This window comes from Vicugna pacos, chromosome 1, assembly GCF_048564905.1.
Source record: "Vicugna pacos chromosome 1, VicPac4, whole genome shotgun sequence".
Taxonomy (NCBI): Eukaryota; Metazoa; Chordata; class Mammalia; order Artiodactyla; family Camelidae; genus Vicugna; species Vicugna pacos.
The window spans coordinates 51,878,067-51,999,962 of record NC_132987.1 but is presented as its reverse complement, the minus strand read 5'-3'; the positions used below and the strand labels follow the sequence as shown (position 1 = coordinate 51,999,962).

At 33.6% G+C, this 121,896-nt stretch overlaps 1 protein-coding gene across 4 annotated transcripts; it reads right to left on the bottom strand.

Annotated features, from left to right (window-relative positions):
* Nucleotides 1-13,369: 13,369 nt before the first annotated feature.
* Nucleotides 13,370-110,854, bottom strand: ATP11B (ATPase phospholipid transporting 11B (putative)). Of its 4 annotated transcripts, none has more exons than XM_031682006.2 (31): nt 110,534-110,854; nt 93,859-93,975; nt 86,158-86,247; nt 84,410-84,490; nt 82,275-82,382; nt 81,953-82,081; nt 81,245-81,348; nt 75,131-75,178; nt 72,954-73,018; nt 70,285-70,366; nt 68,731-68,881; nt 67,411-67,608; nt 61,804-62,046; nt 61,041-61,216; nt 60,253-60,321; nt 58,833-58,906; nt 58,656-58,759; nt 55,680-55,861; nt 54,261-54,464; nt 51,230-51,383; nt 49,862-49,964; nt 46,230-46,375; nt 44,955-45,014; nt 43,099-43,226; nt 42,452-42,590; nt 36,246-36,311; nt 35,603-35,706; nt 34,159-34,324; nt 31,725-31,810; nt 21,120-21,253; nt 13,370-17,049 (listed from the first exon to the last, which is right to left on the bottom strand). In XM_031682006.2, the coding sequence occupies exons 1-30, from the start codon at nt 110,558-110,560 to the stop codon at nt 21,151-21,153; spliced, it is 3,507 nt and encodes a 1,168-aa protein (XP_031537866.1). In that variant the 5' UTR covers nt 110,561-110,854; the 3' UTR covers nt 13,370-17,049; nt 21,120-21,150. The 4 variants fall into 4 exon arrangements, with proteins under 4 accessions (XP_031537866.1, XP_031537859.1, XP_031537871.1 ...); XM_031682011.2 differs by lacking the exon at nt 13,370-17,049 and adding an exon at nt 23,980-24,048 and having other exon boundaries at nt 21,117-21,253; XM_031681999.2 differs by lacking the exon at nt 31,725-31,810 and having other exon boundaries at nt 110,534-110,853.
* Nucleotides 110,855-121,896: the final 11,042 nt, after the last annotated feature.

Genomic DNA, 121,896 nt, shown 5'->3' with positions numbered 1-121,896 from the left:
TTATGTAGATTTGAGTTCTTGACATATATTTCATTCCTTTTCTCTAAAGAACTTCTTTTAACATTTCTTGCATGGTGAACCTACTGGCAACAAATTCCATCACATTAAAAAAAAATTTGGAGTGGATCTATAATCCACATAAGATTTTTAAGTTTTACTGATGTATAACTTAGATGGTAATTCCATCAATTTTTGTTTGAGAAAGTATTTATTTCTCCTTCACTTTAAAAAGTATTTTTTGGAGGGTAGAGGACATATTTCTTTCTTTCTTTTTAATGGAGGTAATGGGTATTGAACCTAGGGTCTCATGCATGATAAACATGGACTCTACCACTGAGCTATACCTTCCCCACTCCTTTGCTTTTGAAAGAATAGTTTTGCAGAGTACAGAAATCTAGGTTGGTGATATTTTTCTCTCAACATTTTAAATAGATCACTCTATTGCTTGCTTGCTTGCCTGGTTCCTGAAGAAAAGTAAGAGGTAATCCTTATCTTTGTCTGTTGGTAAAATGTTTACCTCCTGCTTTGTCCAGATTTTTTTTTTCATTACCTTATTTTCCATAGTTTGAAAATGCCTAACTATAGCATTTCTGGCATATAACTTGCTTCATGTTCTGAGTTTCCTGGATCTGTGGTTTGGTGTCTGACTTTAATTTTGAGGAAAATCTGTAGTTATTGTTCAAATATTTCATCTCTTTCTCTGTTTCTTCTTTAGGGATGTATACCTTTTGCATTTGTCCCATAGTACTTGGATATAGCGTTACTTTTCCCCCTTCATTCTTTGTTCTCTTTACTTTTCAGTTTTTGAGGATTCTGTTGATATATACCCTAGTCAGAGATTGTTTTGTCAGCTATGTCCAGCCTACTAATAAGCCCATGAAAGGCATTCTTCACCTCTTTTCCTGTTTTTAAATCTCTAACATTTTTGTTAGGATTTCTCTTTGTTTATATTGCCCATTTTTGCAGGTATCTATATCATCTCTTAGAGCCTGTAGCATATTAATTATAGTTGTAGCATATTAATTATAGTTGTTTTAACTTCTCAGCCTCAGAACTCCAACATCTCTGTTATGCCAGATTCTGATGTTTGCTCTCTCTTCAAATGCTTTTTGCCTTTCAGTATGGCTTTCAATTTTTTAAAATTATTTTTTATTGAAGTGTAGTTGATTTACAATGTTAGTTTCAGATGTATAGCAAAGCAATTCAGTTTTACATACACACACACATACAGATTTCTCCATTACAGCTCATTACAAAAAATTGAATACAGTTCCCTGTACTATACAGCAGGGTCTTGTTTATTTTATATATAGTAATATGTATCTGCTAATTTTTTTTACTGATAGCTGGATATGATGTACTGGGTAAAAGTAACTGATGTAAATAGGCCTTACTAATGTGGTGCTAAGTTGTCAAGGGAGAGGAAGTATTCTATAATTCTATGATTAGGTCTCAGTCTTTTAGTGAGCCTATGTTTCAACTATATAACTGTTTCTAAATCCCCTCCCTTAGGTGGGACAGGATGGCTGGTCTGGAGTTGGACATTTATTTCCCTCCCCCATCCTCGAGAGGTCCTAATAATCTCCCAGCAGGTGAGGTTCTGGTTAACGAGTTTCCCTTGAGGGCAGATCTTATTAAGAACAGAGTGCTCAGGCATATTTCAAAATGGTTACTACTCTTCCCTCAACCCAGAAGCATAATGAGGTTTCACTATTTACTGTGGGACTCTGATCAAGCTCTAAATCACAATTGTTTAGGGGGGGCCTCATTATGACTAGCTTTTTAGATTTTAATCCTCAGCCTTTTCTACAATGAACCTACAATGATTCACCAACCACAGCTCACTTACCACTGGCTCCCGTTTTGGGTAGTGCTCTGGTAAGCTATGACTTCCTGTATTTACTCATCTCTTCAATGTTAGAGGCTACAGCTTGCCCTCTGGCCTCACTTCTCTTATGGATCCAAGAAGAGTTGTCAATTTTTCAATCTGTTCAACTTCTTACTTGCTGTTAGGGCAGCACTAGAAACAAAGCCTCAACATGCACTTGGAAGATTCATAAAGTTATATGAATTGTTGGGTTTTAATATATCTTTAAGTTTGAAATTATACAGAGTATATTCTCTGAGTATAACAGAATTACAAATCAGTTAAAAATAGTATATCCCCCAAGTACTTGGAAATTAAACAACTTATAAATTAGTAATTAATCACTAAAATACTTAGAAAGCTTAATTACTTAGGTTGAATAAAGCTTAATCACTTTTAAAGCTAGTATGTAGGTTAAAAGATAAAAGTAGTAAAAATATAAAAGTTACGTGATACACAAGCTAAAAGGATGTAAAATGTGGCATTAAAAACATGAAATGTGGATGGGCGAAGGTGAAAATGTAGAACTTTAAGAATGTGTTCAAACTTAAGTTATCAATCTCAAAGACAAGTTGTCATATATAAACCTCATGGTAATCACAAGGCAAAAATTTATAATCTACACACAAGAGATAAAGAATCTAAGCACACCAAATAAGGAACCCATCAAATCACAAAGGAAGAGAACAGGAGAAGAAAGGAACAGAGGAACAGCCAGAAAACAATACAGAAATGGCCATGAATATATACCTATAAATTTATAACTACTTTAAATCTAAACAGACTAAATTCCCCAAAGATATAGAGTAAATGAAATAGATTAAAAAAAAAAAAACTCAACCAATCAACCCACCCACCCATTTATATGCTGCCTACCAATAACTTCAGATGTAAGGACACACACTGGCTGAAAGTGAAGGAACTGAAAAGACATTTCATGTAAATGAAAACCAAATGAAAGCTGGGGTAGCTACATTTATATTAGATAAAAATAGACTTTAAAACAAAGACTGTAACAAATGACAAGGGCATTATATAATGATAAAGGCATCAACTGAACAAAAGGATATAATACTTATAAACATTTATGAATCCAACAAAAGAGCATTTAAATATATAAAGCAAATATTAACAGACCCATAGGAAGAAACAGATAGCAATACAGTAATAGTAGGGGACTTTAATAATTACTTTCATCAATAGATAGTCATCCAGACAAAAAACCAATATGAAAACATTGGCCTTAAAGGACATGTTAGACCAGATAGACTTAACAGATAAATGCAGAACATTTGATACAAAAGCAACAGAATACACATTCTTCTCATGTACACATGGAACATTCTGCAGGACAGATTTTAGACCACAAAACAAGTCTGAATAAATTTAAGAATACAAGTCATATCAAGCATCTTTTCTAACCATATAGTATTAAACTACAAATCAATTACAAGAAAAAAAAACCCCGGCAATTCACAAATAAGTGGAGATTAAACAACATACTACTGAACAGCCAAAGGGTCAAAGAAGAAATCAAGCAAAATACCTTGAGACAAATTAAATTGGACATACAACATAGTAAAGCTTATGGGATACAGCAAAACCACTTCTAAGAGGGAAGTTCACTGTGATAAGTGCCTATTTCAAGAGACAAGAAAAATCTCAAATAACCTTACATCTAAAGGAACTAGAAAAAGAATAAAGAAAGCCCAAATTAGTAGAAGGAAGGAAATATAGCAAAGATCAGAGTGGAAATAAATAGACTAAAAAGACAACAGAAGGGATAAATAAAACTAAGAGCAGGATCTTTGAAAAATAAACAATACTGACAAAACTTTAGCTAGACTACCAAGAAAACGGACTCAAAATCAAAAATGAAAGAGATGTTACAAATGATACAAAATACAAAGAATCATGAGACTATTATGAACAGTTATATGCCAGCAAATTGGATAACCTAGAAGAATGGACAGATTCCTAGAAACATACCACCTACCAAGACTGAATCAGGAAGAAACAGAAAATCTGAATACATCAACTACAAGTAAGGAGACTGAATCACCAATCAAAAACCTTTCAACAAACAAAAAGCCCAGGACCAGACAGCTTTCCTGGTGAATTCTACCAAAATTTAAAGAACACCAATCCTTTTCAACCTCTTTCAAAAAAACAGAAAAGGGAATGCTTCTAAACTCTATATGAGGTCAGCACTACCCTGTTACCAAAACCAGTCAAGGACACCACAAGAAAAAAAAAATCACAGACAATATCCTTGATGAACACAGATGCAAAAATCCTCAACAAAATATTTGCAAACTGAATTCAAGAATACATTAAAAGGATCATACACCATGATCAACTAGGATTTATTCTAGGGATCCAAGGATGGTTTAACATCTGTAAATTAATAAATGTAATTAACACATTAACAAAATGAAAGATAAAAATCATACGATAATCTCAACAGATGCAGAAAAAGCTTTTGACAAAAATCTAACATCCATTTTTGATGAAAATTCTCAACAAACTAGGTAGAAGGATTCATCTCAACATAATAAAGGCCGTCTATGACAAGCCCACAGCTAACATGCTCAATGCTGAAAAACTAAAAATTTTTCCTCCAAGAGCAAGACAAGACAAAAATGTTCACTCTCACCACTTTCATTCAACATAGTAGTGGAAGTCCTACGCAGAACAATTAGGCAAGGAAAAGAAATAACAGGCATCCAAACTGGAAAGAAGTATAATTGTAGACGGTATGGTATTATATATAGAAAACCCTGAAGACCCCACCAAAAAGTATTAAAACTAATGAGCAAGTTCAGTAAAGTTGCAGGATACAAAATCGATATACAGAAATCTGTGGTGTTTCTATATACTAACAACAAACTATCAGAAAGGGAAACAAAGAAAACAATCCCATTTACAATGGAACCAGAAAGAATAAAATACCTAGGAATAAATTTAACCGAGGCAGTGAAAGACCTGTATACTAAAAACTGTAAGACACTGAAGAAAGAAACTGAAGAAACCATCATCAGAAAGTCTACAAATAATAAATGCTGGAGAGGGTATGAAGAAAAGGGAACTCTCCTCTATACTGTTGGTGGGCATATAAATTTGGGCAGCCACTATGGAGAACAGTACGAAGGTTCTTTAAAAAACTAACAATAGAGTTACCATATGATTCAAAAATCACACTCTTGGCTATCATATATCCAGAGGAAATTGTAATTTGAAATGATACATGCACCCCAATGTTTACAGCAGCACTATGTACAATAGCCAAGATATGGAAACAACCTAAATGTGCATTGACAGATGAGTGGATCAAGATGTGGTGTGTACATACACACACTGAAATATTACTAAGCCATAAAAGGGAATGAAATGCCATTTGCAGCAACATGGATGGACCTAGACATGAAGTGAAGTAAGTCAGATGGAAAAAGACAAATACCATATGATTATCACTTGTATGTGGAATCTAAAAAAAGTGATACAAAAAAACTTATTTACAAAATAGAAACAGACTCACATAGAAAGCAAACATGATTACCAAAGGGGAAGGGATAAATTAGGAGTTTAGCATTAACAGATAAACAAGGACCTACTGTATTGCACAGGGAACTATATTCAGTATCTTATAATAAACTATAATGGAAAAGATTCTGAAAAAGAACATCTTTATCTATATCTGAATCTCTCTGCTCTATGCCAGAAACTAACATATAAACCAACTATGCTTCAATAAAAAAATTACCATGTGAAATTTTAAAAAATTATTTTGTCATTCTAGAAGAAGGACCTTAAGATCAGTAAATAGTACTCTCATGGAGGCAGAGTTGAACTCATTGCAGTTCGAAGCTCTCTGGAATTAAAGTTATCCAACAATAATCCAACCCCCCCTTCCCCCCCAAAAAAGATACTGAAGATACACAAATAAATGGAAGGACAATCTATGCTCTTGGATTAGAAGAATTAATATTATTACAACATCCATACTACCCAAAGCAAATTATAGATTCAATGCAATTCTCTTCAAAATTCCAATAGCATGTTTCACAGAAAAACAAACAATCCTTAAATTTGTATGGAACCACAAAAGATTCTGAATAGCCAAAGCCATCCTTAGAAGAAAGAACAAAGCTGTAGGCATCAGGCTTCCTCACTTCCAACAATATTGCAAAGCTCTAATAGAATACTATGATATTGGTGTAAAAATACACACAGATCAATGGAACAGAACAAAGGACCTAGAAATAAACCCACACATATATGGTCAATTAATTTTCAATAAAGAGCCAAAAACCTACAATAGGGAAAGGACAGTCTCTTAACAGTTGGTGTTGGGAGAAACAGACCACTATCTTAGAATCATACATAAAAATTAACTCAAAATGGATTAAAGATTTACATTTAAGTCCTGAAACCACCGAAGTCCTAGGAAAAAAATTATGTGGTAAACTTAACATCAGTCTTGGTATTGATTTTTTGGAACTGACACCAAAAGCAAAAAAGTGGGACTACACCAAACTAAAAAGCTTCTGTGACCAAAGGAAGTCATCAACAAAATGAAAAGGCAATCTACAGAATGGGAGAAAATATTTGCAAATCATATATCTAACAAAAAGTCGAAGCAAGAAAATAAACTATACAATTAAAAAATGAGTAGAGGTTCTGAACATTTTCCCAAAGAAGACATACAGACAGACAACAGGTACATGAAAAGGTGCTCAACATCACTAATCATCAGGGAAATGCAAGTCAAAACCACAATGTTACCTCACACCTGTTAGTGAGAATGGCTATTATCAAAAAGGCAGTAAGTATTGGTTGACGATGTGGAGAAAAAGGAACACTTGTACATTGTTGGCAGGAAAGTAAATTGGTGTAGCTGTGGAAAGCAATACAGAAGTTCAACCTATGATCCAGCAATTCTACTTCTGAGTATTTATCCAAAGAAAATAAAAAAGATATGTGCAAAGCCATGTTCACTGAAGCACCTATGTTCACTTACAGTATCTAAGATATGGAAACAACCTAAGTTTCCAATGATGGATAAATGGTAAAGAAAATGTACATACATACATACATAAAGGAATATTCAGCCATAAAAAATACGGAAAACTCTGCTATTTGGGACAACATGGATGGACCTTGAGGGTATTATGCTGAGTGACATAAGTGACATAGAAAGATAAGTAACCACATGAGCCAATTTATATGTGGAATCTAAAACAAAAACAAAAAAACTAAGCGCATGAATTAGAGAACAGCTTGGCAGTTGCTAGAGGCAGGAGCTTAGGGGTGGGTGAAATAAATGAAGGGGGTTAAAAGGTACAAACTTCTAGTTACAGAATAAATCAGTTGTAGGGATGTAATGTACAGTATGGTGACTATAGTTAATACTGTTTTGCAACTTTGAAAGCTCCTCAGAGAACAGATATTAAAAGTTCTCATAACAAGAAAAAATTTTCTAACTATGTTTGGTGATGGATGTTAACTAGTCTTATTAACCATTTCACAATACATACAAATATATCAAATTATGTTATAAATATGAAACTAATGGTATCTGACAATTATATCTTAAGAAAAGTGTGTGGAAAAATAATCTAGAAAGGAGAAGTTATTTACGTATGCAGATGAGTCTTATGAACTAAACTGAAATATGGACAAGCTACTAGTAACATATAAAATGTATAGGCATAACTTGAGTAAACTAATAAACTATAAAATATATATTAGAAATATTAAAAAAAAAAGACAGCTCCTCTCAATAAAAACCTCAGGTCCAAATGTTTTTATTCTACCAAACTTTCAAAATAGTTTAATTCTATTTTATGCAAGTTGTTCCAGAAACCAGAAAACTGGGGGGTTGGGGGGGGTAGGCTGCAGGAGCAGGGGGACTGGGAGGCTTTCCCAGCTCATTCATTGAAATTACTATAATACTGACTCAAAAACAAGGGGAAAAAACAAGAATAAAAAGAGAAATTATAAGCCCATTTATGTACATAGATGCAAAATCCTAAATAAAGCAATAGTTAAGTGAATCCAACACAGCACTAAAAATAATATATCATGAACAAGCAAGATTTGTGCCAATAATGCGAGGATTGTTCAATATCAGAAAAATCCATCAATATATTTCTCCATGTTAATAAAATAATGAAAAACATTTTATGATAATTTTAATTGAACCAGAAAAATCACTTTGCAAAGTTCAACACCTGTCTATAATTAACTGTTAGTAAACCAGGAATAGAAGGGAATATTCTCAGTAAGGGAAAAGCTATGATATATAATGTATACTCAAACCCTACAGCATATATTACACTAAATGGGTAAATGTTAGATGAATTCCTTTTAAGAAACGAAATTAGGATATCCTTATTACCAAAAATGTTTAACACAGTATTGGAAACCCTAAGGAAAAAGAAGTGAAGGGAATGGAAGGGGGAAAAAATTATATCCTCCAAATATTTAGAAATCAAAACACCTCTAAATAATTCAGGGATCAAAGAAGAAATCATAAAGGAAAAAAGAAAACATTCTAATCTGAGTAACAGTGTAAAGATACAATCTGTGGAATGCATCTGAAGCAATGCCTAGAGGGAAACTGTACAGTTTTACTGTCTTTATTAAAAAAGAAGTGTTTAGAATCAATTATCGAAACTTCAAAAAAGCCATAAAAGAGCAAATTAAAACCAAAATAGAAAGCAGGAATAATAAAGACGAGACAGGGTAATAAAAACAAATGGATAAAATTAACACTGTCAGAAGTTGGTTCTTGGAAAAAAATTAATAAACTTGATTAAACCTATAGCAAGACTGGTCAGATTAAAAAGTCAAGAAAAAAGCTACCAATATAAAAAAGGAAAGCAGAAACATTACTACAGATCCCACAGTCAGTATAAGGATAATTCAAAGAATATTCTGAACAATTTTATGTCAAAAATAGTGGTAATTACCTGAAATGGACAAATTCCTTAGAAGATACAACTTACCAAATATGACAAAAGAAGAAATAGAAAATGTGAATAATCCTGTATCTGTTTCAGAGAGTGAATTTGTGATATACAATATTCACCCTTCAACACACAAAAAACCCCAAAAAGCAAACAAAAAAACCCCTCCAACTCTAGGCCCAGGTAACTTCAATGGTGAATTCTTCAAAAATATTAAAAGAAATAGTATCAGCTATCTCATAAACTCTTCCAAAGAAGAGGGAAAGGACCACTTCCCAAATTGTTTTATGAGGCCAGCATAACCCTAATACCAAATCTGACAAAGATGTTATACGAAAATGAAATTACTGATCTATATACTTCATAAAAACAGATACAAAAGCCCCTAACACAATATTAGTATATCAAACAGCAATATATAAAAGGTAACACATCATAACCAAGTGAAATTTATTTCAAGGATACAAAGTTGGTTTAACATTTGAAAACCAACCATAGTATGTCACCATGTTAGCAAACTAAAACATAAAAAACTATATGGTCATCTTGAGTAATGGAGAAAAAGCATTTTCAAAATTCAACACATATGTTTCTCACCATGTCTGTTTAACATTGTACAGGAAGTTCTAGACAGTGCAATAAAATTGTAACTAGAGATTAAAGGCAGGATATTGAAAAAATTGAAACAATTCTCAGATGATCTAACTGTGTGCATCATAATCAAAAAGGTTCCACAGAAAAGTGAAAAAAAAATTTACTAGAACAGTAAAATGAATTTAGCAAGGTTAAGTTACAAAGTCAAAAGCACAAAAATTGCAGTTATATATGATGCTAATAATTGGAAAATAAAAAACAATTCTAGTTACCACAGCACCAAAAACCTTAAAAATTTTAGGAGTTAAACAAAGGTCTGCCAGATGTCTACACTGTACAAAACATTCCTGAGAAAATAAAGACCTAAAATAAATGGACAGATATACCATGTCCACAGACTAGAAGAGTCTAATAATAGTTAAATGTCAGTGATTTCCAGATTGCTCAATTCAGAGCAATCCAAATCCAAATCAGATCAGGATTTTTTAAAAAAATAAATTAATCAATTTATTCCAAAATTTATATGGAAACACAAAGATCTAGGATAGCTAAAACAATCGACATCAGAATTGTAGGACTTAGATACCTGATCTCAAAGCTAGACATAAAGCTATAGTAATCAAGACAGTGTGCTACAGGTATAATGATAAGTGAACAGAGTCCAGAAATAGACCACATTTATATAGCTGGTTAATTTTAAAGGGACACCAAATGAATTAAATGGAGATAGAGGACATTTTCAACAAATGAAGCTAAGCCAAACATATACTCTTGTGGGAGCTAGGAGGAAGGAAGATCCTCAATCCTTGCCTCATACCATACACAGAAATGAATTTGAGATGGATCATGAACTTAAACTTAAGAGCTAAGACTCGAGAGCTTTCACAATGTTCTCCTAGGGCAGTCTACCCAGGCAATAGAAATAAAAACAAAAATAAACAAATGGGACTTAATTAAACTTATAAGGTTTTGCACAGCAAAGGAAACCGCAAGCAAAACAAAACGACAACCTACAGAATGGGAGAAAATATTTGCTAATGATGTGACTGAAAAAGGTTTAATTTCCAGAATATATAAATAGCTCATACAGCTTAATAACACAAAACCAAACAATCCAATCTAAAAATGGGCAGAAGACCTAACTAAAAAGCAATTCTCCAGTGAAGACATACAAATGGGCAACAGGCACATGAAAAAATGCTCAGTATCACTAATTATTAGAGAAATGCAAATCAAAGCTATACTGAGTTATATCACCTCACATCAGTCAGAATGGCCATCATTCAAAAGTTCACAAACGATAAATGCTGGAGAGGGTGTGGAGAAAAAGGAACCCTCCTACATTGTTGATGGGAATGTAGTTTGCTGCAGTTGTTATGGAAAACAGTATGGAGATTCATCAAAAAACTAAAACAGACTTACCATATGATCCAGCAATCCCACTCCTGGGCATATATCCAGAGGGAACCTTAATTCAAAAAGATACATGCACCCCAATGTTCACAGCAGCACTGGTTACAACAGCCAAGACATGGAAACAACCTAAATGTCCATAGACAGATGACTAGATAAAGAAATTGTGATATATTAATACAATAGAATATTACTCAGCCATAAAAAGAATAAAATAATGTCATTTGCAGCAACATGGATGGATCTGGAGATTGTCATTCTAAATAAAGTAAGCCAGAAAGAGAAGGAAAAAAATACCATTATCACTTATATGTGAAATCTAAAAAAAAAGAGACAAATCAATATATACAAAACAGAAAGAGACTCAGACATAGAAAACAAACATGGTTACTAGGGGAGAAGGGGGTGGGAAAGGATAAACTGGGAGTTCGAGATTTGCAGATACTAACTCATATATATAAAATAGATAAACAACAAGTTCATACTGTACAGCACAGGGAACGATATTCAATATCTTGTAACTTATGGTGAAAAAAGTTAAAATGAATATATGTATGTTCATGTATGACGGAAGCATTATGCTGTACATTAGAAATTGACAACATTGTAAACTGACTATACTTCAACAAAGTATAAGACTAGAGTGCTTTCAGAAGAACACATGGGAAATATCTTCACGAACTTGGGGCTGACAAAATATTCAAATGACACAAAAAGCATACAACTGGAAAGGAAACAAAAAAACCCCAGACTTCATCAAAACGAAACACTTCTGCTCCCCAAAGTCACCATTAAAAAAATATACAGGCAGGCCAGACTGGGGGAAAATCCTAGCAGTATATATATCCAACAAAGAACTTATATCCTTATGAAAAGGATTCCAACCATTCTGTAATGAGACAAGTAGCCTAATGAAAAAAATGGCCAGACACCCGAACAGACATTTCAGGAAAAAAAAAAAGATAAATTGCCAGTAAGCATATGAAAAGGAGTTAAACATCATTAGTCATGCAAATTAAAATCATGAGATAAAATAGAACAACTGGAACTCTCATTATTCCAAACACATAAATACACATAAAATGGCATATACAGTCACTTTGGAAAACTTTTTGGCAGTTTCTCATAAAATTAAACATAAACCTATTTGATGACTCAGCAATTTCACTAGTTATTTAGTAAGAGAAATGAAAACATGCCAATAAAGAATGTTCATAATAACTATATTTATAATCACCCCAAATTGTAAATTGTGCAAATGTGTCCATAAATCAAAGAAAGGATAACTGTGGGATGTTCCTGAAAAGGAACACTACTGAGCAGCAGAGAAAATCCCAAACTATTGATATATGCAACAACACGGAGGAATCACATAGATGCTGTGAACCAAGTCAGATGCAAAAGTAAACATGTAAAATTTCATTTATATGAATTTCAGGAACAGGTAAAACTAATCTATGACAATAGAAAACAGCAAAAATGGTTGCCAAGGTCAGGAGGAGAGAGAAATATATTTCCTGGAAAGAGGCACGAAGGAACTTTCTGGGATGATGAAAAGGTTTTCTATCTGGCTTGGAGTTAGGATTACACATATGTATACATTTGTTAAAAGTGGTAGAATGTAATCCTAAAATTGATGTACTTCACTATCTACAGATTTTACTTGAATACAAACAACCTTACCTTAAAAACTAGTATTACAACTCTGACTTACCAGAAGGCTCTGTGCCACTTCCAAAAGGGGCTGTTCACACAGACATATGACCTTATCTCCACTTACAATAGCTTTGTTCTCTGAGTCAGTTAGCTCTTCAAAATAAAACTTGACCTGTTTTTGAATTCACTAAATTTCCTGATGAAATGCTCACAAAATTTTACTTTGTCCTAAATATCTTATTAAGAACCTAATTCATTATGCTGTACAATAAAAGTTAAAGACTGAAGTTACCCTAAAGATAGTCCAAGCCCTCAACTCCTTTTAAAATAAAAATAGAAGCTTAGATAAACTGACATGTCCAGGATTATGTTATTTCATTTCAGAAATAAAAACACATATATTATACATTGTCATCCTTTGCAAATACTAACACTTTGGCAAAGACAACAGCTTACCTTTTACACAGATGAAATGATTACATATTTTAATGGCACCTGAAGCATTAGGAACAATGACTGAATATATTTAATACATAAATACGTATTTTAAAGAAAGCAGATATTTTCTATTGAACTGAGGCATTTCCAAATTCACATGGCTGGTTTTTCACCAATGATGCAATTTCTAGCTGAAGTGTGTTGGCCTTTATGGTTGGTGCATTTCAATCACACCCCTTTTCAGGAGCTGTACTGATAATTTACAAAAGTTGAGTAAAGAAAGAATTTCTAGACTTTTGAAAATATGCAGTGAAAGGCATAATGGCATTTCTGTACTACAACAGAGGGTAAATGTAGTAAAATTAAAAAAATTTTTGATTTGTGATGAGCAGGGGGAGGCTTAAAATGCATTTAAATAATGGAAAAAGACTCACTTATAAAAGAAATTTTTATTGGATAAATATAATTTCATAAACTTTAAAAAAATTACTGAGAGCTGTACAATAGGTACACATTTACTGACAATGCAGATAATTTTTAAAGATTATATTAGACAGCCACAGTATCTGAGGTCCAAAATTTTAAACTAAGTGTTGCTACATTATTTCCAGCTACTAATTTCTCATAAAAATCTAACAATCACCATTATTACAAACATATCATTAGTTATGATGTATTTTTTGCAGGAATATCATTCAGGTTATCTCACATAAATAGCATTTTAATAATGCTCTATTTTTGTGAAAACAGGTTACTCATTTCAGGATAGAAAAATATCTCTAAAGGGGGGACCAAAATTAACAGAACATGTTTTACATAACTCTTTGGTGTTTAAGTTTTATTAATACCTGCTTATAGCATATCCCAAATTGATCTTTACAGGAAAAACACAAACATGGATGAATTTTTTTTTCCCTCAGCCCTCAATAACTTTCCAGAGAAGTGTATTTTTAAAAACTGTCGCTATTAATTGTAAATTTTTTAGTGGCCTTGACTCCTGCATATCAGATAGGAGTCTCAAGCTTGTAAGTCCAATTTCACAATCTTATGCAGTAAAAATAACCCTGGTCTGAGTATAGGTATTCCCTAACTGGGTGATTTGCCTCTGTTTAATTTCCTTCTTACTCAGGATAGTGCCAGAGTTTGAATCAGGTCTTTGAAGCCTTTGGCTATCAGGGAGAAGATGACCCAAAGAGGAGAGGCTAGTTAAGAGAAATTCAAACTAAATTCTCCCCTTTTTTCTCGTCAACTCCACAGCAAGCCTGGGGAGCTACAGTTCTTCTGGCCTACACCCTACTCCTCCTAGGGTGAGTTTACTAATGCTTGCTAAAGCTGAGGCAGGGTGCGGAGTCACCTAAAGCAGCTGATGGACGATTTTGAAAACTGACTTGGTGCTTGCTACTTACTATCTCCAAGGCTACAGCCTTCCGGCTAGGCAAAAGCAAGCAAGTGAGGCAAATAGATTTGAGATCACTAATTAACTAGCAATAACACATGTAGCATCGTACCCTGGTTTTGGCAGATAACAGTAAGTTCATTATCAACATCATACTTTCCAAAGAATTTTAAAGAAATACACAAAGGGGAAAATTTCTGATTACTCATTAGGTAGTAATAGCTTTACAATAAGAATATTAACACTAGAAAATGATTGGAAATTTGAGGATAACACTGTCACTTTCTTAAATAAATAGAAAACCTCTTTCTTGAAATTACAAGATAATCTTCTAAATGGAGCAGGTTTTGAACAGAGTAGGATGAGCATATCAGGGGATGCTATTATCTTTCTTTCAGAGACAAAGTTCTTAAATAAATTCAAATAGTAAAGGCAGAAAATTGCATCAATCATACCTTAAGCACCATATAAGCTAGCTGACCCCTCTGCCTTGCTGCAGTTGGTCAGAGACTGCTTGAAGGGTTTGCAGTCCTCTCCTAGTGTTAGCAGTTTAGCTGATGGCAAATAAACACAAGGCAGATGTAATGCAAGGTACTCAATGTCACTTTGTTACATGAACATTTTATAAGACATTCTAAGAAAAAGCAAATTCTGTATTATTTTCCACTAACTACTCTACTGAGTATTTTCTGGAATACTTCCTCTTCTGGAACATGAATTGGTGAGGGTACACATGGTATATTTTATTATTCTGTTAATGTATTTCCAGAATAACAGTAACTTCCTAAACCCAATTTTGGAATGTCCAAGTTAAAGAAGAGCTATTAATGAAAATTAGTATTTAGGCTGACATTCATAACCTAACATCCTTGCATTATTGAAACATATAAATGTTATATTAGCAAGAAAATAGTTTACCAGTAGACAAAGGTAAGGTCTTAATTCTACCATTCTTTCCCTATCAGCCCAGTTCCAGAAGTCTTATATTCATGAAATGGGAAAGGGGTAGAGGGTTGTGCAATAAATTTACAAAAAGGAATCATATTCTGAAGGAAAAGTTTTGGCAAAACCTTACTGAGCCATTTTCATACAATTTTGAATGTATATGTACACAATTATTACATGCTTAGAGCTGGGTAATAGTTCTTAAACCAATAATCATTTTCAAATTTTAAAATATTACTTTTTATCAAAACAAATAAAAACACTGGATCTACATGATAAATTCAGGATGGAAATCAATTACTGAAGTGCAGTGAGTTAATGGCAGTAATGCATACCTCATTGTTTTTAACATTTATATGTATTGCAGTCATTACCCATAAAATTTAGCATTTTAGACTTTGTTTCATTTACATTCTATACCCACATCTGAAAACGTACCTTATAATGAGACACTGGGCAGATTTCACTTTACTGTGGTAGTCTGCTATAACTTAGACAACATATACTAACCTAAAAATAACAGGATTCTCATCTGAAATCCTTTATTCTAAAAGCTAGCTTACTGAAAGGCAAGAGCAATTCTAAGCTAGCTATAGAAAGAGGCTCGTCTCAAATTTTACTGAGTTAGTTGCCCTAAACTTTTGATTTGTATAATTTAAAGTATTTGCAATATTTAAATACTGTCCAAACTTGCTTTTTATTGATATAGTTGAACTTAACAACAGTATCATAAAATACTATAAACAGAGTCTTCAGATAGAAGAAAAAAAGCAAATTTAAATATATTAACCAGATTAAAGCATGCAAAAGATCCAATAGATAAACACATGAAATAATAATAATAATAATTCACCCAATATAGGTTCTTTATACTGTCACAAAAATAGTAAACATCAATTTGAAATCTGGTGAATGGACTTGATTCCTGATTTATATGTAAGATATGATATATCCTTTGCATGTATATAGTTAGACTTTGTTTCATTTACATTCTATACCCACATCTGAAAACATACCTTATAATGAGACACCGGGCAAACTGTTACAGTACATTTAGAGAAATTTTGGTACCGGTATATACTTACTACCCATAATGCAGGAAATAATGGTTGGAAATGCATTCTCCTAATTTGCTCTGGGAACTTAGAAAGCATTAATGAATTAGCAACATGGGTCACTGAGGGACCAAAATTCCTTACTATTCACATTAACTTTTCCCATGAAAAGCTTCAAATATAACTCTAATAAAAAAATAGAGTTTTCAAGGCAAACTTCAGCATAATTTACAGAAGCAAATTTAAATAGAAGACTCAATAACCAAGCTAATACTAAAAATACAATTAACCAGGAATTACCTCTTTTTTACCTTGATATTAAAATATAGTGGCCTTAGCAAGAGGCTGAAATGCCATTAGGAGTCCCATAAGCACATGAGACAACCCAGATAAAGAGATGAAAAATGTCTCTTTATTCACAAATTTTAACATGTTCAGATTTAAATTAAAGGGAGCTGAGAGGGGTGCATGTTAATGATTTTTGTTTGCTTGCCATTATAACTTTGAGTGGGTATGAACTACTCCAGAGATGTCAGACTAATTCTGCAGAGCTAGTGTGGCCATTACCAGGATGCTCACACTGAGTTTTAGGAAAGGAGTTGAAATGGCTCCCACAAAGTACTACTGCCCCTTTAGCAAGTAGATGAGTCCATTGTGGAGAGAGTCAAGATGCTCCTGTCGTTGGTATAGAAAGGATCCGGTGCACTCCATGATCTAAAGTAACAATAAAAGAAAAGTTTGGCTCACCAGGACCTATGTTTTAATTCAGAAAAAAATTTACTCTAAAACTTAGGACCAAAATGCAATTTGAGTATTAAAAAATAATCAATGACTGATTCACTTTTAAATGTTAAACTTGCATTTTTAAATGCTAGCAGTGAATGACCAAACATTCTATTTATATTATACAAAAACTTGGGAAAAGTAATGCTCTAGTTATCATATGAAATTATTAGCCACAATTCAGACATTCATTAGCATTAAAACAACTTCTATAGATAGTAAAGCATGAGACAATTTTAAAATCTTAACAATTCAATAAGAAACAAGTATGTTATTAAGAGTTATGCACATTCAGTTTTACTGAAAAGCAACTAGGCTGTATTTTGACATTACAGAAGCAAACAAAATCACTTACCAAAAGCTTTGGAATGGAACAGTAGTATGTTCATATTACACTATTATTTCTTTTCAGTTATAAATTCTAAGGTTTTAGCATAATCAGCTTGAACGAAGTAAATGTTTTAATTCAACAGGTATCAAAGACACCTGTAAGTCACTAGGGTTTCCACTTAACTAAGAACAAATGATCCTCTACTGGTCTGGAAAAGTTAACTACTGTCTTGTCTGAATGTTAAGGCCCATAAGCAGTTCATTATACAATATTTTATTTGCAGCTGTATCAGTTTCAGCCAAAGTAACTGAAGACTAAAAACAGCCTGTCATGCTTAAAATAGCTTAACCTATTCAAAGGACAGTATTAGGGTTACCAAGTCAAAGGTGGCTTTTTTTTTTTTAGAAGACTAAAAGCACTTAACAATACATACATTTTATGTAACTTTCCCCATCTTTCTTTAAATAAAGATGTTAGAGGACGAGAGTAGCATTTAAAACAGCCTACATTCACTTTTATCAAAAACCTGTTTCCTAGAGACTGTAAAGTTTGTATGTAATTCAAGTTTAAATCGGTTTAAGTGAGCACAGTCACAATGAAGTTTGGAACCTAGAAACTTTACAAAGTTAGCTAAGAGGAAGACAAACAAGCAGAAACCACACCAAAGGTTTACAGGTTCTCTAATAATTTTACCAGTTTCCAAAAATCTTACGATATCTACCTTAGTTTAAGAAGGGCTTGTTCAATACCATCTCTAGCACCTAGAACTGTGCCTGGTACATAGTAGGCACTCAGTATTCGTAAACTAAATGAATGAAATGAGACTATGAACATTTCTTAGGGTTAAGTATTTATGCAAGGAAAAGTATGTTCAGAAACACACAACAAAACATAACTATAAATACACCAATTATCTGGAGTCAATTTTCCACTCCTCAACTATCAATATTTATGTTATTTTTTCCTCTTTTCCAACCATTGCTTATGTAGAAGAATCTCATTAGGTAAAGTTTCTTTCATTTTTGATTTTTTCAAAGTGCACATGTGCATTCATATTGTTAAATATAATAATTGACAGAAATATTAAACACCTGAACTACATGTGAACTAATAATTCTTATCTATTTAAAAGATAGTTTTGATTAGAATAAAGTAACTGCTGGTAAAATACATTAAAAAAAAAAGATTTATTGCTGAAGTACAGCCCTTTAGCATACAACATGGCATATCCCCTACATAGCACCATGATGCTACCTTTGAAACTGAGCTTGCAATATGGTATATCCCCTTGACAACATCAATTGATAAAATATAAGTAGAATTTCTTTGCCTAGATGGTAAAACTTCATCAGTAATTTGTCATAGAAAGCATTAGCTATATTTCTCACATGATACCCATTATCTCTTATGTTTAATGTTAATGGAATAAATATTCAAGGGATTCTACATCATGTAATAGCGGTATCAGCCTTGTCTTACCTTTTAAATTAGACATGAAAGAGAAATGTAGAATAGGGGCTGCTCCAAAATCAAAACAGAAATGCCTAACATATTTCACTAATACAATTATATGTAAAAAACAAAAACAAAATTCAACATATCAAAAATGATCTTTTCAAAGTTTAAATATAATGTTAATGAACTGATGGCAATTTTCATATAGCCCTTTGAAAAGCACTGAATGTTTGCATACTGTATGATTTTATCCACTAAAAAAAGAAAAAAGAAAGAACAAAAGAACAAATCTCAAGACTTTTTAGATGATTCATTTGAAGAAAACAGGGAGGTCACGACAGTAGTAACCAATAATATAACCTGAACAATTTTAAGTGAAAAGAAGTGCAGATGAGAACAGACACCTTCAGTAGAACATGCAGAAATAAATCCTATAATTCCTGGGGCAGGTTCAAAAGGAATAATGTGGCATAAAAATGACTATGCAAATAATATTTGCATAATAATAATAAATAGGAATATATTTAAAGCAGAAAAATATTTTGGGCTTACTGAAAATTATTTCTAGTCTTTTGTTTTAATAGTGAAGATGTATATCATAACTAAAGAGAACTTCTTGTTGAAAAAGATATTTTAAAAATTCTCTAAAAGTTCTATAGTAGTCTCTTAATCTAACTCTCACCTTAGTTCTGTGCAGTGAAACTTTCTTAATAAGTAAAAGAATGTTGTAAATTAGATCCTTGTGAACTTCCTTTGGGAAGTTCATTGGCCTGGGTACATGACAGAACTGCTTTTCTGTAACACATTTTATAATACAATTGTCTAAGTCATAACATATAAGCCCCAATAAATTTAGCTGCTCGTGGTAATTCTTATATATGCAATAAAATTACTATAAAATGATGACAACATTATGGAAATATTTTTGATTACATTATAATCAACAAATGGAGGCTGAAACCATAGAAGTTATATTGACATAAGGATGCTCTTTATAAATGCAAGTGTATGGTAAAGAAATGGCCATAAATAAAGGCAAAGTGGGAACTAAGTAGTTCACCAGTAAAAGTTACCTGTACTCTATTATACATGAATGATATCATTCTTACCATTTTAAAAACATAAAGCCAACCAAGTATTAAAAATTTTTTTATCAACAGATAAGAGAATAGTGCCTCCTCTACCCTTTATTCCTCTGGAGTCTTTCTTTCCAACATTTTCCAAGCGATGGAACATGTAGAAAATGATACTATTTACATGGCACACTGTGGACAATCGAAATCACCATCTATCCTTGCTCATCTGTAACCCTTCATGCACACCAGAGCCCTGCTGCTCTGATTTGTGGACTTTAATATCATCACCTAAAGTACACCGAAGTATGAAAAAAGTTATTTCTATTCCTTAATATTTACTAAATAATAATGTCTCTTGGATAACCACATAAAGAGCTGAATCAATTTCACTTTTAAATACAATTTAAGTAGTATTTACCAAAAGATGGTATTTTTTGTTATAATCCACAAAAGCAAATCTAGTTCAAGAAACACATTTGGGAGGGGATAGAAATGTTAAGGTTCTTCTAAACCATAATTTAAAGAGCCTGTTCTAACTTACAAACTTTTAATTAGACCACAAATGCCAAGTAAAAACTTAAAAATCATAACTCATTTTAAAACATCATTACATAGATAAAAAGATATAGGAGAGCAGAAATGCAGCCTTATATGTTTATAAATACCTCAAAGTCTCGAATGACTGAGTAGTAAATACGCACGAAGAATAAGAAAAGCAAAAATTTTCTGATTTTACTATTATGTGTAGATTATTTTATAAATACAAAAAAGCAAAAAAATGCAGGAAATAAAACAACAGTATAGGTATAATCAAAAAAAGAAAGTTATAAATACCAACCAAGAGTACCATATACACACTCCTATATTCACATTTGAGAAAGACTGTAAAGCAAAATTTTTTGTTCATTAGATGAAATGTCTCTTCAAAGGTGCTTTTTCTTCCTCTGTAAGTGAAAGAACCCTCTACCCTAAAGCCACACAGTGAAATACCATCAAAGAGTGCTAATAAATAGCACACTTTCTGCTTCAGCTGGTAAAACCAGCTGCTGATTTATTAGGTATTTAGAGATGCAGGTTCATCCTGTTCCAGTTTACAGGATACTCAACTGCAGCAAAGGCTACTTAGAGAAATTTCACACCTGCTAACATGGGTTGGACTACATCTTCCGATTACTCGTTCCAGCATTCTTCCAATAGACGCGCATGCTGTTTCTCCTTCTGAGAAACAGCACATGGAGTCCAAGCACTTGATACTTGAATTTGTTTCAGTAAGCTGGAGGAGTTGAAGCAGAAAAATATTAGTTATTTATAGGTTTGGAATTCCAGAAAGCATTAAAAAAATTACAACAAGCACTTTAAAAATCAAAAGTAATGTATATAAATACATGTTTTCTACAATATGGAAATGTATGGAAGGCTTTAATTAAGAATAATCATACAAAAATATTTAAAAGACACTGTGTCCAAAATTAGAGGCTGACTGAAATAATTATATGAAAACAAATAGCTGAGTATTATGTAAATTTGCAAAGATTTTAATTTTAATATCTTAATAATATATTATGGTCAAAATGATTTACATCAATCACTTAGAACTTAAAAAATTCTATTTTTTCTTTAAGTTTTTGTTTAGGTTAAATGCTCCTGCAATTTCAATTAAAAACACCTAGCAATTGAGAAAAGTAGATTGTAAGTTATTTTGAAAACTAGAAATAACCAGGCAGGACCACCTAACTCTAATCTTCAACAATAACAACAACAATAGTAGCAAACACCTTATGTAGTGTTTACCATATGCCAGGTTTTAACTACTATACACACACACACACACACACACACATATACATACATACACACACTCCATACATTATCATTGAAAAAAGCATCATTTGCCTTAAATTGCTAAGAAACTATTAAGTGCTAACCATTCCCATAAGCTCATCTTGCTTTTAAAAAATTAACTGATTGTACATTATTAAAATCTATTAAAGTAGTGACTAAGTGACCAGATTAATTTCTGTAAGTATGCAAGATGTACACTGATTCAGGCATAAATAACCTGGCAAGATAACATAAAGCTATAGTACTACTAATTTTAATCCTGTTAAAATAGGGGGAAAAAATGTATGACCACATAGCCCAATGAATCCCAACCCTGGTTTTGACACAGTCAAGGATACTCCTAAATTTCTCTAGGATTATAATTTTAAACAAACTTACTTTCATTCACTTTCCTTTACATATATAACATATTGCATAACAAATCTTTGAAAGTATGGAGGAAGGAGAACAACAAATACAGATTTTAGAGTGCTGCAATTCAAAGGTTGGGAATCACCAAGTGTCAAGTGTAGGCATGGCAACAGCGGACATTTGTGGAGACACTCACAATGGACAGAAGAGACGGATGTGATGAAACATAAATAACCTGGCATTCTGAACCTAAGCAACTGGTGAGGTCCTGCAAAATTCCTGCATGGAGTAATTCTGCCAAAATCAAGAAGTGCAAGACAATGTGGTTCCTATTTGGCAACGAAATGATTGCACCTTATATCCTAGGATCTGCTAAGCACTGAGAATTAGCCAAATTTTACTTGTGCTCTCATTATAATACTCTGGGTTTATGACTGTTTGCATTACTGTGTTTTTAAACTGTGTTTATGAGATATTTACAAATGTTGCATAAAAAAAGCTCTATGGCTAACTTTGAGAAATACTAGATCAACGAAGGTCTACAAAGACTTCTTGAGTAAAGGACTGTCAATAATCAGGATGTATGGAAGTCTTCAGGGGGAGAGCTAGACAGTGCAATTCTCAAATTTGTTTTTTTGGTACACTCCCCTTCCTTCCATTCCCCCAGGGAACATTACTCACCACCACAAGGAATGTCAATATTCAGAGGGATAGTTTAGGAAATGCTGGTTTACGTAACAGGATTTCACCAATTTCCCAGTTTTCTCCTTGGGTCACTAGGCTCCAGTTTCCTTTATCTCAAAAATCATCCTCTGTAGGAAGCGGGACTTTAGAGCTCCCACATGCTCAAAGGAGAAAGTACACCACCACAAGGTGGCCTTTAAAGCCCCTTTATAACCTGACCTCAGGCTGCCTTTCTTATTCTAAATGCTCCTAAGTAGTCTCCACACAGCCAACCAGGCAGTGTTCCCTGCCTGTGGGCACTGTCACCAATAAGGGGCAGAATGCTGACCCACAACATCAAGTTCAGTTTAAATACCATCATCTCTACAAAGATTCTCTTACCTCTCCAACTATCAGTAATCTCTCTCTGAATTCTATTCTACTGCTTGTTTGTATCATTTAAATGACAGAAGCACTTATATTCAACTTATGTTTATTGAGCAAGGCTGGTTTCTACTGGGACAGCAATCCTGCCTTTAATCTAGTGAGTTAAGGATAAAGGATGGGAGATAAGTTAGGAATAAATAATAATGGCAGTTACATTAATGGAAGGCTTACTACACATGTGCCAGTTACAATGTAAGATGCTCCACATAGGTTATCTAATTTCTAACCACCTTTTGGGATACACACCATACTCATGTATATTTTACAGATAAGGAAACAGAGAAGTTAAAAACATGTTCAAGCTCATCCAGTTAGGGCTTTAAGTCTTGGTTTTTTTGATTCCAGAGCCCAAACCTCTTTACCATGCCATTATACTGCCTTTTTATAATTATGGGAAGAGGCAGACTTCGAATATCAAAAAAGAGAAGGGAAAGCTCAAACCCAGCTGTTGTCGATATTGGTGGGAGGGCATGAGATATCTGATGAGAAAAATGGCATCTAAAATACATACTGAACACTAGATGGGATTTCAATAGCTGGAGATAGAGGAGAGGAGAGAGCATTTTAAGCTAAGCAAAGAGAATGAGTAACTGTGGATGGGCAGAAAAGCATGTTGTGTATTCAGCACACGTTTAGCCTAAGTGTGAGAGAGAGTAGTTACTCCTACTCCCTTGCAAAAAGACCAATGCGACTCACAGTATGATCCCTGGATCAGTGTTGTTCCGAAGACACTGTTACTGGCCCATGAGGAGACAAGTATCTGGTCTGTGAGTTTAAGAGATTAGAAAATTTTATGGCAATTTGACAGAATACTTTTGTAACTTTGAATCTAATAATAATTTTAAAATTAGGGTTTATTTTATGTATCTTTTAAATTTCATTTCCTAATAATTTTTACTTGTAATTTACAAAAGCATTGGTCCATGGTGAACTGGAACTAAAAAACAACAAAACCAGAAAACAAACTGGTCCTTCACCACATTCATCTGGGGAGCACTGAACTAGACCAGAAAGAGCAAGGAATTTGTCTGGTACTTCTTAGTTTAATGTGTGCTTTGCACTGGTACTAAACCAACTGACAGGGATTCACTAAAGATGGCATCCATAAAATCAGCAGCATTTGAGTGTCCACAGATGTGCAGAACATTGCTTAGGTCTGGACCTGAAATTAGGTAATTACCTTGCTTTGCATTCATCACCTTTCACTTTAAAATCTAAGGACAGGTATTAAACTATGGGCAACTTAACACTGAGAGTAAACATCTTGAAATATCAAGAATATTATAAAGAACTGACTTCTTCAGATCACTTTTTGAACTAAGAAAAATACATTTCCTTTATTTCCCTAAGGAGGAAAAAACCCCATCTGCTTTGAAAATGCTGAATTCTGTTTAACTGTTTCTGTAAAGCTATCTGTAAAGAGTTCTCTAGCAAATCTCCAAGCTCCACCACTTTCCCATATACCCATCTTTGATCTCATATTTAGAACTGAGAGCCCAGCCACAGTACATGTAGTCATAGCTTCTAGTACAAGTGGGGGTGGAGCATTCAGATCTCATTTCATTTAATCTAAGGAAAGGGAGTCATTATCTTTTCTTTTTTAAAGACAACTTATAAATACTTAGAAAAACAATACTAGAAAGAAAAAATAAAGTGAGACCCTACCTGGAAGCACCAAAAAGTAACTTCTAATTTATTAGAAATGTTGACTTATTGGTAAGACTCACTTTCTACCACACTTACTTCTCAGGAACAACCACGTAACTTAGAACTAAAAGGGCTGCCAAGCAAAACAACTATGGAGATTCAACATGACTGTGTACAGCTAATAAAAAATTTTCATCTTTACAGAACTTGCATTTTGAAATAAATTCTGGTTCACTGCTCTTACTATTTTCATATTGATGATGGTAAACATTTAGAAGTTTCTCCTGTTGCTTCTACAAAAATCTTCCATAAGTCTTTTTTTTTAAGAACTAAGACTTTATTTATTTTGCTTTTTTGGGGGGGTGGGTGTAGTTAGGTTTATTTATTTTTAGTGGAGGTAATGGGAATAGAACCCAGGGCCTCATGCAAGCTAAGTGTGTGCTCCACCACTAAGCTATATACTCCACCCTCTTCCCCATAAATCTTAGTGTTAAAAAACTGTCATACATCTCTACTTTTTAAAGTCATTCTTATGGCATTTTACCTATCAAATAAAGCTTTTTTTAAGTTTAGATAAGAATTATCAAACTATTTTAAACCATATTTTTCTTTTGCCCTTAAAACTGTTTTATATACTTGATAATCAAAGTGAGCACCTTGCTCAGCCTTAAAGAGATATTTGGAAATAAGTCTTAAATTATAATTATGAGGGGAAAAAAAAGGTTTGTGTTTAAGGAAGTATCTTTCTTTTTAATGTGAGATCAATAGTCATCAAATATTACTGATTTCCAAATTTGGTTAATAACAAAAACCCTAAAACAAGCAGTATCTTCATGTCATTATTCAGAACTGGAAGAGGTAGCTGTTTAGTGATGGCATTTAAATAACTGCTTCTCTTACCCAAGGCCTGTTTCTCCAAAACATGCCTCAAACTCACATTTACTGCCCTAGACTCCCTTCCCTCTTTCCTTCTCCCCAAGTAAAATAAGCAATTTTGAAAGACAGTCATAATAAATAAAATACCTCTATACTGTCTTTTAGGGATTTCCAGAGAGAAGATTTCTGTACATGCTGCCTAAATTTAAGTATGAAAATAAGCATATAATATGAATTATATTTAAGCTTATTTTAATAAACTGGGCTTATTCTTTGTTTCAAAAAGACTGAAGCTCCTTTATTTTTATGTGGTTACATAAATAAAAACATATGACTAGGAACTTACAGTTTAGGTAAATGAGAGTATGAGTATCTGTGAAAAACAAAATCCCCAATTTTAATTGAGAGGGTAAATCAGACTAGCAATAATTAATTAATCACAGCTGATATTAAGAAATCAGTTTTCTAAGTATCGATCATTCACAGCATGTCACAGGATAATTGTTAGGAATAAAGTCAATACTAGTATTTTCTTCCTTTTGACCTCCAGATGAAAACATTTCAGTAAGTCAGCATGGATTTGAAAATAACATAGTTTTGCAAAGTGTCATACTTACCAGATATGCATTCTGCCACTGATGGCAGCCTTATTATTATCAATTTATTAAATGTTTGATTCTATCTGTTTATAGAATTTCATTCATTCAGAAAAGTGTAGCTTTTGGTGGCAAATAACTGAATACAGGCCATTAAGGTTTTCTGTTCCTTTTGTAGTTCAATGCTTTGTTAAATGAGGCAATAGCTGTAAGTATCTTTGTCACACAAGGAGAGGTAGGTGACCTATAGTTGGTAGAAATGGCTTCAAATGTTTTTTGTTGGTGGTGGTGGTAGATTGCAGGTCTGGGGCTTAAGCACCTTGATCCATAATGAGAAAGGTCAGTAGTCCTAGCATCCTGTTGGTATCACTACAGTTGCTAAGTACAGCTGGAAAGAGGGCATCCAGAGCAGGGCCAGGAATCCAGAGGGAAAAAAATGACTGAACAATGGAGGCCAAAGAAGCAGGCGCCAGTAGAGGGAGATGACTAGAAGAGCCTAGCCCACGGCCACAGCTAGGGCTCAGCGTAACAGTCGCCTGATTTTGGCAAGGCTGACCAAATTTTGACTAGAGAAACTACTGCTGCCACTTCAGTACAGAAAATATACAAGATACTACTTAACACATTTTAAAAAAGTGATTTTTATCTCAAACTATATGCCAAAGGCAGAAATATATGAGAAGAGAAATATTTAAGACATATTTCACTGAACCACTTAAAATTCAGTGATAAGCAGAAAAAAAACTGCAGATCAGGGTAACATCCCCCAGCAATTCTACTAAAATCATATTTTCGGTTTGCGAGTTCTTCTGCTTTCTTGTTTATAGAAAGACCATATGTCACAGGATGGTAAGAAAATTCACTTACCAATTCTTTGTAAAAGTAAGCATAACAAGGCCCCTACTATTTAATAGGAACATTCTAAGAACCCAGTTCTCAACTGTACTATACATTTTAATCAACTTATTAAAGTAGCACCAGATCCCTGTTTTATGAAATATTCACTTGAACCTTTGGGGAATTTTTATTGCAAAGGACATAATTTCACAATATTAGTAGAGTCAGGTCCCAAGTGGATTATCTGCTTTGTGGATTAACCAGGACATAATATAAATCCTGGCCAGCTACCCCTCTTTACCCAGTGAGCTTTTCAGCTCAATTTTCCTTGCAGCCCAATAAGGGCATGTTTCAAAAACTAAAAATCTGTCTATATTTATCAAAGCAAAATGTAAGATAAATATATTGTAAAGATAATCATATGAAGTAACTCAAAACAAAGTAAGAATTCAGATTCCTTTGAATTTCTTTTCAATTAGTAGTAATGCTGATTAACTTTCAACATTTTCCATTTTGGGCAATATTTTAAATTAGATTCCTATAGTATTAATTCACATTTTTCAAACTATTGCATCTGTTCCATTGTCTGATTTATAGCAGAGTTAAGGGATTTATAATCCTCAAGTAGTTTTGTTTTAAAGTTTCACCATTTATGAGGGTTTACCCCAGATGAAACAGTAACACCTTCTTGACCAGTAATTATAATACACAAAATGGCAAATAGTCCAAGTAAAAATATAACTATTAGTGGTAAGAATTTTTATCGTCCATAATCACTACCAATTAAAATATTTTGTATATCCCAACTAGGTCTAGAAATGGTTGTTAGGGTTTAATTCTCAAGAGGGGAGTGAATCAAGTCCTTATCAATTCATACTTTCTCATTACAAAGATGTAACTATGAAAGTTTATGAAAAATAAGAACTGAGAGTTCAGTGAACTATCAGTCAACAGGGAATTATTCAGAAACAGGTCCAAGCATCCCTTCATTTGACCATTCAATTCAAGAGGTAGACTTAGATAAGTAATTCACTGTCTAACTATATTAACATATATAAAATGATATAAAACTATCAATCAGGAAAACTGATTTCAGAAATAACAAATAGCACAACGTATTTTGAAAAGTGAAAAAGAATAATTTCTTGAATGTAAGGCCACAGGTTGTGAGAATACCTTACTAGGTTAGAACCTGAGGTGATGTAAGATTTAACACTCTAACTCCAAAGGAAGACTAATGAAATATTCAGGTATGGACATATAAAAAAGTGTAAAGATCACAAAAAGGGAAAACAGGTAAACAAAAACAACATGTGAGAAACAGTGAAGGAATTAGTAAAGTAAAAATGGCAATGTCAGGCCAGTTCTCCCATAGCATGCCCCAAGTTTGAGAACTTAGCGGATATGTCCCCAGGAAGGTCCAGCGCAGTACTACCTAGTGCACGCAAGAACTGTCCTGCTGGCTGCAAGCCTCAGCTAGCAGGTGCCTACTGTCCTCCCCTCTGTGCTTGCTTTCAGCAAATTCATATGCTGAGCTGACTGAACCCTTATCTTCTTCCATCTGGAAGGACAGAAAAGCAGTAAGTCTCATATTACAGAACAATACTCTCACTGTATATAAGTTTACAATCAAAACAGCAAGTTGGGGTCCACAATCTATGAGGCACAACTGAATGTTCACACAACACCACATTCATTTACTGTCACAAGAGAGAGCTAATAGTAGCTTCTCAAGGAGCACACAAAATAAAGCCATGATTTTCCAGTGTACAACATTATGTTAAAACCAGGTTTGTGTTAATAAAACTCAGTGTCTTCTATTAAACAAATTCCTTGTCACCAAGAATTAGGGCTTTTAGCATAAAGGTGTATCTCATTTTGCTTTTCTCGTGCTCCCTTCTCAGAAGGCTTCTCTATTGAAACTGGTCTTCAGCAGAGTAGAAGGGTCAATCACATAGCCTCACAAATGTTAGACATATAGGTAAGGAGGGGGCTTTACTTGCCTAATTAAACAAATTATTCTAATTCTTAATTTGAAATATATATTTTTAATGACTATTAACTAATTTATACAAATTTCTATTCTTTGCTTTTTCTATATCTGTAAGTATTAGAGACCTTCTGAGGAGTATGTGCCCACAGCCGAAGTAATTTTAACCTTTCTTAAATTATTAAAAAAAAAAAAAGTCCTCAATAAACAGAAAGCAATTTCCCCCCCTCATTTCTATGCATTTTCTCAGCTGCAGGACTGATCGATAATTATTTCTATAAATAAATGCTATGATAAATTTCTTACATACATGAAAAATAAAGCAGAAAATTTCTTGGTTTCAAGAGTACAATAAATTTACATAAAGATAACTTATTATTATAGTTTTGCCTATAACAAAGGAGTATAAAATACTCAAAGTGAGTTTTCTTTTATTTAAAACTGTTATCAGTACTGTGTTAAGGGTTCTTAAGAAGTGCTAACCTGATTAACAATTTGTAAGTTCTTGAAGATATATGACATATGCACAGTTTTCCTCTCTGTCACAGCACTAAACAAGCTACTGTGGATCACACCAAGGAATACTGTTCAATGTAGTTCAAAAACAAGATGTACTCCGAATTCATAGGATGCATCAGCAGACGGATGTTTGTGGGCACTCGTTCTTCACGCAGCTATGAACAAATGCCCACCCAGTGGTCACTCACTGCTCACTTAAGCACTGTTATTTCTGCCTAGCCTTTGGTTGAGCATAGTATTTCTTCTTTCTGTTTCTCTCTGATGCTGACAGTAAGTAAACAGACCCCAGTGTGTAAAATGATCATCTGACAGGTGAAGAACCTGGAGGTTCAAAGACGTGAACTAATTTGGTTAAGACATACAGGCAGCAGTGCCAAGGACAGCACTACATTCATGCCCATGCCCACTGTCTCCACGACAGGGCTCTTCTCCCTTTGTTACACCACCTGACTGGGGAGTGACTTGCAGCGAAGATTACGTTACTAATGTATCCTGCGCTCATTGTGCTCTTTTACAGGTGAATACTATGAAATATTTACTTACTCACTACTTTATTACATTATTACAGAATGTGAGATCTCCTTAATTTATGAACTCCTTGCCTGATTCTTTTTTAGTCTATTACTGCTCAAAAAATGTGCTTGATTTAAGCCAATATATGTGAAATTACAATACAAAAAATTGAGTTTATTCATAATGCAAGTTATCTTCACTTCACAAAAGTGCTAGCCAGAGTGTTCTTTTAAATAATGAGCTCTCCTATTGCCTTAAATAATTAGATGTTTGAAAATGTGATACCCATTGTTTTCAGAAAGGCACATACAGATAAAATGTGATATACATATTTGGCTCAACGAAAGGTGAAGGCAAATGTTCCAGGTTTGTTTTGATTTTAGATCTTGCTTTAAACATAAAATATAATTGACTACCTCTCAAACACCTATTTGTATATTCATCTACAATTATTATACCTTTGTAATTCAAAGTAAAGCACTTCAAAAATTCCAATGTTAATAGGAATAATAAAATTAAAAGGTTTGGTAAAACTTTAGAAAAGCTCAAAATTATGAACTCATAGGGTTACATAAGAGGTTATTTAAGCAGTGCTTGTCAAAGCCATTCATTTGATCAAGTGAACACAGGCAGATTAGAAACTCTGAGAATAAAAAAGAATTTAAAAAATGTATATGATTAAGAATCCACAAGATACTGATAGGGTGAGAAGTTGAAGGGTGCCAAAACTAAAAAAAAAAAAAAAAAGTTGTAATACTTTTTCTCTTCAAACAAGACTGGAGTTAAAGTTAATATATAGTTTTGGTATTTTAATATGAAAAGTTCTAGGATTTAAACTTTCATTCTCTTCCATCAAAAGACATCTCTAGACTACTGGTTATTTTTTGTGGAAAGAGAATGGATCTGTCTGTGGAGATAAAGCTATATACAAGAAATACAAAATATTTGTTCAATTTATAGATGCACTAAACTGTGCAAGGGTATGAAATGTTCCGGAAGCCATTATAGTGTACAAAGACAAATATGCACATGTATTTACAACACAGATTAAGGCAAGATAAAAAAAATGGGCAACTCTCACTTCCAAGTAACTGAAACTTAAAACTTTAAATTTTATGGTGAATTTTGTAGCTTAAATTACTCAACATGCAGGAGCATTCTTAAATATGAACAATATGACAAGCAGAAGCATAAGAATTGTGCTAGGAAAGGTAGTTAAGATGTAAAATATATAACAAGGTACAGATCTCTGTCCTGTTATGCTGAATTTTCATCTGAATTTTCTTCTCAAAGAAGAAATGGAGTTTTTAAACATATATATTGATAGAGATCAAATTAGAGACAGAGCTATGCTAACAAAAATGCACCACTCTTAATCCATGCCTCTGCCCATCTTTTGAATATTTTTTAATTGACTTTCAGCATGCAGAAGAGTTAACGAGGTTCTACTCCTCCTACTCTACCTAAGTTTGCTCAGCTGATTCCTTGCCCTCGACAATGGCTGCAGTGCGATGAACTCATCACTTAAAGCGACTGTGTTGGAGTACATCTATAAGTGGACAGAAAAGGGATGGGACATACAAGTCAGTGAGCTGTATTCATCTTAAGAGACAGACACAGGACAAGCTTTGTAAAGACATTTATTCCTACAAGAGTAGGAAATATACATGGCACACACACATGACTGACGTTAGTAGGGCTGTTGGCTTTGCCATCAAAAGAATTTACTCTTAATACCACATTGTTATTCTGGAGAAAAACAAAGCTCAAAACAAATGCTGACCTGACAACTCTTCTTTTGATAGGATTTTTCTTGCTACTTTTGGTAAAAAATGAAGTAAACAGCTGACAACTTTCTAACAATTTTGTCATTTGAAATCAGAGGTGGCAGTCCAAGGCTGAAATAGTAAAGATTAGTGACTAAAGTAAAGGAATAATGTCACACATGGGATTTGAGTGACCATACTCTGTTTCAACAAAAACAAAACCAAAATCAAAAACCCCTAGCAGGCTAGAAGATCCCTGAGTGGAAGTGAGATTTCCTCTTTAGATTAGACCACAGTAGAACATCCAGTAAAGTAATTTAAAAGGAATTTAGTGGGGCAGAAAGGGAGCTTATGCTGGCTTTCATACACAGAAAAATGATTGATTTTTAATCAATTCCATTTTTTATCAACTTAACCAATGGTAAAAGAACCATAATATATATAAAGTACTTTTAACTTTTTCTTATCTAAGGGACCACCTTACGGTATCCAATATTTCCTGTGTAATCCTTTAAAAGAGGCTATAAAAGCAGTAATAAGAACTAATATCACTTTTTCATTACCATTAAGAAATCTCTATGAAAATACTTAAGTTTGCAAATGCTCTGCCTAAAGAAGACTTTCTAAGGAAATGCAAACAAATCTGATTATTTACTTTTATAAAGAATTAAGCTTTTAATGTGATGTCATTAATATATTTTGGTGAAATATAACTTTACATAGCCAAAAGGGCAAGACAAATATGTTCTCCATAATGGTCTAGAAAAAGTATAATATACAATGTATTAAAAATGGCATTCTCTTACCATAAATATTTATCTCTGAAGAAAAAAGATAGGCAAATCTTTCTGATATATATTTAAGTAATATATTGCAGAGTGGAAAAACTTGTCTATCGGCAGAATAATCAAGATTATGCAAATTTTTTCAACCCCATGTGGAGATCGGTATCACAGAACAACATGCTCATCGTCCTTAAAATTATGTTCTTACTGAGAACTTACTACACACGACCCAGGATGAGGTTTTATATTCATTATTTCTAACAATCAGGTAAGGCAGTAATTATTATTCTGATTTTACAGAGGTGGAAATTGAGGTTTAGGGAAGTGACTTAATCAAGGTCATACATTTTATAAATGGTTAGAACAGTATTTGAATTAAGTCTGTCAGGCTTCAGAGGCCTATGCTGTTCCTATGGTGTTAAAATGTATACTGACTAGGACTGAGTTATCAAAGCAAATAAATGTTAAAGAAATGTTGATATGATCAACTGAAATTAAAACCAACACACCATTTAGAAAGCCTAATTCAAATTACTAAATACCTGGGGAGCATTTATTCTATTTGTAGCAGAAACATGCAACTAAACTTCCAAAATTTAAACAAAATTTGCTTGATGTGTAGCAAACATGCAAAAATAAAATAAAAAAAACACAATCCAGGCAGAACCAAATGATTAATAAACTCTGTTTGTAAAGGCTGAAATAAAAGTTGATTAGAATATATTTTTGAGGATATATATTCAATGCTATGGCACTGTTAATAGGACAAATTAAGATAGATTTCTAGTTTATGTTCAAGTCAAATATACAAAAAAGACACATTCAACGAAACAGCTACCATTTCTTGAGCATCTACTCTGTCTGAACATTATTTCATTCAATACTCATTACAAAGGTAATGAAGTAGACATTTTTGTCAAAATTTTACTCATGAGGAAATGGAGACTTAAAGTCACAGAGCTATCCAGTAGTAGAAATGAATTTTAACTGACAACTACCAGGCCCTAAAGATCATATTCCTAAACACTACAATAACATACTGATAATACCTATTATACTTTAATATTTATTAGTAAGTGTTTAGTGAGAGAATATTTTAAAAATCCATTCTGTAAAAATTAATTAGGTTAAAAAACTTATTTCATACTTTTGTTGAAAATAACGTAACCTGAAGAAGTATTACTCAAATTCTAATATTTCTTTTTGTATGTTTGTATTTTTTTCAGGGTAGGAGAAATACTTAATATAGGAATAATTTCCTATCTTCTGATATAAGCAAATTATAATGACAGCTATTCATCATTAAAGACTCCTAATTAAAAAGCTATTGTATATAAAAAGGTTACCTGTGCCTTTTCAATATTTGTAGGATGGACCTGTTGGTCAAACACTTTCTTCACAATATCAAGAAATAGACATGTAACAACCATGAGAATTATGGCAAACCAAGCTGAACCACTTGATAGGAGCTGAATAAATACAAAGTACATGTTCTGGGACCCCAAAAATGGCCTGCAAAGAAAGAAAATGGGCTTAATAAAAGTAGAAACTGAAGACAGATTCTTAAATCAAGATATCAAGTAAATCCAGTATATCTGAAGGTTACAATTTTAAAAATACACCATGAAAATGTACAAAATTTGGAATCACTGAAATTTAATTAATCAACTAACAAAACAAGACAAGCTTTAATTGTTAAAAAGTAAAATCCAATTTAATTAGTTTCAATGAAAACTGTAATTTTCACAATTAGGAAAATGGCAAGTAGTTGACTAGATCATTCTTAGTGGTACAATATCAAAAGAATTATGTAGTAATACAGACTTAAGAGAGGAAAATAAAAGCAATAAAAAGTATGTAACAAAATATTTTCTACTAGGCAACTATAAGCTTGATTACCCAAATTTTAGGCTGAAACGGTCTTAGAAGTTCTTCTCTACAAATATATTTTAAAATAAATGCACTCACAAAAAATATTAGTTCTATATACAAGTAGGTATTGTCAGGATACTCTTTTTGGGGTTTTATACATATCACTTCAAAGGAATATAGGGAAATATATAAAGAAATGATGAGGATTAAAAACAAACATTACAAATGATATGCATAAAAGTATCCTTATATGATCCTAAATGAAAGTTATTAATGTTTAGCCAACACAAGTTTTTGCCTACCTTTAAGTTTTTGCCTTATACAGGGATCACAGGCACAGCATGTAAATGTAATATAAATTCTTCAACTGAGAGACTTTAGCTGCCCATCACGTACCAATGACTCTTAGAAGAGGGATTAATTTTTAATCTATCAGAGTAGCTGAATATCTGATTTTTACCAATGAAGATGCAGCATACTATTTACTTAAACTGAGAGAGGAGTTAATGCATTCATGAAAATTTAATGGTTCTGTGCAACTTATTTTATTACATACATTAATAATAATTTAAAGGTAATATTGGTAGTGTAAAGAACACTACTGAGTAAATCCCAGCTTTGCTTACTTTTCAACCTTTGTGATCTTGGGATTCAGTTTCCAAACAGAAAAAATGGGGTAATAAGATTATGATGATGAATCAATGTCATATCTTAGGTAAAACACCTAGAATGTAGTAAGTATTAAGTAATTGTTAGTTTCTTTTTCCCTACATATCAGTAAGATCAACTGAAAGAACTATATTTCTTATCACAATAGGGTCTCAAAATTATTCTAAGCAGAATTTGTTCATAATCTATCACAATAAATATTTGTTAAGAGTTGGATTAATATAATTAAAATATAATTTAGCCACTCACCAGAGAATCCCTCCATAAAACAAAGAAAATACAAAATAGAATAAAATAGATCCCCAGGTAACAAGATGATTGATCCAGGTCCAAAAATGAGTTTCCAAAGCCATCTAAAACAATAAATTGAAAAATCCTGGATATAAATTAATACATCTTTAACTTCTCAGATAAAACTCAAGAATAAAATGTATTAATTATAAGTGACTAAGGTTCCTATGGCGAAGTCCCTCAGAAGGTAAATATTAATGAAAGGATCCTAGAATGGAATTGAACAATTTCAAGTTTAGGTTAATTTTCTTCTGTGAGGAAGCAGCATTAAAATTTCATCAGTACTTTATTCTCAACTCCATGGCCTAACTCCAATTTGTGTTGTCTTACATTATATATAGAGAAGCAGAATTTCAGAGATGAGTATTGTGGGGTTAATCTTTATTTGACCATAAAATTCAGCTAAAGCTTCTTTCCAAAATACTGAATTTTAAAAAGGATTTTTTGACAGAAACTAAAATGAATTATTAAAATAGCGATCAGTGAAATTATTCATGACTGAAAAAGGAAAAGGGAAAACTATCTGTGGCTAAAAAAATCAAGAAAATTAACAATTACACAGATACAAAATGATTCCATGCTTCTAATTTCCATACTGTACCTTTACTGTGACTGTAATAACCATGACTGTGAAGACCAAGGTGCCAAATGTCCAGTTTCCAAACATCTAAAACAAAGAATAAACCATTATTGTATTATGTGTTAACATGATGCTAAATTAGATGTGAGGCAAAAAGTCACTTTATTTTTACTAAAAATGACTTGCATCATTTACACCAGTCACATTTGAAATCTGTGACTGCAAAGTTAAAGGCTTATGAGAAGAAATACCATAAAGCATTATTATGTAAAATGATTCTTTGGATAATATTATCAGACTAGAAACCCAAAGATAGGTTTGGAATTGTGTGGCAAACATGGTTTTTAGTTAGAATGATAAAATTGTTAGTAACTGCTTTATTCCTGTCACACAGTAAAAATGATAAACAAAACCCTGATCATTCATAATTATTTTCTGAAACCATTCTAATCAGAAATCACATAGTAACTTATGGTTAAAAAGAATATGAAAACGAATATATGTATGTTCCTATATGACTGAAGTATTGTGCTGTACACCAGAAATTGACACAACATTGCAAACTGACTATACTTTAATAAAAAGATATATATTATATATATATAAAAAGAAATCACAGCAGATCAATTGCCACTGTATTTCCAGACACAGCAAAGACAAAGCACATAAAAAGAGATACATACAAAATCAATACCTGAAAGGAAAGATAATAGCCAGTGGAACTAATCCTCAAGTATTCCATGTAAAAATGAAGTTAATGCCAGTCAGATGCTAGTCCCATGGGCTTTACAGCCAAAACTTACTAAGGTTTACTAAAAGTGCGGTATCTCCAAATGTCAGGATTTTATTTCCACAAATAAGAGCACAATCAGAAGTGTATGTTCATTTACTTTACAAAGTAGTCACAGTCTTTACCGTCGGTTTTAAAAAAAATTTTTAAAGACTTTTTAAATTACAGATTTCTAACAATTAGCATTTACTTGACAAATTACTTAACCTCTCGATAGCTCACCGTTTTCGTTTGTAAAATGGGGAAAAATCTTTTAGGTACCTATAAGAATCAGGGTATGCAAAAAGGAAAAAGTGCCTGGTATACAATTATCAATCAATAAATAATAGCTACTATCATCAGCAATGAAACATCAATTAATATTCATATATTCGAGAGTATCTGGGGAAGTTTGTCAAGAGGAGAAGAACAGAAAGGTCGTATTAACTTTTCTTGCTTTTATCATCTCTAGAAATGACCTGAAAATACTGAAAAACCACCAGGTCTCACTCAACTCAGCTCTTAAGAGTGCCAGTCTCTTCTTTCAGGGATATGGGGACAGGTATTTGATGCTGTCAGGGAAACTGCCTGGAAGTGCGAACAACTACACATGTCTATCCCTCAGTTAGCTGGTTTTACTGGCTGCAAACTGGAGCTAGTTACATGGTATCTTCCTTAGGCGCAGAGGACAGTTTAGGGCTCCTTCTTGCATTCAATGCCCTGGAGGGAGCTGTAGAAAACACATTCACATTGCACCCCCCGCCTTTTTTCTTTGAATAATTAGCAATGTATTTCAATTGTAATCAGTCAGTGAGGACTCCTTCCATTCTGATTTCCTCTTGAGCTAGCTGGTGATGAATTAAGTGGCAGAGGGAATTTTGAGAATCTGGCTAAACAGAAGTAAAGTTGGACTCATTACATTGGCTTAGGTAAAGTGGGACCTATTTATGTCACTAACGGTCACTTTCACATATACCTAAGTTTGTATTTATAGTTGTATGGCCCTAAAAAAGGGCCAGCCAAAATGTGTAAGGTTTAGACTTGTGGATGAAAAATATTGCCTGCCATATGGGTAAACAAAGGATTTTGGGGCCATCCTTTGTTTGGGATGCAGTGGGGCAGCCACTGCAGCCACCCCCAACTGTTAGCCTCAGGGAAGGCAGGACGGAGAAAAGCAGGATACTGGCTCTAGACAGTTAAGGTGCATATCAAAGCAATGATCTGCCCAGACTCTTGCACCTTCCCATACAAAGAAAAATGCTAAATTCATGAACTTGATATATCTGATTTTCTTTAATTAATAGTAATCTTTTGATGTTCCAACTACCTGGTTTTTGCTGCAAAACTCCTATATATCCTGGCTTCCCTCACCTCTTCAGAGCAGTCCCTCAGAGCTATCTGAGCAGCTATCTTCTGGGCTTAAGTCCTCAGTTTTGTCCATCAAATAAAACATAACTCTCAACTTTTAGGTTGTGGCGGTTTTTTCAGTCGACAGACTACTAAACCTGGATCTGCCCCTGACAGATGCTCAAAACACTTTCTATTACAATCTGCCTATTTTCTGGATTACTTCTTCTAACTTATTTTGTTACCTAATTATTTAATAAAGCCAAGCGTGTATTCCAAACTGAAAAAGGATCAATCATTATCCATTTGTAATACTCAATAATAGTAACTGAGCATTGAGTCTATGCCAAGCACCATTCCAGGCCTTGGGGAATAAAGCAGTGATAAAGTAAAGTTCCTGAGCTGACACACAGTAAGCTTACATGCAGAGGAGACAGAAAATAAATAAATCTAAAAATACATACTCTCAGGTAGAGATTAGTGCTATGAAGAAAAATAAATGTAGAGTCAGGGGTCAGGAAGCGATGGAAGGTGAGGGAGATGGGATTTTACTGGAGTGGGCTAGAAAGGCCTACTCAAGTCAGTGATATCTGAACAGACCTGAATGAATGAGGGAGTCAGTTACATGACCATGTGAATAAAAAACATTCAAGCAGAGAAACAGCAAGTGCAGAAGTCATAAGCCAGAAACAGATTGGACTGAAGAAGCAAGAAAACCAGTGTGGCTGGAGTAGAGTGAATAAAAGGGAGGGTGGTAGAAAATACAGTCCAAGAGGTAGTCCAAGATCTTCTCATTTTTAAAAGATCACCTGGGCTGCTGTGTGGACAATGGATAACAGGAAAGGGAAGAACAGAAACAGAAGCAGGAAGGCAGTTACTATGGTTCCAGAAAGAGATGGTGATGATCTGCATGGTGTGGAGGAGGAAAGAAGTAGAAACGCTCAGGATATGAACGACACTGAAATCAATGTGACTGCACATAGGCTGTGAGAGAAGTGAAATCAAGGATGATTCCTAGACTTCTGCTTGAGTAGTTGGGTAAAAGGTAGTTCCATTTATTAATACATAAAGAACTGGAAGGGAAATGGGTTGGCAGAAGACACAAAAAAAGTATTTTTTAAGCAATATTAAGTTTGGGATTCATATGAGACCTAGAAGTAGAGAAAGCAGTTACTTGAATCATGGAGAGACTGCCAAAGATGTAAAATTGGAAGTTCAGCATAAAAGCAGTATTTAAACCATGAGAAGGATGAATTCACCTTGTGTACAGACAAAGGAAAGATGGCACAGCACTGAGCTCTAGGCTACTTACTGCTCTGTGTAGAACAGTGGTTCTCAAGTTGGGTGGGGAGGGGGGGATTTTGCCTCCCAGGGAACAGCTGGCTGGGTCTGAAGACATTTTTGGTTGTCATAAGAAAAGGGAAAAACAATTAAAAATTAGTCACTAGTTCACAGTTCTCTTAATATATTTTGTTCTCCAGCAACTTGTTAAGGAGTGACAGCGAAGGAATGCTTTTTTTAAATGATGCTCTGAAGGTAAAAATCTGCCCATAGGAAAGCAGTTTATAGACACACACACATAAACAGGGACTCAGACATGTCATATACATTCTTACAGTCTTTTCAAATCTCAGAGAAATTTTCTCTGGATTCTTATATTTTACTATGGGAAAGGAAGACTATTAAAAAGATCTGAGAGGATTATACGAAGAATAAATAGTTCTTTCCTAAGTTAAAGAGAAATTAAGAATGAATGACTACTTTAAAAATTCTGTTGAAAATTTATTAGTAGCTATAATATTCAAGATACTGCTAGACCTTTACACAAAAGACGGGGATAGAATCTTAATTTTTCCTGAACTGTCCTACCCTGTGTGGACCCCAGACTACTGCAACTCTTTCTCCTGCTCTTCCCTCAGGATCACTTGTTTGTACTGACTTCACCTTTACCTCTAAGTCACTCTTCTTCCCAGTACCTCTCCCTAATGTTTTCTACTCTAGGCCCTCAATTGTTTGCAGACTTCTTGGGCATACAAGAATAACAACTGGAAAACAGAAAGCATTCAACCTATTCACGTCTGAACAATGGGAAAGGGACTAGATGTCTAAAAAGATTTTTAGTACAGGGAGACGTTAAGAGGGATCTGGAGCAAAAGGTCTGTGGGCTCAACCCTGAAAAATGGTCATAAGAAAGACTTTGGGAAAAAGAGGCAAGAGCACTCTAGAGATGAAAGAGCAATGGCTTGGAACTAGAAAGGAGCACTGCATGTTCTGAGAGAGACCTGAATGAATAAGGGAGTCAGTAAAAGCAGAGTTTCTGGGAGAAGCAGATCAGACAGGATCTTCAATATAATGATTTGACAGTAATAACAAGTAATATGGCTAGCATTTACTACATAAATATTTTTCCTATATAGTATTTCAAATTTACTATCATGGGCACGTTACTTTTAAAATCAGAAAAAAAAAAAGTAGTAACTACAAACAAAAGATCTCTTTGACTTCCTTTTCATCTAACGACATCTTTCACCTTTCTTAACTCTTTACCCCTCTTTATTCTGTCCAGTTTTCAGCCCAATTATCTCAGATGGAAATGGGCACGCTCACTCATATATCTATATATTTGAAAGTCCTTGTACAGGTGGCAATACTGCACAGAAGGACACTTTGCTAATACTTGCTTTTCAAAGAAATTTAGGATCATGGGTAGGCATATGGGCTTTGAAGTCATACAGATCTGAGTTTAAATACTACTCTAGTAATTTACTTACTGTGTTACCTAAGGCAAATTCCTTAACCTCTCTGAGGTTAATTTTCTAATATGTAAAAAGTAACATACTTTCTTCACACAGATTGTTATAACGAGTTAATAAGCTAATATATGTAATATACCTGGCACAGAGAAAAAATTCAGTAAGTAGTTACTACTTGGGGAAGCACTGTATCCTTCATGCTACACAAACCAGATTCAAATATTTGGCCAACCCAGGCTAAATATGTCCTCAAAAGTGACATGGTAGTAACATGTTATGTTCCTGTTTTACATCCTAAATGGATATACATGGTTAAATCCTCTCTACAATTGAAACCAATTTCCTTCACTGCATTTGAATGTTTTGTTATTATTTTACTTGCTTATTTTCTGTATCTGTCACAAGACTCTAAGCTCTATGACTGTGTTAGTTACTCTCTTATATTCAGAGCCTAGCATAGTTCACGGGAATGGTGGTCCTCAATAAATGTTTGTTGAACAGATAAAACTTCATATTCTCCCAACTTCATATCTTGTATCTCTATGTCTACAAATACATTATGGAATATTTAAGTACTGCCAATGGAAAAGGGAAACTAAAGGTGACAAGCATTTCCAGTCCACCACAATACAACTGCTGTCAATCCCTTTCCTCCTAACCCATCTAGCTAAGCCTAGAAAGAGGCCTAGTTCTGCCAAGAGTCTCTCAACATGAGCAATCCAGTCACGACACAGAAACAATGTAGTGTGGTACTCTTTCCCAATTTCACATTTCAGAAAAGTGGCCATTCTAAACAGTAACTTGACATTTTCAGAACTGCTGGTGTGCCCTGAAGAGTACGGCAGCACTTCCTAAGCATACCCAAAAAATAATTCATGCAATTAAAAGCAAAAACCTAACCACTCAGTCCTGGTTTCTCATCTAAAAAGGCCGGGTCATAATCTCTCTCCAACAGTATTATGGTATAGTGAGCATTAATGGAAACGGGCCACGTAAAGCACTTAGCACAACAGTAAGCACTAAATTAACAGTAGCTATTATTAAAACACAATCCTGAAGTGAACAGCATGCAGGGGCATGAACATATCCTATTGTGTGAATTAATTTTTTAACAGCAAAACTGCTTAGGTAACTTGAGTTTCATGTTAAGATTACATTGCATTGCCTTTTTGTTTTAATTTTCATTTGTATGAAATTTTATTAAGAAAAAAGTTCAAACCCTTTTTATACTTGCATTTTAATACCTGCAATTTTATAACTTAAATTGAATTTTACTTTTTATGACAGAAAGGTACAAGAAAAAACCAAACAAAATCAAATTATTAACAAATATTAAAAAAAAAAACTATATATTTTACCTGGCCATTTCCAAGCAGAGATGTATCTTTCCCAATTAGAAAATAGGATCCAAAAAAGAAAATAAAGGCATGACTGAAACCCAAGAGAGTCCAATAAAGAAATGTTTTAATGCTTAGTTGACGGTTTTTACTAATGTCTCTGTAAATTAAAAAGAGAAAGAGAAACACATTAGGACTTATATTTATTATTTACCTACTAAATAATTATTACAATTTGATAATTAAAAAACAAGATGGATTTTTAAAATTTAAGATTGCTTAGAAATTTTTGCAAAACAATAAATCCTAATTTACAAACCACTGCTTATATCAGGTATCTGTGTAACAGCTTATAGTTCTCATAATACACTTAAATGTTTTCTCATTTGATGAAGAAATATGATACAGACATTATACTTCAGTTTAATCGTGAAAAATTGACTTATCTATATCATATTCTGTTGTAAACATTCTGGAAAAAGTGTTCGTTTTCTCTTTAATGGTCAACAATTATAAACCATTTGACAACTTCCCTTAGTAAAGCTTTAATCACCAAGACACTGCCTAATATATTTGCTTAATTTTAAGGTATTTTTAAAAATTGGCAATTGTAATATTCTACCTACAGTCAGAAATGTTACAAACATTTAATACTGGAAAATACTTACCGATAGAGGGTAGGCTTGTTCTGTAATACATGAGGGTCTATATGCTGTTCTAATAGACTATATATCAGAATAGGTAGGGATGTAAAACAAATATTATATAAAGTCAGGTACACGCTGTCATACAGTGTCTAGAAAGAGAAATTGGTAGGAACTTTGAGACTTTAAACTATACGTTACTATTATACTTAAGCATTTAATCATAATAAAGAAGCATATTAAAAACATAAAAATACAGTTTTTTCAATTTACACAAAATCCATTTTAATAATTCCAGTTTGTTTCTTATAGAGACACAAAGATAATATTACTAGATTTATATCCTTTGTGGAAATTGAAACATTTTGTTATGTCAAATGTTTCTAGAATTCTAGTGAATTGGATCTGTATGTCACTGTGATGTAATTCTACACAATTCTCCTACATGCATCTTAGGCTTGTTATTATCCCTTTGATATGCTATACATGTAGTTTTGCTTTCATGGCTTTGTCTTCCCATCTAACCGCTGTACTTCCTTTAATCCATGATCCAGGAAACTTAAAATCATTGGCTCAAATTCTTGATGATAGCTTCCTTTTCTAAACAGTCATACATGCTACTGCTTGTACTAATGGCTTAGCACTTGGCCTACACTTCATATATTGTTTCTGCTGATTTTGATACTGTCTCTCAAACTATACTATGAACTTGAAAACCTAATCAAAATAGGTTAAGTCTCCTTGTCACATACTCTTACAGCATTCTTTTTTTCACCTAAGCAAACAAACATTTTACTGGCAATCAATGTCCAAGCAAATATTAGAAATTTAGGGTAACAAGTTGTAAACAGAGGAGAAAATGGTGATTATGGGTAGAAACAACTCATAAAAAACCTAAAATAATTAAGCTCTTGTCATTTCAACAAATTAACACAAATGTCTCGATCAATTAGATATGTGGAATGTGGTATGTGAAAATGGTGCTCAGTTACTCAGAAGCAGTAGGTCCAAGGATGATTTAGTTACTAACTTAGCTATGAGATCTTGGGCAAGTTACTTAATCTCCATGGATTTCAATCTCCTTTTTTTATGGGACATATATACAATAAAAGATCCACCATGTGTGCATTCACAGCTACTGCTAACTTATCACAGAGTTTTCCCTCTGAGCCTATAGCTTCAAGACTCTTTTCAATATAGCTCTCCTGGGGCCTCTATCAATTTTATTTAGTTACCTTCTGAGATAAAACCTATAGGTTACCCCTAGACTCAATCACTAAGGTTCCTTCTAAATCTAAAAAAAATTCTGAGTCAAAAAATAAATAATGAAGTAATCCCCCAATAGTTATCTGGCCTGGCTTCATATGGATTTTTACAGAAATATTACATATCATATGAGTTGAATTCATAAACTATTCAAGAGTTCAAAAAATTCATAAACTATTAAGAGTTAACATCCATTTTTTAAAAAAGCATCCAGAATTAAAATATACTTTGGTATTAACATTCACTTTGGAGGGGAGTGCATGCTTAGCTCAAGTGGCAGAGTGCATGCTTAGCATGCATGAGATCTTGAGTTCAATCCCTAGTACCTCCTCTAAGAATAAATAAATAAACCTAATTACCTACCTCCACCAAAAAAAAAAAAAAAAAAAAGAGTAATCTTAAAAAACAAACCAAAAAAGATGCACTTTGAACTGAAAATCAGAGTGAATAAATATTATAAATATTATACTAATTAAATATACTAATTAGAAAAGTTCTGTTTAGTTATCTGTAGGACTAGGAAAAATGGAAAAAAATCCCTTTAAGTATCTATCAAAAACTAAACATACAAACTTTATTCTAAAAGGATAAAAGAAAAGCTTCTATTTACCTACCTGTTGAGAAAACAAACAGTAGAACTGATACAAAAATTGGGGTGTGATAAAGCACACATTCTGAAAAAAAAAAAAGAATGGAAATAATTAAAATATTTAGGTCAAAAGAGAAATAATTTCTAAAACCGGCTATTAAAGAGTCCAACAATCTCAGCTGACATGGTAAGTAGAAGATCTGCCCATAAGAACTTGTCCATATACAATGGAAAATTAGGATTCCCATTTTATTGAAGAAAAATCTAAAAGTTGTCTAAGTAGCACTGCAATTGTCAGCATGAAAATACCCTTGACTGCTAATACTGCCAAGCAATACCATAATTTTGAGTTTACAACCTGCCAACTGTTTTTCAGTATTTTTCGTATCTAGGACAGTAGGTAAGGTTTACTTATACTTTTAGGGCTAAAATTGCTTTAAAATGTAAAAATACAACAAATGGGACTATCAAACATCCTTCCATTTTAACATACTTATGTCACAGCAAAAGCTATGATAACAGCTAGAAAAAATCTGCCATTGGCGTCTATTAGTATAATGCAATCTACCTGTGCCCTTTCATTGGGTTTTAGTTATTATTTAATTACAGGAATATATGCAATATAGGACAAGCACTGTGATGTATTTAATGTCTTGGTAATCAGGGGCTTTTAACGTTGGTTCCACAGAACCCTACGTTCGACCCAAAGGGTCAAGAGACAGAAGAGTATTTCAACATAATTGGTTTCCTTGTAAACCTATGGATTTTATTTTATGCATCTAAAATTCCTATACTGAATAGTTTATACGTTTCTATCAGATAACCAAATGGTAATTCATGGCCCCAAAAAGATTAACATCTGTTTGAAATCATCATATTAGAATTAAAATTAAGACTTACTACTGGCTCAGGACAAAATAACACTAAAGAAATCAAATTAACTGCGTTCTAATTTGCATAGAATAAAACATACCAATTTTAAGTGTGAATTTTGATGTGTTCTGACAAATTTATATACCCATGTAACTACCACCGCAATCAAATTAGAGAACTTTTCTGTCATGCAAAGTTCTCTTATATCCTTTTCCAGTCAATTCTATCACCTGTACCCTTGTCCTCAGGCAACCACTGATTAGCTTTCTGTGAGTACACATTCGATTTATGACAAAATAACAGAAGTATATCCATAGACTGTTATTTTTATTTATAGAAATAATTTTTAAGAGTAATAGCATTCCTTAAGTTCAAACCTCAAATACTGTATCAGTAATAGATTCTAAAATATCTCCATAAAACTCACCTTATAAAAAAAATACTGTACAAGAGTAGCTATTCTAATATAGTAAAAATGACCATGAACAAAAAGCAATTTGGAGAGGAATTTAAATCTAGCTATTGCATAGTCACTGTTCCTGGCAGCTTGTCTTCCTTCTTTACCCATGATTCCTGCAATAAAGGGGACAAAAAGGCAAATTCATTCATAACTGGTAAGTGTAATTTTCATGATATCTCTGCAAATATCTTAATTATCTACAGAAGTCAAACCTGAACTTAGGATCACTATGTCCTAAAATACAGCAGACAGATTACCAAAAAGTTGTTCTACTTAAATCAAATATGTAACTAATACAAAGCCACAATAAATACCAAGGATGTAACATCAATTTTCAAAGTATTAGAATAAGATAAAATACAATTAATATGAAAATAAAATTAAAAGTTCAGGATCTAAGGAGAAAAACTATTTTTAGATTAACAAGCACAAAGTACTAGTTAATATATTTCTAATGAAGAGAACATTTTTAACAGCTTTAACTTCACTATTTCCAATGAATATAAAAAATACACAAGTTGAGTAATTTGCACCAAGCAAAAATGATCATGCTGAACTGTGTTTTGGGTTTTAAAAAATTTTTTTTTATTGAAATACAGTTAATATACATTATTGTGTTACTTTCTGGTGTACAGCAAAGTGATTCAGTTATAGATATAAACGCATATTCTTTTCCACTACGCTTTATTACAGGGTATTGAGTATAGTTCCCTGTATGATACAGTAGGACCTTGTTGTTCATCTGTTTTATATAGAGTAGTTTGTATCTGCTAATCCCAAACTCCGAATTTATCTCTCTCCCATCCCCCTTTCCCTTTGGTAACCATAACTTTGTTCTCCAAGTCTGTGAGTTTGTCTCATAAATAAATTCACTTGTGTCATATTTTAGATTCCACATATGATATCATATGGTATTTGTCTTTTTCTTTCTGGCTTACTTAGTATGATCATCTCTAGGTCCATCCATGTCACAGCAAATGGTATTATTTCATTCTTTTTTATGGCTGAACAGTATTCCACTGTGCATATGTACCACATATTCTTTATCCACTCACTTGCTGATGGACATTTAGGTTGCTTCTACATCTTGGCTACTGTAAATAGTGCTGCTATGAACACTTGGGTGTACGTATCTTTTTTGAATTACAGTTTTCTCTGGATATATGGCCAGGAGTGGAATTGCTGCATCATATGGTAGGTCTATTTTTAATTTTTTAAGGATACTGTTCTCCACAGTGGTTGCACCAAATTACATTCTCATCAACAGTGTAGGGGAGAGTTCCCTTTTCTCCACCTCTCTATTTGTTATTTGTAGACTTTTTAATGATGGCCATTCTGACCAGTGTGGTACTGACCAGTACCTCACTACAGTTTTGATTTGCATTTCTCTAATAATTACATGCTTAACTTTTAAAACTTTTATGCGTAAGTCAAAGTGTGCCTTTTTAAAAAGAAAAATGTACAATATTTCAGATCAGCACATAATTTTATCTGATAAACGTGCATACTTTTTTTCAGGTTACAATAATCCTTTAGGTTTCAAAAGAATTACTACCAAGTTTGGTTCTTCAATGTAGAAGCAGTTTTGATAAAATCATTTTTTCAAAATTAAAAATTTTCATTTTTGTCATAAAAAGATCAAAATGTTCCAAAATGTAAAGACAACCACCTATAGTCACAACTCCTAGAGAAAAACCACTATTTCTGATCTACATCCTTTTAGAATTTTTTCTTCTGCATATTTCATGTGTGTATATCTAATACATATACAAACAAGTGCATAAACATGGGACTATTTGTTCTGTAATCTGCTTTTGTCACTACATTATTGACATTGTTTATAACATGATCATTTATCTTCTTAAAAGAAATTCTTAGATGCATAATTGCTAGACCAATAGGTATACACCTAAAAATGTTATACATAATAACACAGGGTGTACCAATTTACATTCCCACTAACAACATACATGAGCACTTACTAATCTATACTTTTGCAAATTCCAGGCTTTATCAATCTTTGTAATTTTTTCCAATCTCACAGGCAATTTTAACTTACATTCTTTTGATTACTAGTGAGACTGAACACTTTTTTCATGCATTTAGTATTCACTTAAGATTTCTCCTTTTTGTGACAACTGATGGTTCACATCATTCAACGTATCTCTACTTGGGTGTTTTTCTTATTCTTCTGAATTTGATAAGACCTCACATATTAAGGAATATTAAGACTTTGTCATCTATTTTGCAAATATTCTTTCCCGGTTTGTCTTCACAATTTGTTTATGTGGAGTGTTTACTTTTGCCACACATACTGATCTTTTCCTTTTTAGTTCCTTGTTTTATCTGGTTTTGTACTTAAAGGATCCTTCCACATCTCAAATAACAGGATTATTTATTAAAATTTCCTATCACCTTTTATTATTGCTAAAAATTATTTAAATCTTTAATCCATCTGGAATTGGTTTTGCTATAAGCAATTGAAAAGAACTCACTTTTTTCTTTTCCAAATAATTAACTAGTTATATCAGTATTTTTTAAATCAAATAATTTGTTTCCCTATTTATTTGAAACATCTCCTTTGTTATATCTAAATTTCCAGATGTTTGAATCGATTCTATTCACTAGTTTGGCTGTTACCATATCAGAATCAAACAGTTATAAATACTGTAGATTTCTGTGGTTTAACAAATGATATACGGAAGTTATCAAATTGTTATGAAGATCTAAGGGAAAACAACAGTATACATAGTGGAAAGATAATGCAGTTTTCAAAATGAAAAGTTAATTATCCCAAAGAGGAAGAAGCTAATTTGAGAGATACACTAGAAATATTAGACCTGACAACCACCTATCACAGGATAAAAGCAATTCCAGGGTGAGGACTATTTTCTTTTTTAATTCTGAAATTTTATCCTTCACCAAAATCTCATACTTTTCTCTTTTGCTTCTGTATTTGTATAATAAAATTACTCGGGCAGATAGGTCAGAATATGGTTTAAATATGAAATGACGGATAATTCAAATATAATAAAGTCATATTAGTATTCTGCATCCAATGAAAACTTTAGGCAAAAATAGTATAGAAATCAGAATAAAGGTTACTAAATTAGAAAATTATTAAAAAATTTAATTTTTATATTACAGTTTGTTGTAATTTCCTGTCTCTAAAACCATCTTTCAAATAAGTTTCAGAATCTTCAGACTGACAAATAAATAATAACAGTGTCTAAAACAGGAATTTAAAATCATAAGGGCATTTATGTAAATCACAAATTCAGAGTTTAAAAATGATTTTAAAAAAGCATGAAAATACAAAATGGCATGTAAAAATAACGTCATTTCATTAGGAAGGAGAATTACCAAAGATAAAATTTACTAATGTGGTATTTATTTTCTTGAAAATTTGGAATTAAAATACCCTAAATATTCGGCTTAATTATAATAGTTTTCTGATGGGGATACAATGAGATATATTACTCTGTTGCACTTAGTTTTCATTTGCATATTTGATAATTGTGCTTTAGCCTACAAAAGGAAAATTCAAAATAACCAAATAATTATACCAACTTTAAAAGTTCAGAAAAAAAATCAATCACCTATGCCAACATGTGCTTCTTGTATCATGCTTACATCATTAGCACCATCACCAACAGCCAGTGTTATAGGTTTCTCAGGTGAGATTTTTATCAGTCTTATTACCTGAAAGACATACAATTAATTAGTTATGATAAAATTTCAATTTTCTTATGTTTATATAAGAAATATATGTCAGTTATCTGAAATGACTCTGTTGTAAGAAGAGTAGAAATAAAAAAATTAATTTTGTTATATAATAATATGCACTGGGGTTCATTTTTTGAGGGGTGTCTCCATTAAGTATTAGGAATGTCTTTTAGAAATGACACAGCAAAACAGAGTACTATCTTTGGATTTTATGATGAGAAGCAAGAATCTTTTAAATACAGTTCCATTTATAAAAAGCTTAATAATAATTAAGTTTGTAAAAAGATAATTATACTTAATTGAACTTTGTCAGGCAAAATTTTTCTTTCCCAAGAAATTATTCTTTTCATTTGACACAGAGGAAAGATAATTATTTTCCCTTATAATAAAATTTTTTTTAATTGAAAAAGCAATCAAGATTAAATTCAGTAAAATCAAAAGAAAGGTTTCTTTGGAATACTTGAATGTACTTTTATAAAGAACCTAGGTATTTGCTCTGTTTGGTCTCTAGTTTTAGTCTCTATAAATTGGGGTACATGGATTATAATAATTAAAATATTGACATTGTAACAAAATTCCATGAAGCTAAAAACAACTAATGCATAGTTTATTAGATCTATATGAGAAACAATCAGTGTTCCGACATGCATTTCAAAGGACATCCTTGTGTAGAATACAGTTATAAAGTTATCTATATAGGCGTTTAATTGAATCATACTTAGATGAAATTAAAATATTTCCTATATGCAGCTTCATATCACAAGTTAACTGGCTTTACAACTTTTTACTGAAGCTCTACTTATCACTTAATAGCCATTTTTAACAAAGAGAATTTCCACTTCATCAGAATGCAAGAATAAGCAAAGATCAACAGAACCACCTGAAGACGCAGAAGAACTTAAGTCTTACAGGCTCCCTCACTAGTTAAGTAACTAACTTGCAAAACTTTGGTTATCACAATTCAATTTTGTGTCTCAGGAAAATCACTGCTACCCATCACATGGACATTTTTAGCCACAGTGACTCATTTCTAGGTCATTATGAATAGTTGAAACTTCAATATTCACTCTGAAATTTCCAAAGGCCTAACGTACAAGGGTTAAAATTTGTAATATGAATTACTGCCTTTGAGTAAGATTCATATATTGCATACCACCAAATGGAATAAGATAAGGCATTAACTTTAAAGAATACTCTTAGATCTAAATATCTTTATGGGACTTTTTATAGCATAAACATACCTTTGCTTTCTGCAGTGGTGCCATACGACAGCACAGTACAGCTGAACAGTTTCTGCAAACTTCCATGAATAGTTTTTCATGCTCCCTGAGTGCAAGAGACAGACTGGTCCCATCTACCACCAGACCATGCTGAATCACATGATCCTCTGTAATTCTAAAAAGGAAAATAATTATATTTTCTATAAGATACTTTGAAGCCATATTATTTACACTCATTTAGTAAACAAAAGATTCTTACTGAAAGATGGACCATTCATTCACTCACAGACTTCACTGTTACAAAACTAGTATCTCAAGGAAGAACTAAGTTGTACTACCTGAAAGTTAAGATTAAGCAGAACTGAGAGTAGTATGATGAGTAAAAGAGATGATAATCAACTTTGCAATGAACTGGTATTTAGATAGTTATGAAATATGGAAAAACACCTCACAGTTCTAGCACCTACTAGGTAGCAACTGCTCATCTCTGTAGCTTCATGTCTCAATACTTCCCACACCTGTTCCCATCTATCCATTCTCTAGTTATACTTAACTACTATCAAGTCATCAAATGAGTCTTTTTCTCAGCTCTGGGAATTTGCATACACTGTTCGCTTTGCTTCTTGGTGTTACTCTCTGACCAGTTCACATTTCATCTCAGGAGACAACAGTCATGAATTCTTCCATAGAGGTAGAGCTTAGCTGTGTAGGCTAAGCTTCCCTCTTCTATCCACTGACAGCCCTCTGTTCTTGCCTCAGTTGTGAGAAGTCTATGACAATATATTCACTTCTATTTTTCCTACACACTGTAAGTATTCTGAGAGTAAACAATACATTTTATATGACTCCGTTCTGAATGCCTAGATAGGAGACAATTAATAATGCTTGTGGAGGAATGGATATACATACTAAAGCTTTCAAAGGTAAGGAATTCTTTCCTCTACCCAAGATTTTTAGACTAGATAACTTCCTGAAAGTCTGTAAATAAGAATCCAATTGACTTACGTGTATAACTCAGAAAACACATTCCACCAAAAAGATGGTATCTCTAAAATATAATACAAATTTCACATAGCAAGCCTAAAATTCATTTTAAGATATAACCCTCAATTTATAATACAGCTTTTGCACAAAAAGAGAAATGAACAATATCCATGATCTTAACACTCACTAAAAGCACATATACAGAAGATTAAAAAAAATTCTAAAATATGTAAATATACATAAAATAGATATACAAGTTTATACTGTATAGCATAGGGAATTATATTCAATATCTTTTAGTAACTTATGGTGAAAAAGAATATGAAAACGAATATATGTATGTTTCTTTTTTTTATATGTATGTTTCTATATGACCGAAGTACTGTGCTGTACACCAGAAATGGACACATTGTAAACTGACTACACTTCAATTAAAAAATATACATAAATAATAATTATCTTTAGATGGCTGTATTATATCATTAAGCATCATATCTTCTTTGTAACTGTATTTTTAAATGAACATTATTTTTATAATCAGGAATAATATTTTAAAAGGCATATATAAAGTAAATAATTCTCAGCAACTAATGCCTATGTTTTAGGGAGTTCCTGACATTATCATACTTAAAATTTTAAATAGCCACAACAGTGATGACACTGCTCCAAAATTGTAGTATAATAATCTAGATAAATCACCTTTATGAACTCAAGCAAATACTCCTCTGAGCGTTGTAATGTCTCTTTAAGACATTCTTTAAATAAGTTTTTCTTTGATGAAATCCAGTTTAACACCACATCAATGCCTGCATAATAAATGTAAATAAAGCTCTGAATGTACATTGAGAACTCTGGTAATGTCTTTTTGGATTTTTTTCTGCGTTAATGTCATAAGACTGCAAAGACAGGTACCTACAGAACATCTAAGGTGTCTACATACAAGCAACCCTGATGCTTCCACTGAAGTACTCCTAATTCACTGTGAAAAATTAGACTCTGTTAAGTGGGGGGGGCTCCTAGATAAGACTGCTCTCCCTATAAAAAGAAGATTCAGAGAAAAAGAGAATTTAGATAATAAATGCTTATGAAATTTTCTTTGAACAGTAAAGTGCTGATTAATTTCCCAGTTCGGCCATGTGAACTGTATCAGGGGTTGGCACATGTTTTCAGTAAAGTGTCAAAAGTAAATATTTCAAGTTTTGAGAGCTAAGAAGCTAAAATTGAAGGTATTAGGTAGGCACTTACACTACAAAAGAGGAAACAAACTTTTTCAAGTAAAAAATATAGTAAGAATAAGTATAATTTTTTAAAATAATAGAAATCTACTAATGAAAACAGAAAACTTTTTTATGTAGAGGGAAGAACATTTTGATTAACTGGGGTTTAAAGTTAATTTCTCTTCCTTATCATCAAAATCAATTGCAAATGCCCATCTGTTAATGCTGATCTGTAATGAGACTTTATATTTCATTTTTGATTGTCTTTCAAAGAGGTAGCATATTAAAGCATATTATCACTGAATAATAAACAAAATGCTTTGCCATCTAATTCGATAATAAAATAATCAACACTCCACTGTGCCTTAAGAACATGACATTAAAAGTCCATTTTTCTTTTCATGCTTGCACATGATAAGTAAATACTGGTAATAAAAATATCCTAAAATGTCAGTCATATGGCAATATGTGTGGCACTCAAAACAAGTTATAACTGTGTTGCTGTAATTTGTAATGTATCAAGCAGTAGTGAGAAATAATAAAAGTGTTCATAAGGTCTCTGTTGCAATTACTCAACTGTGCTGTTATAGTGCAAAAGCCTTCCCTGATGATATATAAACAAATTTGGCTTTGTTCCAATAAAACTTTGTTTACAGGCATTGAACTTTGAATTTCATATAAATTTCACATCACAAAATATTACTCTTCTTTGAATTCTTTTTCATTCATCAAAAAGTGTAAAAATTATTTTAAGCTCATAGGCTGCAAACAAAGGGCAGTGGGCCATATTTGGGACCATGGGCCATAGCTTGCTGACCCCTGAACTCCATGATCTGGATAATTATTCTTACCTTCTGGCAAGCTGTCTCAATTGTTCAGCACATTCACTGTCTGATTTCTGGTTTATAAGTTCAAGGATGTTCATGGTTCTGTGAAAATGTCCACATGATAAACTCACACTAACAGCTGTCTCATGTTTATCTCCAGTAAGTACCCATACTTTGATACCAGCCATTCTCAATGCTTCAATCGTTTCTCGAACTTTATCTTGTAGTCTGAAAATAAACAAAATTAGTAGTAGAGAATACTTTTTTGACTGCATTTTAAGTATAAAACACATAGTACAAGTAAGTAAGGAGTTCTGGACTCCTTAACTTGGGAATATTATAGTACAATAAAATAACTGAAAATTTTTTTCCCCATTAGGGAAGAAATAGGAATAATCAGATTGGTGATTGACTAACATAAAATGTACAACTTCAGATTTTAAGAGTGTATCTTCAAAGTTGATTTTTATAGAACCAACTAACTATACAGTCTTTACAAACTCTTATTTAGTAGAAAGTCTTAAGTTTCAAATTAGAAGATTTCTCTTTTTTTTTTTTCTGATAAGAAAATCTCTCATCTCAGTAGTTCAAAAATCAGACCATGGACAATAAAGAACTACAAAACCTCAGGTGAGTCAGAAACCTCATGAGGACAACGGAAAAGTTGTCCTAGATTTTGCAAAATGCAAGCACCCTTAGATCCAGGGGACAGAGAAAAATATAACAATAGGCTTATTTTGTAGAATTCAATTTAATTCAAGAAACTATGAAACACACATCGGGAGTGATGCTGAGGAACAAAGGCAAAGAATAAACAGACCTCAAGAAATTCACAGGCTAACAGAGGAAAAAAGTCCTTAAATAAATAATTATACTGTTAAAAGGACAAGAACAGAACTACTTACAACACAGACTTAACAATGAAGAGAATTTATAATCTATTATGGACTAGGAAAGGTCTTCCTGAAATAGGGGTACTATATGGAATAAATTTTATGAATAGGTATTCACAAATGGATAAGGGAGGAATGATCCATGCAGAAGGCACAGCTTTGCCAGAGAACAAAGGCATAAAATACAATAGCTTTAACTATAGTTGTTGTTCAGAGGGGCACTATAGACAGTTTGGCACTGCTGAAAATGTAAAGAGAAAGTGGGCAGTGGTAGGGGGTGAGTGAGGACTAGGCAGGTGTTTCAAGTCTCTGTACAGCACACTGAGGAGCACAACTATACACAGCTGGATTCTTTCAACAATTTCAGATATCTGGCTAGAATAAAAATTGTATATATGGACTGGGAAAAATTAAGGATTTAACTCTATTTTTATTTTAAATATGTTGTCATTATAAAATGTTAATAAATGGAATCTGTCAAATTCAAAACACCTGGCTAGAAAAATTCTTATGAGAGAAAAATGACATTGCCTGCTTATCTGGTACTTACTTGTCTTCTACTGCAGTAGCTCCCAGTAATATCAGGTCTTTCTCTATGAACTGGAAGACATCTGCCAATTTCTCTTCCCGCTGCTGCAAGGCAGTCCTGGCTTCAAACAGGCGTCTATCTATCTCCTCATACTCTTTAGATGTAAACTGTCTATAGGCCATACATAGAGTTCTTAGCCCTTTCTGAAAAGAAAAATTAAAGACAAAAATTGAACAAAACTAACTAATGGGGAACCAGGAAGTCACTGAAATAAACTGAGGACTCTATTACCAAAAATCAATTGAAAAAAAGTACTACTATCTAGTGATAGGAAATAACATAAACCATCATAAAACCCTAGTCATCTAAGTTATGGGACACATATCATAGCTCTTCCAATTTCTGATGAGTTCTTAAAAAGTTGCTCAAAATAATTAAGATTTCTGAATTGTAGAGTATTAGTGCCTAGACAGGATCATAAAGACAATCTATCTGTGATTTTAAAACTGTTCTACCTGGAAAGCCAGAAAGTTCCATAGTGGTACCTTCAGGATTGCCAAGAGATAGGCAGCCCCAGGTTCTACTCTCCTGTTTTAATCACTGCAAGCTCATTTTTATCTACTTTATAAGAATTTTTTTAAGCAAAGGGGACTATAATTTCCTGAGGGTTTATGGTACGACAAATTCACAATTTAAATAAAGAAGCCTGTAAGGTGGACATTATCATCAATACTTTCTAGAGTCACTGAATGAATGATTTTAAATTATAACATCTTTACTAGTGAACTGGAATTACACAAAACTTAGGAATACATATTTGATTATCTGATTCTACTGGGTGCAAATTTTCCTTATGGTGTGAATATCTGAAAGTTGACATCCAAATCTGAAAGCTTATGAAAGTTTTTTTCCCTATAACACATTTTCCTCAGAAAAACCTAAAATAAATGTTCTAATAACAGAACTTGGAAAGGGTAGGTTTTAAAATACTGTATGACACTATTTAGAAGATTTCTAAATACTGGCATTCCTTTATTTACAAGTGATCCAACTTATGAACACCTATTTTTCTTAAATAAATAGTTAAGGGACCATGAGAGTTATTAATGTATGAAATTAATAAATTCATTCTACAACAAACAATTACTGAGTGACAACTACATGTCAGCTTTCTTCCAGATACTAAAATGATATAGACCATAAACAATTAAGAGACAAGTAATGGGAGAAAAGAAACCATAAGTAAAGGAGGCAGGTGAGCAGTGATAAGTATGGAGCATACATTTCAGAAATTCAGAAATGAGAGATTATGAAGCCCTAAGACTGAGAGAGAACTGCTTAATAATTTTCCTCTTCACATAAATTGTGGCATTTTGTTTTTGTGAGATTACCAGATTCTTCTATATTCTTTCATTAAGAAGGACATAATTCTGGATATAAGCCCAGGAGTGGGATTCCTGGGTCATATGGTAAGTCTACTTCAGGATGACACCCGCACCCCAATGTTCATAGCAGCATTATTTATAATAGCCAAGACATGGAAACAGCCTAAATGTCCATCAACAGGTGACTGGATAAAGAAGGTGTGGTATATTTATACAATGGAATACTACTCAGCCATAAAAACCGACAACATAACACCATTTGCAGCAACATGGATGCTCCAGGAGAATGTCATTCTAAGTGAAGTAAGCCAGAAAAAGAAAAATACCATATGAAATCGCTCATATGTAGAATCTAAAAACAAACAAACAAACAAAACAAACAAAGCATAAATACAGAAAAGAAATAGACTCATAGACATAGAATACAGACTTGTGGTTGCCAAGAGGGTCGGGGGTGGGAAGAGATAGACTGGAATTTCAAAATTGTAGAATAAACAAGATTATATTGTATAGCACAAGGAAACATATACAAGATCTTTTGGTAGCTCACAGAGAAAGGAATGTGACAATGAATATATATATGTTCATGTATAATTGAAAAATTGTGCTCTACACTGGAATTTGACACAACATTGTAAAATGATCATAAATCAAAAAAAAAGTTAAAAATAAATAGATAAATAAATAAATCGGATTTCTACTTTAAAAAAAAAGGACATAATTCATATATCATAAAATTCACTCCTTTAAAGAGTATGTATTTAGTGGTTTTCAGTGTACTCAAAAGTTGTGCAGTCATTATTCCTATATAATTCCAGACATTTTCATCACTTGCTAAAGGAATCCCATATCTATTAGCATACACTTCCCTTTGACCCCTTCCTCCAGCTCCTGGCAACCACTAATCTGCTTTCTGGCCCTATGAATTTGCTTCTTCTGGGTATTTCATATAAATGGAAATATGGCCTTTTGTGACTAGCTTCTTTCGCTTAGCAATCTTTCCAAGGTTCACCTATGATGCAACATATATCAATACTTCATTTCTTTTAATGGCCAAATAACATTCCACTATATAGCTATAAGACTGTTCAATCCATTCATCAGTTGATGAACATTTGGGTGTTTCTACTTTTTGGCTATTAGGAATAATGCTGCTAAGAACATTTGGCCACAAGTTTTTGTATGGACATATGTTTCCAACTTTCAGGTGTATACTTAGGAGTGAAACTACTGGGTCATATAGTAACTCTGTATTACTCTATGTACTATGAGAAACTGTCAAACTATTTTCTAAAGTGGCTGTAGCATTTATAGTCCCACCAGCAATGAATGGGTGTTCTAGTTTCTCTACGTCCGTGGGATTTTTGTAAATCTCCTTTTTTAATATAGCAATTGGGAGTGGTCCTTGCAGTCATAAGGGCTCTGACTGTAATGGGTTCAAAGAGAAGACATATTTTAGCAGGTTAAAAATCAATTTTTAACCAAACAATGAGGAGCCAACACATAATGTAATAAAACTGTAGAATTTCTATAATTTTTGATAAAACGTTAATGAAAAAATGAAATCCCAAATCTTTCTGAGAGTTTTTTAAGTAAGAGAATTTGCACTCACCAAAGCAAATTCATCTACATGAATTCTGGTTTTTTCTATTTCTCCACCTACACATTCAGGGAGAATCGATGATTCAGCTCCTTTAACAAATAAAAGCTTCTCACCTAAAAAGAAAAATGAGTTATCAAGCTCTTAAAATTAGATACAAAAAAATTCATAAAAGTTTAGATTGGTTACCTGAAGGTGCCTGAACAATTACACTCATTCTTCTACGATCTGAATCAAATTCCAGAACATGAAGCAGTTTGTACCTAAGGGAGAAAAAATAAGAAAGGCAAAATCTTTACTTTTTGAATAAGTGAGTATTTGGAAAGAATCCCTATAGATAAAATGGTTAATTCAGAACAAGAAATTAATCTCAACTACGTTTCTCAAGATGATGGATTATGAGTCTTTAATAACAATACAAGATAGAAAAAGAAGGAACTGACATTTATTATTAAGTTCTCACCAAATACCTTATGTACTTTACACACCTTATATCAATATCCATGAAAACCAAACGCAGTAGGTCTTCTACCATTTTACAGATGAGGACTGCTAAACTCAGAAAGATATACTAATTTGCCTAAAGTCAAATAAGCTTGTGAGTGGCAGCACAAGGATTGGAATCCAGATCAGTCCAGCTCCATGTTTCCCTCACTAAAAAAGGTGACTGATTCTCAACCCTTCTTTTGCCCAAACATACTTGAGAAATACAAACAAATTAGTAACAGAGGCTCATTATAGCAGTGATTCTGAACCTAGGACTGGGCACGTAGGGGGAACAAATGCCTCTCTAAAGGGCTGTAAAAGACTGTGTAGATGGGTTAGGTATGGCTTGAAATGTCTTCTGGATGAATTTATACAACCATGTACATAAGGCATGTTTTGTACATCTCAAAGAAAAACACTGAGTAGAATGATGGCTTATAAGTAGATAAAATGAGCTATGCAGGCTCCAAGATAAAAGAAGCCAAAGATTGGACACTATTAGTTCGGAAAAGCATAGTTTGGAAAAGCACAGATGTAGCTGAGATATGGTCAGAATTGATAAAACCATGAAAGGTATGAATAATAACAATGGACTAGTTTATCACAGTGGAAATACTGGAAATAAGAGAGAAGTTCTTTAAAGGCTAAAAGATAAAATTATAGGAAAGACCTCATGCACGTTAAGTGTGTGCTCTAGCACTTGAGCTATACCGTCCCCCAAGGAAGTTTTTTAGTGAGTAGAAACTTATGAAACTTATAACTCCAAGAGTGGTAAAAATAAACACATCAATAAATTCAAGAAACATCTAAAATGCAGATGAAAGACTCAGAGCATAATATTGTTATTACTCTGATGAGATACAATATTATACTGACATCATTCTAGAGCAAGGATCAGTAAACTTTTTTTAAAGGGGCTAGACAGTAACTATTTTAAGCTTTGAAGGCCATATATGGTCTCTGTTGCATTTGGTGGGGGAAAACACTTTAAAAATGTAATGCAGTTTGCAGGCTCTACAAAAACAGACTGTAAGCCAGATTTGGCTTGTGGGTATGCTTTACTGATTCTTGATCTATAGTAAATAATGAATATATAGAAAATTACAATAAAGAAAAAAATTACCGTTCCAGTTTTCCAAGTGTCTTAACTTCCATAGTTTCTTCAGAACTGCCAATAAATACAATGCCTAATCTAGGGATCAAAAAAAGAAGAAGTATTACGATTTAAAGGATGTTTCACAATATAACTTAGCTTGAACAAAAATATGTAAAATATAAGTTTAAGATGTATTTTAAAGTATTTCCTTTGAATATAGCATTATTTTTAAGAACCATTACTGGGGTTCGCCCTAACAAACTAATAGCCCTAGGTAATGCCTAATCTCACAATAGCTCAGGCTGGTTTGTCTCAGCCCACCCATTGCCCTTCACGGACTCTAAACTCCTCACCTCACCAACAGCCAATGAGAGATTTGTGTACAAGATCAGGCACCTTGTGATCCTACCTTACAAAAGACCCCAACAACCAACCCTCAGGGCTCACACAGGCACCTCTTGCCTGTGTGGCCCGCCTATTGTCTATGGCAGCATAAACTTTTCTATTCTCAAAAAAAAAAAAAAAGAGAGCGAGAACTTAAAAGATCAGAGTAGGTCTAAAACAATACATACACAAGTATTTCTCGCAAATTATATTATTCTTATTTTGTACTAACCAGATTTTTAAAGAGATCGCTTCAAAATGTGACTTAATGCAAGTTTAACAACAAAATTAATGACACATTTCAAATTCACATATAAAATACCTTAATGTGTTATGAATTTTGTCTGATAATTTAAAATTATTTTCTAGTATTTTCACATTTTTTATTTAAAAGTATTTTTCTGAAGATTTAAAAGTTAGACTCAAACTACCTTGCAGCAGCTTCCACTAGAGCTTTTTCATCTGGTGAAGATGCATAGTATTCCAACTGGGAAGGTGCAAGGTTGGATTGCCAGGGACCATCGCCAATGCCATCAGTCTGAACATTGCTAATCTGCACAGTGTGACAGAGACTGACTGCTTTAAAGAAGAGGTCATGTTCTTTAATCTGTAGAAACAGAATTAATACTCGTAATAAAAATACCAATACCAAATAACATTTAAGAAACCGGAAACAAAATTCTAAAAAAGTCAATAAATACAGTTAATAATTTGGTAAACTAAGATGTAGAATAAGACTGCTACAATTTTAAATTGCATAAATAATAGCTGGCTGCACCTCAGAAGATGACATATTACTTTTAAAGGGTAAAATGTCACATTTGCTTATGACCCTTCAAAGTGAGTATTTTTTTAGGAGGCATAACCAAATTGCCAGTAAAGATGGAAACTCTTTTATGGAAGAATTGAGATCTCAAAAGGTATTAAATAAATTTAAGCTCTATTCCTTAGTAAAATCTTCTTTACTTTAAGGCAGAAAGGGCTTTCCTTAATCCCATGAAAACACCCTGAGAACTAAAGTAGATACATACGAAGTGGTAACTACAAATTCTCAGTGCTGAATCAAAGGATAAATATTTCAAATGTATATTCCTTGCCTACTAACACTTAAACATTTTCTTCTACAAATCACCAACTACCAAAGAGTTACTATTTTAAAGGAAACTCCTATTTATTAATTTAAAAATTACTTACAAGTTCAGTTTCATTTTCAGGACTGGTTCTAAAAGAGGAGCTGGTTGCAAGATGGGATAAGTTGTTAAGATGAGAAAAACTACTAAGATAAGGTAAATTTCCTTCTGAAGAGTCTGGTGTTGGTCCTTCAGATACAAGTCTACCATTGATTTCTTGGTATTTTATACCATTAATTGAACATTCTCGAAACTGCATCTCATTTTCTGTCAATGTACCAGTTTTATCTGTAAACACGTACTCCACCTAGAGATACAAAACAAAAGAAAACAAACCTTTGTATTCAGGGTCTTACGTTAAACAAAAAAACTTTGTCCCCTGTCTCCTGAAGTCCTTTACCTATTAACATTGATACAGTGATGCTGAGTCTTATAAAACAAGCACAATCACATAATTATAGATGCCATGGAAACAAACAGGGTGACAAAATATTCTAAATCTATATACACTTTGAAGTTTGTGGAATCTTTAAGTTCACGTTCATCTACAGAGTTGACTGATATTGTGGCATTAGTACTTCTTTTCTACCTTCTGGATAAGGCATTTTTAAATAGTAGGACTAAGAATGAACTTTGAACAAGGGTGCAAGGGATGCTTAATAAGCTAAAATATGAAATAATAAATTTTAATTATTCTTCGAGGCTAATTTTAGGAAAATAACCCTAAAATAAGATAGGTCCTCAAAAAGAAAGATAAAATAGTCAAATCTTCATATAAGTAGGATTATAGTAAGGATTTGATTATTGCAATAATGATCTGAGAAAGAAGTCATTTACAAAGGGAAGCAGATATCGTAAGGGGAAAAAAAACCCACAGTCAGTATCTTTTATGAAAATACAAACAAAACAAATCCGAAAAGATATAAAAAGGATTACACATCATGACATGTGGGATTTAACCCTGGAATACAAGATTAGTTAAATACAAAAATCAAATCAATGAAACCCACCATTATAACAGAACAATACTTGTCCTTTATTCTATTAATAAAATGATCATCTCCATAGATGCAGAAAAAGCATTTGACAAAATTCAATACCCTTTCATGTAAAAGCACTCAACAAATCAGGGACAGAAGGGTACTCAATCTGATAAAATGTATCTATAAAAAACCTATAGCAAGGATCATACCTTAATGCAGAAAAACCGAATGCTTTCCCCTTAAGTTCAAGAATAAGACAAAAATGTCTGCTCTTGTCACTTTTATTTAACATTCTACTGAATGTTCTAGCCAAGGTAGTTAGGCAAGAAAAAAGAAATAAAAGGTATTCACATTGGGAAAAAGATAAAAACTAATCTATTTCCTTTTTTATAGCAAATTTGAATGAATACATCAAAAAACTAATAGAACTAATAAATGAGTTCAGCAAGATTGCAAAAATAAAAGATCAATATACAAAAAGGGAGGTAAAGTTAATGTTGGGGAAAAAAACCCTCACACGGTCAGCAGCTATCATCAAAAAGAATACAAATAACAAACATTGGCAAAGATGTGGAGAAAAGACAGCCCTCGTACACTGCTCATGGGGATGTGAACTGGTGCAGCCACTGTGGAAAACAGTGGAGTTTTCTCAAAAAACTAAAAATAGAACTACCATATGACCCAGCAATTCCACTCCTGGGTATATATACAAAAAACAAACAAACAAACAAAAAACCCTAAAAAAACTGATTTGCAAGGACACATGGTAATGTTCATAGTAGCATTATTTACAATTACTAAGATATGACAGCAACCTAAGTGTCCATCAACAGATGCATGGATAAAGAAGATATGGTGTATACACACAGTGGAATACCACTAAGCCATTAAGAGAATGAAATTTTGCCATCTGCAGTAACATCAATGAACTTGGAGGGCATTATGTTAAGCAAAATAAATCAGACTGAGGAAAACAAATACTGTATAGTATCACTTATATGTGGGATCTAAAAAACACAACAAACTAGTAAATATAACAAAAAAGAAGTAGACTCAGATACAGAGAACAAACTAGTGGTTGTGAATGAGGGGTCATATAGGAGCATGGGATTAATAAGTGCAAATTATTTGGTATAAAATAAGCTATAAGGATATATTGTACAACACGGAGAATATAGCCAATATTTTATAATAACTATAAATGGAGTATAACCTTTGAAAACTGAATCACTATATTATACATATGTAAGTTATATAATATTGTACATAACCATACTTCAATAATAAGAAAGATTAAATGGTAGTGATGAGTAATATAAATTAACTTTTATTTGAAAATACATAAAATCAAGAAGTTAAATCTTTTAACTTTGGTGAAAGAGGTCACTGGATACCTTTATAAGACAATTTCTTGGATAGTAAGGAAATGAAAGGACATAGAAGAGTGTGAAATAAAGTAGATTTCATTAACATAAAAACAGAAAAGTAACAGAAGCACAAACAAAAACATACCTGTAGGCTTAAAAGTAAAGAAACTGATGAATTAGAAACTGAAGACCGTTATCATTTATAGTTTCTTAAAGAGAATGCAGATATAAGCATATGAGCATACAGTGTGTGGTTCCAGAAAAACGATAATCTATCATACATAAAGGAACGAGGAGGAGAAAATAGGGATAGAAAAAGTCAAAGAAAAAAATAGGGAAAAAATGTGTTCCTGAGAAGCAGTAAAAACAGGCTGTTTTTAGGTCTTAAATATGTAACACATAATTCAAAAAATGTGACATGAATTAATATTTAGTGTTAAGTTATTAAAGCCTCCTAAATGCTATTAAAAATAAATGGATCAACTTCTGGTTAAAAATGGCAGGCTGAACAAATGCAATTAATTATCTCTGTTCCTCTTCAAATTTCACCAAAATAAGAGTAAACGAATTAAAAAAAAGAACAGAAACAATGACAGAAGAGACAACATGAAAAGGGGAATTTTCCAAGTTTGGAAAAGAGATGAATCAATAGTAAGTGACTTAGCAGAACTTAGAACATGAAACCTAAGCAATGGGAGAGACCCTATCCCCAGAAACTCTCAAAAGTAGATGTACTAACTATCACTGAATGTGGGAGTAAAGGATGAGATGGAAAATGGAGGTATCAAGAGCAGTTTGAATCCTGACCCCTTCATAACTTTGCAAATTTGATACTGACCCCCTTCTATCAGAGCAATAGCGGATAGGGTTTATTCTCTAAGGAGGCTGAACCAGAGAGAATCTGGACCCTGTGGAAAGCTGAAAATGGGTGAGCCGTGCACTAAAAACAGGTTTCTACTGAACAGCTCCAACAATCACAAGCAGAAGAAATACCAACCGCAGTTATTCTCTCTGGGGAAACTGAAAAAAGATCAATATCGATATTGGGAACACCCCAAAAAACAGCTGGGCTGCCAGGCTTTTCTAGAGGAAACTTTTAGACTTGTAAAGAAAACCAAACATTAGTATTCATTTGAGGATATCCACTTACATAAAAAGGTAGAGTCTAAAACGAATTATAGGAAATTCTGGTAAAACACTGTCTTAAAAGGACAAGAATTTATTACAATAAGATTGATACATAAGGACAAAATTTGAGCATAATATGAGCACAGTTTGGTTATGTACAATTTCATCTATGAGAAATGGTAGGTGAATGGAGAAAACTGCACCTAGAATACATGAAATGTACAAACAGCTAGCAGCTACCACAGGTCACCATACATAAGCTGCACCCATCCACATATGATACAACTTTCCTTCTGTTTTCTGATAACCTTCCTTTCAATACTTCACAGTAATATATAAGTTGGAATATTTCAGATGGCCATTTCCACAAGTAAACGTCAGAGTTTTTCCAAAATAAACTGCCATATTTATTGCAGTATTTATCTATTTCTTAATAATTCAGCAAGCCCTGTTTTTATCAGGTTCCTATCTTTTTATTTTAAATGTGTTACTGACAAAGTTTTATTGTACATCTATCTCATTTTCCTATAATAAGCCTTGTGGTTTTCACTAAGCAATTTTGTATAGAACATTGATTTTTAGGGATGCGTGTCACATTACAGCAGAATTGACGTATTGAAAAAGGAACTCTGTACAAACAGAAAATGCAGGGAGCAGAAGACTTTAAAAAAACTGTCATTAATATCCTCAGAGAGGTAAAAGAATAAATTATATTCAGGAAACAAGAATAAGATGTAATTAAGAGAAGGCTATTCAGATATACTAGAATTATTAGAAATTTAAAATATTACAATAGATATAAAAGAAATCAAAAGAAAGGGGGAAATACAAAGTTCACAAATTCTCCCAAAAAGCAGATTATAAAAACAAGGAAATGAAAGTTGAAAGTCAAAAAGAATTAGAGAATCAAGATAAATGATCTGACATCCAAACTAATAAATTTCTAAAAAAAAAAAAACAACCCCACAAAACATAAAAAGACATGCTATCAAATTTAAAAAAATTCCTAGAATTGAAGAATATGTGTTTCCAGACTAAAAGTGTTCAGTGTTCACCGCCCAACGAAAGAAAAAAAAGAAAGAAAACAAAAACAAAAAACTCACACCAAGGTATACTATCATAAAATTTCAGAATTATTGCAGAAAGAGAAGATTCTTAAACCCTAAATACTTTCAGAGATAAAACAACAAACTATACATAGAGAACCGGGAGTCAGAATGGCACTAGACTTAACAGAAACATTAGAAGCTAGGGGAAAAAAAACAAAAATGGAGAAATGGTTTTGAATTTTTGAGGAAAAATAATTTCCAGCCTAGAACGTGTTACCCAGCTGAATTATTAATCAAGTGTAAAAAGGGAATCAAGATATTTTCAGACTTTCAAAGCTCAAAATATTTTTCTTACGCACCCCCTTTCAGAAGTTATTAGAAGAAATAAGAAAGTAAGTCACAGGTGGGAAGACACAGAATCTAGAAGACAGGAAATCCAAAACAGGAGGTAGACAAAGGAACTGCCAAGGTGATGATAAAGGAAGTCTAGGGTGACGGCTGAGAAGCTGGCCCAGAAAGAAGTCTGAATTAAAGCAGGAAGATAAAAGGCTTCAAAAGAGAGTGAGGGAGAGATCAATAAAGATTAAAGAAGTCCTAGATTACCTGATGTGTTTGAATACGTAGAGATGTTTCATTTATTTGTCAGAGATTTGTTTTTGGTATACGGAAATTAAAAAATGAAAATACAGAACAATTAACTCTAGCAAAAACATCTAAGAAAGAAAATGTAATCATAGTATTATAGGAGTTAGTGAACGACTCTGAAAGTCATAATAATGTCAGTAAGTGAATATTTATTAAATCTCAAATTGTGATTTAACAATATTGGGACCATGGGGCAGTAAAGTGGGTATGCGTCTGTTTGCATAGGTTGTGAAAGGAGTAGTGTAAGAGTTATAACTTTATATTCCACGGTAAATAATGTCTCAAATTGAAAAACAACAAAGAATACTATATACAAACACAGTGCTAAATAGTGAAAGAAATGGCTTAATATTTAAAACTGTGAAATAAGAAATTAGGTATGGAGCAAAGTAGTGTTTTTTTTGGTATAAGCCTCATAATATTTTTGTTTCATTTATCTTTGTACATGTATAATTTTGATAAAAATAACAAATCAGAAAAACAAAACAATCATCATTACCTGTCCAAGTTCTTCATTTAGGTCAGAAGTATTGACTTGAGCTTTCTGATCTGATTCTTCATGATAGAGATCAAGATCCCAGCCAATAAAAAATGACCCAAGAAATTTCTGCATTTCGACTGTCACATATAATGAAATTGGAATGATGAAATTGTAGAGTACCAAAAAAGCAAGGAAGTCTGAAATAAATTTCAGAATCTAGGAGGGAAAATGATTGTTTGGTAAGAGAAAATACATGAGAATTTCTTAATTATCAGATATTTAAGAAAACTGTAAGACAGTTTCATATCAAAACAGACCATCAACTACATTCTGAAGCAGAATAGTCTCATGAATTGAAATTCATTTACTGAATTGTCTTTTTAACACATTTCCTTTGGTTATTTTATTGTTCATTAGAATCCTGAACACAGTAAAAGAAGAAAAGGTTAAATTCAAATTACTTAATTTGTTACTTTTTATAGAAGCTACCAAAAACGTTTTGCGACTAAAAACTACCTGTGGCAAAACCATAATGAAAACCTTTGGAGTATATTTACTATTCTACTTCTAGTCTTCAAAATCAGATAACTACAAATTGACTGTAATTTAAAAAATTTAAAATAATAGCTAGGCTAGAACTATTAGAAACTGAAATTCTTAATTATTGACCATACAGGAATAGCCTACTTCAATGGCAGAGCAACTCCACATGTGTTCTGGGAAAGGTAAAATATTTAATTGTGATTGATACTGAAAAAACGTTCCTGTCGTTATCTGCTCTGTGGTCTCTTGAGATCCAAATTTGTCTTCCAATATTTGTATTCTGATCTAAAGTGAAATCTGGAGAACAATTATTTACTAAAATTGCAGGTTAACTTCTCCTGGTAGTCCACACTCAACCAGTTTAAACTTTTATGACACAATTTGATTTGTTACTTCATACATGAATACACTGATACTAAGACTCCTAGATTTATTCTGATAAAACTGAAAATAAATCAACTTACTCTTTAACTCGATAACATACAATAAATGGAGTAAAAAATTCAACTTGTAGTACTGATGTGGAATGCTAATATAGACGATTTAAATTTTTGTTATCTCTTTTAACTACTCAAGTCATGCCAAAAAGATAATTGCTTATGGCCTACAATGCAAAAAGCAAACCAGCACAAACACGTTGGCTACTCTTCACTTGCAATGTCCTTTTGCACCCTTCAAAAGTAACGGTTTTACAGGATGACAGTGGTCACACATATGAGAAGTCATCACCAAAGCATTAATAGTGCCAAAGAATAAAATTTCCTATACAACAGAGTCAAGAACACCATAAAATACCTTACTACTATTTCTTTGATGTTCTGTTTTTTGGTTATACCAAGGTTCATCCCACTTTTCTTCAGCTTGCCATGTATATTTCAAGATAGTACTGATGATGGCTTCAGAAATAAGGATTATTAGATAAACTATCAAAAATGTATTCATTGACCTGAAATGAGAAAAAGAGACTATAAAATGTATCAATTATGTGTTACTATGCTCATCTACTTGGAAATTAATACTGGTGTTAAATAAGAAACTAAATATATAAGGTATTGTAGCAGCTATTTAAAGGACACAGTCTTTGTTTTTAAGAAATGATCATTTAATAGAATCTATTTACTAGAAATAAAAGAACAGGTATGTAAGATTACAAGCACATTTACTATAGGTAAGCTACTGTTCAAATGCTTAGACAAGTTGGTTGATATGAGAGAAGTTTTATGACGTCTTAATGCTGTACAAATGTTAGTTATGTTTGCACTTAAAATTAGTTCCTAAAAATGTAGAAAATCTTGGAATAATTACTTACAACAAAAATAACTGGCCAAAACTGTCATTTACTGTAAGCATTTGAAATCAAAACCACAATAAGATACTACCTCACACCTGCCAGAAAAGCTATCTTCAAAAACAGAACAAATGACAAGTGTTGGTAAGGATGTGGAGAAAAGGAAATCCTAGCACACAATCAGTGACAATGTAAATTAGTACAGCCACCATGGAAAATAGTATGGAGGTTCCTCAAAAAAGTTAAACTAGAACTGCTATATGATCTCACAATTTCACTTCTGGGTATTTACTCAAAGAAAACAAAAACACTAGTTAAAAAAGATATATGTACCCAATGTTGACTGCAGAGTTATTTACAATTGCCAAGGTATGGAAGCAACCTTAGTATCCATCAACAGATGACTGGATAAAGAAGATGTGATATATATATATACATACACACACACATATATACACAATGGACTATTACTCACCCTTAAAAAAAATGAAATCTTGCCACCTGTGACAACATGGAGGGATCTAAAGGGTATTATGCTAAGTGAAGTAACTCAGATAGAGAAAGACAAATACTATATGATCTTCCTTACATGTGGAATCAAAAAAACAAAACAACAAAATAAAAAGACTCATAGATACAAAGAAAAAATGGGCAGTTGCTTGCTGGGGTTTGGGGATGGATAAAATTGCGAAGGGGATTAAGAGGTACAAACCTCTCGTTATAAAATAAATAATCCACAAGTATGTAATATACAGCATAAGGAATATGGTCAATAATATTGCAAAAACTTTGTATGGATCACTAGACTTATTGTGATGATCACGTCATAATGTATGCAGATGTCAAATCATTATGTAGTACACCTGAAACTAACACAATATTGTACATCAGCTTTATTTCAATAACTTAAAAAATTAGTAAGTAAAAGAGACACCATTCCTAACCTCAAGAATAACAACTTTTGTTGACTTGAAATATTTTTATACCTATATTTTACACATATATAATACACATATCCATAATCGTATTTTTGTGTGAATAAATGAAAATAGTTTTCTTACTTTTCTACTGCAGATCGTTTCTGTGACTTGCTCTTGTAATTTAATGCCATCTTAGTTTCCATTCCAGTATATACAGCAACACCTGCAAAATGAAACAAAACAGTCTTTTAAAATAGTCCTCTACCATGTTCACAAAAAAAATGTACTCAGTAGCAATGAAAACATCTAAGAAAATATATTGTCTGACAGCTGTCAGAATTTGGCTCTAAGTTTCTCTGGAGTTTAAAAAAGGCTTTCCAAGTTCAATTTTGGGGACCTTCAGTCACTGAGTCTGCTGGACAAGAAAGGCATGTAGGTTCTGTTCCTGAGTTATAACTGAGATATCTGAATGAAAGAGATATTATTTGAGTTGAAATTGATGGAGGAAAAGAATGTGAAAAGATAAAGATGGCAGGGAAGGCCATTATAGATAGTGCAAAGACCAAAATGGAAGAGTTTTCTGTTAGGTTCTAACAATGGATTGGGGTCAGAGCTTGAAAGGCACTGAATGCCAGATCTGGAGTCTAGAAATAATTTTATAAGCACTGGAAAGATAATATGGAAATCTGTTAAAGTAAATGAAGTAAACACAAGAAAAGTGCTATTTAAAAAATTTGTCTATGTGAATGACTCTGAGATGAGAGAGAATGACAGTAATAATGGAACTAAAACTGGGCAGTGAATAAAATTAGGTAAAATCTGTCTTATTAAAAAAGAACAAACTTGGGTTTGAGTTAGAGCTTGGTCTGAATGCTAGCTCTGCCACTTACTAATTCTGTGACCTTGAGCAAGTTATTTAATCTCTCTGAGTTTCAATTTCCCTATTTTTAAACGGGGGAAAAAATACCTCATACAACTGTTGTTGAGAGTTATGTAACAAATTAGCAATAACGCCTAGAAACAGAAAGATGATCAATAAAAGTTAATGCCTACCCCTAAATACTAAAATTTGAGAAGCAATATAGGATCTCTTCCTTAAGATCTGTCCTGGAATTTTCACTATCAGAATTATTCTTTAAAGGCAGGGATTACAACTCAAATGACAAAGGACACCAAAATTATAGAAATGTGAGTAATCAGCCAGAATGATACAAGAGAAAAGTGGTGCTGAGGAAAACAACAAGGAACCCATCTAAAGGCATTCGAATACATATGTTCTTTCAAGAGCATGAAAGGTGTTACTGCTAAAGAGATGTGTTAAAATACATGAGCACTACATGAGAGAGTCTAAAAGCTATAGAGGCTTTCTCTGACTTCTGCCATCAAAAATTACAGTTTTCCTTTTTTAAATTGTGGTAAAATACACATAATATACAGCTTACCATTTAATCATTTTAAAGTGTACAATTCGGTGGCACTTAGTACATTCACAGTGTTGTGCAATCATTCTCACTAACTTGAGAATATTTTCATTACCCTTAATGAAAAGTCTGTACCCATTAAGTAATTTTTCCCCCAATCCCCTCCACTCCCCAGCCCCTGGGGACCACTAACCTCCTTTATGTCTCAATGAGTTTGCCTATTTGGGATATTTCAAATAAGTGGAATCAAAAAATATGTGGCCCTTTTGTGTCTGATGTCTTTCGCTTAGTATGTTTTTCAAGTTTTACCCATGTTGTAGCATGCATTAGTACTTCATTTTCTATGGGCAAATAATATTCCATTATATGGATATCACGTATGTTTATCCATTCATTAGTTGACAGAACTTGAGCACTTTCTCTCCTTTGACTATTGTGAACAGTGCTGCTATGAACATTCTCATACAAGCCTTTGTTTGAACATATGTTTTCAATTCTTTAGGTTATATATCTAGAAGTAGAATTGCTGGGTGATATGATAATTCTATGTTTAACTTATTGAGGAACTGCCACACTGTCTTCCATAGCAGCTGCATACTCCCACCAGCAATATATAAAAGTTCCAATTTCTTCACATTTTTGCTGTACTCCTTATTTCTGTTTTTAAAAGTATATGGATTTCTTTATCAGAGAGCCTAATACTGAGAGATAAGATACAGTACAGTTAACAGGAAATAAGAGAATGAGAAAGAGGACCTCAAAAGCTATAACTGTTCAGTGAATAACATAAGCTGGGCAGTATATGAGGGGCCATTCCTGAAAGGGGAGTAGCTAGATGACAGCTAAAGATTATCACTGACTTTACAATTTGCCTTGAGTTGAGTCAGAGCCCAGTGAATTAATTTAGATCTCTAACGCAAGAGTACTGTTGAGTATTCCAACAGTATATGGTATATAGCTACAGATCAGTAAGAATTTGCTGAATCAATAAATGGATGAATAAATGAGTCAGCAGTTTTATTAATCAAATCTAAGAACAATCATGATAAAATTAGACGAGTAATTTACTGGATCATGGTGTCAGATTTTATAGTTCTCATCTACCATTAGTGGAAGTCCCAGAATTATCTTCCTAGCACTCAATTTCACCAGGTAGCCGCAATGAAAATATAAGAGCAAGGTTCCAGTCTGTTACTTAAAAATAGGAATTAACAACAAAAAACCCCACAAAATTATATTAACACAACCTGTGAAACAAAATGATCACAGAAACATTTGACTAATAATAACATTCCCTAACCAAAAGACCACAAATGCTGTGCCTGTAAAAATACTTCATATAAAGTATCAACATGAATCTATAATTAAGAATTTTTGATATATACCAACCAAAAATTTCTTTTGTGTTTTTTAATCTGGCTCCACGAAGCAAGAGACTCTCTGGCCCCAGAGGCCTAGGGGAAAAAAAATAACCAAAAGCACTGAATATATTAAAAATTGAATTAAATTCTACAATGGCATCTTTAGCAGAAAGTACTTGAGCTATACTTACAACGATGCTTTTATATTTAAAACCAAAATCTCAGCTGCTATAAAGCTGTCTAGGCCAATCATGATGTTAGTTACTGTAATAACAAATACCTGCTTTAGCATTTCAGTCATTTTAAGATCAATGGCTCAGAAATAAAATTACGCCTGTAAATAAACTCACAAAGCCATCTATTTCAGAAGTTTAAACATGGAACACAACAAAACCAAAAATTAAGCAATGATTTTAAAATGTTTTACAGAAGATGAAATTTTAAAATTCTGAGCAAAGTTAAGTTTTCAAAGGGAAAATACAAAATTAAAATGTAATGTAAACATAAATTGTAGTATGCTTTGTGTATATAAATGCATAAGTTCTGCACAATTAAAATTACACTAGATATAAAACAGAAAAAATCGTAAGTGAGTTAGTACTTTTTCCAGGCAAGATCAACACTACAACTTGACTACTTGCATACTTCTTGGAGCACGCGTCTTCTTGCTGTTTGAATTTCTCTCCATAAAGGAGATATAAAACGAGAAGGAATAACTAGAAAGGAAAATTGTATTTTCTTAGTGATAGCAAATGATAAGACTCTATTATGGACATGTAAAAAAAAGCCTTAATTTTGTTGATATTCCTTATCATAAGGCTTTTCTGAATCATTCATACAGTTATCCAAATCAAAAAGAATGTGAACCAATTCTGAAGATGTCTGCAAACCCAAACACTGTAAAAAATCCAATGAACTGAGCGGGGGCCAGGTGTTTGGGACACGGTAAACAAGTATGGTTTTATCAGATGGTCATATTTGGAGCACACTCAATGGATATTCCAAAATCAATTATTCAGGAGCCATATTATAGCTTTTTTTTCATTTGGTATTGGTTTCAACAATGAATAGAAAAACTCTGAGCTCACACTGGGATATGAAATTGGAATATAATGATAAAAAGCTTCAAATTTAAAAGATAATTCATCAGCTCACTCAGGTTGCTTCAATAAAGAATATGGCTCTTTTTTTTTTTCTCCCCAAACCATTCTAGTGCCTAAGGTAACATAATCGATCTTCTCCTTTAAATTCAGACTACGTATCCACACATGCATCCCACTATGACACTACAGAAATCAAAATGAAACCCATTGTTACTGTTTTTCAGTCATTGTTATTCAGCAGGGGCCCTATACTTAAAAGACTTTGTTACACAGAGTTTATTGAATGTGCTCCAGTGTTAATGTTTATTAAAAATGTGAATCTGTGCTGATGCATATTTTTGGTGGCTTGTTTTAAGGATTTCATTTAAAACATTCTCAGTTCTCTATATTAGTGACTTATTTCATGCAGCCAGTATAAATTGAACATGTCTCCAGAAAAGAGGTGGAGTGCTAGTTTGATTAGAAGTTCAAGGGCTGATTCCTACCTAAGTTTATTCTAAATTCAGCTTTGTGGTCATGAGTAACAATGTAATCGCATCCTATCAGCAAGTGCTGAAATGAACCAAAGCTTTTCATACAGGTGCCAGAAATTAACCTCAATACTGAGGGAACACAAACCAAAACAACTAAACAAATAACCAATCAGAAGAGTAAATAAAAAGTTCTGGATTGGCCAATAAATACCCTAGTTTGTGCTGAATGATTCTGACATGGAGACAATAACATTTTTACTTGTTAAATGTTACATAAAACATTTTTTGTACTCTAAGACTTTAAGTGGTGGTGGGTTTAAATGTGTAAGGATTTAAACAGGAACTACTATGTTTCCTTTATGTTACTAAGTTATATTATTAGGAAAAAAATTTATAAGAATACAAATAATCTTACTAAATTATTTTGGTATTATTTCATGGGATTTGTTTCATCCTCATCTCATTTGCTGCTGCAAGAATTTACTATAAGATGAAATGCTAAACGTTTTAAAATTAACCCTTTCTCATAATACACTGCTTACTTATCTAATCTCCCTTTAACTTGATTTTAGCCCTCCAGTAAACAATTCTCACTTAAAAGTAACTAGACAATGCAAATTTATTCTTACCTTACAATTTCTTCCATTTGTTGAGTTATTATCATTCGTCCCATGAATCTATCAAAGATGTCAACATGCCAAAAAAAAAAAAAAAGTACATTACTTATGATATCAATGGGTGGAAAATTTTAGATAGTTTTCATACTATTCTTATACATGAAACAAATTCAGTCTTTTGCATAGATAAGTGAGTGGTCCAATATTCATGTTAGAAATTATAAAAGTAAATACTTATCAGTCATTAAGCTTTAAAAAATGTAAAATTCTTGCCTTCTCTACTCCAGCTATGAATAAGTTAATGAATGAAAAAAATGTTTTCAAGATAGCAATGCAAATGTTATACATCATTACATATATTATCAGCTTGGTCATGATGAGAATTTATACTTGCTACACAAAGATGCATATACATTATTTAGCCAAAAATGAATGCTCATACATTTCATCAGTTTACTAAACAAAGACTCCTGTAACCAGAATCACTGGCTCATTCATTTACTTTTTTATGCACTCATTTACCCAACAAATATTCACTAAGCAACTACTATGTGTGAATTATGTGGTGAAGTTAGTGTAGTAAGCAAAAAACTATTAGTGACCTCCAGAGCTTTTTAAACTTTTGGTTTCCTGAAATTTAGAGTGAGTGGCCTGTTGTCATAATGAATTTTCATACCCTGACTTTTCAGTTCCAGCTTCCACTACCAAAACAGCTCTGTAGCACAGTCAACTCAAGTGTAAAATTACTTTCTACTATAGTGAGAAGTAAATTCTAAGTTGAAGCAAATTCTAAGCAGAGCTTCATGTTAATCATTTAACATGGCAAAGAACTATTCAGCATTCCCTTCCAGATGTCCCCTATTATCCCTCCTGTTTCTAGGGCACCGATGCTTTACCCTTTGTGGACTCTGGCTTCACTGTTTCTTACTAATCTCTTACTTCTACTTCGTTCAGCTTCCTGTATCAGGGAGCAGCACTTAAAAAAAAAATCATCTCCATTTAATGGAATTTTATGTAGCTCTGGTTTGAGCCTCAACTTTGGATTTAGATTCAAAGAATCAACTCAGCTGATGTCTCCTTGGCACTTTTCATAGATGATGTGTGGTCAGTTTTTATTTTCCTAAGCTAAATTCCAAGAGACCTGTTTTCCTTTATTTCATCTATCCTATTATCCTTGATTCTAAGGCATTTCTTGTATCTGTTCATGCCAGTTCCATGCTAGATTAACTCTTGTTGCACTTTCCTTAGTCCTTTCTCCAAACTCACACTTTGATTTGTTTCTAAATGGAAAGAACTTTATTCTCTTTTCTGATTATAAAGACTAAATACACATTTTATAAATGATTCTGAAAATATGAAAAGACATCAAAGGGGGAAATAACCACCACCGGTAATTCCATTACTCAAATAAAACACTGTTAATATTTTAAGGTATGTTTTCTAGGCTTTTTTTCATATGCATATAGGTAAATATTTATATATCTCATGTATAAAAATACGGTTGGTAACACCCCCCCAATGTGCTCTGTCAAAAACAACTACATCATTATTTTTAATGGCCACATATAGTATTGTATTTTGGGGTTATTACACGATTTATTTAAGTAATTCGCTAGTGATGGAAGTTAAAGTTTTTTCCAATTTATGGATAGTCTAAACAATGCAGCTCTGAACAACCCTCTGTACATATCTTTTCACATTTTCATTAAGGTAAATTCCTAGAAGTAGAATTTCATTATTTCGTTAGGAAAACCTCCTAGAAGTGGAAGTGACGAGTCAGAGGTTTAAAAAAAAAAAAAGTGGAAAGAATAAAAGAAAGAACAAAAAGAGCAAAGGAGCATAAAAAGAGAAAATGGAGAATACTGTGAAAAAGGCACCTGTAGAACCTGTTTTTATTTCATCTAGTGGTTTGGCAGAGATAATTTCTTACCATGCTCTAGCCTCTCCTCAATTAGTTATTTAAGTTCTTTAAAAAGACAATGTAACCCAAGTTAACAAACAGGTAATTGTGAAGGAACTGACAATGTTCAAGGGAGAAAAATTAATAAACACAGAAAAATGTTTAGCCTTTCTAATAAAAAAACAAATTAAAACTAGGTTCAAAACTATAAAACTATTATCTACAAAATCAGCAAAAATTTCAAAACTATAATACTTAATAGCAGTAAAATTCTGAAACAATACTTTGCTCATGGCAATAAAAAATAATTCAATGTTTCCATTAAGTAATGTGTCAGTATGTTTATCAAAGGCCAAACTCAATTAGGGTTTTAATTCACTAACTCCATTTTTGCAGCTGTTTGTTCTTAGGGAATAATCAAGTATTGGACTATAAACTCTTTTGAGAGTCAGGAGCTATCGCTGCTTCTTTACTGTTGTATTCCCAGTGTCAAGCACTATGCCTCAGTTATTGGAGGCACTATCTGATGAATAAATGGGCAATAAAAACGTTCTCACATACTTTGATTAAGTAACAGTTTGGAACTCTTATCATTCATCCACTCAATCAACAGTTAATTACTGAGTGTCTGCTATGTGCCTGACACTGTTCTAGGTACTTCAATTCAATAGTTAAGTGAACTATACACACACAAATCTTGCTTGCACATATCACAGAGAAATACTTCAATAAAAGGGAAAATTTAAGTGCAAAAAATTAAGTACATAATATATTTATTCTTTTCTATTGTCAACAAATATGTAGTAGTGACTCCAATATGCCAGATCTGTTCAGGTGTTTGAGATACATCAGTGAACAGAACACACAAAGATGCCTGTCCTTGAGTTTACATTTTAGTTGGAGAGGGAAATAATAAGCAATAAATACAAGTAATTTACATAGTATACCAAAAGGTATTATGTGCTATAGAAAAAGAAAAGCAGAACAGAGTAAGAATTAGGTCCCAGTATTACAGTCAAAGTAAGCCTCACTGAGGAGGTGATTTAAGCAAAGAGTAGAAGGTGGTAAAGAAGCTAGATAAGGAACAGTTAGTGAAAAGGTGGGAGTGGGTATGGCATAGTCAAGGGAAAATAAGAAAGCCAATGTAGCTGGAGGGTGAGGCAAAAGGGAGAAGGGCCAAAAACTAGGTCAGAGAGGAAATACTGGAGATGGGGGAAATCAATAAGGTCATATAGATCATTATAAAGATAAGAGCTTTGACTTGGAGTGAGATAGAAAAATCACTGCAGCGTTTGAGCAGAGAAATGACATAATCTAGCTTACATTTAAAAAGGATCACTCTGGCTACTTTTGTGAGAACAAACTGACTGCAGGGAAAAGAAGGGTAAAAACAGAAAGAACAGTAAGGATGCCTCTGACAGAAATAATTCAAGCAGGAGATGATGCTGGTTTGGACCAAGTTAGTAGCAGTGAAACTGGTGAAAGATGGTCAGATTTTGGATTTATTAAAGAAGGTAAACCAATAAGACATTCTGACAGATTGAAATGAGATGTGGGTGAGGAGGTGAGAAGAAGTGAGTAGTGAGGATATGTGAAGAGTCATCGCTGACTCCAAGGTTTTGACCCTGAACAACTGAGAGGATGGACTGTCGTCAACTGAGTTGGGAAAGGCTGTTAGCATAAACAGCTTCAGAGGGAAGGTCAGGAGTTCAGCTTTCAATATGATTACGTTTGAGATTTCTACTAAATATCCAAGTGGAATTGTGGAACAGGAATTTGGATGTAAGAATTCGAAGATTGGGAAAGAAGTCTGGGATGGAGATATAAATTTGAAATCAACAGCATGTAGATGGTCTTTAAAGTCAAGAGATTGAATGAGATCACAAAGGAGTGAGCATACATAGTGAAAGTATAGGTAGAGAAGGGAAGAGGATTGAGAATAGTCCTGGAGCACACTAACATCAAGAAGTCAGAACTAGTGAAATTAGAGGAAAATCAAGAGGGGAGTGTCCCAGAAGCCAAGGGAACAAACTGTATCAAAGAGGAGGGAATGATGAACTATCCAACTACTGGATTTTGAATTGGAGAACTTAAGTGTAATAAGGTGCCATGCAGTATTTGTTAACAGCAAAACAATGGAAGAATCAGGTATTCAAAGACTGCAGAATGGTTAGATTCTAGTACATTTACTAAGACTATTAGGCAGCCATTAAAAATGATCATGAAGAATACTGTGCAGTAAGATGGAAAATATTTCAATGATAAAAACAACGCATATTCTTTCAAGAAATATTAAAAAATAAGGAGAATAAAAAAGGTAATTAAAAGGCAGCTGAAATCCTAACACCAAGAAACAACTAGTAACATTCTGACAAGTAATTCTTCCAAGTTTCTCTCTATACCTATATATTTTTTCTATCTTCCTAACTACTTGCCCATCAAATACATACACATACACATTTCTTTTCATATAATTATGATCATATGAAACCACAACTCTTATCTTATTTTATTTAATATTATATTTTAGTATGTACCTTTGTCATTAAATTCTCTGAAAGCATCATTTTTATTATCTACATAGTTCATCTTCTATCTGTACCATATATCCATTTAAGTATTCTCCTACTTGGACACTGAAAATGCTTTCAATGCTTCCCTCATATATAATATATAATAAAGTGAAAAAATTTAATTTATTATATATAATATCTTTGAGTATATTTATTATATGTAAAATACCTTGAGTTCCTCAAGGACAGAAACTATGCTTACTCATCTTATTTATCACCTATCATAATGAGCACATAGGTGCTCAACAATAATTTGTTAAATAAATGAATAAAAATAGCTGTAAAATTTTTGAAATAATGGCATAATTACGAATTATCTTTCTATTCTAACAGTCTTCTGTAATAGTTATGTTATGTTAATATTTAAAAGAAAATATACACTTTTATTAAGGAAGAGGAAAAGAAAAAATAATGAGGAAGACCTTATATTTAAGTAATTAAAAAGTTTTAAAAATTTTTCTCCCCATTTTCCAAATAATGTAAAAACCACCCACCAAAGCGTTAGTAATACTTGATCTCATATTAATCTTATGCTTGTTTAATGCTGCATCATTTTCTAGTTTTTAATAATCTTATAATTTACCCTTGCCTGGGACTTGGAAATAACAGCAATATAGAACTCATAAAGTACTAAATTTTTCCATTAACTCTATTTTATAGTTACAATGCTTGTAAAGCACAAGACTCCAAACTTTTACAGTTAACTGGAAAACTCTATACTGCATTTGACTTTGATGAAAATGCAAGACTTAGAACATGAGATAGAGAAAACTCCACTATAAATATGTGGTTCCAGAACAAAGATGAGATTTGAAAAAGTCAATGACTAATGATAAGATTTTGAAACACTTCAACCAACAGAGGGAGATATGTGACAAAAAACTGAGGGTAATTTTTACAATATGGCTGTAATTTATATTCTATCACCAATTATTGAGAAAAAATAAGTTTAGTTTGTAAGTCTTTAATAATAAAAAGTTGTTTCTATTCCATAGTCCACAATAAGCAGTGTATCATTGAAAGACGACTTACATTTTATTTAATGAATTGTAATATTAAAAGGGAATTAGTTCCTAGTGAACAAAAAGACATGCCTTCATGAAGTACACACATAAAGACACACACCCACACATACCCTCATTAGATTATTTTCTTCTAAGGAAATAATCTTATTTCTGTTATAATTACTATTATAAAGTTTTTAAAAATTTTTTTTATTGAGTTATAGTCAGTTTACAAAAATAGTTATCTTTTTCTTTCTTTTTTTTTTTTGTGTGTGTAAGGGGGAAGGTAATTAGATTTATTTATTTTTAGGGGAGGCCCTGGGGATTGAACCCAGGTCCTTGTGCATGCTAAGCATGCACTCTATCACTTGAGCTATACATTCCCCGTATTATAAAGTTTACTGTTATTGTTATAAAGCCAGTTCATGCCAAAAAAGAAGGTAAATGGAATAAAAGTAGTACTTTTGAATCAACTTTAACTTAGAATTCTGGTAAATTCTGCCTTTACCATTTTCCCCCATTAATTGATCTCCTGCCTTGCTCACTCCAGTAATGTCTTCAATAAGCTAAAGATTTCATCGCTCATTTATGATCGTAAAAACAAGATCTGTAAACAGGACTTAAAATGAGTATGGTAATCACACCATACCTGTACAAGTCCGCTTCTGGTTGCTGACATTCTATTACAGCTACAAGAGTGTCCAAATTAGCAACTGTCTGTAATATTGCTGTTTCTGGAACTGCCACATGTGTCTGAAAAAAATTAAATTGTAGTTTCAAGATCCAAATGGGACCTTAAATATCATCTAATTTAAATAACATCTCTTTTACAGATGAATTCATAGCATTCTCTACTTGAGACTACTTAGACAGCAGAGGAGAGAAGAATGTAAAATAACAAGTAACAAAAGAAGCTACTGTGATTACATGTCCACAGAGGCAATTTGCATATAAGGAAATTAAGTCTGTGTTAATAGTCACTACTGTTCAAAATTTATTGTAAACAACTTAATAGTAAAAAAAAAAAAGTGAATCAAGTACAATCCTTGATTGTACTCTGAAAATTGAGAAAAATTTAAATGTGTCTCCCATCTGAATAAGTACCAAAATATTGAAAGATCATATTTTTCCTAAAAATAGTTCTCATTTTAAACTTTAAACCACATGGGGCTATCCTTGAAATAAATACCTAATAGTATTATTTCTTTAAGAAAAAAAATTTTTTTTCTTAATTTAAAACAGTAATTTAAAACATCTTTTATGAAGTCAAACTTTATCACCTTAAGCAAAAGAAAGTATCACTATAATCCAAAGGCATTTTGTTTACCAAAAGCAACACACATATACATATACAAACCTTCAGGTTAGTTTCTCCATCCAAACTAGCAGTTGTAACGTGACAGGAACCATCAAGTCGATCTGAGGACAGAAGCACCAAATCTGCAGGGAAAATTTCATCTTTGGCTATTCGAACAATATCACCCACCTATAAAGAATTTTGGGGAAAAGGGAATATACAGATTTTAAAAGGCCAGATATTATTTTCATTCAGTTCTAAACAAGTGGGCTACCCTAATATTTTAATGTAGGAAAGAAGGCTTCTAATTAAAATATAATTTACATTAGAATTTGTGATACCAAGATAAAACTGATTTTTTTTTTTTAAATGAAATGCATACCCGGATGTTTTTTGATCTAGTTTTTACAAGGCCTCCACTTCGAACAACATAAACAGGAGCTCCATTTACTTCATTATCTGAGTTATGTCGTAACCAATCTTCATATCCCTGTAAACATCAAAAAATAACAAGTGCCCCTTTTAGTATAATTAGAAGATACTTTTATCAAATGAAAAAAAGAAACATAAAAACTTCTCCCAAAGCATTTCATTCATTAGAATTACGTTAAGCTATTTTGATGCATATATCATAGGTATTTGACATTCCTTACTACTAGAAACACTTCTCTTGGTTTTCATTACACACATGTTTCTGGTTTTCACAGTACCTCTCTAGTTACTCCTTCTCAATTTCCTCATGGGAGGCTCCTTCTATGTTATCTTAATGGGCCTTTTTTCATCCTTCACTTCTTACAAGATCTTCCTATTTCTGTATGTTCTAAAACTTTTAAAATTATATCTTTAGCCCATGTCTCTCTTCTTGAACCTAAGTTGAATATCCAACTGCACTCTTAATATCTCCATTTTAATGTTTCACAAATACATTAAACCTTTCAAAACTAAATTGATGATGTTATCCCCCAAGTTTGCTGCATTTCCAATGTTTCCCATCTTGACAAATGATCTCACCATCTACTGAGTTGCTCCTACCAGCATCTGAGGAGTCATTCTTGATTTCTACCTTTTCTAACATCTATTCATTTAATAAGTTCTATTGCTTCTATGTACAAATGATACTTTAATCATAGAACATAAATTCACAGGGCATTATTACAGACAATAAATAGAAAAAAATAAACAGATTTTGAAACCGAGGTTGAGTTTTCACTCTCTTAAACAACAGACCAACAAAATTATAATTTGTACTTCAAAATGAATATGGTAGGCTATACAGATCACCATCAAAAAAGGAAACAAGCATTTCACAAAGAATCCTTTGATTAAATGTTAAAGAGTGGCATTTTTTTTTAAGTAGAAAAAAACTTGTGCTATTTTAGGGAAAATTCAAGAATTCAGTGGTACAGGATAAGTATAGATAACGGAATGATATCTAGGAGATAGCATTAAGTGATAAAAGTAAGGTACAGAACATGTTATATTCTATGCTATCATTTGTGAAAAATAAATGCTTGCTGTAAATGACATCTGCAAAACCAAATAAATATGTAATTGCATGAAGTAATCTGGGTGCTTACTAACTTACACAAATTCTAGTCTGCAACAGAATAGTGAAGAAAGGGAAATCAAACTTAGGACAGTAGCATTGATACTGACACATCAGAAAAATAATGTACTGTTAAATCTATAGATTCCCCTTATCTCATGTAAGTAACAAAGAATATACTACATCCCAGAATCATAAAATGTTTGTCAATTTGTTTCTAAGTCAATTTAAATCTTATCTTGAAATCTTATAAAATGAAAATATATCACACTTACACAAGAAAATTCAAATTAACCCTTTTTCAGGTGCAAAGGATCAACTCTGTATAACTGAGCCTCTGACAAGACTTTCTGAGAAGTGGTAGCTATACAAACGTGACATTTCTAGGAATTTTTAAATTTCTTACTTGCCATGTTTACCCAAGAATCCTATTTTTCTATACCTAGATTTTAATATCAATTCAAAAGTCAGTTGGAGCTATTTCCCCTAGGACACTACTTTACATAAAAATCAACATCACCAGAGAAGGTGTAAAAAGTAGGAAAGCACTACACAATTTTTCTTCAGAAATGTTCACACCAGAAGCACAAGCTTCACTTCCTATAAATATACCCCCTTTGAATTATATTTCCTTGAAATACTGCCAAATTCTATAAAGATCATTATTATAATTAACCTGTTCATATATGAATTGGTTTGTACCTATAAAATGTTTGCTTTTAGATGTTTCCTAGGTATGTCAAAGGAACAGCATATTTTAACAACTGTAATCATCCCATGAGTCACCAGGTACCTAAAGTATAACAGGGTGGCTTAACTCAGTTTAATTTTACTGTATGCAAAATCAAACTAATTTACTTCTTTCTTATGAAAATTATTTTCACAACAATTAATTTTACTTCGGAGTGCAAATACTAAGCAACTTCTGAATAACTTGGGGAAGAAAAAAAACAATAGAAAGTAATTCATACCTGCTTTATGGCAGTAACTGTTATCACAAAGAACAATGGAAGTCCACTGGTAATTGGACTGGTAGGTGTATCAATCATAAGCTGGATTTTAAAAAAGAATGCAGAATATTATATTTTATATTTGTACATATCACACTATTAACATCTAAAATCTCATATTTATTTGGGAATTCAGAGAACATCATACAAAATATGGATCATGGTCCAGAGTGAAAAAGTTCATAGTTTTTCACAAGCTCACTTGGTTGGCTATTATATGGGGTTAGTAAAATATCTAAATCTATTGCAACCCCACAAATACTGGTAGGATGGACTCAGTCACTCAGCTTTCTTAGCACACACAGTACTTAAGATCTTCCTCAATATTTGCCTTGAAGTAGAGCTACAGTTGCTCAAAATCTCATTTAACATTCTTTGCCCATCCTGAGAAATGCTGAAAAGTCAGTTTTTACCCTGGGATCCAGAATAAACTCACCACTTAGGGAGAGAACAAGAAATGGGACTAGAGAAAGGGTTTTCTCTACAAGTGACTTTATTACAACTAGCAGACCCAGAGGGCTACAGCTTGTAAAATGATGCTATAAATACAATCTAAATCATACAACTGATTTAGATTAGATTTAGATTTCAATAAATTGCTGGAGAAGTAAAGAAAATACTTGCAGTAATTATGTTTGGTTACTTGGGATGTGGGTCTAATGATTTATTAATGTTCCTCTACTCTGGATAGGCTAATTAAATTTGTTCTATTCCACAGACAAGGTGAATTCCTGATCCTGGCTAGTAATTTCACAAATTCATGCATTATATCAATGTGGTTAGTATAAATTTCTTATTTTTCTGACCAAACCCAAGCTGATGTTGATTAAAAAAAAAAAAAAACAGAAGTTCTTTTTCTGTTCATGAAAGAAAGCAATACAAAAAAATTTCCTGAAGTTTTAAAGTGATTACTTGACAAGTTTTTTTTTCCTTTTGAAAGCCCAGGTTCTACAGAGAGAATGGTTCAAAGTTTATACAAAAAAAAATTCAATGCCACATTGAAAGAGACTGCTGATCAGAAAAGAATATGATCAGAAAGAATGATCAGAAAAGAACATGATCAGAAAAGAATAACCTCTTCAAAAGAAAATGACAATTACTAATTTTGAATCTTGAACTTTATACTCAAGTTTTGTAAGCTGTTCTCTTGATATCTTGATATTAGAAAAAAAAAGTACAATGTGAAAATTAAGAGACTGTCAAACAGCTTATATAAATACAGATTTAAGTTAAGAAAATAACTTCGTGGATAAAAATCTACATAGTGATTCTTAAAAATTATAATTAAAAAATTGTTTAAATAAAAGTAAAATTTAAATTAAAAAAAGAAAAGCTAAAGAAAAATTTACTTTGTACAAAGATGAGGCCAAAAACAAGTGCTGTATGTTAGAAGACAAATGTTTATTTTCTGAGGCAGAGCATCTAAAAGAATGATGTTATTTTCTTGGGTTTGATTATAATTGTCAGCACCACAGCACATCAGTGATAAAACGAAATACAATTAATCTTAAAATTCATAGGCTATTTTTTAGACATCTACATGTGGTTTAAATCATTGTACTCACTGAATACAATGAGGAAGCGCTGCAGAAAAAAAAAAAAAGGCCCTAAAGTCAAATGATTTAAAACACAATGCAACCTTTCTCTGAAGATATATTCTTAGAAATCATATCTATAAACTTAAAAATTTATGAAGCGATAAAGCTTACCTGAACCAAAAATATAATAAGAAAATAAAAGTTTGCCACTCTTCTGAATTGTTCAAATAAATTTTTTGGAACAAAATTCCACACAGTATACTAAAAAAAAAAAAAAAAAAGGAGAGGGGAGAGATGAATGAATTAATATTTCAAAATAATATATACTACATACATGTAATAAAAAAAGTAATATCAGATTAACTAAGCCCTTAGCTAAATTCATGTAACTCTTGATGCTATAAAACTATCTGGTTTTTAGAGTTTCAGGACTTTTATTCAACTTTTTATCTTTCTTTTACTATTTATTGGCAATTTTAGTATAATTTTAAAAAATGAGATAAACCAGAATCTATTAATTTTGCTATTAAGTCCTTAATTTTTTGTAAGTTGGAAATGGCAGATCTAAAATAATATTTTAATAATTTATTTTGGATTTTGTTTACACAAAACTAAATCTAATGTTAAAGATGAATAAGAGCTGATAGAAATGCTAACACTAGATTCAATTCAATTCATTTCATGTTTTATTTAGCTCAGTGTCAGAAACAGAGGAAATGGTATAATTATTCAATTATTTCTCATTAAGCATAGGCTGCAGAAAAATAACCTAAAATGTGAAAAAAGATTTAAAAATACTTTAAATAGTTGGAGATTTTTGTTTCCTGAGGTAAGCTTGTATCACTATAAATTTCCCTCTTAGAACTGTTTTTGTTGTATTCCATAGGTTTTGGATCTTCATTTTCATTTGTTTCTAGGTATTTTTTTGAATTCCTCTTTGATTTCTACATGATTCACTGGTTGCTTAGTAGCATGTTGTTTAGCCCCCATGTATTTGTGTTTCATGTTGTTTTTTTCTTGTAGTTGCTTTCCAGTCTCATTGAGTTGTGGTCAGAAAAGATGCCTGATATGACTTCAATTTTCTTAAATTTCCTGAGGCTTGTTTTGTGGCCTAGCATTTGTTCTATCCTGGAGAATGTTCCATGTGCACTTGAAAAGAACGTGTATTCTGCTGCTTTTGGATGAAATGATCTATACTCACGAATTAAGTCCATCAGGTCTAATGTGTCATTTAAGGCCAGTGTTTCCTTATTGATTTTCTGTCTGGATGATCTGTTCATTGATGTAAGTCAGGTATTAAAGTCCCTACTACTGTTGTGTTACTGCTGATTTCTCTCTGTATGTCCATTAATATTTGCCTTATATATTTAGGTGCTCCTATGTTGGGTGCATAATATATATTTATAATTGTTACATCTTCTTGGATTGACCCCTTAATCATCATATAGTATGCTTCTTTGTCTTTCGTAACAGTCTTTATTTAAAAGTATATTTTGTCTGATACAAGTACTGCTACTCTGGCTTTCTTCTGATTTCCACTGCATGGCATACCTTTTCCCATCCCCTCACTTTAAGTCTGTGTCTCTAGATCTGAAGTGAGTCTCTTGTAGGCAGCCTATATATAGGCCTTGTTTATGTATCCATTCAGCCACTCCATGTCTTTTAGTTGGGGCATGTAGTCCATTTACATTTAAAGTAATTATCAATATGTATGTTCGTATTGCCATTTTCTTCAAATTGGATTTATTTCAGAAAAATCTTGAAACAACCTAATCTTACACCTAAAGGAACTAGAGAAAGAACACACAAAACCCCTGGTATAAGGAAAGAAATCATAAATACCAGAGCAAAAATAAATGAAGTAGAGACTAAATAAACAATAGAAAAGATCAATGAAACTAAAAGCTGGTTCTTTGAAAAGACAGACAAAGTTGATAAACTTTTAGCCAAACCTTCAAGAAAAAAAGGCCTATATCAATAAAATCAAAATTGAAAAAGAAGTTACAACTGACACTACAGAAATACAAAGGATCATTAAGAGAAAACTACGAACAACTACATGCCAATAAAATGGACAACCTAAAAGAAATGGACAAATTTTTAGAAAGGTACAATCTCCCAAGACTGAACCAGGAAAAAATAGAAAATATGAACATAACAATTATCACTAATGAAATTAAATCAGTAATTTAAAAACTCCCCCAAAACGAAAGTCCAAGGACCAGATAGCTTCACAGGTGAATTCTACCAAACACTGAGTGAAGAGTTAATACCTATCCTTCTAAAACTTCCAAAAAACTGGAGTGTAAGGAACTTGAGAACTACTTCTATGAGGGCAGCATCACCCTGATCTCATACCTGGCTATCACCAAAAAGAACACAAATAACAAATGTTGGTGAGGATGTGGAGAAAAGGGAATCCTCCCATACTGCTGGTGGAATGTAAATTCGTGCAGCCACTGTGGAAAACAATACAGAAGTTTCTCAAAAAAGCTAAAAATAAAGCTACCCTATGACCCAGCAATTTGACTCCTGGATATATATACAAAACAGTAACAAAAACAAAACCCCCCACTAATTTGAAAAGATACATTTTGCCAAGGTATAGGAAAACAACCTAAGTGTCCATCAACAGATGACTGGATAAAAAGATGTGAGATAAATACACAAACACACACACACACACAATGGAGTATTACTCAGCCATAAAAATAATGAAATTTTGCCATTTGCAGCAACATGGATGGACTTGGAGGGCATTATGCTAAGTGAAATAAGTCAAGAGAGAGAAAGACAAACAATATATGATATCACTGTGGGATCTAAAAAAATACAACTAGTGAATTTAACAAAAAGAAGCAGACTCACTGATATAGAGAACAAACTAGTGGTTACCAGTGAGGAGAGGGAAGGAGGGCAGGGAAACATAAGAGTAGGAGGGAAATAAAGGGTTATTAAACAAGGACCTACTGTATAGCACAAGAACTATATTCAATATCTTGTCATAACCTATAATGGAAAAGAGTCTGAAAAAAAACACATATATATGTGTGTATATAATTGACTCACTTTGCTATACACCTGAAACACTGTAAATCAACTATAAATCAACATAAAAAATCAACTATAACGGAAAAGAGATTGAGAAAGAATATACACACACACACATATATGTTTAGTATATAACTGACTCACTTTGCTGTACACCTGAAACAGTATAAATCAACTAAAAAAGGAGTTATTATGGGATTATATGAAATCATCTGTGTGAAACTTTTGAAAATTATAAAGCACTACAGAATTTAAAGAATCTTTCATTCATTAAAAAACCTTTAGATAAGTTATCACTGGTATAACCACCAAGAAAATCTCATAAAGGACACAAAAATCTGTCACAATGTCAATTTTCAAAGTAAGACATTAGAATATCATGCTCACAAACAAAGATGGTAAGGGGTTAAACAGCTTTGCTCTAAATCCTTAATCCAAGGTCACTGAATGTCCTTGGACCTAATCTTTCTGTACCCCACTCTGTGCCTCTACAAAATGAAGACAATAATAATTACACTGTATAGGATTATTAAATATGCTAATATACTTATGAAGAACTTGGGGCAGAATCTGGCTTATGCTAATTGCTATACACATGTTTGTTATATTATTAATCAGTTTATAAGCCTGTAATGCTATATTATGTGGGCAAGGTAATTCAGTACAAATTTTACTTGTGCCTTTCACTACTCACAACACAACTTTATGAAACAGGGAAACTTTATAGCACTGTTACATTCTACTGGGAGAATGTAAATGGGGTAAAGTAAGATCCCTGAGGCTAGGGACATTGCTTTATTTGCTGCTCTACCTCTAGTACTTACACTAGTACTTGGCACACAGGAATCAAAACTGTAGCAGGATAGATAGATAAATTAATAAATACGGTTGGAAATAAATTTTATTTTCAGATAACTCTTCTCATGTCAGGCAATGAATGCAGCCTTAATGGTTATTGACCAATTCAAGATTTTTAAAGAGATAGTTTACTTAATTCTACCTGGTGCAACATAAGATGGTTCTAATTTTATGTCAGAAATTTGTTTCTTAATTAGTTATTTGATACATGAAACATCCTTTCCCATATGAATAATTTTATAAATAGGGTTAAGTTCCCAGAAGAGCCCACAAAAGCCTATCTGTCCTAAGTGTATAAAAAGAGTAGTACAGAATCTAAGATCCTGCCTTTCTTAGGTGAAACGACATTTTCAGTTCTAACCTGGCACTCCTGAAACATAACTCCCTGTGGTGGTCACAGCACCAGTGCTCCAGAATCTGGGGTTGGGAACTATGTTCAGGGCTCTATAGAGAAGAGAAGTAGATACTTCTTAGAACCAAAACAAGTCACTGCTCAATATGCGTGTATTAGATATTAATTCTGGGTCAAATCATTACTAGCTGATCTTAACTACAGTAAAAAGACAGTTGTCCCTACAGAGGTCATAGTATTTCCATGCAACTTCCTCAGTCACCAGATCAAATGGGTAAAACTTCATAAGAATTAAGTTGGCTATGTTCTATGTTTACATCAATCTATTTAAATTATAATAGTGACAATATATTTTGTCTTCCAGAATCTTGAAAAGAGCAACTGTATAAACTGACAAAATGGCAACTGGTTTCAGGATTTCTTTGGCTAGCTCAATAATACAATGGAAAAACTCAGATGGTACATAAAAATTTCTCATGAAAGTTAGTTTACAAATGTTACGAACTGTTGTTTTCAGGTTTTCTGAAATATAAACAAATTAACAGATTGAATGAGTCCAAATTCTGTGCTTATCCTGCCAGAGAGGTGGCATTCAAGTAAATATTAAGACACATGAAAATGCTTCTAAGAAAAATAGTAAATGATTGTTTTAAAATGCTTTTAATTATGTAACAATGGCCAAGAAAAATGAATTCAAAGTTTACCTTCTGTATAGTATATCATCTTTTTCCTCCTAAGGTCTGACATTTTAGTAAGAAAACTAAAATAGGTTATAAAATTAAATCTTTCACAATTTAAGGTAAGGAAATTACCATAGTAAATTAAATTAAACAAAGATATCATGCATCTACAATGTGCAAGATAATCTCTTGCACTACAAGAGGAATGTAGAGATAGGTAAAGAGGAATAAAGATAGGTTTAATTTAAATAAAGAAAATAAAGAATATATCAATAGCTATATTCAAGGATAAAGTAAATGAAGAAACATACAAAGAATGCGAAGAGAAAGCAGTCAATGAGAAAGATTTAACAGAAGAGGTCACATTTGACATGGGCTTTAAGAGAGGAACATTCAATAGGCTGAAAATAGGGGGTAAACAGTGGGAGAACATTTCAGGAAGAAGGACAGGAAGAATAAAGGCAGTGAGGAGTAAAGTTCATCATGACTTTGTGGGATACAAGATAACGCAGTCTGAAAGGAGTTTTATAGAAATAATAGGGGAGAAGAAAGTTAATAAAAAGGGAATAACCATAATAATAATTATTATTATAATTAGAAGCCACCTCATTTATGGTCAGGAAAAAAACAGACACTGTCCATATAAATAAAACAGACGCTGTCTATATAAATAACTACATTCTTGAAATTGTGGGCAAAATCATGAAATCTATACTCTCTGCAAAAAGATACAATCTCTATTTAAAAAACTGCAGTTATCAATACAAAATCATAGCAAAGGCATAGTAGTACAGAAGTTCAACGTGAGTTTACAGAATAGCAGGTAATCTGGTTTGAAAGGAGTTTAAAAAAGCAGTAGTGGAATAATACGGAAGTAATACGCAATGAGAGTCTCCACATGTTTATTTAAATATCTACATTTTTGAAGCTGTAGTCAAAAACATTCAACTTAATACTGATGTATTTGAAAACAGTCATACAAAGATATTTAATCCTAAAAGTTTCCCACGATACTCAGCTTCCAGTACTGGCAGACTGAACTCCCAGCAGGTAAGAATTATGAAAACTAGATTAAAACAAACTATTTAAAATCCCAGAAGTATCCAAAATACAGACAGAAACTGGAAGAGAGTTTAATTTCAAAAAAATTACAAATGGAAGGTGTATAATAGTGAGCTCTGACCTCTTAGCCTGGAGACACTATCCAACTCTCACAGTTCCGGCAGCTGAACACTGGGGAAAAACTACCCCCTAATTAGCAAAATACGACAGAGATTTAGAGTTCAGGGCTGGAAAAGCAGCTGGGAATTTAAGGGGAAAATACTGATAGCAAAATCATAAAAGGAAAATGATCCAAAATCAGAACATAAACTATCAAAACCTAGTCTGACAGCTAAATGATGCACTAAAAAGGAAATGAACTTCTGATACTGATATTTCCAACAACAAAGATGAATCTCAAGACTATGGCATTAGGAGAAGCCAGACACAGAAGACTCACACTATGTGACTGTATTTATATGAAATTCCAGAAAAGACAAAACTATAGTTACAGGAAGCAGAGCAGTTGCTAGTGCTAGAGGTGAGGAAGAGGGGGACTAGCTGCTAGCTTTCTGGAGTGACAAATATATTCAATATCTTGATTGTGGTAGTGGTTACATGATGTTATACATTTGCGAAAACTTATCAAATTATATACTTAAAACTAGTGAATTTTATTGTATATACATATACCCAATGTTTAAAAGAAAAAACTTAAAAATTCTCATGGACATTTCTTGCATCATTTACTAAGAACTGTGTTATCAATCTAGAACTCTCTATTATCCTAGATTTTGGTATTTCCCCTTCCTGCCTTCTACTTGAGAACCATTGTCTAAAATGAGATGTCACTAATAGGTGTGTTGCAAAAATAAATAATGTGAAGGTTGTAAAAAAGGAACAGGACAAAGGAATCACTGGCCTAAGACAATATCTTTCAGAAAAATGAGATCAGGATTAGACAGAAAATTTTAGTTGCCCTGGAAGGGAGGGAAAGAGCAAGACAAAGATGCTTCTTAAGATGGTCTATTATGCAACAGGTATGCTCAAAGGAGAACCTGACCCTCAGTCTCTGACTCACATTCTCTATAATTGACCTTTCCAATACAGTAGCCACTAGTTGCATGTAGCTATTAACACTTAATTTTACGTATATTAAAATTAAATTAAAAATTAAGTTCCTCAATTACATTACCACATTTCAAGACAAATAGCCCCATGTGGCAAATGGCTATCATATTAGCATGGATAATAGCATGGATAACATTTCAATCATGAGGGAAGAGTCTATAAGATAGCATTACGCTATAATATTCAGTTTCAAGTTAAACTTTAAACACCTTAAAAATGTCATGGGAAAAAAAAATGAAACAAGGAAGAATATATAAGAGTGAAGCAGTACTTTTGTACTACAAAATGTTTACACAGAGTCATAAAATTGGAGGAAGTCAGGTTTTAAAGTCACACAGAATTGAGTTTAAATTCTTATCTCATCCCTAGGGTAAATTATTTTCCAGCACTTTAACTGAAGAAACGGATATAAAATGAGTATAACAACAATTTTGTGAAAGCTATCTTAAAGTTGTTGTAAGGGTTAAATAATATGGAAAGTACCAAATACAGTGCCTAGCACATGATATAAATATTAGTTCCTCGGTTTAATTGCAACTAAGGATAATTTTTGGCATGTTGGCTACCTGATATTAGCAACTAGCAACTCCTTTTAGTTTACAGTTCATAATTTTGGTTAAGATAAATCTACCAATCACCATTTCCTGGAGTTTTAAAGGATCTAAATGTATACTAGAATACATAAACAAATCACTTTTTTTTTTTTGAAACAAAACAGTACGCAACCACAGTTTTAATTATGAAAGTGTTAATTCTTACCTTAGATGAAATGATCCGGTTATCTATAAATTTCTGAGGTGTGTAAAGGCCATTTTGAGGAAACCTATTGGCTATATAAATAGTTCTTGTGTCACTCTGATGAGGTGGGTCAAAACCCTAAGGTCAAGCAAAAGAAAAATAACAGTCAACAAGGTTAGTTGCTATGATTTCTTTACTAATAGTTCTATTTAATTGATCGTATTATATGTACCATTACTGACCTCTGGTAATGAAAAACAGTCCATATTCTGTCAGAATATTTTCACAAGAAAAGAATAATCATATAGAAGACCTACAGAAGCATTTGAAGACAAGGCTTCTTTCCTTCCCTTTCATTCCTGGGGTTCTTTGTTTTTTTTCTTAGGATAGATTCCTATTCAGTGATGTGGAAGTCCTGTGTAGCAAAGGCCTTGTCAGGACCTACCACATTAGATGAAAGGTTTACACTTCATTTCTTTTACATCCAAATCAACTCGGTTTCAAAGAGCTTTGTTCCCGAAGGACTTAACAATGCATTGGATAACCCAGATTCATTCCACACAAGCACTTCTCTGTGCTGGTTACATTATCAATCAACTTCCTAAAATATGGACATATGTAATAATTCTAGCCTCAAATTTAGAAGACCATTTATTAAGGTATGTTTAGTAATGATCTCTAGTGGAAAATTTTCCCTGGTGACAAGAATACTGATAATTTATTCCTACAGTATTGTACTCTTTTCCAGGGTGGCAAGTGAAACTTCTAGACTTCTTTGGTAGATCCTGGGGATCCCCTGACAGGCTGAAAGCAATCACCAAATGCAAGACTTCTTCTAACAGACAATGAATCAAATTTTCTTAGATTTTTATGTTTTTCATGGTGGTCAAGGGCTATCTACTAGCACTACTAAGTTATTAAGAGATTGATTAAACTTGGTATTCATAAACTACAGTGATCCATTTTTATATATTAAGGACTCTAAGTTAGCAATCTACTAAGAAAGTACTGCAGCTGCCCTTCCAATGCTTAGCATCCCTGTAAAATTTCTATCAAGCACAGACATAAACAGATAGTGGAAATTTCCATATTACCTAGAGGGTTATTTTATTTAGCACATCAGGATATTAGCAATGCTATGCATGGTTTTCAACTGCTTTTATTTGTGATTTTAAAAAATTTATTTTGTGATCTTAGAAACAGCTGGTATAGGGGTGTGCAAATTAAATGAATTTGTATACTCCATTAAAAAAATGAAGTTTTATTTTATTTGTTTATGCTACTTACAGTGATGGTCACATTTTATGGATAAGAATGTGCCATGATATGTCTAATTTCAAAATTAGTTTCTTCAAGGATTAAATGTGTCATGCATGCTTATCTTCCTCATAAATTTTCTTTTTAACATTTCACAATTGTGCCCTGTAACAACTCATGGGGGGAAAAGAGCAGGTTTCAAAATCAGAGCTGGAACTCATTGCTCTATCTGGAATATCATAATCATTTTAAAGATATATTCCATTTATTCATTCAATAAATATTTATTGGGTTTAAGTACTACAGGAAGCCATGAAGGATTATGTGATTTGTTATATACGAAAGTAAAACATAACACGCTCCAACTCAATAAATAAATAAATGTACAAACAAAGAGTTTGAATGCTACTGTAGTCTATGGCTATATTTCTCAAAGAGGATCTGCAGGAAGTTTGCCTGTAGAGTTCATAAAACTGAGAGGGACATGAAGGTAACTGAAGCAGTAGACTGCATGGAACATATTTATTCTGCATTCACTTTGAAACCATCTTAACATAACACTAAGTTGTACCGATACCTGTAAACTTCTGGGATAAATTAAAGAAAAAAGAAAGTAAATTTGAGTTTGAAAGAATACATAAATCTTTAAGACATCAAGACAACTGAGACTGAGAATCAGTGATACAAAGACCCTCCCCCAAATATATTATGATACATATATACTATATCCTCTCATTTATGACTAGAATATGCTACACAGAAATGCATGTACTTTCCAGGAAGCAAATGCTCATCATTCTCCATTCATCTCTACTGCATGAATCAGCTATCACATACTAAAGTTTTGGGACTCCTGAGATTTCTACAATTATTTCAAGGAGATATTTTGAAATGTTCCAAAAAATGAAATCAGTTTTAAATTAAACTGAATTTTAAATTCAGTATCACCATATTCCAAGAAATCATGACTTAAAATATGATAATTCTGAAAGAATAATGACAGTCCATTTTTCCTTATTCCCAAAGATGTTACAACATCCAGTTTAAGCATTTTGAGTTGTTTTTCCAGTGGTTAATTCAAATGATCTTAACTAATCATAATCAATGGCATGCATATACATACGGCTGTGTGTCACTTTTTTTCACACAGAAAATGGTTAAATTTTCTATTTGTGACTGTAGTATAAGTACAGCTAAGTGTCCCTTATGGAAATTAAACCTAAAACTTCAATTCATTATCTTCTGTGCAACAATTCAAGCCCCGAATTAAATAAAAATAAAACTGTCCAAAAAATGAAAAGAAGTGACTTAGAGCAGGACTTCAGGACTGTGAATATCTGAAATTGTATGCAAATTTGGATATACTTGCATTTTCCTAATGACAGTAGCATAGCTTTCATCAGATTTTCATGATGTAAAGAAAGTTAAAACCCCTTATTTCAAGTCTCACTTTTATAATCAGCTTCCTATCTCAATATTCCATATTTTAAAAATGACAGAGAATCTGTTTCAACAGCACCTCTACTTTCTTTAACAGGAATCAAAACAAGATCTGTTATCAAAATTAATTTTACAACTACACCATCAGTGTGAAGTTCAACTAGTTTCACACGATTTCTAGCAAGCATTCTCAGCAATTCTATGGCACTGTCAAATCTGAACTTCCTAATCACTTAGCCAGGGCTACATGCCAGGGTTCAGAAACCTGTGGCATGTATTACACTTTCTGTTGTCATCCTAGACTACCCATTCACACTCTGAACTCCTTGATGGCTTGCCTGCTCCTTTCTTCTCTGATTTCATATTGTCCTGGGCAAAGGAACTGAGACAGATTAAAGCCATTTTAGCCACCCTGATTTTATTTTAATCCCTGCTAATAATAAGTACAGTACAGCTGACCCGTGAGCAACTTGGGGGTTAGGGGAGCCCACCCTCCACACAGTCGAAAACCCAAGTATAATTTTAGGGCTGGTTGCTGCATCCTTCGATTCAGTCAACTAACAATCATGCAGTACTGCAGTATTTACCACCGAAAAAATTTCAAATATACAGGGACCTTCACAGTTCAAACCTGTGTTTTTCAAGGGTCAACTATATAGGGTTTTGGAAGCACACAAACTTAAAACTATTTGAAAATAAAAACTCTCATACCCTAAAAAAGTTAAGAAATTAAAAACCTTTCTTTCTTCCATCTGAATTTGTTAACACATGTAAAAACCACTGGTATTAAAAAAAAAGTGGACGAGTATTTAAGGTGGAAAAAAATCTCATGGTGGCATTTAGGGGAAGAACTGACAACACATGGGACTGATTTGAAAGACACTCCTTTTGTAGCAGCAAACTGATGAAGCCTAGGGAAACCAAATTAGAAAAAAGCTTTCTAATTTTTAGAAGCTGGTCTTTGGCAAAAAGCCGTATTTGGAAATGAATCATAACATTTTATATTTTCATACTAAATATACCAGCTTCTGTACTATTCTTAAAATCCCAAAGATTTAATGAAAACAACAAGCATTATAAATAACAGCTAAGAAGAAACTAAAATCATAGTCCTGTAGTGTTACACTTCTTTAACATAACTAAGAAAACATTATCTTTAGAGTTCATGGTGATGAAAGTAAATTTGTGCATTTAATCATTCTTATATGTAATCTATTTCCTGCATAACAGAAAAGCTACAAAACAAGTGAAAAAATGCAAAAACAACAGGAAAAAGAAGCTTCAGAGTCAAAACTGCAATAGCACTGTTATTAAAATAAATGAAGAGAGGTTTATTTAGGTCATACGTTTTATATAACAAAAAGTGAGTTTTGTTGGCTACATGTTCCAATGTACACAAGCACATGAAAAATGGCCTAGGAAAAATACGTTTCTGGGGAAGAATGATTTAATGTATTTTATGAAATCTACAAACTTAATTGTGAACTATTGTTTTCTGGACATAAACTTTAAATAAAATATACTTACATGAAGGTATTATAAGGGCAAGATAATTTTACACTGTTAGCAGACCAAAGCAAGGTGAGAGGGAATAACTTAAAATGCCCATGATGTAAACACAATAATTTAATTTTAGCCTTTTATGTCATGTTACATAATTTTCATTTTAGGATTTAAGGTAGTTTTTGCCATCTATCAGAGCAGTCTGGGCTTCCAAGAACTTTGCCTTAATGCAAAGGTGGCTTGGGACTTTCCACAGTCTAGACATCCTTTCATCTCACCACAATTATAAACATTTTTAATGTTTCCCAAAATCCTTAACACTCTTGTTCTTATACAGAAATGAAAGTAAATGCTATTCTTGTTACCAGATAGGTACAATGTAATACCAAGCATTTATGTTTAGAAAAATCAACCAAAATAATACTGTCACTGAAATAATGTTTCTGAATGACCATATACTTTGCTCTAGAGGCTTTTTTACTCACCAGTTTTCTGATTGGTTGCTTAATTGTGTTTCCCTATTCTCACTATATAGTACATAGAGATCTATATATAATTTCTCTACTACAGCTAAGAGATTACTTGCCTTAAAGTCAGAACTCCTTTTGGGGAAAGAGCCTAAGGGAAGGATCAAACAATGATTTGGGAGGGTGGTGTCTAGTGGTATTTATGAGATGAGTGGATGGCTAGGGCAGAGATTATCAGATATTCTTCAATCAACTGTAGAGTCCTGCCAACAAAGAAATGTCTTGTGAACCAGATAACTTTCAAATACCCTGCCTGATACTCACACTGGTAAAAATCTCTTCAGAAAAATGTGAACTTCCTATTTAAAAACAAACACAAAATGTTTTATATAGATTTACGAGTTTTTCAGGAATGGAACTATCATGTAAAATGAAGATAATAATTTGTCAGAACTTTATAAAGTATTTACTGTTTCAGAAAATTACATCACCAATGGAAATGTCACTTGTACCTGAATCACCAATATACTACACTTCCAGTAGCCTGCATTTAGTGGCCATGCATTCACACTGATTACAGCATCTGAATACTCATTATCTCTAGTGCAGCTACAATTGAGCATTTCCATATGGAAGTAGATATTATTTAATATATTTGTTTATTTTTATTCATATGACAACTAGGGTTTTAATGTTAATATTTAAAAGAATCCAGTTATATATGTAGCAGGCTATATGTTTAAATTTTATTTCAGGATAAGAATGGGAAGAGCATTTATGAAATATGTTAGAAATAGAGGGCAGTGGGCCCAACAGGGCTGAAAAGTAACCATGTACTTGGATGGTCAAAATCTAAGTAATATTACAAGTAATCACTATCTTGGGTCTACAACAGACTTTCTCAAGTTGGAAGCTGCTGCTTATACCATAAGCAGAATACCAGTATTCAAAACAGGAAACTACAACAAATATTTCCAAGTAGAGATTTAAACAGGCTTATGTGTTAGGTAAAAAATTCTAAACAGTAACAACATAAAAATATATTGAAGTCAGAAAACAGACATAATGAGTGAAACCTATTTAATAAGTTAGATAAGAACTAAAACAAAAGGTAGAAAAAAGTAAGGTGGAAGGAAGATACACAATTATCTTATTAATTTTATATTCTGGGAACCTGAGACATGCTTCAGAAAAAAGTAAAACATGTTAAAAAAGGTTAAAAAAAGAAAAGAACTCAGCAGATCTTAAACGATTGCTATGAAAATTTGAAAACTGAACTTTAAACACAGAAATGATTATTTAGCAACATTGGGTCAAACCCACATAATTCTGAAAATGTATTATAAAAAAACACAAAGGAATATTTTAGCTTATTATCAGTTCTTTCAATAAGCAATTCATTTACCCTGTGTAATGATTAATAAAATTGTACCACTGACTGAAAATTCTTGCCTTCTGGTATCTTCCTGCATGTAATGAAAAAAATCTATTTCAGCAAACAATCAAAGAGTATTTACTGAGAACTTACTAAGGGCTTTTCTGTGTGGTAAGGACCAGTGATGATAAAAAGGAATATGTGACTTAGTCCCTAAGCACTTGGAGTTGATTTAGGTCTTATTTACCTTAGATATCATTTAATTTCCTATTTCCTCTCATATATTTAAGATCAAACTAGAATTATTTTCTGGTTTGAATGTGGTAAACTCAAAAAGGATACCTAGTAAACAACTGGATATGCTTGTTTAGAGTTTAGGAATGAGGGTTGGGCTTGAGATTAAAACCGGGCAAGCATAATGATGGTGGTTAAAGTCAAAAGTATGTAGGAGACTGCCTACTAAGAGTGTACAGAAGAGAATAAGGGTTAAGAGATGGAATTCTCAGGGCTGTCATTTGAGATACCTGTGGAAGAAAGGGAGTAAGCAGAGGAAAAGATCATTACAGCAGAAGAAAAACAAGAAGAGCAGTGTGGCAGAAGCCCAGGAAGAAGTTGCAAAAAGGAATTATTATATGCTGCAAAGAAAAAAGACAACTGTAATAATTAGGAAATCACTGGTGGCTTTTGCCAACACAGTTTGAGTAAAGTAAAAAGGGCTACATTGGATTGATGAATGGAGGTGGGGAGGAGCGTGGGAAGTGGGAATAGCAGTTAACTAATGAAAAACTGGATCAAGTGAAAATATTTACTGTAAATAAATCATAAGCTTATTTTCAGGTTTGAAATGAAGGATCTGGTAAAGAGGGAGAAAAAGTTATGGGAAGGAAAAATTATTGAAGGATTAAGGAAGAAGAGTAAATGTTCAAGAGCCAAGGTGTAAAACATTAACTTTGGAAACTGACAGGATCTCTCATTTGAAATGGAATTTTTTTTATTTGAACATGAAAAATGAAGAAAGCTGAAATCATAAACTATCACATTTTCTATTTTGATAATTTTAAGAAATACCTTTGTGATGATCTGATACAGTCATCAAATGAGTGACTGAGTTCAGTTATTCAATGTCTGTTTACAGACTTCATACCTTCCTACGGCTTTTTGTATAACTCAAATCTAATGGAACCTCAGATGGCTGTTACAAATTAGACCAGCAGTTCCTCCCTATAAGATTCAATTAACACTAAACTTCACATTCACTTTTTTTTTTATTACTAATAGATACTTCTTTTACAGCAAAAATAAAACATAAGTAGGATCTTGGAGATTCTAATTACATATGGTCATCACACTGATTTCTGATAACCAAAGGCACTGGTTCTCACAGTTCTGGATTTCACAGACCAGCAAAAAAAAATTTTAATTGGAAAACTAACACAAAGTTACCAACTTTAAATTTTTCTAAGCAAGAATATTAACAAAAAAGAAAGTAAGGAAAACAAGCTAAGACTTAGTTCTTCTGTAAAGTCTGAGAAACTGTCACAGCCCAGTGAAGCCTAAGAACACAGGAAAACCAAATGTAATGTTATCCCAGATGAGATTTTGAGCCAGAAAAAGAATATCAGTGAAAACCACAATGAGATATCATACCTGTTAGAATGGTTATTATAAAAAAGACAAGATTGTCCTTCCTCTTTGCTCTCAGACAAGCTAATAAGCAGTGGGGACATATCTAGGATCTACAGACTATTTCTGCAGTTTCTATTTTCTAAATCCCAAGCTATTCTTCAGTTTTATAGAGCAGTTTTTCAATTGTTGAGGATCTTTCTAAGAAATGCAGTTTGATTTCTATCCTTGGCTTTTTGATGTTATGTTCAATCACCACTTTTTGTTCCTGGAAAAAATGAACTGATGCTTCTGAATAAATATGGCAATATTTAATTGAAAAAAAAAACAAGAGATAATAAGTATCGGTGAGGATGTGGAGAAAAGGGAACCCTTGTGCACTGGTGGTGGGAATGTAAATTGGAGCAGCCACTATGGAAAATAGAACTGAGGCTCCTCAAAGAATTAAAAACAGAACTACCATATGATCCAGCAATTCCACTTCTGGGTATTTACCCAAAGAAAATAAAAACATTAATTTGAAAGATATATCCACCCCAATGTTCACTGTAGCATTATTTACAATAGCCAAGGTATGGGGGAAAAAGGTATCAAGGTATGTCGAAAAAAAAACTGTTGATCAACAGATGAGTGGCTAAAGAAAAAAGCTATGTACCTTTAAATACGTATAAAACCTCCAAAGAGATGACAGAATAATATCTTGAAGGAAAAAAAAAGAACTATTACAAGATGAATCAGGCAGATAGGCATCAAGAACAGATAGAAATGAAAGAAGTCCAACGGTAACTTCTGAAACCGAAAAACGGTTAATTAGATTAAAAATTCAGAAGACCGAATGAACTCTAGATTGAACACAAGTGAGAGAATTGGTGACTAGGAGCTAGAACTAAGGAATTCACACGGAAAGCAGCAAAGACAGAAAACAGATGAGAAATACGAACAAGAAGTTCAAGAGCATAGGTTAATACCAAGCAAGAGTTCTAAAGTAAGAAAAAGGCTGAGAAGCAATATTTAAAGGAAAAAAACAGTGGAAAATTTTCTGAACTGTTGAAATGAGAGCTTTCAGGTTGAAAGTACACACAAGTGTAGAGCAGGAAAAACAAAACTCACATGAAAAATATGAGGGACACAGCACAGTAAAATTACAAAATATCAAGGACAAAGAGATAATCTTAAAAACAATGTGAAAGATATTATCAACAAAATCATGACAATTAGATTAAAAGCATATTTTACACCAGCAATAAATGTCAGAAAGCAATGGAATAAGTAGTATTTTCAATATGTTGAGTGAAAGTAACTGTTAATCTAGAATTCTGAATCTACCTAAATTAGTATTCAATAGTAATTATGAAATAAAGACATTTTAAGCCATAAAAGCTAAGAAAGTATACAAAACATGAAGCCTTGCTTAAAAATAACTGAACAATGTATTTCAGCAAGAATAAAGGTAAATATAGAGGGAAAAGGTGGTATGCAAGAACAATGGTGAGTAAAAGAAATCACTAAAACCCTGTAGTAATAAATCAAAATATGGAACAGTTAAAAAGTTAGGAAATGTTTTGAGTTTAAAAAGAAGTAGAACTACAACACACATTATGGGAAAAAACATTTGCAAGTCACATATCTGATAAGGGTCTTCCACCCAGAACATATAAAGAACTCTTACAACTCAGTTTAAAAAAAGACAACTCAAAAATGGGCAAAAAGATCTGAATAAGCATTTCACTCTCTCTCTCTCTCTCACACACACACACACACACACACACCCCACAACAAACAAACAAAAAAACAGCCGATAAGGGACATGAAGAGATATAGAAATCATCAATCATTAGGGAAATACAAATTAAAACCACAGGTTACCCATTCATACCCAAGACCACAGCAAGAATCAGAAAGACAAAAACAAGTACTGGCAAGGATATGAAGACACTGGAACTTATAGATTACTGGTGGGAATGTAAAATGGCACATTCACTTTGGAAAACAGTTTGGCAATTCCTCAAAAAGTTAAAAACAGCGTTACCATATAACCCAGTAATTCTACTCCTTAGGTATTCACCCAAGAGAAATAAAAATATACATCCACAAAAAACTTACACATGAATGGTCAAAGTAACATTATTTCTAATAGCCTAAAGGTAGAAACAAACTAAATGTCCATTAATCAATGAATGGATAAACAAAATGTTGTATATCTATACAATGGAACATTATTTGGTAATATAAAGGAATGAAGTACTGATACAGAGATCAACACAGACATACCCTAAAAACATTGTCAGGTGAAAGAATACAGTCACAAAATACCACATGTTGTATGATGTCATTTATACAAAGTGTCTAGAGTAGGCAAATCTATAGAGACAGTAGATTAGTGACTGATTAGGGCAGGCAGCTAGTGGTTTGGGGTAATGGAGAATGAGAGTTAATTGGTAGGGAATCTCTTTTAGGGGGCATAAAAAATGTTCTAAAATTGGAGTGTGGTTGATGGCTGCATAACTGCATATATTGAAAAAACTGAGTTGTGCACTTTAATGAACAAATTGTATGGTCTATGAGTTATATCTCAACAAAGCTGGTAAAAGAAAAAATAGAGCTAAACTATTATAACAGTAATGTGGAAGGTGAGAGAGGGAATACTGGAGTCAAAATCTTTTAAACCCCTACGTTATTTGTACCTAGAGATAATTAATACATAAGCATAGCTAGAAAACAAATACAATGCATAGCTTCCACATGATCCAAAGGGGAAAATAGAAATAGAATAGAAATGTTAACAATTTCAATGCAAAGTCAATCAAAATCCTAGAAAGATTTTTCACAGAATTAGACAAAGTGATTATAAATAGCATATGAAGAGTAAAGCTCCGAAGCAATTCTGAAAGGGAAAAAAAGGATTGGGGGTTTGGCCTAGCCAGATATCAAGACATATAAAGTACATAAAAGTGAAGCAGCCAGTTGATAACTGGGGGAAGTACTATAAGTAAGACAGTGCGTTATTGGTGCACCAGCTGGACAACAGATGAATGAAACAGCATAGAGAACCTAGAAACAGAGCACGGTATATGACAGAGAAGGCAAACAACACAGGTTAGTGGGGAAAAGATTGCTTATTCAATAAACCACATTGGGACAAATAACTTCTCATATGGGAGAAAATTAATTACCTACTTTATTCCATATACAAAAATAAATCCCAGGTATATTAAAGATCTAAATGTTGTAAAACTAAATGTTAAGACAACTTGAAGAAAATGCTAGAAAAATAGCTTTATGACCCTGGTAGAGGAAAAGAATTTCTAAACAAGTAATAAAAAGCAGAAATCATTCACCTAATTTACCTACAAACAAATTTATAATATCAAAAAAGATACCATCAACAAACTTAAATACAAGGGACAGACTGGAAGAAGATATTTACAACATATACAACAAAGAACTGGCATCTGGACTATAGAAGATACTAATAAGGAAAAGACAAACCACCCAACAGGAAAACAGGTAATCTACTCACATGAGTGCAATACAGGACACCAGAATCTCTCTAGCAATTAGGAAAATGCAAACTAGAACAAAAGGAGATACCTTTCACACTCATCAGATTGGTAAATTTTTTCAAGTCTGACAGTACAAAGTGTTGACCAAGATGTACGGAAAGGGGAACTCTCTCATGTTTTGGAAAATAATTTGGCAATATCTAGTAGTAGTCATAACGTGCACACCCAATGACCCAGCAATTCCACTTCTAAGTATTCCAATTAAAACAAACAAACAAGGGTGGTCACTGCAACATATTTTTTTTTAACAAGAAAAAGCTGACAGTAATTCAAATATCCATTAGTCCAATATTGCCCTGGCTAGGGCAAGGGATGCTTAATTTTGGTAGTTCCAGAGCCTAGCAGTATGCTATCACAGTGTACATGTTCAGAAATGTTTGAATGAATGAATAAATAAATGGGAAAGAAACAGTGTTACCTAAAAATGGATGTAGAGTTGAGAAACAGCTTTTATTACATGGAGAATAAAAACAAAACAGACAAAAATCCGCGCCTTCATGATATGAAAGAGACAAATAAGTACAGAAAATGTTAAATAGTGGTAAGTGCTAAGAGAAATAAAAAGTAGGGAAGGGGGATAGGGAAGTATGGGTGGGGGAGATACAATTTTATACTGAATGGCTCAAAAAGGCCTCATTGATAAGGTACATCTGAAAAAAGATGAAGGGAAGCGGCCAGCAGATAACTGGGAGAACATTCCAGGCAGAGGTAACAGGCAGGGCAAAAATACCAAGATTGAAGTACGCCTGGCACTTCTGATGAATCACAAGGTCTGTGTGGATAAAGCGAAGTGAGTGAAGAATGATGGGGGATGAGAAGTGGTTTGGGGAGGTGGGTGGTTACAGAGCCAGCAGAGACTCTGGCTTTTACTCTGGGCAAGAAGGCAAATCCTCAGAAGGTTTTAAATGCAGGAATTACATCATGTAACTTGTGTTTTAATAAGATCACTCTGGCTGCTATGTTGACAACAGACTGCAGGGATAGAAGGGATATTTAATGACGAGAGTAGCAATCACAAGCTTCTTTGGAGGATTTGGGCAAGGTCCCTACTTCAGTGCTGCTAGGACACGTGGGATTCCACTAATGCCTGACTTCTCCAACAAAATGAAAAACTGAGTATCTAAGAACATATATATGAACATGAGAAAAAAAAAGCAAATATTCAAAGATCTAGGATCTTAAACATTAATTTCTGAGGTTAAAATTTACTCAGCCATGGCAAAATAATATTACCATAGGCCAGTGCTTCCTTTTCCTACTCCTCATTCGTTCCTTGAGAGAAAGGCAAAGAACACAGGTACTTTCAAACTGATGCTAATACAAATCTGATACTCATTTATTCAACCAACATTTGGTGGGTGAATACCTAACAGTGGGCCAACTGCTATCTTGAGTGCAAGGGAGATATAAAGACAAAAAAAATATGGCCCCTGCCCTAAGATAACAGTCTAGTCTAGTACGTGAAAGTAACTAGACTTAGATAACGTGCTATATAGAAGCATGATCTCACTTTTTAAAAAAATATATATATATTATCTTATTTATTTTTGGAAAGGGAGGTAATTACGTTTACTTATTTATTTTCAGAGGTACTGCGGATTGAACCCAGGACTTTGTGTATGCTAAGCATGTACGCTATACCACTTGAGCTATACCCTCCTCTAACATGAGCTCACTTTTAATGCTATATAGCAGCAATAGTAGAAATATAGCATAAGCCACAAATGCAAGCCACATATGAAATTTAAACATTTCTAGTAACTACACTTTTTTAAAAGGTAAAAAGAAACAGGTAAAATTAATTATATTTCACTTTAACCAATATATCCAAAATATTATTTCAACATGTGACCAATACAAAAAATTGAAGTATTTTATATTCTTTTTTTATCCTGTTTTTGAAATCCTATGTGTACTTTACACTTCAGCAAATTTCAATTTGAACTAGCCACATTTCAAATGTACTAAATTAGCACAGTTATGCAGGATACAGCTATTTTTTAGAAAATTGAAAAGAATTAGACACAGCTACAGGACAAAGTAAATTAGTGTAGGGAGGCCTGAAAGAAAAAGCTTAAAGAAAAAGAGTAAGATTAAACATACAATAGATAATTGATGGGGAGTATGGAGAGCAGGATGAAAGAGCACAAGTGGATTGGTTTAGAAAAGGACAGTCAAACCTTCCTTTGTGACAAGAGGAAAGGGAAGAATTAAGTACAGATATAATCAAGTTTGGCAAGTCTAAGTGGGTGAGAGAATAGAAAGTTGAGAGTTTAGGCAAAGAGCTTCCCATTTTCTCAGTGAATTAGAAGACAATCTTACCAGACTCCGTCCACCATTGCCAATTCAAATCTAAAGGGACTATATTTATGGAACAATTTAAGAAACTGTATCCTAGAATGACAATATTAAGTTGTATTTTTGTAAAATTACGGTAATTTTCTACCTTTCTTCTGGACTGGTCAATCTTGAATTTTGTCACTTTAAACACAGAAGCAATACCGTGGATTAATTCTTTTTTTCTCACCTATTCATTTATTCAGCAAACATGTACCTAGTGCCTGCTCTGTCAAGTATTGTGTGAGACACTGAGCATACAGAGATAAACAAGGCCCTTGTGACCTACATTTGAGTCTCCAGTATTTAGCACTTCATGTCTGCAAACAGTAAGTACTTTAAAAACATAGCATTACCTTGCCCTGTAAAGAAATATTACATATCAACTAAAATATGCATTGACAAAGACTTTCATTTAATTCTAAATTAGCACTGTACAATTGAATTTTCTGTAATAATGAAAATGTTCTACTCTGAATTATCCAATATGGTATCACATGGATTTTTTAGTTAATTAGAATTTTAATTGCCAATGTGGTTAATGGGCACCATACAAATCTAAATATTAAAATACACAGCGAGTAGTTAATGGCATTTTCACTATCATAATCAAGGTGCTGTCATCTCTGAGTTAACATACATAGTATGATGCTAGAAATAAGCACACTATAAATAATACTAATTGTAGAGAAAGACATCATAAGAAAAAATTTTTTACTGTAAAATAACTTTAGCATTGTGAGACCCAAAAGAAAGAAAGAACATAAGAGAAAGAAAAAGAAAAGGAAAGGGTATTCCAATCTTTTCAGTCTACTTCCCCAAAGGAAAACATCAACTTCTGACAAACGGCCTAATTTTTCTCACTGTGTCAAGAAGTGAAAATACTTCGTGGAGATTTAAGGAGTCAAACTTTTTTTAATTAGAGAAAAATTACTAGAACATAGGGGTCATCTCAGTAACAAAATGACAACAAACTTTTCTTTTGGCTAGACAACTTAAGGTGTTGAAAATCAGGATTTTTATAATGAATAAAGTGTGTTTAAAACTCCAGAAACACACCTGTCTTTGTGATCTGCTTATTTTCCCAAATTTGTCCCATATATCTGAAATTTTTAAATGAACCTATTGCTAAAAGGCTCAATCTACTGAGCAAATGGAAGTTTGTGTGGTTTAAACTAGACTTTGAGTTGAATAATTCCTGGTGTAGTAACTAGAATGGCTGTTTACGACTGGAATGGTAAAATATACTTCCATTACTCTGTGTATCCACCTGTCCTTAATGTATAATTTAAGTGTACAAACTTAATCAGAGAGACAAAGTCCTACATTGGCATAGGTCTTATTACATACGTGAAAGATCTGATAACTTAAAAGTAAAACCAGTGAGGTGAGCAACCAATGTCAGAGATAGCATTTTTTTATGCACAGCAACTTGCTCAACTTGTTAACCACCCCATAATGCAGTTGTCTTGTAAATTAACCACACAACTTCCTGCCCTTCCTTTTAGTTGTGTTCATTCGAAGCCATTTTAAAAAACATTATCAGACTGTCTTGGAGATGAGAATGGTTATACAATCAGGACTTTATTCAGGTTAACAAAAATACCTAACACTAAGAAGAGGTGTCTTAATCTACTAGAACAAACTTCAAGAGAATTACTTTAAAATGATCTTCCTAGCACACAAAACACCATCAGGTAAGTCTTCCATACATGGCGATGGGCAAATCAAAAGCATGAGATCATGAGATTATTACCTGTAATGATTAACTTCCAGAGTCAAGTTACCAAGCTGCAGCTTACTGCAACAAAGCCAAAGTATTGCAACAATATGGTATTATAATGACATCATTAGCTTGGTTTCCTAACAAGGCATATATCTGGGATATCTGAATTTACACTTAGCTAAAAATAGAGAGCCAACATTTGTTTGAAGGAGTGGTAGACAGTCCTAGTTTTACGTGTTAGATTTTTTTTTTTTTTTTTTTTTTGGAGAATGATGCCCACTGCAAAATGAATTAACAGAAGGCTGGCTCTAAAAGAGCATGAACATAACATTTCAGCCTCAACATAAAAATGTTGTTCTAGAGCGGGGAAAAGGAGGTATCAACGCTTTAGTCCCACGAAAGTCGTTTTTGCTTCACCGCTTTTTGAATTAGTAAATGAGAACACGGAACTGTAGAAGCATTTATTTACTAATGCGACTTAGAAATTAAGTAGCAGCCAGTAACAGACCTCATCCCCAGCCAGGAGCAATTTATGTCTTAATTATCAATATTCCCTTAAGTTCTGTATTTTGGATGCTGTAGTTGCCAGCCGACAAGACAGATTTTTCTCTGTGAATTAATTCTGAGACAGGTGGCGCTTTTTAGATGCCTTAAATCATCCTTTTCTAAGATTCCTTTTTTCCTCCAGATGTTCCAGTAAAACTGAAAAGTCAATCATTGGTTCCAACAGGTCTCACTCAAACTGCCTCGAGGAGAACGGAAAAACGTATAAGGTTCGCATTCCAAAAGTTTCACTTGGGTTGGGGTGAGGACAAGGTAGTAAGGAAAACAGTCCTTCATAACTATCGTACTTATCTTTTGCGAAACTAGACGGGGTGTTGAAATATTCTTTCTTTCCCTAACCCAGTCCTCGAGTAAAATTTGTTTCATTGAGAGGGGTAGACTAGATAAGGTCCCCTTCTCCTAGATAATCAACTGCAACCTTCAAAACAGCGAGGAGAGGGGGCAGAAGACTAGTCCTCCCCCTCCCCTTCACTCAAACGTGTCCCAAATTGTTAGAGGAAAGAAAAACAAGCCTGTTTTTTCTCCCCAGACCAACTCTTTCCGTTCCCTCGCCCTATATCCTCGGGGTGGGGGGACGCCGACCCGACTCCAGACCCCACTTCTGGCCGCAGCCGCCTAGGAGGAGGGAGTAACCGAGAAGCGCTGCAGGAACGGCCGCCTCCAGCCGCCGGCCTCCGTGAGCCGGGCCAGAGGCGAGACGCGTGCCGGGGCTGCGAGGGGCTTCTCCCGCGAGCGCCTCCGCTGCGGCCTAGCCCAGAGCCTGCGCCGGGGCCTCGCGGCTCCGCGCCGCCGGCCTTTCCCTGCCACCCGCGCCCGGGAGGTGAGGGGTGGAGGTACCTACCAGCTGCTGCCGGACCCAACGCCACATGCCCCCGCCGTCGCCGTCCCTGTCCCGCAGGACGCGGGGGCCGAGGGGCTGCAGGCGGAGGCCGACGAGCCAGAGGGGGAAGCGGGAGAGACCCTCTGACTGAAGTTTCGCTCGCCGCCGCCGCCGCCTCACTCCCCGCGCCGGGGCCCCATCTCGCCGCGCCGGTCCCGAAGTCCTACAGGCGCGGCCCCGGCACCGCCCCCGCCCGGCGCAGCTGAGCTTGCTGCCGCGCCGCAGCCACCTTCATTATTGACCGTTGTCACCCGAAGCACCACCACAACCCCACCCCCGACCCCGGGCTCCACCCCCGGCGCCCCGCCCCGCCCCGCCCCCGGACGTGACGAAAGGGGCTGCGCCGACCGAGGGGCCCAGCGCGCCCCGCCGCTGTCCTGAGCCGGGCTCAGCCTTGTGGGCGGGGCCGGCGGCCAGCGTGGAGAGCTGCGGGTTCATGATCGCCCCGTGTGTGCTCTGCTCCACCTCTCATTTCTGGGATACGTTGAAATAGGGTCTGAGAGTTTCACACGGAGTCTGCGGCTTCTAGCCGACTTCTCTGTTTCTACCTCCTGCTGCAGGTCTGTTTCTGGCTGTCTGCCTTTGGTTTCCCCAGTCGCCCAGCACGCATACGCACGATCTCGAGAGTAATGACTGAAAGTTAATCCCCAGAGATCTCCAGTTTCGGTTCAATTAAATTGTGGAAGCCTTTGTCTCAACGTTTAACGCAGCTCTCTTTAGCAAACGACTGAGCTGGAGTAGGAGAACCTTGATCACTTCCTTTATGTAATTTTGTAAGGAGATGCAACTCCCCTGTGCCTGGTTCAGTCTGGACCAGTGTTCCGGGAGAATGGACGAGATATTCTGTTTTGCATTATTTAAAAAGTAAGGGGGAAAATATTTCCTGTGGGAAGGTGGCTGTTTTCTGTTAACTGCTGAACTCTTGCAATCAAAAACACCCCATAAGTAGCAAGACCTAGGCAAGATAAGGGTGTGGATAAGTGGAGGTAAGAAGGGGTATAAAAGCAACTGCAACTGGACTTTGACTTGGAACGCTGAAATGAAGCGCCGGGTCTCGCTTTGTTCAAAACCAGGCCCGTATACGTCTTGATTGTTATGTATGTGTATTGTGTGCAGTATTTTGCTGAATTAAAGCACACTTCACCATTCAACATACAAGAGTTTAAAAAGATTTTTTTAATAAGCGAAAACAGAAACCTAAGTGAGATTTGAAAAACTAAGCAAGTCTTTGCAAGACATACACACAGTCTTTTAGTTTCAATAAATATTCCTTATTGTGCAATAATTATCCAGCACCACAAATAGAGCCTTTCCTTTGGTGTATTTATTATCTGTAAAAACCAGAAATGGAATTTTACATAATAAATAATCCAACTACAAGAATTACTTAGACATGTAAAGAGAAAAAGTAATCTCACTTTTGTTCTTATGACTGAACCTTGCTTCATGGTCCTAAAAGGAAGTTTGAGATACATTTACTTACCTGCTACAGTGATAAAACATTATTTCCATTCATGGAGCACTTGTGTGTCCCAGGCCCTGTAATAAGCTCTTTACTTGCAAGGTCTAATTTAACCCCCATCAATCCTTTGAACTTGATACTATTATTCCCATTGCATGGATGCAGAAATGGAGGCCCAGGTTAATAACGTTCTCAGGTTATGTAACTTGGCAGAGCTGGGAAACAGATTCTGGATGGTCAGACAATAAGAGCTCATGCTCTTCAGATATTGTAAAGAAACAAAAATACGAGCATAACTACTTTTATTCATCTGCAAGTGGTCTGGTTAAAATTAGGCTGGGAAATTTTTATTTATGTGCGACTAAAGTTTGTCAATACAACATAAGAAATAGAAATCTAGAGGACACTTTTTGTATTATTATTTAACTATGTCCCAAATTTCAAAAAGTAGAAGTGGGAGGAGTTGATTCTAAATGCCATGGTGGAATATGGTAAGAAGTTATCTCAGGGTAACTGTATAAAGATCATAACTGTAGTTCAAATTTTCAGGAACAGAATAAGCACTCAAGGTAGTGTTTTGGTCTAAGCATTTTTCAAGAGCAACATTATATACCTCATATTAATCCAAGGAGCGTAATATAGAGTATATATTCTATATAACTCTTTAGTGGTGATGGAATCAATTTAGTGTGTCATGATCAGTGTTTCTAAAAAACAGAATAGAAAATATTAGAATATATTATGCAGTGTAAATAATATGTATTGTTTTCTGAAACGTTTGTTTCAGCAGGTACACACACACACACATGCACATCAGATCACAATATAAAAATAATTTATTTTTATTGGTTGTGGTTGGAAAGGTTTGAAAACATTGAGGTTGGAATACATAGGACTTACTACAAGCACCAGCTGCAAACGAAAGAAAGTGCATTTGGAGTCAGTGGTAATTCATTCATTCCACAGCTATTTCTTAAATGTATTGAACACCAAATATATGCCTAACAACTGACTAAAAGTAGGAGGAGACACAAATGCAATTTTAAGGTGAGCCCCTTTTCTCTGGGGAGAGTTTACAATCTACTTGGAAAGAGAAGTTGCAGAGAGGAATCAATTAAGTAACAGTCAAATGTAGTATGGGATTAAGTTCTAAAAACTAAACTGATAATAGTCACTAATTTCAGAAAATGGATGTGGGCAATAGCAGCTGGGAAGAGTTCAGAGGAAAGGATCTGAATTTGAATTGAACTTGAAATGAAGGTGGGAGGGAAAGGCTTTCCAACTGGAAGAACTGCAGAAAGCTCAAAATGTTTGAGGTACAACTAATTTGGAGTAATAAGAGGTGAGGTTGAGTGAGTAAAGGCATGGTGTTAGGAGAGGTTCTGGCTAGTCACAGGAGTTTACCAGAAATGGTCAATCCCTGGCATTTTCTGAACAATGAAGTGACAAGATGAAATTAGAGTGTTAGTCCATAGACATTATATGTGATAAAGTGAAGAGAGAAGAAAGGGCAGATAGGAAATTATTGCTAGGGTGAAGCATCAAGTTTAGAAGTGCTGGACTGTTGAAGAGCCAGAAGAAAAGCATATTCTAGGAAGTTGTGCTCTGGTGACAGACGAGGAAACCTGAAACTTAAGTCATTTCAAGTGAGGTGACAGACCTTTCCAAGAGAATAACAGCATCACACAACAGCCACTGAATTAATGGTATGGTTCTTTTTCTTGAATAAACTTGTTAATATAATTCTGTGATAGTTATACCTGTGAGATGTTTTTTTTCCCAGAGTGAGACGGGAAATCTCCTGGTTTGCTGTTAATAGAGATTCTTAGGTATAACAAAGACAAACAAAGAGGGATATTTTTCTTGATCAGAACATCTTGGACTATCAATAGAAAGCACAGACTGTGTGCTTGTTAACACCAAGATTCCTGGCTCATTCATTTTGGAACCCATAGTGTCTAAAAGGTACTCAACAGATGTTTCTTAAATGAATCAATAAGTTAATGCCAATACCTAAGTAGTTAGGGAAAAAATACCTTGTTCAGGAATAGCAAAGTGATATAAAAGCAAAGTATACTGAATGATTTCAGTGGATCCTAAGCTATGCAGTAAGACCACTAATCACCATCTTTTAGACTCAGGGCGCTCTCTGTTTTGTGCCTGTCAGAACTCTTCAAGGTTCAGTCTGATTGGAGGACAGTGAGCCTTGCGAATCTGCTGCCTTAATTATTTCTACATCGATGGAGGAGCCATCAGTTGGGCCCTAGAATCTTCTCATTTTTAAAAGGACAGCTTTCTACTTTTTCAAAATCATAAATCTAGTAATTATAAATTATTATACTTAAAAAGCAGTTTCCTTCTGGTTAACTATCATTCCAGAATTTCCAGACCAGACTTTAGGCAAAGAAAAAAGACATAAGGCAAGCTTTTCCAGTACCGACTGGGATTACATATTTTATCACCTTATGAAAAAATTCATTAGGAACATTATCACATTACATATTTGCAACTGCTCTTGAAATTTTTTCAAACAGTGGTAGACTAAGTTATATATATGAATGCAGTTTTAATTTTTGGCTATTTATGCTGATACAGAACTGAAACTCAAAGCCACTGTGAGAGTTAGGGTCCGTAAAAATGATCTCTTTCTTGAAAAGTCAAAATATGTAAAGCATAAATGTATTCTGAGCTGTACACTGACAAATGATTAGGATGATAAATCTTAGATGTGTATTTATCATAATAAAAAATGGGGGAAAAAACAAGATTACACTGTATAGCACAGGGAAATATACACAAAATGTTATAACTCACAGAAAAAATTGTGACAATGAGTGTGTATGTCCATGAATGACTGAAAAATTGTGCTGAACACTGGAATTTGACACAACATTGTAAAATGATTATAAATCAATAAAAAAGTTAAACAAAATATTAGAATACTGCTAAAAAAATGGGGGAAAAAAAGGCTGCACAGGGAGGTTTGTTAACAGCTGCTTCATAGATTTTCTAGGCTAAACCAACACAGTTGTGTTCAACGGCAAAAATCTTAGCATTTGCCCCTTTATCTGTATTAGAATAGATCTAAAATTCTTTTCTGAGGAAAATCTTGGCTTAGCTTGCAAATATTTTCTCAGTTCTCCTCCGTTTCCTTAACTTTTATAAAACAACGTCCCCGATTCTGCTGAGTACTAATGGAAATGAATAGGGCCTAAATTGTCAACACGCTTGTCTGCTTTGCAGCTATCAGAAACGCTCAGTTGGGAGAAGTAATGTTAATGGAGGATTTCCTGAGGACTCTACACTCTCTTCTGCTGTTGGAAATTTTATCTTTAGATTAAAGAAAAATGATCAGAAATCTGCCTTTAGATAGTCTTGTTTTGGCTCTTGCTGTGGTTCCTGTTACTGAACCGCAGTTTAGGATCACATGAACAGCTTAAGTCTAGAGACGTAGGAGAAGCAGCCTCCGAAATCCCGCGACTGCTTTCGCCATGGAGCTGCAGCTGAGGACATCACACTGTGTTCTCTTGATCAGAGCCTGCAGAAATTCATTACCACAAATGACTCGGCTTCTCTTGAGCAACTCGTTTGTTTTATAACCTCCTGAGTGTTTTCAATTATGTAATTGAATGTGCTTCCTTCTACTGTTGTGTTGGTCGTTTAAAAATTTAGGGGCTCATGGCAAGTGCCCACGCACTACCGTGTACATTTTATGAATTACTTTTACCTTGACTTCTTATTTTGTCTACTCTTAGTTTCCCTTTGGCTGGTTACTCCACCTCCTTTATATCTTCTTATATCAATTATTTTGTTAAGTTATCTTCAGTCTTTTCTGAATAGAAGGAATAAAGGAAAATATAAGCTAATCATTCATTATTATAAGTCATAAAGATTAATTTTAAGATAACAATAAGCCCTGAGCAATCTAATCTGAAGATTATGTGATTTCCTTTACCTCCACACAATTACATATGTATTTTCATTGCTTTACAATGAGTATAAATGTTAATTTGTGTGAGTAGGAGATTGACTGGGAGGAAACAATGAGTAAAGGCTGAAGCCAGGTTAGGCAGTATGTGAAAGGAGGAAAAAAATGTGAGCAAGAAGAAAACAGGCTGAATCAAAGGGAGAGAAATCAAGAACTGTGTTTGTTAAGGTTGTAAGAAGTAGAATGGGTTGGAAGTTGAGTCTTGAGAAATACTAATTCAGAGAGACTTCTGTATGGGAAACAGGAAGAAAGTGGCTACTTGTTCAAGAGGTTTTTAGTAACAGCTTACCACTAAGGAAGGATGTGGGAAATTCACAGTAATACCAGCAAGGGGATATCAGAGAGCAGGTGAGGGTGGAGTGGAGCAGACCCCTGGGTAATCCTGGATAACAGATTTAAAGGCTGTTGCTCCCTTGGTACTCAGGGAGGCTGAGAAGGGCCCTGGGACGTACTGAAGACAGTGGCTGGGTTTTTGGGGGGTTAGGATGCTGAGACAGAAACAGAATGAAGCCAGGAGGAGAAGTCACACTTCTCAGGTGAGTCAGGTGAGAACAAGATCACAACTGGAGAGAGCTGAGATCTGGGGCTGGACCTACAAGAACCCAGAGCAGGAGATCCTTGAGCATTCCCAGCATTTAACCTAGGGCCTGGCACACAGTATGTGTTCAGAAATTTTTTCATTACATAAATAAAGCTGTACCAAATTGAACCTGTCTGTTTTTTTTGTTTGGGGGTTTTGTTTGTTTGTTTTTGAAGAGGGAAGTAATTAGGTTTACTTATTTATTTATTTTTGATGGAGGTACTGGGGATTGAACTGAGGACCTTGTGCATGCTAGGCATGCACTCTACCACTGAGCTATACCCTCCTCCCCCCTGAAGTCTGTATCTGTGTTACTGTAATTACCCACTTGCCTGTGGTTGATATCCTGACGTAGCTTTCATGGCAAGACGGCCATTTGTTGTGCAGATATGACAGGATCTGGATGAATCAGCCTTTGGAAATGATTCCCTAAAGAGGAGAAGAAAGAGATGAATTGGGCTGTGGTCTCAGCCACTTTTGGGTCCTTTCACATGCTGTATGTACCTCTGGAAATCTCTTCTGATATCCTCTACCTTGGTTAATTTTTCATCATTTAAGTCTCAGCTTAGAAGTTAGCCTTCAGAGAAGGTTTGGTTCCCTTGCAGAGCTGGGTTAAAACATTTGCAAACTCTAAGCACTTAAAAGATCCTATTGGCTACCCCACCACCAACCTAAATATGAATTGAAACACACAAAAAATGTGTGAAACTTTTAGCTGTCTTTGAAATGACATACTACAAAATGTATACCTATCCTGGATAACTTCTTTCTGGATTTTCTTCTGATTAAAGTCATCTCCCTCTTTCTCTCGCTCACACATGCTGCCCTATTCTTTCTCTGTCTCTCTCTCTCTGTTTCTTTTTTTCATGAGCCTCTGCTAGTGCCCCAAGCAATTGCTGAGTCAACTGTCTGCGCTCTCCCTATTAAGCATTCCCAGTGTTCCATTGCTCTCCAAGTACTTCGCACACTGGTAATCATGTAATTGTTTGCTGCCATCTGTTTAATGTCCATCTTCCCTGTGACACTGTATTCTTCTGTAGAACAGGGTCTCAGTTTGTGAAGTTTAGGAGCTCAAATTTTGGTTCCTTGAACAGCTGTTCTGTAAAATGTAAACAACATTTAAGTGACTAATGAATAAATCAGGGAATCTTGTAGAGTGATAAATTGGACTTTTAAAGAGGGGATAAAAGAAGATGATGATCTCCTAGGTGAGAAAAACAAATGAAATTAAGAGGTACTTTCTTCTACTATATTAATTTACTCAGAGACCTCACAGACTATTTAATGTTGCTATTCTGCCGAGGTAAATTGATTTCCTCTAATAACTCCTAGTCAAATATATCATAAATCTGCCATTACAGTCAATATGTAATTGATAGTTTTATAAGACCCATTTATAAAGTCTTACTAAGGACTCTCCTATTCTGGTCCAGATGCTACATTCTAGCTCTCTCCCTCCACCCTTACCTCTTCTGCCACTGTTCAGTTATTTAACAAATGTTTTTGAGCATTAAGCAGGTGCTAGCCATTGTGCTAGGTGCCTGGGCTAATATTCCCACACATCTTACACTCAAGGGGTTCACAGTTCAAGGCCTGGAGCACTGTCTTAGCATTAAATTATTAACAGTTACACATTTTTACATCAGTCATCTTAAATACAGTAAAAATATTCTGTAAAAGTATTCAGGAATGTACTAACTGTACCTATGTACGAAATTACAGGTACATGGAGTAAAGAAGGTCCAAAGGAAGGTAAAGTTTAAAAATGTCTTAGTTCTATCACCTCCAACTTCAGACCTGCTTGTTCACCGACCAGATCCTTAGTGATTCAACTGGGACGTGGTAACTTTTTCAGATGAGGCAATGTTTCTTGCCAATCAGCACGCACACACTTGGTGACCTTGCATGAAGAAACATCCTGTCTGTGGAAAAGGAGGTTGCGCCTCATCTACATAAAGCGGGGCTGATGGTGTTGACAGTGTGTGCATATTTATGTATATATATGTGTGTAAATATGTACTAAGAGGGGAAGATACGAGGAGGTGATATGTGCAGGTTTTATTTCTTAGCTCATTTGATTTTCATCCAGAGTTATTGACGAGTGTAAAGTTGTAGGCTCAATCCTCAGAGGTGATTGTTAGCTTTACATGGAAGAGAACTTTATCCTATGACCATAGCTTGTACCGCCAGCCCCAAAATAGGACAGAAAGAGCAGGTAGCTCGGTGGAATCACCAACATGACCAGAAATTCAATTCAGTCATATAATGGCAGGTCAATATTATCATTGTACATAAAGGGGAGGGTTGGGGTGGGTATGGCTCAGTGGTAGAGCATGTGTTTAGCATGCACGAGGTCCTGGGTTCAATCCCCAGTATCTCCATTAAAAAAAAAAATTCTCATCACAAGTAAATAAAGGGGAGGAGATTACTGTTAGATGCATCTGTCTGTGACTTTCCTCTGTCCTGTGGAAAAAAGAGGGAAAAAAACCTCATAATCACAATAGGAAAGGTAAACAATGTGTCAAACACACACATATGTATATGTTTTCCTCTATATTGTTTTATGTATGCTGTTTTTATTAATTTACCTGTACAGAAAGATGTACATCTAGTTTAACCTTGAATAATAAAATAATACATGTGAATTCTAATGACTAGGCCTTAGTCCAACCAGTAATTAATGACAACATCAGTGAATGTGAGTGCTCCACATGGGTGCATTCGAATTCTGAATGGCATCCTGTTTTTACTTTTTTGAATTGTTTTGATATGTCAGACAAGAAAATGCAACTTTTCTTCTGTTATTTAATTAAATTATATGTTGAGAGAGATGCCAGAGTTTAAGCTGCATCCATCCATTTTAGCTCCATCTGTCATGTTTTATCCAGTTGCTATTTAAACTCTGATACAGTACTTCATTTGTAGTTTTGATATTGTCCCTACTATCTTCCCTAAAATGAATCCTCCATTACTGACCCCTAAACATGCTTTTTTGCTCCTCAGCATCAGGGTGGGTGTGCTGGTCCAGTACCAGAAAGAACCTCTTCTTACCTGAGGCCAGCATTTGCTGCTATTGAGCACCTGTTTTAATATAACTTTGATGCTTTATTAATGTTAATATTAATTTAATATTATTAAGAATTAATATAATTATCAGAGGGGAACAAAATAAAGCCTGTGCTTGTTTCTCTTTATTCACCTGTCTCAAATTTCTATTGATTAATTGTTACACAGAGAGTAAAAGTATGCTTAATTAGATTAAATTTGCCTAATTATAGAAAGATGCAGTTTAACTGTGATGCAGTAATCACACTAACACGTACCTTCTTGTAACTAACAGCCAAGTTTTCTTCATAACAAATTTAATTATTCATAAACGAAGAGATCTTCTCAATATGGTGCTCAGGGAAAATAATGGTGGAGTAAAAGACGTCTTTTGTAAAAATACAGTGCTGATGGGCTCAAAGTCTGTTACTTCTTTGTATTTCTTCTCCAAAAACATCATCTCAGTGGATAATAGAGGATCTTCCATAGTGCTCTTACCTATGTTTCTTCTCTGTATCCCCAGTTAGTTTCAGCTTCCTTCTCTGTAAGCAATTTCCTTTATTTCATCATTCAGATAGACTGAGTCTTTGGAAAGCTAGTACATCAACAGAAGCCAGAAAATTATGCATCACACTGTGTATTTAATAATGGTGTACAACCTGATTACTGAGTACACTTTTTAAAAGTTTTCTGTTTAAACAGCTTATATGATAGCAACCTTTGTTCCCTCAGGATTACTTGAGTAGAAAAATCCCTTTAAGGCTATGACAGAACTCGTGGTATAATATTGAATAATCAGTAATGCAAACTAGCTTTGAGCTTACCAGCAAAGCTCAAAGAAGGAGAAAAAACTGAATCAAAACTGAAAGTAAGACCCTCAGTTCTGGCTCTGGGTGTCCTTAGGTGATTGGGTGATGCCCTTAGACACAAAGTCCCTCACAGCAATGGTGATGATTGCTACCTGATGGAGTAAAATAAAATAATGTGTTGACCTTTCCTATTGTATCTGAAATAATGTTCCTAAGAAGAAAATAATGTTCTTTTTAAAAGCTGAAGATAAGTTCAGTAGAATTTCACTTCATCTTACCTACATTTTCCAAACCACTAGACCACTAACTGTTCAATGGAGACTTTAAGGTCATTGTAAAATGAGATGGCAGTTTGGTAATTAATTGATTTAATATTGAGTGTCAGGACACAATTGAGGCTCAAAGCCACCCACAAACCCCACATCCATTAAATTATCTTGTTTTGAATGTACACTTAAGGAAAAATAAGCAAGTGATTTTAAAATAGCTATTTCATTTTGTATAACTGTAGTCTGAGGAAATGTTAAATTGTGTAGTCTGAGGAAGCTTTCAGAAGACTCTCAAGATGTGAACTGATGTATTTCATTAAGGAAAAATCATTACCTGCTTGCTAACTTAGCCAAAAATATGATTTGTCTCTAACACAAACTACCAGATATGAAAAAATATACCATTGGATTTTAACTTATCAATAACAATTAATCAGGATTCAAGTTGCTTTAAGGATGCAAGAATTGGTTTATTTTGTCACTTCCCTTTTATTGTGCCTTCTCTGGATTTACAGTCAACAATTTGTCAGATGCAATTATATTTATAAATGTAATTTTCTTTTGCACTATTTGACAAACTAGGTATATTCCCAGATTATAAAATGTTTTATAGGAGTTACTCTTCGTTTTTCTTAAAATTATTCCCTAGTTTTCATATTATTTCCCACAGTCTTATGGGTACAAGTAATCACTTAGTAGCTAGAAAACCTGTGATATATGCAATATTTGCTTGGCCCTGATTGGTATTTTAATCCACCCACACAATTTGGTATTCAGCCTTACCAAGAATTTTAGTTTACAAAAGTAACATTTTTATATACTTTTAAACTTGGCTTACTTTTATATAATTTTAATGTCTAAAATCCAAATACCAGATGTTGAAAATTCTTGGCATTATATTTTGCTTCTCTACTTCTGTGTCTCGTCTCTTTGTCTTCCTCTCCATTTCTGACAAAAAGCTAGCCTCCGATTTAGCATACATCAATGTTCAGGTCACCAACACAACCCCATGTCATATACACAACCCCATCCTTAGAAGTAAAGGAAATTCAAATGCTACTATTACAGTGCTGTGTATCTTTTAAAGGCTGTTACTTAGCACCCACACATAAATCAACAAATCTGCCAACTACAAAGTTCACTCTCATTTAACAAAATGCAATAAGCCCCC

Coding starts and splice junctions, on each gene's coding strand:
- ATP11B (XM_031681999.2), bottom strand. CDS start 110,560: ATGTGGCGTTGGGTCCGGCAGCAGCTG. Junction 62,047..67,410: donor TAAATGAAGAACTTGGACAG/GTAATGATGATT, acceptor TTGTATCTCTAG/GTGGAGTACGTGTTTACAGA. Junction 17,050..21,119: donor AGTCCAACCCATGTTAGCAG/GTGTGAAATTTC, acceptor TTGTTACTTTAG/ATCATGGAGTGCACCGGATC.